General features: G+C 33.0%; 2 protein-coding genes across 4 annotated transcripts; one reads left to right on the forward strand and one right to left on the reverse strand.

Annotated features, from left to right (window-relative positions):
* Window positions 1–3,693: 3,693 nt before the first annotated feature.
* LOC118197867 (uncharacterized) lies at window positions 3,694–6,728 on the reverse strand. Its single transcript, XM_035369429.2, has 2 exons — window positions 6,553–6,728; window positions 3,694–4,182 (listed from the first exon to the last, which is right to left on the reverse strand). The coding sequence occupies exons 1-2, from the start codon at window positions 6,637–6,639 to the stop codon at window positions 3,865–3,867; spliced, it is 405 nt and encodes a 134-aa protein (XP_035225320.2). The 5' UTR covers window positions 6,640–6,728; the 3' UTR covers window positions 3,694–3,864.
* A 720-nt stretch (window positions 6,729–7,448) lies between these two features.
* Window positions 7,449–68,693, forward strand: LOC118197875 (divergent protein kinase domain 2A-like). Of its 3 annotated transcripts, XR_004759673.2 has the most exons (8): window positions 7,449–9,387; window positions 25,431–26,015; window positions 31,332–31,473; window positions 31,866–32,036; window positions 42,581–42,713; window positions 48,580–48,813; window positions 49,520–49,694; window positions 64,769–64,906. XR_004759673.2 is itself a non-coding variant. In XM_035369444.2 (7 exons), the coding sequence occupies exons 2-7, from the start codon at window positions 25,462–25,464 to the stop codon at window positions 64,975–64,977; spliced, it is 1,443 nt and encodes a 480-aa protein (XP_035225335.1). In that variant the 5' UTR covers window positions 7,451–9,424; window positions 25,431–25,461; the 3' UTR covers window positions 64,978–68,693. The 3 variants fall into 3 exon arrangements, 2 of the variants coding, with proteins under 2 accessions (XP_035225335.1, XP_035225329.1); XM_035369444.2 differs by lacking the exon at window positions 49,520–49,694 and having other exon boundaries at window positions 7,451–9,424; window positions 64,769–68,693; XM_035369438.2 differs by lacking the exon at window positions 49,520–49,694 and having other exon boundaries at window positions 7,451–9,387; window positions 64,769–68,693.
* Window positions 68,694–144,179: the final 75,486 nt, after the last annotated feature.

The following is a 144,179-nucleotide window of genomic DNA, read 5'->3' on the forward strand; positions in this document are numbered from 1 at the left end:
GCTGGTGGTAAGTTAATTTTTATTTTATTGAAAAAAAATCAATTAATTTTTATAAAATTAATAAATCAAATTCACAAAAATTGAAATACAAATTCAAACAATAATTTTAACCACAATTTTTTAAATTTTGAGAAATTTATAATGAATAAATATCATAATTATATCACTACATCATTTTTAATAAATTTATTTTTTAAGTTTTTTATTATGTTACAGGGTGTTCCTATTCAAATTTACAGTATTTGTTTAGAATACCTAAACAAACATTGTCAAGAGTGATACCAGAAGTATTGGATGCTTTATGGGAATGCATGCAAGATTACATAAAGGTGAGTTAAAACTTAATATATCAATGTTACATATGAGGTCTTATAATTCACAACAACATCATGACCTTTTAATTTTTTAAAAAAATGTTCATTTTTACAGGATCAGGCTACTAATGTTAAGTTGAATTTTTCTCAAATTTGTAATATTGAATTAACTTCAGAGCTTGTTTTCCTTGAAATGTGATTCATTTAAAAAGAGTATTACAGGAGTGCAATGTATAATTTTCTATTTAGAATTAAGAGCCCCACCAGTCGTTGAGTGGTTAAGACAACTGAATACTGGTAGTTCGACCTGGCTTGGGTTCCGTCCCAGGCGAACAGGTTGGCTGCATGGTTGGTTTTTGTGGTTACCCCATGTGTAACATAAATATGAGCTAGTTTCCCTCCTCTTACACAGATAGTCCTCGAGGCTTTGCGATATTTAAATTTAAGTAACCTATTTACAATTAAAGTCACAAAATAATAGTTGCATTGGGGTATCTGGATAACGGATAACTTTGAGTTTTTTCTTTGTAAGTACTAGCAGAGAGAGATTTAGTATAGCAATTGGAATTTCATTACTCATGTAACGTTCTCTTGAAAATGTTATGCAAACACCGTACTGATGAAATGTCTCTCCAAGTTATATTTTACACTAACCATTATACTTCAGTTGCATAAGCATGCACTTTTTACCATGTAATAAATCAGGGCTTTTTAAACTTTTTTGATTGACACTTTTGATATTATGGTGGTTAGAGATGAAAATATCTCTCACTAATATGTTGCAGAAAAAGGTAAAAGTTTATGGCAGTTTCAGAAATTGTTGGAAATCTTTTGCAATTGCTAGCAAAAAATCTTCTGAAGACTTCGTATTAAAGATAAAGTTTCAAATCCGAATTATTTGATAAATCAGCAAGTTGTTCTTGTGATTTTAATGGCAAATGAGTAATATTTTCCCCATTAATTCTAAATAGTTTCACAATCCATATTAGTTCTTTGACACTAAAATTTGAAGGGAAATATTTCTTAAAGTTTTTCTCAAGACATCATCTTTTTGATTTATCTATTTCATCATTTTCATTTAAAAATTCAGTTGTTGCGACAAACATTTCTAACAAACCCTTTTCCATATGGTCATTTTCTTAATAAAGCATCAATTTTTAATTTGAATATGACTATGTTGCAACCTTTTTCTTGAAACGACAAATTTAGATCATTTAGTTTTTCAAATATGTCACTCAAATAATGCAGCTTTTGTAGCCATAACTTATTATGAATTAAATTCGCAAAATCAGATTTTTGTTCAGTTAGAAAGAGAACTTTATGCATTGCCTTATCTTTATCTATTTTCAGATACATTGTGTAAAAATATTTGGTAATTGTAAAATTATTGGAATAAGTTATAAAAAACTAATTATAAAAAACTGCTAAAATGTTTTGGCGACCTCCTATGGGGGTCGCGACCAATAGTTTAAGAAAATAATTTTAAGTTATAAATGAAATTGTTTTCCCCACTCAACATTAAAATATCTCGTCAGCTTCTTAAAATTTTACAATTCTTTTGCAGGCACCAGTTTGTTGGTCCATGCTCTCGATTATAATTTGACTCAAATTCTAGAATGAACCATTTTCAATGGGAATGTCTGTCATAATGTTGTTTATGCTTTTCAATATATTTAAATAAAATTTTCATTTATAAGAAGAGATATGATTATTTGATTTTGGAAAAATCGTAATAAACATTGTTTTATAATTAGGGAGGCATCTAGCAATAGAATGTAGGAACTGCAGAGATTGCATTGGACAGCAAATTGACAACCTAGTATCCACCCTGTATAAAACACATAATGAATCTGCTAAATTGACCACCTATGGGTTCATCCAAAATTCTTCAATAGACACTTCTAGTTTTGAGTTTTCTTCAAATTAAGAAGCATATATATTCAGTTATAAAATGTTTAAACATCTTGTTTAAATGAAAATTCTGTTTCTGTGTACAAACAAGCATAAGCCCTTTTTGTTTATTGTATTATTGTTTGTACAACAACAGCTTATTTTTTAATCATTTATTTTCCAAAAATTATCAGTTTTTCTGTCTGTATGGGTATTGTGATCAAAAACATTCATTTACCCACAGTCACTTAGCTTTAATTCCATTTATTGTATCTGACACATTCATTACTTTGAAAACTTTAAATAGAATCTATGGTGTAGCTTAATCAAAAACAAGAGAGAAAAAAATGGGGAAAAATTAGATAAAAAGTGAAACATAGGAACACAACCAAAATATATAAGCACATTTTTTTATCTATTTCTTTGATGTGAATTTTATTATAACAAATGAGTAGCTAATATTCGTTGATAAAATATTTGATTTTACTATTTGCCAATATTTAAATAGCATTTTCTGCATTTATATTTTGTATTCGCATCCTTTTTTCAGTTTCATAATTAATACTTATTTTCTCATTTCGTAGACACCAAACACTGCTCAGGAGTGGAAAGCCATAGAAGAAGCTTTTGCTGAAAAGTGGAACCTGCCACACTGTGTTGGTGCCATCAATGGAAAACACGTTATGATAAAAGCACCAGCAGGGGGTGGCAGCACTTTTTACAATTATAAAAGTTTCAACAGCATTGTGCTGATGGCATCAGTTGATGCAGATTATAAATTTACATTTATTGATGTTGGATGTAATGGAGGAATATCAGACGGAGGAGTTTTTGCCCAAACAAGTTTATTTTCGATGCTAGACAATAACTTGCTTGATCTGCCCAGCCCAACACCTTTGATTCCAGGTAGTGAGCCTGTGAATTATTTTATGGTTGCAGATGAGGCGTTTCCTTTGAAATGTTATCTGATGAGGCCATATCCTGGTAAAAATATCTCTCCTCAGCAAAGGATTTTCAATTATCGACTGTCCAGGGCAAGGCGTGTTGTTGAAAATGCATTCGGGATATTATCAAATAGATTTCGTATCTTGATGCAACCAATACAGCTGCCTCCTGCGACAGTTGATAAAATTGTTTCTGTATGTTGCTGTTTGCATAACTTTCTACGAGAAAGACCGTCCAGGCAATTGTATACACCAAGAGAACTAATCGATCATGAAGATGAGGACTTTAATTTTATACCTGGATCATGGCGAAATGAGGAATCGCTAAGTAAGATGAAATCCCTGTGTAAACAAAATGGTTATAACACAGGGTCTGCTGAAGCAAGGCTAATGCGAGAAAAAATTTGTGATTATGTAAATAATGAAGGAAAAGTTGCATGGCAAGATAAATTTATAAAATATTATTAATTTCTCAATATATGTTATTCAATTTATGTTCCCTGATTTCTCAATATGCGTTATAATAAAAGATAAAGAAATAAAGATTATTTATAAGTATTTTTATTTTATGTTACAAAATAATGTGGTAAGTAATAAATATATCTAAGTTTCTTATTTATTCTGTGTTGTTCATGGAATCTAATACATTTTGTTCTGTCTGTGCATCTGTGAGAATTTGGTATATTTTATATTTTGTGTCTGTGAGGAGTTGAGGGTCACGGATTAGACTTAGTTCGGAACCAACAAAGAAACCGAACTGTGTAAATGTATTTGGAGTAGTGTTTTTTGATTTTAATATTGTAGAAATTTCTTCCAGTGTTGTTGTGGCTGCTGTGTAAATGTGATCGTGTTTCTGTTTTTTTGTTTGAAGTTGTAGTGTTTGATGTGTGTCTTTTTAGCTGTGGTAGTGTTTGTGTATGACATAGTTCTCTCTGTGTCTCTTCAGTGTCTTCAAAATCGTTCATGTCAAACATCTCCTCAGAATGACTGGTAACTTCTGCACTTCTTTCTTGTGTACTAGTATCATTAAAATCCTGAAAATTAAAATAACACTTTAATTTTTACTATTACAGCTATCATTCATTCATATATAACAAATCATAATTAACAAGCTATGGGAAAACATGCAGAAATAAATATTTATAAGGATAATGAATATATTTCCTAAGCTTGATTTTTCAAGAGATATCAAAGTTGAATAGTCAAATATCTTGAATAAGAATACGAAAAAACCTCGTAATTCTGCTGTCTAAGTTGTAGCGTATTTGGTATCAATAAAAACATGCAATACATATATTTAAAAGAAAATATATAAGAAGTTAATGCTTATGTTTAAGTATGTTAAAAGTAACAAAATATTGAGTAACTTATGTCTGATTTAGCTGTGAATATAAGTTTATCATTGAAAATGGTATATATATATATATATATATATATATAATTTACAAATATATATATATATATATAAACTGAGAAGAAAGCAAAGCTAATAATTACTACAGTAAAAAGAAATAATTTGAGTGTTTTTAAAAGAACAGTATCTGTGCATGTACATCCCATATTTTTATAACTTTTCAATGTGAAGCGGAGTTGGACTTCATTTACTTGTAAAAACTTGAACAATATGAGTAAGATTTTGATAGTAATAATTACTTAAAATGCAATAAGAATTCATGTTTCTCTATTAATATTTTAAAATTAGAGGTAGTCACATATTATCTCAACCACCTTAATAAAAATTGCCACACTCTGCACATAAAAATTTCACAGGCAACCTTGTTCATAAAAATCCTTCAGTCAAGCAATGTTTCAATTGTTTATTTTTGTTGTATTTGGAATTCTAATGATTTTGACAGACATCGTAATTTTTTTTTTGGGAGTTGGGAACCTTTAACTTACTTTTAAAATATTACTTGTGGAATCTGCCAGCAATGGAAGAAACTGCAGTAAAAATTCTGCAGAATATAGTATTTTGTCACAAAACCGTTAACGCAAACAGCGATGAGATGTGTTTGGTAAACAGTTGATGTGCAGTACAAGTTTATGCAATTTATTGGTTTTTTAAGTGAAAACAGATAACTGTATACATGGAGAAAAGAATAACGCTAAAAGTTAGAGAAGTATTTTACAAATTCATAAGTGTTTTATTTTTTAGTACTTAACATATTAGCGTAATCACCTCAAGTTTGGCAAATTTTTATAAATGAAAAAGAATGAGGGTAATGTTGCTTGACTGAAGGAATGTGTATGAGCATGGTTGCCTAAAGTATTGTTATGCTCATGGTCGACAGATTTTAGCACATTCTGGAAATTTAAAAGAGCTTGTACTAAAGTGCTTGTGATAACATGTAAGAACCTATTTTTTAATGTATCATATAATTTTTACTTAATAATTAAAATTCATGTTTAGATTTTTCGGCTTTTTTCGGTAGGTCGATAATACTTTGCTGACTTTTTATCAGATATTTAGGAATGGTTTTTTTGAAAAAAAGTCATAAAAACCACTAACTTGTACCAGTAAGTAATTTTTACCTTTACATTTATAAAGACCATCAAATATGTGACAAGGTGGTTGTGTTAATACATGAGTACCAAAATAGACTTACGAAGAGAAATTTAAGTACCTTAACTCTCATTTCAAAATAAATTACATATGCTTTTCTGGATGTTAGACTAATTGATTAAGACAACGCAATTCAAGGACTATCTGCCTATAGAGAGGGATGCTTCATAGAAGAATTTTTAGGGAAAAATGGCTCGTATCCATGTTCTGCATAGGAAAAAACAAAAACCAACCTTACAGTCAGCTTATTTGCTGGCATTCGAACACTGGTCAAATTACCAGTTATTTAGCAGTTTTACTGCTCAGCTATTTTGGAAATTATCAATAGAATATCATTCATTGGAAAAAAGATTAGGTCTTCATATAAATTCAAAATATAACTTCTACTAACTCTGACACTTCTGATTTTAGAAATTAAGCCCTGGTCCTATCCATTTTTACCTATACTTTAATGGGTATTGCACCTATACTTTAATGGGAAATGGGATTATTTTTAAGTAAATAAGCTTAAGAATAGTCTTTAAATATAAAGATTTCATTTAAGAAATTAAATAGCACACATAGTTGTAAAAGGATAAATAAAATAATACTTTTGTACTGAAGTTATATAGAAATTGCTGTGAGTGTGAACTTTTGCAGATGACCCATCTGCTGCATGAGCTTGAAGATTTGGCTAATATAATTTACACAGCTAAGTATGTATAACAATATTATTTTATTTATCACAAAAACTGTTAAAGTTTTGCCTATATTAAAAACAATTCTATAAATTTTCAAATAGTAAAGGGAAATTATTTACTTTATAAGCCAAATTATATAAATTTAAAAAGTAATCACTTACCAAAGAAGTCACAGTATTCCTTAAGGACACGACATCACTTAAAAATTGTAACGATGTGTAAAACTGCCATGCCGATTTGTACTGCATGGCAGTGCTTGCACCAGATGTATAATTTTTTTTCTCTTTATGTTTCTCCTTTGTAAATTGAGTACGCAGGTTACTCCATTTTTTTTTTAAATTTCATTTTCTAGAACGCATATTTGTGTGCTTAAGTCCTGAAATGTTAAAATAACCATGCTTCAGAAAAAGTAAATAACTACTGTGCTTTAAATGATAACCTTTACTATTAAATAAATAGACAATAATGTTATGAAAACCGCAACAATATGAGTAAAAAGTACTAATACAGAATAAAGATTACTATAATAGAAAGGAATAGTGTAATTTCAATACAAAAATTTTAAATAAGAAATATAAATATGCAAAATCTTAAAATAGCATATCATACTGAATATTAAAAAATACTATCGGTATAGTTTAATAACTAATACAGTTCTGAAAACTGTAATCATATTGCTATATCAGTTAATCAGCTAATAAAATTGAGCAATATTGTATTAAATTGAGCTGTAATTTGTTTAACCAACATAAAATAATTTTCATCACGAATAAAAAAATATTTGATGATAAAGTAACGGGAAGATAACTTACCAAAATAAGGGAATCCTTTAACTTTTTATTTTTATAATTTATGTTATTTGTGTCCCACAACACAGCATGGTCTCTATAAAAATCAATCAATTGAAAAATTTGATTTTCGCTCCAACGAAAAAGCGCCATGTTTCCAAAATGAGAGAGAAAAAGCACGTGATCTCTGGAAGCAATCTAATTGGCTAGAGATGCCGATTTTATCGTCGGCTAGTGAGCGGTGAACACTAGCTCTGAAATCGTCGCAGAGAACATGACAGATTTTTAGCGCATGCGCACATCCTGAAAATTGTTCCTCTGCGAGAAAGTCGGCCGATAAAATCGGTACGTGTAGACGGGCCTTTAGGCGTTTCTGTCCGTACATCGCTACATTAAGCAACAAACTGAAGATAGCCGGTATACAGCTTGCACTTTTGCAAGCTAGACGTGGCGACAACGGCAAACGGAACAGAACTTCCGCATATTTCGTCCGCGTCTAGCATGAGGGACTCATTGCCAAGCTGATTAATCTCCAATTAGATCGAGAACTGATCCTGCTCATCCTTTCATTCGTCTCGAATAGAACCTACAGGATTTTCGTCAGAGATACTTTATTTTCTTCCAGAAAAATCCTAAACGGAGTGCCCTAGGGTTCGGTATTTGGCTCTGTACTCTATCTGTATTATGTAGCAGCCTGCCCTAGGGTGCAATTTAACAACAATGCAATCCTAGCCTGTTATGCGGATGATACCGCCTTGGCAGTAAAATCAGCCAGCATCAGCCCCGCCATTAAAATGCTGCAAGCCATCATTCCGAGTATAGAACAGTGGTGTAGCTACTGGAAAATACGTAGTAACCCCCAAAAGTCACAGCTCCTGCTATCTAGAAGGAAAAAACCGAATTTAAAGCCAAAGAAAAATCTCTTCCTTTTCAACGAGCTGATACCCATTGCTCCAAAGGCTAATTATCTAAAAATCATCACTAATGACAAACTCACGCGGTCACAACACTTTGATCACGTGAGGAGCAAAGCAATCAGAGTCATAAAGTGCCTACTTCCCATCACAGGGAAATTCTCAAAGCTTGATTTTTCAAAAATCATCTACACTTCAAGAATTAGACCCTTGATGACATATACTTCGCCAGCTTGGGCTGCTGCTATTCCTTCGGATATGTGCAAGCTTCAGGTTGTGCAAAACATATTTTTAAGGATCAGCACTAATGCACACTATTTTGTTCGAAATAAACTTCTACATGTTGACTTTAAACTGGATAACTTTCTCAGGAAAGCTAACAAAAAATTCATCAAGAATGCTCAATTTTGTGACCAAATGGACTTTTTTCGAACTTTTCACTAGGAAATGCTCAACGAAGATAGATATCTTCGCCCTCATGCAGCCTTCATCCTCAGTGAAAGCCAGGACTCACTTATGAAAAGTTTTTGTACAGTTATGACACTACTTTATTCAGATATATTTTATTTTCATAGTTTAACCTACCCAACCGCTTCATATGGAGAATGAAGTTAGTTTTACTTTCAGACTAAAAGGAAATAAATTTTATGAATCTTAACTAGATAAATTTTATGAGTGAATTTGTAATTTTACTTTCACGCCTGTTCAATTTTGTGGTCTGTGTTGTCCAGTTGTCTAATTAACATCTGTGTGCACCAGTTGTCTAATTAACGGAATTTGTGAAATTATTAGCAGTGTGATGCGCATATAACACCCACGCTAGTCCAACAATGAATATGTCTACCATTCATATTAGTCATACTAGTTGTTCCCTTTGTCACGTGCTTCTTGATCAGCGGCATCCAAATCTCCGCCTTGTCAGTTATTTGATGTGAACATATTGACGCATCACTGCGTATAAGCGTCTATCTCTAACAACTTCCTTAATTACACGAAAATACTTCTAGCTGTTCATTGTTAATAAAAATCGTAAACTATATCGTGGAAATCAGAGAAAATCATTGTAAATAAGTGAAGAATAAATTATATCGGCAAAGGCGAACGATGAGTGTAGTGTTCAACGAAAACAACATAAGAATAACAGTTAACGTATCCTTTGGGTTACCAGGTTTGAGCTGTTATCGCTTTTTTTGGCGGTGTTTACATTTTCGGAGTTCTTTGCGGGAGTGCTTTCCAGCGGGAATGTTTTAACATGAATGAATTGTTTTTAGAAGTTTCTTTTCTGTAAATTTTGGTTAGTAATTTTAATCATCTTCTAAAAGCAGGGATAAGTATGTATATTATTTGAATGTACTGTTCTAATCATCTACTCTTTGAGAATCTGTAAATTATAAGCAAATTTTTCTGTGAAACTGAATTCAAAGAACGAATAAGTTGGAAAAATCAAGTGCTTGGGATGGTCTAAGTGATGATACAAAATGTTTTGTCATTAGTGATAAAGAATAAAAGTGACCTAGAAATGAAAGTGGATAATTTGGTAGTTAGAAGAATGAAATTTATGTGGGATTTAAAAATTTTCAATATATTCTAAATTTTATTCAGATGTGCTAGAATATAAATGGAATTGAAAACTATTTGGTCAGCAGTGTTACAGTATTTGTGCTGATAACTGTAGCTTTTTTTTGGCGACAGGGTCAAATTAACAGCTCTATACTTTTTTCTAGTAAATGTATACTTTTGAATTTTATAGTATTTCTACATCATTGTAATAATGTACAGCAAAGATCTGAAAAGATTTAAATTCTTCATTTTTTTTCATGGCTGTTTGAAACTTTTGTATTTCAGATTACTAATGTTAACATGGTAACTGTGAAATGAATATAATTTTCATCAGCAAACTATTGATTCTAAAAAAATAGGTTTTATGAAGAATTTACTAAATAAAATCTTAATTTAAGTCTAGTGCATGTGTTCTGGTTTACCAATATTCAAAATGAATTTAGAGCCAGGAAGTGATTTAACCATTAGTATGAAAAGAGAAAAAACAATTTTTTAACTAGGATATTTCAACAGAATTTTCGATAGCTTCAAAAAATTTTGATGGAAATAATTTCACTATTTATATGTCATTATTTTTATGCATTTGAAAATTATTTAATAACCAGTTTAATAAAACAATATATTATAATGGAATTTTTAGTTAACTGATTGTTAATCGGTTATCTCAAAGCCCGGAAAGACTAATTGCTGATAAATCCATGTTGTTTGTATTTTGCCTCATTACAAATTGTAAATTTGTTATTTTACATGATTCATTTATTCAGAAAGAATATAACCTTTTGACACATATCACTGATTCATCATCTAAGAGATTGCAGATGTTCTGATACGTTGTATATGTCACCCAGTTTGACTTATTTCTGCAATTTTGAGACAAAAGTTTGAATGTTTTTCAAATATTGAGATTTTATAGATTTTCTGATTAATAAAAGTATCTTTTATGATCTGTCTTTATTTGGTTTGCATAGATCTTTTTCTGTGAATCCTTTTATTTTCTGCCTGCCTTGGGAATCTGCAGAAATCCAACTTCTTTATGTTTTTCCCCCACCTTGAAAAATGAAGTGCAAATGAAGTCATAATCAAACAACTTTTTCTTGAGCACAGACATAAATAAAGCACTTATGTTCCTATATATACTGATGATTCAAAATGGCTTGTCAAGTTGGACTATCCTTTGTGATTGACAACCCTGTGGAGGACAGATGTTTACCTAGTATTACATCTGAATTAACTGCTGTATATTTTGTGCTTATATTTATATTCAATAATTTTTTTTTTTAATGGTAGGTACTTTTTTGGACATTGGCCACTCCTAAGGCCGAAAGTGATGGCCATTTTATTGTGGAGGCACCTAATTGGAGGCTACTGCTACCTCCTATGAAGGGATGGGCAGTTAGAACAATGCCTTATGCGGGATTTGAACCTGGACCCTTCGGTATCTCAGTCAGGCTTCCCTAGCCTCTGTACCATCTGAGTGGCTTTATAGTTAATCTGGACCAGAGAAAGTTTATAATTTACACTGAAAGCTTTCGAAACATTAAATGATGCCCAAAATCTGGTTTTTATCAAAGTTGTAAAGCCAGCTTAAGGAACTGTGAGATTCTTTAATGCAGGATTCCTAGACATGTAGACACAAAGCGTAATGAGCTTGCAGACATTATAGCAAACTCTGCAGCTGAGAGATATCAGTACTGTCATCAAACCGATCATAAAGAAGTGGCAGCAACTCTTGGACTTCAGTTTCCTAACAAGTTGAAAGATTAAGATACAATAACACACCGAACAAATATGAATTCAGAAGTCAAACAACAAAAATCAGCATTAAATTTTCACAGGGCTAGTTTCAATGGTTTTACCGAACCATCATCCTCAACTGCAAAAGTGCAAAAAATGATTTATTTTGGATTGTGTACGGGTGATTTTTGGGCCAAAAATTGCCGCTACACAAAGCTAAAATAACAAGACAAAAGAATTACACAAACTCAGTATCCCTGTACACATCGACCTATTTTCACTTAAAAAAAATCTGAGACTTGCACAGTGCACCCCCTTGACTTTGTCCATGTACACCTCGAACTATATTCACTTAAAAAGTCAAAGGTGCAGCCGATATAAAAATATATAATCTCAATAAACTATATTTTAAATTAATGAAATAACATAAAAAAGGAAATTCATTTTTGCACTACACAAAGAAAATATCCACTTACCTTATTTACAAGTTAACACGTCTTCAGTTAAACAAAATTCCTTAACAGCATCCAAAAACTTCCTAAAATTATCTGAACTAGAATTTGTATACTGGCATCGCCACATAAATTCACAAAATAAGAGTAAAAAATATCCTAATAAGTGCCGTTATCGTCCGTCGTTCAACCATACGCATTTCCTTCCTGCAAACAGGACTCTTAATAATGGCTACTAAGTAAACCTTCATTTACACACCAGTCAAGTAATGCTCTTTTCCCCATTCTTTCCAAATCATACAGAAACTTCAAATTAATCTTACCACATTCAGCCATTTTACCATCTAAACCACAAAACAAACAATATACTTCCTAACCAACACACACACAAGCCCTTACGAATTTACCGCAATCATGCAACCGATTGTATCATAATAGGGTTTCCATAACATTCAACTACTTAGGCTACCATAAATGAAACAACAACTTTGCGATAATACCTTCTCTCTACTCTAACCAAGGGATTGATTGTTTTCATGGTATTTTATTCCTTTGTTTAAGAAGAGGGTATAGTACAACCACATGTGTGGTGCATGATATCCTTTCAAGCTATGTGCCAAAAATCGGCAGACTTGAACATGTCTATTGTATCTGCTTGAGTCAGCTCATGCTGCAACCAATTGAACTTCTGCATTAAGTTTATGCAATGCATAGTGTGACTAATGGACATCGCACTAACGTTTAACTCCTTAGCAAGCTCTCAAGTGCTTGCATACTGATCTTCCACAAGTTCTCACAGGCAAGCCTCATTAATATGAATAGGTTGGCCAGAGTGCTCTGCTTCTTAAATGTCATAGACTTTGTTTTTGAACTTTTAGTACCAAACCTTCACAGTGTCATAAGATACAACATTAGTACTTAAAGCTATACACATGATTTGGTGACATTCTGTAGCTGACTTTTTGCAACAGAATTGGAAGTAAACTATGATTATAATCTGGTAGCATGACAATTCCTTTTTAGACACCTTGTACTTAATGATAACAGTATCTTTTTTACAAATTTCTCAACACAGTATTTTAAAGCAAGCCTCTTTCTTTCAAATGCCAAAAATAGTTTGACGACATATGATTAAACATGCCAGTGCGAACTGTTTGTGCAGATGATATTTGTGGTGGCAGGAAACTTTTGTTAAAACCCAATATTATGTACATTTACATGTACTGCCATAACAATTTACACTCCAAGAAAGAGTTATTAGGATCAGATGAAATTTTATATATGTGAGAGCAGTGTTGGTATAAGTAAGGTATTATGAAATCCAAAGCAAAAGGATCATTATTAGAACAAAAACTGCAAATGAATGCTGGGCCATTTCTAGTATGACTATATGATGCGATACAGGCAGGTATTAAGGCCTACAGGTCCAGATTCTTTATTTCCTGTAAGTGCTACTCTAGTTTGACCAAACTTCTATGCAGGGTTGGCACTAGGTTTTTCTGCCGCGTAGTGCAGTCACTGCAACTCCGAAATTTTGCCGCTCATATCTTCCTAAATTTTACAAATTTTGCCACCCTTAAACTATGCTGCCAACCCTGCTCCTGGGCTGCCAAACTTGCCATCTCGAGTGATTCAAGACATGCTTAACCAGTGATAAATCTAGGGTTGGGTAGGCCAGGGTGGTAATGTGGTGGAGGCATTCCTGCAACAAATTGTTGTGTGTAGTCGAGTATAGTTTTGTTGAAAAATACCTTAGATAAGCTCTGCCATGTATGGCAATGCATATGGCTGAAAGGTGTCATGAATGTAGTGCTTAGCTGTCATGGTATTATGGATCAATATTAGAGGTGACCAGGTGTGATATGTGATGGCATCCCAGGTGCAGTATGCCTCTGTAAAGCAAAGGCAAGGTTGAAGTGTTCATCGCAGGGTTTTCGCAAATATACACAATTGTCGCCTAGAATAGTATAGAATAGGTTATAATTGCTTTTTAACTGGCTAAATAGAACAATAATGTGAGGACTGTGAAGTTCTTAGATTATGTTTCCTTCAGGGTAATAGTTTGATTTTTTGTTAAGTAATATATTAAATTTCATACATTAATTAGATCAGATTTTTAATCTCCAACCAGCTATCTGTATATATGCTCCAAGAATATTTCTAGATAAGTAAACTAATGAAATAATGAAACTTCTAGAGAATTAAATCTTGTAATCTTTAATACATGTGCATCTTGAAATGGAGAAGAAAAAGATTCAAGGTATAAAAACAATAATGGCATTTTGAGTCATGACCAAGAAAATCTTTTTTTTTTTCATGCCATTTTTTGGGAGTCCAGGGTTTGTGGAGCTAAGCTTTGGGCAGCTTGAGGGTTAAGATTTAAGTACAGTCAAAAGTCTTTAATCTGGACTCATCGGGACTTCGGCGATTCCGGATTATAGATCATCAGTTTAAATCTGGTAAGATGGCATGCAGAAATTATAAAATTAAAAATATGAAACTGTAATTTATGAAATAAAGAGCAATTATGATCTAAAGGGTATCAAAATTTACAAAAAAAAGGGCTGATCTTTAGAATATGGTAACTGGTAGTTTGGCGACATTTTGGAGGCGATAAAGGTTACTACCTGGGACTTTGGTAATAATGTGAGCAGTACTCAGTTTCGATTACGCATTATTTTGTGTGAGGGAAATGAGAGATCATGGGATATGTCATGTGATATTAATGAACGAATTACGGTTCTTTAATCGGAAAAAGGGGGAAATCGGGAAAAAATCTGGAAATTTTGTATTTGGCTTTATTCTGTGTTGTGTGAAACAGTGTTCATTAATTTTTGGATCCCATGGCCCTAACTAAAGTGAATTCGAAATGGTATTTAGTGGGATTGAAAGGGGTAGTAATAAGTGTTTCTTTAAGGTATGATTATAAGTATGATTTTAAAGATCCTGAAACAGAAATAAGAAAAGTTTATTGGACACGTAATCAAGATTGTGAAGAAGATTAGGTAAGTTAGTATTTTTAATTATTTGAGGATATTATTTTTATGCAAAGTTCTAAATGTAAGGTGGAAGTAAAGTAATTTGATATTATTGGGAAAATTGTTATTAGCAATGATTTAGTTTAAAGTAATTAGGATTGTAAGCTAATTTTTATTAATTTAATGTATGTGCTTATTTATATTTTAAGTAGTGTTTTTGAATTTAATTATATTTTAATTAAATGATAGTTATTTTGTGAATTTTATGTTTGTAGGAATTTGGTATACGTTTTAGTTGAAGTAAACATGCATGGAAATAATTTAAATATTTGACACTAAGTATTTGTAATGTTTGCGGTATGAATTCGTTGGTGACGTTTATAATATAATAGATAATTTAGAGGTAAAAGTTTTTGGATATTTTATTTATTTTATACGTGGAAATGTTCATATTTGGAAAGGGTATATACTTTTTCGTTATTAGGTAATTTCATATATGTTCTTTTTAACGGGTTTAAAGATTCAGAAAATTGTCATGCATTTTTGTGAAATTTTTCTAATTTATGAGAAAAAAGGAGTGTACATGGATATGGTGAAGAGTGTGCGCAATGCCATTTTTGTGCAATTCTGGGATTTTTTTTTTAAGTAAAAATAAGTCGACGTGTACATGGTTTAGTGATATTTTAATTAAATGATAGTTATTTTGTGAATTTTATGTTTGTAGGAATTTGGTATACGTTTAAGTTGAAGTAAACGTGCATGGAAATAATTTAAATATTTGACACTAAGTATTTGTAATGCTTGCAGTATGAATTCGTTGGTGACGTTTATAATATAATAGATGATTTAGAGTAAAAGTTTTTGGATATTTTATTTATTTTATATGTGGAAATGTTCATATTTGGAAAGGGTATATACTTTTTCGCGATCAGGTAATTTCATATATGTTCTTTTTACCGGGTTTAAAGATTGAGAAAATTGTCATGTATTTTCGTGAAAATTTTCTAATTTATGAGAAAAAAGCAGTGTACATGGATATAGTGAAGAGTGTGCGCAGTGCCATATTTGTGTAATTCTGGGATGTTTTTTTAAGTAAAAATAAGTCGACGTGTACATGGTTTATGTGTATGTGTTATTTTGAAAAACGCGTAAGGAGTATGGTATTGTGCACTTTTTCCCAATTTTGCAGTGAATATTTGTCATGATTAAGCAGTTTTGTTAGACAAAATTTCTAGCATAAGTGTAATTCGGCTAGTAGATTGTTGGAAGAAGTGTTCAGTAGATAAAAAGAAAAGAAACATGTCTTTACTTCGTGAAGACAAAATGGCGGCGGGGAAAAAAAAAATAGAGGGTTGCTGTAGGAGAATTTGTCGCCAAATTTTCGCCAAAAAATCGCCAAGTTACCATAATGTAAAGATCAACCAAAAAAGTCTTAATATTTATTTGTTTACTTTATTAAACATTTCTTTCAATGTAAGTTGTTTAAGTTGCTTCGTTTTATGTGCTAATACTTTCTCTTTAATTCTATAAACGGACATAATTTCTTGTTCAGTTACAAAGTTCTGCTGTTCAATTCCTGTAATTGCTGTGCCGAGAAAAACGACTAACTTGTCAATCGAAATTTTTTCGTTTTCACTAACCTCTCTGTCACTTTCTTCATGCCTTTATCCATTTTTTTTCAGCAATTAAACTTTTTGTTTGATTGACATCAAAACATGCTTTCGCTTTGTAGGTCCTTTGGCAGCTCCAGAATCGGAAATTCTATTTGACATAATCGAAAGTTCAAGCTTACTTTTATAAAATTGCTCTAACAGTCTGCAAAAAATAATAAGCCGGATCCAGTTTGAAGATTAAGGAACAACGCAATCTGCATTAACTGAATAGATAATTACCGTAATTTCCGGAAGAAACGCCACGGCGTTTACGTGTTTAAAACTTAAATTTTCAGCGGGTGCGGCGTTTCTACCCATGCGGCGTTTAGGTGCACTAAAAATAAAATATTTCCTATGATGGTCATTGTACCTAGTTTGGATGGCCTTGTCATTGTGCATAGACTGGTGCTGTTCCCACACAAAAGACCACACAATTGCTTTTTGCGAATGTTATTTTGTTTACATTCTTTCCCTTGAACGGACCTACATGCCTTATTCACCCTAAACGAGATCTCAGAACAATAACATTCTTCCCCCTTTCAAATCAACATTCTCATCAGTTTGAATAGTCTCTCTCCTCTGCCATTCGATGAATCTTCCAGGACCCATCCTCTCCCCACCCCTGCCTTTTCTGCAATTTTTTTCAAAGGCGGACACGACTCCACCTGCCTCGCAATAACAAACTCTGACGTATTTTCCCTTCAGCATGAATGTATTTTTCTTGGCATTCTGCCAAATACAGATCCCATCAGTCTAGGTACAAGTACTTGTTGGATAGTTTTTAAGTAAGAAGGGAGCGGAAAATTTTTGAAAATGTCTCTAAACGGCACAGAAGCTATACATTTCTTACCTTTAATTTATTTTTGAGTTATGGTTTCATTTCATGCATTTTGCTTAACTGGTATGTCATATATTAGGTTGAGTTTTTGCGTCTATACGGCCCACGACGATGTCACGCGCAATTTAATCTATTGCTTCGTTTACGCTGATGAGGCCTTTCTTCCGGAAATTACGGTAGATAATTTTAGCTTATACCGTCCGTTATACATTAAACGCATGCGCAGAAAGTTTGTAGCTTTGAGGTCCGGATTATAGATCATTCCAAATTATGGACATCCGGATTAAAGGCTTTTGACTGTAATTATATTCATCTGTGAAGATCTGATTCCATTTGGTTTTTGTCCAGTTTTGTTGATTGCAACACTAATCTTTGTGAAGGTGACAGTGTGTGCGAGTCTATTATTGGTACCACACGTAATTGGTGCGTGATATGGAATGCCCCTCAGCTAAGTGTCTTATAATGGTACGGATGTACACTGGGGCATATATTGAAAGTGCTACCTTTGTTTATTTAGCAGGCAATGATGCAGTTGGTGCTGTGCCTGCATCTCCTGTAATGTGGTGGTCATATCATCACATTACAGGAGATGTAATGTGGTGGTCTGTCGAGGGTTTCCTGAGCCTGACCTGCTGTGTATGCAACCTCTCTCACATCCACAGGTCCCAGTACCTCTTCACAGTAAAGTCAGGAATGACCTAGGTGGTGGGCTACTCACTGACTGACCACCCGACTTCTTTATCTTGATGATTCTTACCCTCTCAAACTCTGATAGCTGATCATCAGGGTTCATACAGTACTTAAAAGTTGTAAAGTTTTTTAAAACGAATTTTGGTCTTTAAAAGTCCATAATTTCGGCCAAAATTGGCAAAAGGTCTTTAATTTAAAATTAACATTATAATATCTCATCGTGATCTCATGTCACGAAATATAAAATTCACGTTCCTTGAAACATGGGACAGTCCTTAAAAATATTTAAAAATCCTTAGGTTCTTTTGAAGAGAGTCTTTGGCCCTTAAAAGTGCTTAATTTTGATCCAAATCCAAAAAAGGTCAGACCTTTTTTTTTTTTTTTTTTTTTTTTACAACTGCTATTTTGAGTGTAAATTAACATTTTGAAGAAATAGTTTTGGGCTATGCATTGACAAATATGTATTTGGTAGGTTAACATTTCAGTTATTTTGAAATTATGCAGTGCTAAATTTGGTGATTTATCAACATTTTGGTGATTTCAAGATCAGTTTGTGTAAACATTTGAAGATTTGCGAAATTTTGACGATTTTTCTTACAAACATGACGACATTGATAATTATCATAAAAATAATGATAATACAGTGCGAATAATACATTAAGTCCAATATCATACCGGATAATACAATAAGTCCAAGATCGGGACTGGTCGGGATTTCGGCGATTCCGAATTTTGGATTTTTCCGGATAATAGATCATCAATTTAAATCTGGTAAGATGGCATGCAGAAATTATAAAATTAAAAATATGAAAATGTAATTTATGAAATAAAGAGCAATTATGATCTAAAGGGTATCAAAATTTACAAAAAGAAAGCTTAATATTTATTTGTATACTCTATTAAACATTTCTTTCAATGTAAGTTGTTTAAGATGTTTCCACAAAAAATTCAAAAAGTTCCTTTTTCTTTTTTCTTGTGTCATATAGAGTGGACTTTCCAATGCCATACTCCTCACATAATTTTGAGACGGATATGCCTTAATCCATTTTTTGCAGCAATTCCACTTTTTGTTTAATGGACATTGAAACATGGTTTCGCTTTGTAGATACTTTGACAACTCCAGAATTGGAAACTCTTTTCGACATAATCGAAAGTTCAAGCTTAGCTTTTATAAAATTGCCTTGATAATAACAGTTTGCAAAAAATAATAAGCTGTATCAAATTAGAAGATCAGGGAGCAGTGCAGTCTGTTACATTAATTGAAATGCCTTAGAATCAGTAAAGATAATTTTAGCCTAGCTTAATAGCGTCCGTTATACATTATTGGCTGTGTACCACAAGATTGGCGACGAAAGCCAAGTTTTTTCGCTAAATTATGTCTTGCTCCTATTGCGTACTGAATTAAGCATGAATTGTATTAGTTATTTACTATACCTACGTTTATTTCTTGCACATGCTTCAAACTAATCCGAGTTCTGAATAAATAAACTCCCACATATACTTAAGGCTTTATCTAGGGCCAGCGCTCAATACTGCCTGGTACAGTCTCTACAGGTCCTAAATTCTGCTACAAAGCGCTTTCCTAAGTTCTAAATTTTCACTGTGACTAAACTTTGGATCCTAGTGCTTTCCCTAAATCATAAAAACTTCTCATCCCTTAATTTTGCCGCTCGGTGCTTCCTCTAAATTCCAAAAATTTCGTTTTCCCTAAATTCTGCCGTTCGATGCTGACATATTCTGCTGCTGCATCTGGGTTTATGGTGAATAACATATCAGTTATTCTTAATTAAAAAAGCACTAAGTGTAATCTTTTGGCCTATGAGTTTCATTTTTCAAAATCTATTTTTAGCATATGAGAAGAAATTTTTGTTGAATTTTTCCTCATCAAAATTTCTTAGAGCATTTAAAAATCTGTAATCATCGCCAAGCGTAATGTTAGCATAAAAGGTTGCCATACTCTTGTTATTCAATTATTAATATAAAAAGAGTTTAGACATCATTGCATGAGTTATTACTGAAGCTGTTATGTATTGATAAACATGCGGTGATGAAAGCAAAATATGATAAATAATGACTCGCCAGGTCTTCATCAGGGATATAAAATAGGTGAATGTTTCGGTTTGAGATATATGCCAAGTAGATACTCAACTACGAAGCCAAATTATTAATCTCACAAATTTATGCTTACATGATTGTTTTTCCATAACGAGGTATTTTATTTAGGGCCTAAGTGAAATTAAGAATCTGAAATTTTAAGTGAAAATCTCCACAAGTTTTATTATGGAAGGAAAAATCAAATGCGCATTTGTAAAGCATTAATTAAAAAAAAAAATATTTTTGTCTTTGAGGTCTGGATTTTAGATCATTCCGGATAATGATGTCCGGATTCTGGACTTTGTACTGTATATTAAAATTATGTCCAAGAAATAACATTAAGATAAAACATTTTTATTTTCTCCTTCCATATTTTAAAGTGACATTACTTTCCATTTTGATGAGAATATTTTAGTTCTGAAAAATAAACAAGATAATCATCAACATCAAGATTCCTTATCAACCGGACATCATGATTTTCATTTATAAATGAGAGATGGCTTAGTTTTTTAATATATAAATCAGGGTTTCAGATATAAAACAAGCAGTTTGCCATTTTTCAAAGGGCACAACTGAAAAATTCCTATAAAATTGAAAAAAAGTATTTCTGAAATTCAGCAGACATAGTTAAGAGATTCCTTTTACTAAAATCCATAAGCTATAATAATATTAATAAGAAATGCATTTGTTATAATTCTTTAAACTTCCGTGTTCTCAACTGGAAGCATTGGTCAGAAGCTACTATTCTGTGAAAGACTTACTTTTCCTTTCATGAGCTTCCACTGAAAATAAAAAGAATCTTTTTTCTTAAATTTTCTGGAAAGGGAAAATTCCGTTACATTTCAGGAAAGGGAATCTACATGTTTTACGAAAAGGAATCTCTTAGTACAAGGTGTTTGGTATGCTTGGTACTGCACCTTTTGGTACTAGGATTGTCAGTATCATTCTGTTAGTTGTTACTAACGTTTTTCAAGATGAAATATTTTTTGATAGTTATTTTAAGTTTGTATTGTTTTTCGGAGGAACTTGCAAATAAAGGCATAAAAGCTATAGGAAATGTCTGAGAACACTGAATCCAAAACTGTCCACCGATGTCTTCTAAAGAGATGAAAAAAAATTATAATTCTGTAGTGACTATTTCTTCAAATTATATTCTCATCTTCTAGTTCAGTTAACTAAAAGATGTACAACAATTATATGGAAAAATGTGGATGTACAGCAATTATATGGCATTTACACAGTTAGTCTACATATAAGGATACCTCTTTGATTATCATTAAGTTATTATTTCATTTTTCGCCAAATTGTTGTTTCATTTATGGTAACCTGAGTAGTTGAATGTTAGGAAACCCTATTATGACATGATTGGTTACGTGATTGCTGTGAATTTGACGGATGGGAAAATATTTGTAAGGGCTTATTTCTGCATTGGATGTCAGTTAGGAAGTACGTTGCTTATTTTATGCTGTACACCATAAAATGGCTGTATGTGATGAGATTAATGTGAAGTATTTGGAATAAAAGGGGAAAAAAGCCTTAATTGACTGTTGTGCAAATCAAGGTTTGCTTAGTAGTCATTATAGGCATCCTGTTTGTATGAAGGAAATGCATATAGTCGAACGTAAAGATCAGTCAGATGGCTTTAAATGGGTTTGTCTCAAGAAAGGTTCATGCAAGAAATTAATGTCACTGACTGTCTGATATTACATAGGATATTTTTTACTCTTATTTTTGTGAATTTATGTGGAGACAGCAGTAAGCATATTCTAGGTCAGTTAATTTTTTGAAAGTTTTTGGATGCTGTTAAGGAATTTTGTGTGCCACAGACTGAATTTCATTGAGTGATTTAAAGCACAGTTTATTGAGTTTCGATTGGCAACAAATTTCAGTTTTGGTGTTGAGTAACTTTGTTTTAACATTATATGATGTCATCATTCTACTGATTTTTTTAAAATGAAAACAGATTGATGTGTACATGGACTTGACTTGTTATTTTGGTTTTGTGTAGCGGCCATCTTGAAATTATGCCTTACTGGCCAATCGCCAATTTTCGCCAAAGGACACTCTGAAATACAGTCAAAAGTCTTTAATCCGGACTCGTCGGGACTTCAGTGATTCCGAATTATCGATTTTTCCGGATTCTAGATCATCAGTTTAAATCTGGTAAGATGGCATGCAGAAATTATAAAATTAAAAATATGAAACCGTAATTTATAAAATAATGAGCAATTATGATCTAAAGGGTATCAAAATTTACAAAGAAAAAAGCTTAATATTTATTTGTTTACTTTATTAAACATTTCTTTCAACGCGCGCATGCGTAAAGTATACATTATGCATAGCCGAAATTAGAAAATTGCAACCAGAAAACTATTTGATATGTATTCGTGATATTTATAATGACGAGGAATTCGATTTAAATCATATCAAAGACGAAGTACATCGAGATGAAATATTACATTTAATAAGGAATTATAAGCCGAATAAAATAAAAACATCTGCCCTGAAGATAACGATAGTGTTGACAAATCAACTTCCAGTTCATTGCGCGCCGCCAAGTACCCCCCCCCCCCCGCGCAGAGCAGCGTGAAATTGATAAACAGATTTCGGAACGGTTAGGTAAACAAAGGATATGCCTTTATCCATTTTTTGGAGCAGTTCCACTTTTTGTTTGATGGACATCGAAACATACTTTCGTTTTCGTAGATCCTTTGGGAGCTCCAGCATCGGAAATTCTATTTGACATAATCGAAAGTTCAAGCTTACTTTTATAAAATTGCTCTTACAGTCAGCAAAAAATAATAAGCAGGATCCAATTCGAAGATTAAGGAACAACGCAATCATCAACATTAACTGAAATAGACAATTAGATAATTTTAGCGTATACCGTCCGTTATACATTAAACGCTTATAAAATTGCTCTTACAGTCAGCAAAAAATAATAAGCCGGATCCAATTCGAAGATTAAGGAACAACGCAATCATCAACATTAACTGAAATAGACAATTAGATAATTTTAGCGTATACCGTCCGTTATACATTAAACGCTTATAAAATTGCTCTTACAGTCAGCAAAAAATAATAAGCCGGATCCAATTCGAAGATTAAGGAACAACGCAATCATCAACATTAACTGAAATAGACAATTAGATAATTTTAGCGTATACCGTCCGTTATACATTAAACGCGCAGCGAAAACGTATTCTGCGCTTGTGCACACGCAAATGCGCAGTCGTAAAGGTCTTACGCGCACGCTTAAATGCCTATGCGCATGCGTTAACGCGGCGCATGCGCAGAAAGTTTTTAGCTTTGAGGTCCGGATTATAGATCATTGCGGATTATGGGTGTCCGAATTAACGACTTTTGACTGTATATTTTTACCCATTTACACATATCAACTGAACATCACCGTACAACACAAAAAGTATATATGTAACAAAACAAAAAGCTGTTGCTACTAAAGTTCTGCATTATAATGAACATATTAAATTACATTGCATTCATTGAATTCATTCACTTTTCTAAACCTCAGTCAGACGAAAATTTCACGATCAGAACAAAAAAAAAAAAAAAAAAAAAAGGTCACTACCTCATAGAAAAAAACTCAAGGAGATGTGTACAGCATAGAGTAAATGCAAGAACAGAATGTAATGAGTGCAAAAAGAGGTTACATTTTAACTGATTTACAGTTTAATGCAGAATATAGGTGTAAATTAAGCATTTATGTACTTTTTATTAAAAAAAACTAGACTTTTTTTCCATTTAAATTTACAAATTTCATAACTGTGCTTAAATTGAAAAGTAATCCATTACATTTCATATTATTTTGTTTATTATTTTGTCTATTTATCTCTAAATTCCATTTTTATGATTAGCATAGTGAGTTGAATTAAAGGTTTGATTAAGTTATTTGAATATGGCAAAGCCTGCGTAAGAGGAGGGGTGCCTGTACGGAGCCTATCGTTCTAAGAGGAGCGTGCCTTAATGGAAGATTTTCTGAGGGAAACTGACTTATATTCATATTACACATAGGAAAAACTCAAAAACCAACCATGGAGTCAGCCTGTTCATCTGGGCTCAAACCCAAACCTGGTAAAACTACCAATATTCAGTAGTCTTAACCACTAATAGGGCAAGTTTAATCAGAATTGGCCAATGTTCCTAGTTGGGAACAACATAAAAATTGTATGTAAAAAAAAAAAAAATTCTGTCCTGTTTTAATGATTGGTACCTTTAAATAAAACCATTAGAAGCTGAACTAGGCAAAAAAGTAATTAATAAACCTGGATCTGAATTCGGTTCTTAAAAGGTTTAATATATGTTCAGTGCTGTTGGAGCTGTGTACTAGCCTCCTAAGCTGGAATTCAATAAAATTTGAGTTTCTGTTGATAAGGTAAGATGTTCCATCTGTAAAAACTTTGACATAACTTAATATGTGCTATGTAATTTTAAGTATGTTGAATTTAATACTCAAGTATACTCTTTATTAGCTGTTCTTCCATTCACCAATTACTAAATAAATATTCTTGTTTGCCTCAAATGTGAAATGAAAAATCATTCTTATGTTTTGTTCCATAATTACAGCTTTATTTTGTTCTTTACTGCTAGTATATAGAGAATAAGTAATACTTTTATATTACATATGGTTATGACAGTAATTTTATCATGTATAAATTTTCATGACTATTTTTGTGAATTTTTGGTTATTTTGCAAAATTTCACAAATAGTAGAATTTTTCATGTCAAAATAATGTCAAATAAATTTGTGAATTTTGAATTTTTCCTGTTTTTTTTTAAATTCATATTATAATCATTAAATTATTTTTTTTTAAAATTTAAATAATCTTTATGCCCTTTCTGCAAAAATTCTGCCCTTTCTGCAGTGCATGTCCTTTCTGCCCTTTATGCAGTGCATGTCCAGTTCTATCCAAGCTAGAAGATTCCTATTAAAAATGTCGTACCTGAATTATTACTCATATAGCCTACCACTTAATCCTATGCTGCCACTGATTCTTTATGCCTAAAGTCTGTGTTGTTTACTTTTGCTATAAGGTACAATTCTGATTGAACAGTGCATGGTGAAGTATTGTGCAGTAGTGTAATAATAAAATAAACAGTGTATAGCATTTCAAATAAAAAAATCTGAATAAAGGCACTACTATTTAGTTAGATTTAATTTTGAATGTAAAGAAACTAAAAGCATTCAAAAGCTGTTAAAGACTTAGCACTCTTGAAAATATGTTTAACTATGCTGTTGAAATATGTGATATTAAATGTTGGTATGTAATAAAGATTTATTTATGTTAAATTGTAATTTCTTAATTTTTTTTCTTTAATAGATACTTGTCTTCATCTGAGGCTGTGAGTAAGATGTTTTCTAATCGCTGGCGATGGCCAAAAAAGCTTTTTCTCCTTTTCTCCTTTTTTCTTATAGCATTTTTTGGAACAAGGATACTATCAAATAAATTTCATACCCTTTTATCATTTATTTATTATTTAACATTTCCGTCACAGTTACCTGTAACCACTTTTGTGAAAAAAGAACATTTAGTATCTGGAACTGCTACGCCATGGGCTCCTATATTCAGTCATTTATATTCGTGCCCTGTTTGTTTTGGATATGGAATGTGTAATGAAGTTATGAAAGATTCTGTTTTGTTTCATGGTGAATTGAGTATGGCTCATAATACAAAAATAATGTGGAAAAAAGGAGTTCTGCGTACACAGAGAATCTTAATTAGTTCCCTTGTTACTGAGGAATGGAACAAATTTGATGAATTTATATGTAGGAATGCTAGCCAAACTATACCCTGTGATTTGTCTGCTGCTATTTGGAAAACTGTGTTTGCCAATTCAAATTTATTATCTACAGAAAACTTTAGGAATTTAAATGCTCTGCTTGACATTCCTCTCTCTCAGCTTGCGTAAGTATTCTTTCTTTTTTTTTTTTTTTTCGTATCAAATTATATGCATATAAAATATAAGATATGTACAGTATTTTCTACTTCTGATTTACAGTCAAAAGTCGTTAATCTGGACTCGTCTGGACTTCGGCGATTCCGGATTATCGTTTTTTCCGGATTATAGATCATCAGTTTAAATCTGGTATGATGGCATGCAGAAATTATAAAATTAAAAATATGAAACCGTAATTAATGAAATAAAGAACAATTATGATCTAAAGGGTATCAAAATTTACAAAAAGAAAAAGCTTAATATTTATTTGTTTACTTTATTAAACATTTCTTTCAATGTAAGTTGTTTAAGTTGCTTCGTTTCATGTGATAATACTTTCTCTTTAATTCTATTAAACAGACATAATTTCTTGTTTAGTTACAAAGTTCCGCTGTTCAAGACCTATAATTGCTGTGTCAAGAATACCGACTAATTTGTCAATCGAAATTTTTTCGTTTTCAACAACCTCTGTGTCACTTTCTTCACTATCGGAACGAATTATAATGACGAGGAACTTGATTTCAATCATATCAAAGACGGAGTACATCGAGATGAAATACTACATTTAGTAAGGAATTATAAGCCAAATAAAATAAAAACATCTGCCCTGAAGATAAGGATAGTGCTGAGAGATCAACTTCCAATTCATTGCATGCCGCGTCGTTTCCCTCCCCCCGCAGAGCAGCGTGAAATTGATAAGCATATTTCGGAATGATTAGGTAATCAAAGGATATGCCTTTATCCATTTTTTGCAGCAATTCCACTTTCTGTTTAATGGACTTCGAAACATACTTTCGCTTTGTAGATCCTTTACATATTAGTAAATATACATCGGAAATTCTATTTGACATAATCGAAAGTTCAAGCTTACTTTTATAAAATTGCTCTAACAGTCTGCAAAGAATAATAAGCCGGATCCAATTCGAAGATTAAGGAACAACGCAATCTGTAACATTAACTAAATTAGATAATTTCAGCTTAGCTTATACCGTCTGTTATACATTAAACGTGCATGCGTAAACATATTATGCGCATGCGCACACGCATATTCGCAGCCGTAAATGTCTTACGCACATGCGTCAACGCGACGCATGCGCAGAAAGTTTGTAGCTTTGAGGTCCGGATTATGGGTGTCCGAATTAACGACTTTTGACTGTATATGAATTCAGTTTGTGCTTGTTATCAATATGCCCATGGTGATAATTTCTTATGTTTAGCAATTGAATAATAAAATACTTAGCAACTATTTAATAGAATGTAGCTGATCTACAAATGTAGATGTGTTTATAGAAGACATGCATGTATGCTAATTTTCATACAGGTAGTATACATGTAGTTATATGGAAGATTATGGAAGATATGCATACATATTAACAACTGTTCATCATTAATTTCAAATGGAAAAGACTGAATGTGATTGAGAAATCAGTAACATAGTTTTCCTTCAGGGAGGAAACTCCTGTGTCTAATTCTTAGGAATTTCAAATCGGATATTATTTCTTTGGTTTGTCAAAATGCAGTCAGCCATCCCCATTGAAATAAGTACCAGAGTTCAAATTGTATTAATTATTAACTTTCAGAGTGACAAATATTTTTTGTGCTTATAGCTTCCATCAATATATAAGCTGAGATATCCAATTTTCTGATATAGTCGGTCTGAAATTTAGCAAAACTAATTAGTGAGTATATAAAGCTGAACTTGCACATCATGCCCCTGAAAAAGCTCCTGATGTTATGCAATTTTTAGGTAAACTGGATACAGCAGTAGCTTGTGTATGATTTATTATAGGGGGATTTTGACAGTTTTTACAAGTTCTTTGTTTCAGAAAAAAGAGTGTACTGTGTATTTTGTTTTTGCTTGTTATGAAACCAAATACAAACATGTCTGATGTTAATACCTAGTAGTAGTAGTTCCAGCAGCTCAGAAATAAATATTTTATTACTTTTATGAGCTTTGTATTTTGAATTTAAAACTCCGTTTAAAACTTCATTTCGTTTTCTAAAGACAGTTAAATTTATGCTATGCATAATAGATCTGTTTTAGAGTGTTGTATGTTTGAGTTGAAAATATTTATAATAAGAAATATATAAGGAAATGTGTAACTTGGGATTTTGACTGCTTTATATGCTTTTGAATTTTGATCAACCAAGACGTACTTATGGTCATTTGAAAAATAAATATGTGATTTCATTTAAGAAGAGAAAACGTTGTTCTCGTACTATTAAGAAATTGTATTTTGCAAGATATGAAGCATAATATTTATAATTTAAGAAAAAAAGTATATTTAGTGATTATTTCTTTTTTCTTTAATTTCTGAAATGGTGGTTTAAGTTGTTTTGCATTATTTTTGTATAGTAGCATTTTTATGTATACTTGCAATTATTTAATCAAAAATACTTAAAACTAATATTTACCTAAGTTTTTACATTTGAATTCCATAAACTGTTTGAAGAGTTTTCAGAATCTGTAAAGAAGCATTAAAAATGATGCATCTTCTAAATTAAATTTTTGTTCTTTATATTCATGTTGCCTTCTAAATTTTATTTGTGTTCTTCATAGTCATGCTGTTTCACTTCGCTTATTGGTTATGTATGCATAAACAGTTTTTAGCTAATGTTTCCAAAATGCAAATATATTTATCCATTTAATGCAACTATAAAATTATGCTTAGTAACAATAAATTTAGATTTTATGTTTTTCTGGCAATGCTAAAGTATAGTTTCCAGGCAATAAATATTTAAAAAAAATCTTTTTTTTTTTTTTTATATATTTGAAAAGAAGTATTAGGTCAGTCCATAAATTCACGTGCATTTTTTAGTAAATTTTTAAATAATACAAAAAACGCAATTTAACATTTTAATCAATTACAGTCAAAAGTCGTTAATTCGGACACCCATAATCCGGACCTCAAAGCTACAAACTTTCTGTTCGCAGCCGTAAAGGTCTTATGCGCATGCGTCGTATTGACGCATGCGCATAAGATTTTTACGGCTGCGAATATGCATGTGTGCGTGCGCATAATACATTTACACATGCGCGTTTAATATATAACAGACAGTATAAGCTAAGCTAAAATTATCTAATTCAGTTAATGTTGCAGATTGCGTTGTTCCTTAATCTTCGAATTTGATCCGGCTTATTATTTTTTGCAGACTTTTAGAGCAATTTTATAAAAGTAAGCTTGAACTTTCGATTATGTCATATAGAATTTCCGATATATATTTACTAATATGTAAAGGATCTGCAAAGCGAAAGTATGTTTCGAAGTCCATTAAACAAAAAGTGGAATTGCTGCAAAAAATGAATAAAGGCATATCCTTCGTTTCTCTAACAATTCCGAAATCTGTTTATCAATTACGCTGCTCTGCGGTTGGGGGGGGGACGCCTCGGCGCCCAATGAATTGAAGTTGATCTGTCAACACTATCCTTATCTTCAGGGCAGATCTTTTTTATTTTATTTGGCTTATAATTCCTCACTAAATGTAGTATTTCATCTCGATGTATTCCGTCTTTGATATGATTTAAATCAAATTCCTCTTCATTATAATTCACTTCCGATAGTGAAGAAAATGATACAGAGGTTATTGAAAACGAAAAAATTTTGATTGACAAATTAGTCGGTATTATCGACACAGCAATTATAGGACTTGAACAGCGGAACTTTGTAACTGAAGAAGAAATTATGTCTGTTTATAGAATTAAAAAGAAAGTATTATGACATAAAACGAAGCAACTTAAACAACTTACATCGAAAGAAATGTTTGATAAAGTAAACAAATAAATATTAAGCTTTTTTTTTTTTGTAAATTTTGATACCCTTTAGATCATAATTGTTCTTTATTTCATAAATTATGGTTTCATAGTTTTAATTTTATAATTTCTGGATGCCATCTTACCAGATTTAAACTGATTATCTATAATCCGGTAAAATCGATAATTCGGAATCGCCGAAGGCCCGACGAGTCCGGATTAACGACTTTTGACTGTATATATTTTCCTCCATTATCTACAATGTCTCGCCGTCTTACAGGCAGCTTTTTTATGCCATTGCTGTAGAAAGACTCTGGTTTTATGGAAAAAAACTTGAAAGTTCATTGTGTAGAATTTAATTCTTTTCCCAGTAAAAAATTTTGTAAGGCACGAAATAAGTGAACATCGCTTTGGCAATATTTGGGAAGTAAGCAGGATGTGGCAAAAGCTCCCAATTAAATTCACTAATTTTTTGCAGTGTTCAAGCCGTATGCGGTCTAGCGTTATCATGCTGAAACAACACTTCTTGATATTCACCAATCGTGGGCATTTTTTGATCAATTTTAAGTTTAGACAGCAAAGTTGTCCACTATAAACTTCTGAATTAATTGTTTGATTTCATTTTAACAGTTCAAAACGTCCTGAACGGGGTTCATCATCAATGCTGCTTTTTCCAACTTTAAATTTTTTAAACCATTTCTGGGCAGTCCTTATGCTGATAGTGTGTTCGCCATGTACACTATTAATTTTTATCGCTGCAAACCTGGCAGATTCAGTAGCACAGCATGTTTGTACTGATTATCTATATTCATCTTCTATGGGTACTAAAATGCATTTGATATTTATGAAAGTTGGTGATGAACTCAATAATGTGTTAGTCAAACGAAGAAAAGTTTCAACAGGTTCAAAATTGTATTGTTTTAGTAAATGCGTCATTGTGAATTCAACGCATACTCTAAATGAGCACGAACTTATGGTCTGACCCGATAATATCGGAAGGGAAAATATTTTTAAGAAACTCATTTTTGTTTAACCTTATGATAGATTTGAGATTTTCTTACATTATTGGTAGGTATTCTTGTGATCCACATTTGTCAGTATGAAATTGCAATCAAAAATTATGAACTGCTTTTTGAAAGTGATGAATGAAGAATATTTGAATATTTAAGCAATTATGTAAGTTTTGTCGTATACAATGTTGCCAAAGATGTTTTGGTACTTTTTAGTATTGTTTTATGACTCTAGGAATTTATAATAATTTCCTTTTTGATTTCCATCTTAACCAGGGAATTTCTTATTGATCCATGTTTAGAGGCTCCTTTTGGAAAATTGAAGTTATTATGTAATAAATAATTACAACCAACGTGTGATAGTTAAAAAAATTTAAAAATTGACATTTAATTTTATGTATAATAATAAAGAGAATCACTTCTTCACTGTTTGATTTAATGACCTCTTTATTGTTTGTTTTGCAATAAAAAATGAATTTATGTATTTTTTTTTTTTTTTTTTTTTTTACTCTAACATTTTGCAGCCTACCAGTTTGCTCAAGTACTAAATTATTAAGTGAGCTTACAAAGAGCTTTGATGAAAATTTTGATGGTCATTTTAGTGGAGAAGAAAAAATTTTGCTCCTTACTAGTCTTGTAATGCAGCCAGGCTATGTCATTCTGAAGGTTTGAAGACTGTAGTTACGTATATATGCTGCATGATTTTTTTTTTCATTTTTTTAAAATTTTGATTGGGTATCAGTGCTAATTAAAATTATATGTAATTTGAAGTAATTTTCTGTTGTGTAGGGTAGGAATTTTTATCCTCTAAAATGTTCATACTGCATGTTGTTAGGGAATGTAAAAAATGTTTGTTCTATCATGAATAAAATGTGCATGTGTGCATTTTCAAGGTATATTATTAAACTTTTGGTTTCTGAAGTCAGTACCAAGCAATAAGTATTTGTGTGAACATTTATATTCTGTTAATTTTTGTTAATTAATTCAATGAAAGTGTCATATCAGTTGAAATACTTATGTTTTCCACTTTATATGTTATTATATTCTTTGAAATTTAGTTACAGGCAAAAACTAAGATGACTATGCCTATACCAAATTTACTTGGGGCATGTGGACGTTCTGTTATACTTGAAGGAGGCTTGAAACCTTTGAAATCTTTTCTTTCGGAATCATTTGATGCACGAGCAGGCTTGGCAATTCAAGTCCTGCAGCTTGTTGAAGATTTTGAGGTCGATTAAGTTTTTATTGTGTAACAAATAGTTATTACAGTCAAAAGTCTTTAATCTGTACTCGTCGGGACTTCGGTGATTCCGGATTATCGGTTTTTCAATTATGATCTAAAGGGTATCAAAACTTACAACGAAAAAAAGCTTAACATTTATTTGTTTACTTTATTAAACATTTCTTTCAACGCGCGCTTGCGTAAAGCATACATTACGCATAGTCGAAATTAGAAAATTGCAACCAGAAAACTATGTGATGTGTATTCGTGATATTTATAATGATGAGGAAATTGATTTAAATTATATCGGAGTACATCGAGATGAAACACTACATTTAGTGTGAGGAATTATAAGCCAAATAAAATAAAAACATCTGTCCTTGAATATGAGGATAGTGCTGACAGATCAACTTCCAGTTCATTGCGCTTCGCTACGTCCCCCCCTTCCGCAGAGCAGCGTGAAATTGATAAACAGATTTCAGAATAGTTAGAGAAACAAATCACCTCTCTGTCACTTTCTTCATGCCTTTATCCATTTTTTGCAGCAGCTCCACTTTTTGTTTAATGCACTTCGAAACATGCTTTCGCTTTGCAGATCCTTTGGCAGCTCTAGCATCGGAAATTCTATTTGACGTAATCGAAAGTTCAAGTTTACTTTTATAAAATTGCTCTAACAGTCTGCAAAAAAATAATAAGCCGGATCCAATTCGAAGATTAAGGAACAACGCAATTTGCAACATTAAATAATTTTAGCTTAGCTTATACCGTCCGTTATACATTAAAAGCGCTGCGTAAACGTATTATGCGAATGCGTAAAAGTATTACACGCATGCGTAAACGCCTATGCACGTGCGTTAACGCATTATGCGCAAAAAATTATGCATGCACAGAAAGTTTGTAGCTTTGAGGTCCGGATTATAGATCATTCCGGATTAACGATTTTTGACTGTATTTTCATCTATGTGGTAATTAAAAATAAGAGTATCTCTAAGAATTTATTTTCTGTATTATAATTATTGCCTACTATAATTGTTTGTTAACAGGCTGAAAATGATTATTTAACCCCTTAACTGCCGCGGGCATATATATACGCCTTGCTCAGCCGATGCGTTAACTGCCCCCCAGATGCGCCCAGATGCGCAGCCGATGCGTTAACTTTGCGAATAATTTTAGGTGTAGCAGCGCAAAGCAAATGATAGCAGTTTGGAAGGACGTATATATACGCCTGGGGCAGTTAACGCATCGGCTGAGCAAGGCGTATATATACGCCCGCGGCAGTTAAGGGGTTAAGAAAAAGGATTATAATTATTTAACAATTTTATTTTCCTTAAATTTTTGGGAAATTAAGTAATTTATTTTAATTAAATTGTATCCTTTTTTAATGTTTTCATAATGTAGTATAATTTAATGAATGAAGATAGATAAGACACAATTCATTTTTCAAATTCATTAATAGTATGTTAGAACTGAAATTAGCATTGCTAATTGCTCAGTTGATTTCAATTATTTCGCATATATATTCATTATGAGTTTGAGTTTATTTGAAATTGATATTTAAATGAATAAATTTTTCTGTCGTTATTGATGGATTTTTCAAAGAGCTCTTTCATATGCTTTCAAAAGAAACCTCATTTATGATAAAAACAAATTAATGTTTTAGATATGTAGTCACTGATTGTATTCAAATTGCATAAATAAATAGCATAAAACTTATTTACCATTATATTAGGAGTGACTCAGTATTTCATGTTTGATTTTTGATATATGCTTGTAAACATTATTAGCGATAACACATATTGTGGACCATTTATGTAAATACAGAAGTTTCATTTATTTTTCAGAATATGCATGAATTCTCTTGTCTTTTGCCTGTCATAAGTAAGTTTTCTTTGTCAGTCTTCACAATTTTCTAAATATTTTTGCACCAAAATTTATATCTGAGAGATATAAGCACCGTTTCGATGTAAATTTGATTTTATCTTACATTTAACTAATGTTACATGTAATAGAAATTTTAATATATAAAATAAGTAATATCTTCTTGAAGAAAAGATATTTTTCTTATAATTTGATTCTTGCTTGAAGGTTGTTGATGTTCAATTAAAATTTTTTTTTATTTAAAATATTTTTTGTTCCTTCATTGATAAGTTTGCATTTTTGTTTTCATGTGTTGAATATTTCTTCTTATTTTTAATTGTTTTTATAATTATGTTTAGAATTTGATTTTTATTCTAAAGAAACATTCATTTCTGCAAAAATGATAGTAGCATATTTAAAGTAGCTGTTAATATAAAATGAAGTTTTAAGTTTTAACTTTGCTCTTTTAAATATGAAAGATTGCATGTTCTGAGAGAACACTAACTGAATAATAAAGCAGTGAAACAGAATAATGGATTAAATTTAAGCTTAAAATGAATATAAATTTGATTTGATGATATGTAAACAGATGTGGCTTATTAATAGAAAGCATGCATTTTAGCTCTAAATTTGAATTGGAATAAATTCAAATGTCCATTAGCTTTAAATTCGAATAAAGCTGAAATTTAAATTTTAGACAAAATTCTTGTTCTCAATAATTAAATGTGATATAAAATTTCAAACATAATTTAATGTAATATAAAGTTTTGTTTTGCATTAAATGTGAAGTAATTGGACCACTCTCTAAAATATGTTGTAATTAGTAGATGTTTCATTTTTTTTGTTAACTGCTGCTTATACAGTTATTTAAATATTTCTGGATTGATTTGAATTTTTATTTTTAGTCTTTATTAATGCATTATATGCTAATCTAAAATTTCATTTTTGCTTTTTGCAGCTTAAAATGCAAAATTAGTTTTCTTTTGTTCCCCACTCCTAAGTTACCATGATTTTCTTATGTTTGGTATTTTACTAAAATCATAAATCTTTAATCAAATTCCATAATGAATTATCTTAATCTCCTTTTATGAAGTATCTTCTAAGTGAAAAGCTGTTTTACATAATAATATTTTTCATTAGCATGAAATGTGAAAACTGGCAAAGAGATTTTTTATGTCTTACATGTTTTTCTCTACGGATTAGGGAATATTTATTCTTTTAAAAGTGTTTTGTGTTTGGAGATTATTCATTATTTTTTGCAGAGGGCAAAAAATATTCATAACTTATGATTTAAGAGGATGATTATAAGTTATCAAGTAAATGGGTATCGAAATAGAAAACTTTAAGTGGTTCTGTGCATTGAATTTTGTTTCCCATTTTTAATGAAATTTTTAAAATTATGTAGTGAGTTTCAGAATGACAGTCTTACAATTTGAGTAATTAGTTTTCAGTAATTTTATGCCTGAGATATAATTTGATTGCTGGACTCTGAAATTGGTGTTTTTCTCCCCATGTGCAATATAACCTGCTTGAATAATACTGCAGCAGAGTTGACTGGGTTCTTTCATTTTTTATTTTGATGGCTGTGTTTTATCATCTTCTGAGCACATATTGTGAGCTACTGGTCAATAGATACTTGACCACTATTAATGTGTGCTGTGACAGATTTGTTAATAAAAGAAAACTACTAATTTTTTTATAGTTCTGTGTCGTAAAGTGTAAAACGTCCACTCAAGTAGTTGAAAAGTACTTTTCCATTAGTAATATATTTCTCAGTGCATCGAAATAGTGTAAATAATGTGCTAAGCTTTTTTTTTTTTTTTTTTTTTGTGTGTGTGTGTGTGTATTACTTGCTAAGTGATGCTAAAACCAGTTGTTTACATGTGAGGAGAAAATGAAGAAAGTATTTTGGTTCATCAAATGTTTCACTTTCTTACCCATACTTTAGTAAACCTTCAAGGACCAGAACATGGAGAATGAAGCACAGTCATAGGACCGGACACGCTGAAATGGATAGTTGCCACTGGCCGGCACATTTTCAGCAGTTAAGCCTAATTAAAAAAAAAAAAATCGTATAAAATCAACATTTTGATATAATGACTTCAATTTTTGATGTTGCATATTTAATGTACTTGTTTTTAATGTGTATTAGTATGAAAATATCACATTAATAGAATTAAATTAAACAGGCAAAATACTAAAATCATAACTGTACACACAGAAATAAATACTATAAACATGAAAACAAAATTAGAAATCCGAAATAAAAAAAAAAACACCAGGCAAGAATTATTTGTAGGTAATTAAACTCCAATTTAAAAATTCTGCTGTATGTGAAATAATTCAAAATGAGGATCGATACACAGTCCTACACTGCATATTTTGCATTCGAAATACGTTGTTTGCTTTCGCTTTTCCTTGTTTTTAGTGCACACAACGCATCTTCTCCTACCTTTATTACCTTTCGTGAATTTTTGGAAAATGTCTTCCAGGTAGACGGAAAGTTGGAGTGTCCATACGTGAATAATTGTTGAGCCCATAAGTGTTCATATGTGAATAATTGTATACTATTCACTTATGTTCGGTGATTTTGGACAAACTTTTAAGTAAGGTCTCTTAGCCATGGCTAATGGAATGAAACTGAATATAATTCCAACACATGTCCCAAAAGTTCTTCAAAAGACATCCAGAAATATTTTATCCTCAAACCCTGTGTGACATCAGGTTTACAGGAAACTTCCTAGTATCTGTCACGATGACTGGAAAGTGATCAAGGAAAGACCCCCCATTGGCGACATATCCGTTGCTGATCACGTCAATATGTACATTATCTATAATTACATTTAACAAATATTCTCTATTCATATAAAGCTAATATAAAATTAAAATTTGATTAAGAAATTTTAATTGCAAAAAAAAAAAAATATGAAAATCAAATCAAAAATAAAATTTATTATTACTGCGAACTAATTTACAATATCATTTAAATTCTAAGAGCATATGTAATTTAAGTGCACATATCTAAAACCATGAAAAAATATATTATTCCGAAAAATTAAATTGCATAAGTGAATAATTGTTGAGCAGGCAGGAGACAGACTTATCAAGGGGAAGTTGCCTTCAAACCTAACTGTTCAATTACTCAATTTGTGTTTTGTCTTCCATATAGGCAAGGGTAAAAGTAAAATTCAAAATTGTCTACCTTATTGAGTATTTTCAAGAAAGCTTAGGTGTGGCGTTAAGGGACAGTACAATTCAGTTTAGCTACTTTTGCGTATGTAACTGTATGTGAAACATGATAACCATAACTGCAATATAGAACAGTAGCTAGCACTGTAGAATTAATGCTTAGCTGATCTTGTAGTCATCATTTACTCTTACCCATAACATGTAAATAATATTAGTTTTTATGTATATTAAAATGTGTAAAGCTGCTGAATTAGCAGAACATCAGCTGAAAACTTTAACTGAAGAAAATAAAATGGAAATGGTAAAGCAGAATAAAATTTCACCTTCAGAAAACAACAGTCAGTCATGTAAGAGGAAATACCATATAATACAAAAACAACTGCTGCCCAGAATTACAAAGCTGGATACAGGGGTGGCACAATGTCGTCTTTTCAGATGAATCCCGAATCCCGGGTTTGTGTGCAGTATTTTGATGGTTGTATACGTGTCTGGTGACTCTAAGGAGATTGCACCTGCTTGCATTTGATATCGGCACAGGGATCCTACCTCTGGTGTGATGGTTTGTGCAGCCATTGGATATATGATGCACACATGTCTAGTTCGGATTTACGGTAATTTGAATGCAGATCAGTATATTTCTGACATCTTGCATACAGTGGTTGTGCCTTGTCTTTGACGCCTGCCAAATGCCATCTTTCAACAAGATAATGCAAGACCACATGTTGCATGTCGTGTTCCAAACTTCCTTTGTTTGCTGCCCTGGCCTGCATGGTCTCCAGATCTGTCACCCATTGAAAACATATGGTCATGGGTTGTTGAGAGACTAGTCTGCCACCCCTCAGGCCAAGGGTTGTTTTAGGTGCCAGGTGTGGCAGGTGTTTCTACTAATTTTGCACCCCTGTAAACCTCCAAAATGCTTACAAATTTCATTATTTTGTCCTCGAGCCATACTGTATACACACAAGAAATATCTTTTTTATATTTGTTTTCCTTCATGATGATGCAATTTTAATGGCCAGCAGTTTATAATTCTCAGTGCCCAGTGTTTAGCCATCAACTCCTATTACAACCGTAATAGGAGTTGTTTTCTCCACTGAAAACTGAGATTAGAATCTGCCCAATCAGGATTAAAAAATGTCTGTTTTGCAGGCATTTTGCAGCTAAAGGAAGAACGAAACCTATTTAATGATATTTTAAAATAAATTCAAATATTTTATATTTATGTAGCAGCATAGATAAGTAAAAACGTGTGCACTAAATTTCGTGAGGGTATGTCATACAGTTGACTGCCTGGTGGCAAAGTGTATATCATACAGTTGACAGCCTGGTGGCGAAGTGGCTGGCATGTCACGCAGCTGCATCACAGATCCAGGGTTCGATCTCCGGGCTGTCAGACTTTCATCCCGTGAATGGGTAGATAAAATGAGTACCAAGTTCACTTGATGGCTAAACACTGGGGGGGGGGAGTCTTGCGACAAGTTGACCATTTGTCCAGGGCATATGCTGATGCACTCTAGGGCCCAAGATCAAGAAAGCAGATTTCGGGGAACTGCAGCCCATGGCTCACTAGGGCTGTTACGCCACTGAGTTTAGTTTTTGTGTCATACGGTTAGAAGTATGCCAGAGAAAATTGCCTGAAATATGAAAGTATTATTGACTAATAATAAATAAATTTAGAAGGAAGAAGCCACATTAAATGATACAAATAACATTAAAATAAAACTGAATTTAAAAAATCGACGGTATTTTGGCGAGTATAGATGCATTAAATGGTTAGCCTAGATGACTGACTATTATTATTTTTTTTATTTTACTGCAAAATGACAAATAAGGTATTTAAGAAAGAAGTGTCATGCTCTATGCGCCACATTTTTAGTTTGCATAATTGGAAACTTTTTACCGGCTATTATGAATTGGGTGCTCGAGAGCACTTGATGTATCGAAATGCTGCTGAGTGGGTCTGGGAGGACAGGATGGCAGATGCATAAGATGAAAAGGTTTAAAAGATTTTGTTTTGTGCGAGAATGGGAGGGGGACAATTTACTTTCATTCAACATGTACTGCACATGTGCATGCAAATCTCAGGATTCTCAAGGTTACTGGAAACCAAAGATGCTGAAATTTGCTTTGCCTTTCTGAAAGGCAATCTGATTGGCACTGCGGAAATGAGCTGTATGACAGCTGTCCAAATGATGCTTACCAAAGCCCCCTGAAGATAACTTCTAACTATCTTCAGGGGGCTTTGCATTCACATGATACATAATTCACCAAGAAAGTGATTGCTTCCAACATTAGTGCAAAAATCAATTTTTTTGGGGAAAACCATAAAAAATTCCCTGTCTTTTCCAGATTTTGACTAAAATATTTAAATTCCCTGAGTTTTTTGGTCAATTTTCGAGTTATGTGACTTTTCCTGGTTTTCCAGGTAGCGTGACAACCCTAATGTATTTGCATGTGAGAAATTTCACCAGTATGTATTTTGAAAACATATTACAGTTTAGAGTGACCATAAAACCATTGGAATCAATTTTCAAGAAGCCATTAAATAAATGTCCAGTTAGATTACAAAAATGTATATAAAATTACAGCTGCGTCAGTTTGAGATAAAATGTAAACCAGGAAAAGAAAATTTTATGTCAGCTGCATTATCAAGATCATTTGCGAAAAGACCTGATTTCTTTGAAGAAGACATAGAAGCCTGTGTTGGAATGGTTATGAAAAATATGCTAGTGTCTAAAGATAAAATGTATATTTTTTAGCTGCAGATGGAAAAAGATGAAGAACAACAAGTTTTAAGAAAATGAATTAAAACTAGTTGGCTAGATAAAAATATGTATGGTTCCAGAACTGGCAGAATTATATTTTAACTTCTGAGAAGAGCTATCAGAAGCAAATAGATTAATATTTAAGAATACCTGTAGAGGCTTATGAAAAGATATGCTAAAGTAGAATTCATCATGGTCATATAGGAATAGAAAAATGCAAGAACAGAGCAAGAGAAATAGTATATTGGCTAGGAATGTCAAAAGAAAATGTTTTGGTTTTGAATTGTCCAGCATGTTTAAGTTAAAAAAATTAATAATAATAATAATAATAATAATAATAATAGTAAACTAATGATATCTAAACAAATACTTAATGGTCCATGGGAAGTACTGTATCTCCTTTACTTCCAAGGCAGAGATAATCTAATCGTTATAGACTACTTTAGCAAATATGTTGAAATTAGATATTTGGAAGGTTTGCCAAGTATAGCAGTGATAAAACAATTGAAATAATTTTTTGCAAGGCATGGTAGCCTGAGAATCACAGGTTTGGATAATGGTCCACAATATAGTTGCAAGAAATTTGAAGAATTTGCAATGAGATTGAATTTTAAAACCAGAATTTCAAGTTCAGATTACTCACAGTCGAATTGAATGGTTGAAAGACATATTCAAACTGTCAAGCAAATGTTAGAAAAACTGTGACAGCAAGAATTCATATTTAGTATTACTGGAATATTGTAATTCTCCTATTTCAGCTGAAATTAAGTCACTTTCAGAATTGTGTTTGGAAGAAAAGTGAAAGGATTGATGCCTATAAAAGAGAATTTCATTCAAAGCAAACAACATGAAGAGCATAAACAAAATTTACTGAAAAGACTAGCTTTACAAAAAAGCTATGATGATAGGAATTTAAGATATTAAAACTATTGCAGATAGGAGATCAAGTGTACATAAATGAGAAAGAAGGAAAAACAAAAAGAACGCAGAATGACTATGTTCATACAGGTTTTAAGAACAGATAGAAGAATTATAGAAAGGAGCAGAAGAGACTTCTTAAAAGGAACTAATCTGAAAGATTTTGCAGTGCAAAACAATTATGAAAAGAAAATTGTGAAGATGAAGATGTGAATGAACCTGAGATTAGTAGGAGTACTACAGATTTAGACATACCTACAAATTCTCCTGCACGTAACAGAAGCATTGTGCCACCAAATTCTGAAAGAGGTGTCGTATCACCAAATTTTACAATTGAACATAACTATGTTACTCAATCTGGTAGGACTGTTAGAAAAAAATCTTATTATTTAAAAAAGTATGCATAATCCTTTTATTTCTGTTAAGAAGCGAGATGTCACATATGTAACTGTCCATAATACATAATAACTGTAACTGCAATATAGAACAATAGCTAGTACATGTACATGTAATGTATAAATAATGTTAGTTTTCACATACATAATCAAATGATATAGCTACAAACGTTTTCTAAGATGGTGTTGCTAATTGAGGGAGGGGGACACATTTCAAATTTTTATTTTAATTGTTGTCATGATCTTTCACTGACAGGGACTCTTAAGACTTCTTGAGGCCTTGGGAATGTATGCAAAAGTAGGCCCCATCTGCTCATTTCATTAAGTGTAAGGTTTAATAAAAGCAATTCGTAATAAAATAAAATTTTATTATTTATTATTCGTTTTCTGCATTTTAAATTTTCAAAATCATTAATTATATCTTCAAAATCAACTGTTAATAGTATTTCATTTTCCATACTTGTCAAACTTAAATTATTCAAACAAGACTGAGTCATACAATTTATCAATTCATTTTTGACCATTTTGCATTTTGAAAATGAATGCTTACCACTCGTGTTTATAATCATCATCAACAAGAAAGTTCTCATTACTATTTCAATATCTGGGAACACTGTGGAAGCCTTTCATTATACATGTATGTATAGAGTGCATTGATATCAATTCCAATCTCCTCATCCAACGACTGTTCTTCATTGTCATCGAAATTTGTAAAATTATATTTTTTGTTAATTTTCCTTTTTTTCCATGTCTTCTCTTAGTTTTCCCCCCATCAGTTTTTCACTATCAATGATTAGATATGATTTGAAATGTTGACATTCCAAATTAAGTTCCTTCCCATGAACATCTTTATCATAAAATTTCAACATTTTCTCACATGCTATTTTAATTTCGTTCTCATCCAAATTACAAATATTTTCAAAAAACCCAAAATGTTTAAATATCTCCTCATACCTTTTACTGTGTTTTTGTATTTGTAAATTACACAGCCAGTCAGTGGTTAAAAAAGTTTCTACTTTAAATTTTTGGCTGTGGTTGCCTTCAAAAGTTACATCTGTGTCTTTATCTCCTTCAAGGGAAGTTACTCTAGCACTGTATGATCTTACAAGCTTGTGAACACTTGTGCCATGTATCATAAGTTTTTGAATCATATTATAAAAAAGTAAGGAGGAAAAATACATGAGGGGGAGAAAAACACAAGTAAATGTGGTATCTTGTTTGAGTTATTGTCCTTTATTACAATGGATTTGCCTTTACCAGTAAATCTTATGTGTATATGTTGGAACTTCTAATGCAGTTTATTTAGTTTTTAAAATAGCTGTTATAATTAACACGTCGTTCGATTAGCCCTAGATTTTGTTTTAATGCTGCTTAGCAGACTTAAAATGTTGTCATTGTGATAATCTTATTGTGATGTTTGATAACAGGAAGAAGATCCCCAGTGGTACTTCATTTATTTAGGGTTTTCACTTGATGGCATATTTGTTACTAAAGAGGGAGAAGTAGTAGTTATGGATTTGGATAATATAGTTATATTGGACAAGTCCTCATTTACTACAGGTATTTATTCATATTTATTGTTTTAAAGTTTGGTTTGGTTTATTTGATTTTAACAAAGCATACAAGAGCTATCTGTTTAAGGAGAAGGATGCCATCGTGGAGGACTTTCTAAGGAAAATTGACTCATATCCACTTGTTTGAAGGCTTTTAATAAATAATGATTTGCTATGTCATAGTACTGAGGAATGATTATGAAAATTCCTGATAGGCAAGCAGTTTAATCTGAAAAAAATATTGAGTAATCTTTATTGAAAGCAGGGAATTGTTTTAACACATTTGCTTCCAAGGTAGGTATCTAAAATTTTACCAGAAGCTGGCTAACAAGGAAAATGATATGTTAACATATATAGCTCAGTGCATGCTGTTGCGTGATTCACTAGTAGATGATGCCACCCGATCACATACTGACGTGTTAAGGATAGAAAATTTATTTGCTGTTAGCAGTTAACAATTTAACTCTTTGAAGGGTGGTGGTTAGCTACAGTAGCACCTTTTCTATTGAATGTCTTACTCACTCGTGTGAGTGGTTTTCAGGACTGACCGTTCCTGAAGTTCCTTTGTATCTTACCAGATGGCAATCAAGAAACATAAGCCAGTAGTTGATGCAGCAATATATTTTTTCTTTTGCTGTATTTTCCCCTTAGCAGATTTTGGTTCACAAAGCTATGCATCTATTCCAAATGAAGTATTTCCAAATTTATCTTCAAGGTATTCGAACTTTTTGTAAGCTTTTGTTTAGTTAATTTGTAGAGTCATAAGGTTTTTCTTATGCTGAAGATGTGAAAAATGTGCAATGCCCTAGCTGAGACTTGAACTCCGAATCTCCCGAATGCGCATCAAGCGCACTTGCAGTTACACCACAAAGACATGTGGAAAGGATGGAGAAAATACCTTATATACTAGCCCTTTTAAAGGGTGACTGGGAATGAGGGGACGGAATCATCAAATCCTGGTGGTGATGAATTATTGCCTACGGCCTTTTAGTTCGGGTGCCACTTGTAGTCTTTTCTAGAACTTTACAGTCAGGCAAGGTGAGAAATCTGCTTTGCCCTCACTAATATTAAAACTCTGGACCTTCCGAATATATATTGAGCATGCTTCTATTTATACAACAAAGGCAAGTGGAAAGCAATGAGAAAATACCTTATATGCTTATGTCCTTCACTGTGAGGGAAATTAGGTCATCAATTTTAACTTCATTCCTGATAAGCTCTCAAATTCACATTTTTTACACACACTATATGTAAATGACAATGCAGTGTGGAAGTGATTTTTCCAAAATTTTATATTAGTTTTCTTTTGCTAATGTTTGAACGATTTTTTGCACATATCTTTGTTTAACAAGCACAGCATATCAGAATTTTACTGTTTGCACCATTGAATAGAGCAGAAATTCTTTTTTTCAATGAAACTTGTATGAAAAATGATACGTAATTTCTGAATTTTTGGTAAACTTTTGAATGCCACTCAGATTTTTAAGACTGTTTGACCTTTATGATATTAAAATTTCAACGCATGTGATATTAAAATTTCAACACCTAAAATGTATCTGACATAAAAGTTTTAAAATTTTCAGATTACAAAACATTCTTCTTGCTTTTTTTTTAATACAAGAATGATTAAAAAGTATTGAGAGATAGTGTTTCTTGCAGAAAAATTGCTTTTGAGTTTGTCATCTTGGTGCAGTTAATGACAAACTGGCAATATTTGTTTTTCATTTTAGTTTCAAGTAAGGTGCTTCTTGTAACTTATTGCTTGTTATTACATCCAGTTTCTGAAACTGAATGTTTAAAGTGATTTCTTCATTCGTTGAATGATGTTCAGGTATTTTGTTTATTTCATATTTTTCATAAAATTTACTGTTAAAAATTTCATCATTGATGATGTGCAACTGAGACTAAAAAGCAGAAAATAAAATATGATTAAAAAAGGTTTTTCATATAGTTTTTATTTAAAATGGTTATGATAATGCACTAAAAGGAGAAAAATAATTTATCATATAGCTTAATAGGAATAATATATTAAATAATTCTATTTATGGAATTTATCTATAATTTTATATCGCAAATAACAAAAGCATAGGGCGACCATAATAAGCTAAAAACGATAATGCTTTATACATTTGACAGTACAATGATGTTAAAAGATTTAATTATTTATTAGAATTAATATGTATTTTCTCTTGCAGCGAAGATGGAACAAAATTTGAAAGGTGGTAGAATGCACCAGAAACAATTTTTTATAATAGAATGCATAGTCAGAAATGAAGTGGAAAGGCAGTAGAGAATGCTTGCTTGCAAGCAGTTAGCAGTTCATTAAACATAAATGCATCACAGCTTCTACTTCAGAGGTGATGGCTTAGTGCACAAATGGTGAGAAAGCAGATATGAACACCTTGACAAGGGAAATTGTTATATTTTTCTGCAAAATGTTTGATCAGAATTGCTGGAGAATATTTCAGCAGCCAACTGACAATGTACGTGTTCCTGCTGCATCAGTCCATTTCATTAAAATGTTTAAAAAAAAAAATCTGAAAGCTTTGAGATTTTATATTACGCAGATTACTTTTTTTAGCATTCTGTGTGTTACCTTTATTTATTAAGTATCATGTTCTTTGCACTTAAACTATTCAACAGCAATATAACAAAAATATTTAACTTTAGAATTTCCAAAATAGTCTCGCAAGCTGCAGATAAAAATGTTTTTTTCCCCCCTATGTAATGTTGCCATTGCTCGCTTTGAAATCGTTGGGTTTCTTAATTAAAAACTCATAAATGCTTTACAAAATGTGAAATAGATAATAAAACAAATTCCAACTTTGGACTTCCAGATTCCCATATTCGGGTGGAGACATACATTATTCAAAATGTGATGGCTCTAGGTATCGTTGCTTTATCACAGTGTGAGAAACATATATAGATTTATGCAGGTTCTTCATTATTTCATTTCTTTAAATATAATACAGGGCTCTAATATTTGGTGGCAACAATTTAACAAGTGATTCGCCGTTTATAGTGAATCAATGCAAAATGCCAAAATGAAATTAATAGCCCTTCTGGGCAAATTGGCCCTTTGGGCTAAAAGATTAGGTGTCCCATTTCCAGGCCATTGGATTGAGCTAAGTTGTTTTTTGATTACCTGATCAGCTGTGTCTCGATTTAATTTCCTCTGGGTTTCTCAAGAGCTTCATCTGTAAGACTTTCCTTGAATCTGATACAAAATTTGTTTTCAGATTTTGGTTGATGTTGGAGCTGCGTGTGATGTGTTTGATTTGTTCAAGAAGTCTGCCAATCCATTCTATTTGCAATTGTCTTTTTGCAGCTGATGTTTTGTATGGCCATTTTAATAAATTCTTTGTGATTAAACTTGCTTTTTAACTCTTGTCGTATTTTTATGTTTGCTCATGTTCTCTGTGTTTTAATCATCCAGTCAATCTCCTGTAGCATCTTGTGCTTCTGACAATGACAGAATGATATTGTTTTATGGTACCTTAAAACTTTTAAACTGAAACACTGTTTCTTATTCCTAGTCTTGTTTCTTTCATAATAAAATTGTTACTAATTTTCTGTTTACAGTTTTAGAGTAAAAAACTTTTTGAAACAATTTTCTGATTTTTTAAAAAGTTATTAAATGCAGTTGTTGATGTTCTGTTTTCTAGAAATGTAATGATTCTAACAATAATATCGAAATTGTGGAAGTATAACTTGAAATTTACTATTTGAAAGCCATTTTAAAATTGGGTACTTTGATCAAAGAGGCAAATTTTCTAACTACTGCCTATTTATAACTCCATGATTATGCATAGCCTATGATATGATAAAAGTTATTTACCATTAGCTGTTTCAAAAGAAACCCTCAAGAGCTTAAGTCAAATTGGAACATAGTATAATGAAAACTTTTCATTGATATATAGGTAGATGCTTTATTGGTTATTTTCAGTTGCTAGAGTGTCTGTGTTTCAATTTAGGAACTTGAGTAAGCTGAAATATTTTGATGTTATTCTTTAGGATTAGGTATGCAAAGTTTTTGTCAACTAACCACTATACATGCCTCATTTGATGTCATTTCAATAATATATTCAATAATTAAGATAGCTGTTGTATGTATTGAAAATGTGCATACAGTATTACAATTAGTGTATATTCCTTAAATGTAAATGCAATAATTTTGTGTAATGTGTTTTGTGTTCATCAGTTTGTGGGTAGGAAAAATAGAAGAGAATTATGAATCACAAAGTATTTTAAGGTGTGCTAATCATGTATAAATACAGATACCAGTTCCCCGTTTGAGGTGGCTGTTGATTAACATAACAGTACGATATTGATAAATTATTGAACTTAACAGTCTTATTAGTTCTTGTGTAGTGATAAAACTACACAAGAACTAATAAACCAAATTAATTAATGAAAATATATTTGATGAAAAAATATTGACTAAAAAAGCTAATTAAAGACTGTTTAAATTATGCTTAGGGGATTGTGACCCAAATAACTGGCCACAGTGACCTCGGAGTGTATATACATATGAGTGTATTTATATGTTAAAAAATTAAACATAATAAGCTTAAAATAACTTAAAATAATAATAAACAACTTAAAATAATAATAAATAATAATAAACAATGTGCTAAAAGCTGCTAATTTAGTTGCAATAATAATCCAAATAAAATGAATAAATTTATAATTGTAATCGAACACCAGAAACTTAATACTATAAAGTAATAAGTTGAAAAGGAAACAAACAGTCAGAGTCACTAACCACTGTCCCGTCTGGGTATATTTGTCGTCGTTATTTATGCTCACTTGCCTCACAGTAACATCAGCCCAAACCCATGAAATTCCTCGTGTCGAGGAGTGCAAGATACGCATGTCATTGGCAGCAGCTTTGAGCATCTTACAAAGGACAGTGGGATTTAGCTCAGTTCTGCTTCTGGTTTTGATGGAGAGCACGCTGGAGGGACAGGTCTGAGTCTCCCACCCCACACCCTTTCCAACAAACCACACGAGAGGAATTTCAGCTTGCCACATATTTAGAGTACCGCCATGCCACACTGACACTATACATTTACAAACATCCATGCCTTCCCCAGGATTCCAACCCAGGCCCTTCCGGCACGGTAGCCCGTGATGCTAACCACTATACCAGTTGGTTGTCAGGTATATTGGTAAATATCATTTCCAGGAATTGCCTTGCAGAGTACTCAGCTGAGTCCTTTTGATTGAATGTAAGTGTTAGAGTAGTCATCAAATGCATAATAAGCTTCTTTCATTGCTATGCTGCATGAGGTACGGTAGTTTATGATTGATGTAGTGTCTAGCATTTTCTGAAATCACTCTTTTTAAACGTGTCATCACTGCTTCCTGATAAAGTAGTAAAGCTGGGAGAGGACTTTGCAGAAATGAAAATGGGAAAAACACTTTAATCCTCGCTAGTATTGATTAATATTAGGTATTTAACTTTTAAATATTATAATTTTTTGGCAGAAGTGCCAAGTGCCTAAATTGAGGCACTTTGCTAATTTGATATATGTTACAGTGTGTTACTGTAAGCTTAGGAAACCCTGTCCATTTTATTAAACTGGGATATGGTTCTTTAAGATTTGTTCCAAATTAGCAACTGCCCTTTTTCACTTAATGCCAGCACAAAATTGGCAGTACAAAGATATAGCCAACCAAGGTTTGTAATACCTTAGTTGACATCTTGTACGAGTTCTCATTTTTGAACAGATTTCTAAAATTTTTTGTAGGAATAAGAAATATATACAAACAGTATTGATTTATTAATAAATTATATGCTTATCTTTCTCACAGTAAATTTATTCATATAAAAATTGTATATTTACCTTTGTTATATTTCCTTTTTTCAGATTCATTCAAGCTTTCATCACATACGGGCTTATGTAATGAAGTGTGTTTCCAAAAGATTACTTTAGAGTTACTTTATTATCCAAATAATTCTTCATGCAATTTTATATCTGAATACGGATTATTAATGTATGCTGTTGTTTGTAAGCAAGTCTTATCAAACATAGCTGAACATAGAGCTGAAGGATTTTTTAATTTTGATGGCTATCGCATTCATAGGAAGCAAGAAAATCCAGGTAATGAATGCAGTTCTGATTTTTCATTGATAGTTTGCTTTTGACATTTTTATGTACATGTAGTACTGCATTTTGATATACTTCTAGTAGTGTGGTATAGTTTATTAATTTTAGGGTGATGTAAAACTTATTAATATGATGCTATTAAAAAAGTAAATGCATCCAGCAAGATTTTATCACTAGAGTTATTCTTATTGAATGTGGTCTTTGATATGTGACCATTCAAATTCCACCAAATTTTTTAAGGTGATTTAATAAATAATTTGAATTTTTTGAGTTTTAAAAAAGTCGTAGAGTTTTAATACTCCATGGATTATCAAAAACTTTTATATAATGTTTTAAATTAAGTTATTCTTTATGATATCTTGCTTATTCTTGTTCATTTGTGTACACTTAAGGCATGTAGCTGATAGGACATTTAGACAAGAGGAACACTTAACTAACAGGATATTTACCCAACATAGACATTTAGCTGACTGTATGTTTAGCTAGCAGTACACATCTAGACAAAAGCATGTGACAGTTTTTTAGTAAAATTTGGGTCAACTTTTAATCTTTCTTGAATGTAATCTGACGACTCTAATTACAGAATTGCTCAGATTCTTAGTAAGTTCAACTTTGAAACATTTTCCCATATATTGGTGAAATTTGTTTTTTGATTTTTGGAGATCCCATTTTTGATTTTCATTTTTGTACGTTTTTTTAGCATACCATGCCAATGCCTTGTTTTAAATAAAAGTGCACCGGACAAAGGTGCACATGATTAAAGCCCAGATATGCATATTAAAAAAACATTGTCAAGATTGCCCACATAACAAATATCCACATGGATGGAATTAAAGCACCCATTGATGAAAGTCCACACTGGTGGAAGCCCACATGTATGTATATGTCACATAGAAGATAAATTTTTTATTTTCAGTGTATTCATGTAAAAAGATGACAAAAAATAATTTATTGTAGTTAAATTAATGACAAATAATAAAATAAGTTAAAACCACATTTTATTTTGGGCTGTGGATGAACTTTAGCCTTGTATATTATATACAAATTGTTTCCTGCCTAATTTTAAAAATAACTCTTAAGGTGGGCTGATTTAACCTTTTCCAGGGAGTGGTGACATATATATCCTGCATATTCGCCACATTAAATAAGGTTTAAAGAAATTTTGTTCAATATGGGTGTTTAAAATGTTTGACCTAATTCAGAGTAGAAAATGGCAGATCTGTCAATTAGTTTTCCTGTTACTTGCTGATTGAATAGTTGATCAAATTGCCTGAATGCATAAAAATAGCCTTTATAGCCCATGTGAAGAGGTTGAAAAGGAAAATGTCTTTCTGGAGAATTTTCTAAGAGGAATTCAGTTCTTTTTAATGTTATTGATATATAAACTATTAAAGTATGGATCCATCAATTTTTAAGAGCCAGACTGCGAAGTTTGAGAATTTAAGAAACTTGAATATACATTTTTCCTATTTGCTTTAAGTAAAATAAATTTAATTATTAGTTCTTGCATAGTGCGAGATAGTATGAATTGGAGTAATACTTTGTCGCATAATTGAATTGAATAAAGTAGTATATATAGAAAACTGTTATTTAATTTACATATCCAAGCAGTAATCTAACCAGGGATTTAAATGTTATATCATAGTTCTGAGATATTTATTGTTGATACTTTTGAACTGTAAATTCCAATAAGCAGTCAGTACATTTACAGTTCTGCTTTAAAAGAGGCAATACAGTTTATGCTTTAAAAAAGGCAATACAGTTTATGCTTTAAAAGAGGCAATACAATATATATATATAATAGGCAATATAGTTTAATATATATATATATATATATCAATAAAAATCAAGGAAAAACTGGAGCAGTGTTGATGCTTACTTAGATCCATATTGAAGAGGAAGATTTCTGATTGCGTAGTATGGTAATATGTTGACTTGGTAATATCTAAGAAATCTGGTAGTCAAGGCATTTTTAATTCCATTTTTATTTGCAGTTGACTTTTCTGGACACAATCACTTGGCACTCTAATTGTGCCTATTCACAGAACATTTACATTTTTGATATTATTGCAATTGCAAGCTAGACAGTGAATGATAACCTAGCAGGGTAGAGAGTGAAGCTGAAGTACATAGTTATGCAAGATGGAAGCACACAAACAGAATTTTGGTTTAAAGTTTCAGTTCCCAATTATTACATCATCAGCACTGTGCAGGCCATGCGGAATCGAGTGATCTAGAAATGATGCAATCAAGAAAGTTATTATGATTTTTAGAACCGAGAGAGAGAACTAAATAGTTTACCTTTAATTTAAATTATAATTTTGATTTATATATTTTTTTATCTTACACACACACACACACACACATATATATCTATTATAAACAAAGTACAACCAGAATGCATATTCAGATGCCATTGACATGTCCTATTGATTTCTATGATATAAATTAGGAAAGTAATAAATGAGAAAGATTTTAGAGAGAGGGAATTGTAAACTATTCATTTGCTTATGTATTTGAAAAACTTCTCAGCAGACAGTAATCTATAGTAACATCACCTGCTTGGAGATGCAAAGTAAAAGGCAGTAACAAGATGTAGCAACAACACTTCAATCAGTAACCAACCATCACCCTAGGTTGTTCAGTAGTGAATACAAGAATATTTTAAAATCTTTCAGGTGTGCATAGCATGTGATCCTGCTGTGCCAAGCTGGTAAGGATATTTACATAAATATTCTGCTACACCCTTCCTCAGGAAGGATTTCATTAGAAACTGGAGCAATTAATAAGAAATTAAACTAAGGTAACCTTTACAAATAACGAAGTAGTTGCAGTCTCTTTAATGTTGCATTTGATGTCATTCTCCTGTGTACCTTATCATTTTCATCCTATGTGAATTTTTGCAACCTTCCCTAATCTTCACGTATGATAACTTTTCATCTGGTATTAACACAGCATCACCAGTCTTAAATTCATGTGCTACATTGATAGGTATTACATAATGAGCACTTTTAAATTGCATTGGTATGTAGGTCAGTTGTCTCAAACTCAGATACATATGGGCCGAATGCACAATTGGAAAACTAGACTATTTTTTTTAATAAAATGAAAATTTGATCATCAAATTAAAAAAATTTAACTAATTAAAAATTTTGCTCGCTAAATATTTATCAAAACATACATAAACAATATTGAAAATAATACTGCAAATGAAAAAAATTCAAATTTATATTTATTTTTTGTCTGAAATCTAAAGTTTGTTACCTGTAAGACATTTTTATTGGTTACACTTTGTAAATCAAATAGATTAACAACTATATATTGAATTCCTAGTCTGGCATTTCTTTCAGATGCTTCTGGTGAGTTTAAGTAATCCTTAAACAATTTACTTTAATTTAAACTAAAAGTAAACAAATCATGAAAAGTTTTCAAAGAAAATTTACCAGAACTTAAGAATAATTAACAATTTAGCCTGTTTCTTATATTTATTATATTTTTCTGCAATTTATAAATAAAAAAGGTAAATAATTATAAACTTCTTTATATCTTACTACACCTTGATACTTGATAGCATTTTGATCAATAAAGTTTTTCAATAAGCATCGGAGAGAAATTACTACAAATTATTGTCATCAGGCAATGTAGATGCTCATCCTTCAGTTGGATTGTTTTCTTATTAATTTTCAACTGTGGGGGGGAGTTAATATATTCTTAAATTAAGCAATTATGTGCAAAAATTCATAACTCAATTTATTTATTTTTTGACAAGTGCAAAAGAAAGTTGATCTGATTTATATCTTCAAATCTGAATGAGATTTATATTACATTGTAAATTTACTAGCTCCATTGACATACTTTCTGATGTGCTATTCATGTTTGTTTTAAATGAACGTAATGTTATTTCTCATGTTTCAAATAACTAAAATCTTTCTAGCACCGTTTTTGCAAAAATTACATTTTTGAAATGTCTGCAGGCCACATAAAATTGCTTCAAAGAATGCACAATTGGAGATGAATTGCTTCCACTATCGAGCACAGCCCCTGATTCAGTCCAATCATATTTGTGAATCAGTAGGTTTAAGAAATGTATTATATAGGCAAGGTATATTCCCCCCTTTTTTATTCCTATTAGAGCTTCCAGAAGCTCCAGTTGTGGAAGTATTATTCATTTAATTGGTGCTAATCTAGACTTAGCTAAAATGGAACTTGTATTCCAGCCTGTTCTGAATCTAGTTTTGAAGTAAGCTACTTTTATATCTCTTAAATTAGCACTGCAAAATTTGTGCACATATATTTCTTTAGATTAAAATTCTTTTCAGTAGCTTCTGTTGATGGCTAAATATTGTTGGTAATTGTTTTTTGTGCACCACTCCTTTCATTGTGACTGCAAATCATTAGGTAAATGTTCATCCCAATCACTTCCCTTTTCCTAAAGTGACTGTAGTAAAATTTTGATTCTGATTGTAAAAGGTACAGTAAAGCTGATGGGGAAGAAAACTTTGCCTCAGGTATTCAACATGGTGTGTTTCTTAGCTTGCATTTTCCCAAAGCATTAGACTTTCCTTAAAATGCAAGACTAATAAGCTTCACCTTTACTTTCTGTGTCTTTCTTTAATCCAATGGTAGCAGGGTGGGTAAAGTTTTACAGTGTCTGCTACAAATCCAGCCAGCCATTACCTTTTCAGTGGTTTAGTAGTAAGTACAGGAACATTCAGAATTTCAAACTCTTTCAAGGTGCCTGCAGTGCATATTCTAGAATTAAATCACGAAAGAAAATTCTTATTAGCACTGATGAAACTTTGTTTCTTAATTTTTAGAATATTACTTTAAAAAATATGCCATCAAATGAAAGCTATTCTTACGCTCATCTTCATTTGTAATAAACACATCTGGTACTTTCACAATAGTAATTTATACCCTATAGTACCAAATTTTAAGGTAATTATTTTTAAACTTCCAGCAAAATTTCTAAAGAACATTACTATAAGTTTTAAAAAATTTCTTTTAAAGAATATAACTCTTTTTTACTGTGATTTCATAACAAATGTATAATTTTCAATATTGCTCAGGTAGAAATTGTTTTGGAATATTAAACTGTTTGTAGGATTTTGTTTATCAGTTATTTTTCAATGCATTAAATTTTTTTCAATTTACATATGTGCTAGATCTTTCAAAATTTGGTATAGGAGGCTATTTTCCAATCTTACTGTTTAGCTAACTGTGGCATTTATTTTTCTCAAAACTCTAGTATGCGATTTAGTAACATTCTAATACAGTCAAAAGTCGTTAATCCGGACTCGTCGGGACTTCGGCGATTCCGGATTATCGATTTTTCCGGATTATAGATCATCAGTTTAAATCTGGTAAGATGGCATGCAGAAATTACAAAATTAAAAATATGAAACCGTAATTAATGAAATAAAGAACAATTATGATCTAAAGGGTATCAAAATTTACAAAAAGAAAAAGCTTAATATTTATTTGTTTACTTTATTAAACATTTCTTTCAATGTAAGTTGCTTCGTTTCATGTGATAATACTTTCTCTTTAATTCTATTAAACAGACATAATTTCTTGTTTAGTTACAAAGTTCCGCTGTTCAAGTCCTATAATTGCTGTGTTGAGAATACCGACTAATTTGTCAATCGAAATGTTTTCGTTTTCAATAACCTCTGGGTCACTTTCATCACTATCGGAAGCGAATTATAATGACGAGGAACTTGATTTAAATCATATCAAAGACGGAGTACATCGAAATGAAATACTACACTTAGTATGGAATTATAAACCAAATAAAATAAAAACATCTGCCCTGAAGATAAGGATAGTGCTGACAGATCAACTTCCAATCCGCGGCGTGAAATTGATAAACAGATTAATTCCGCGGCGTAGATACAAATTACATATTAGTAAATATATATCGGAAATTCTATTTGACATAATCTTTCTAATCTATCATAATCTAATAATGACGTTTCTGCCCCCCCCTCTGCCGCAGAGCAGCGTGAAATTGATAAACAGATTTCGGATTTCAAAACATACTTTCGCTTTGTAGTAAATATATATTGGAAATTCTATTTGACATAATCGAAAGTTCAAGCTTACTTTTATAAAATTGCTCTAACAGCAAAAAATAATAAGCCGGATGATCCATTTCGAAGATTAAGGAACATCACAATCTGCAACATTAACTGAATTAGATAACTTTAGCTTAGCGTATAACTCCGTTACACATTAAACGCGCATGCGCACAAACATATTCGCAGCTGTAAGGGTCTTACGCGCTCTCGTAAATGCCTGTGCGCATGCGTGAACGCGACGCATGCGCAGAAAGTTTGTAGCTTTGAGGTCCGGATTATAGATCATTCCGGATTATGGGTGTCCAAATTAACGACTTTTGACTGTATAGTGAAAACCCTAATATTCGTTAGAATTCTGAATGTTTTATTGCATTGTTTGTTTTTTCTTTTAAAAATAAGTACCTATATTATTAAAAACTAACTTTATATATATATATATATATATATATATATATATATATATATAGAGAGAGAGAGAGAGAGAGAGAGAGAGAAAGAAATTTAGAACCAAATCCACAAAGACATGAAAGAAATTCTAAAGCAAAAAATGTAAAATCCTCATAAATATGTAAAAATTAACCAATAGTCATGAAACCAGTAGAAATACAGAGAAAGGAAATACAAAAATAACAAATGCTAAATTTCTTTTTGTCTAGTGATTTAATTTTTAGCAGCATTTAACAGAAATGATACTGGGATAATTTGTTTTAAAATAAAAATTTGCTTTTAAATTTGCTGTTTTATATATATTGAAAGCTAAATTTTGAAAGGTAAAAGGAATGCATTCTTTAAAAGGAATTTCAGGAGCAAGTGTAATTAAGATTAAAGTTATGAAGAAATGGTAGTGTGTATTTAGACTAAACTTCTGTGTCTGTTGTGTTTATTATAATTTGAGACTGCATTATCTGTGCCAACCTCAGTTTGCTTTTCTCTCTAATTTTAAAATTTGTACTGTTACATCATTAAATAAAGACCAAAAGTGTTACTTATCTATAAATCTTTTTGTTGTGTACCCTGGAAATGACCTTTTGTCAGATAAATATAGTCAGATTTTATTCGTTGCCACATGTTTTTATGTAATTGTGTGCATTTCAGCTAAATTTGCAATCAGCTAAATACAGTCAAAAGTCGTTAATTCGGACACCCATAATCCGGAATGATCTATAATCCGGACCTCAAAGCTAAAATCTTTCTGCGCATGCGCCGCGTTGAAGCATGCGCAGAATATGATTTCGCGTGCGCGTTTAATGTATAACGGACAGTATAAGCTAAAATTATCTAATTATCTATTTCAGTTAATGTTGATGATTGCGTTGTTCCTTAATCTTCGAATTGGATCCGGCTTATTATTTTTTGCAGACTGTAAGAGCAATTTTATAAAAGTAAGCTTGAACTTTCGATTATGTCAAATAGAATTTCCGATGCTGGAGCTCCCAAAGGATCTACAAAACGAAAGTATATTTCGATGTCCATCAAACAAAAAGTGGAATTGCTACAAAAAATGGATAAAGACATATCCTTTGTTTATCTAACCGTTCCGAAATCTGTTTATCAATTTCACGCTGCTCTGCGCGGAAGGGGGGGGGAGGGGGAACTTGGCGGCGCGCAATGAACTGGAAGTTGATCTGTCAACACTATCGTTATCTTCAGGGCAGATGTTTTTATTTTATTCAGCTTATAATTCCTTACTAAATGTAGTATTTTATCTCGATGTACTCTGTCTTTGATATTATTTAAATCAAATTCCTCGTCATTATAAATATCACGAATACAAATCAAATAGTTTTCTGGTTGCAATTTTCTAATTTCGGCTATGCGTAATGTATGCTTTACGCATGTGCGCATTGAAAGAAATGTTTAATAAAGTAAACAAGTAAATATTAAGCTTCTTTTTTTGTTAATTTTGATACCCTTTAGATCATAATTACTCATTATTTTATAAATTACGGTTTCATATTTTTAATTTTATAATTTCTGCATGCCATCTTACCAGATTTAAACTTATCATCTATAATCCGGAAAAATCGATAATCCGGAATCGCCGAAGTCCCGACGAGTCTGGATTAAAGACTTTTGACTGTATGTTGTCAGTTAAATGGGCTGTTGGCTAAGTGTCTTGTCAGCTAAATGTCCTGTTTGTTAAATGTCTGTATTGACTAAATGCAGTGGACATACTCTTGTTATGATTGACCAAATGATTATGATTAATTATTATTAATAATTATGATTAAACAATAATGATTATCAAAAAATCATAACTGTTTATGCCTTGGAAGCTAATTGTAGACAATGTGCCAGCTTTGGAATTTTCATCAGTTCCTCATTAATTTGCGATTCAGTCAGTCTTTCTGTTTCTTCGTATTAATGTGGTAATGAACTACATGTGGTTTAACTGGAGCTTAGGTCCTCGTATTTGTCATAAGTAAGCTGATGGCTGTGGTACTGTCTTTGTCAAAAATAAGGTGCTTTAAATCATATTCAATAAATGTATACCATTTAAAATAATTCAAGCTTTGGAAGTTTAAATGTATGTTTGCATGCATTCTCATTAACAAATTTAATCAAAATCATATTTGAAGTACTTACTCAATTGATAATAATGTGAAATTGACACTGCCTGATATTCTCCTTCCAGTTTTCTGGTAAAGGTGAAGAATGGCATAGTTTTAAGGCTCAATTTAATTCCTTTATATCTTCTAATAACCAACTTGATAACTTACATAAATCATTTTATTTTAAAACTGCATAGTTTTTAATGCTGAGCAGATTCAAAGGAGTGAGGATACTTTTAGCTAACTTTTTGTACTACAGTCAAAAGTCGTTAATCCGGACTCGTCGGGATTTCGGCGATTCCGGATTATCGATTTTTCCGGATTATAGATTATCAGTTTAAATCTGGTAAAATGGCATGCAGAAATTATAAAATTAAAAATATGAAACCGTAATTTACGAAATAAAGAACAATTATGATCTAAAGGGTATCAAAATTTACAAAGAAAAGCTTAATATTTATTTGTTTACTTTATTAAACATTTCTTTCAATGTAAGTTGTTTAAGTTGCTTCGTTGCTTCGTTTTTTATGTTATAATACATTCTCTTTAATTCTATAAACAGACATGATTTCTTGTTCAGTTACAAAGTTCCGCTGTTCAAGTCCTATAATTGCTGTGTCGAGAATACCGACTAATTTGTCAACCGAAATTTTTTCGTTTTCAATAACCTCTGTTACTTTCTTCGCTATCAGAAGCGAATTATAATGACGAGGCATTTGATTTAAATCATATCAAAGACGAGATGAAATACTGTATTGAGTAAGCAATTATAAGCCAAATAAAATAAAAACATCTGCTCTTAAGATAAGGATAGTGCTGACAGATCAACTTCCAATTCATTTCACGCCGCCGCGGCGTTAAAGATAAACAAAGTTTAGATAAACAAACGTTAAAGTTTAGATAAACAAAGGATATGCCTTTATCCATTTTTTGCAGCAATTCCACTTTTTGTTTAATGGACTCCGAAAGATATTTTCGCTTTGTATATCCTTTACATATTAGTAAATATATATCTTAAATTCTATTTGACATAATCGAAAGTTCAAGCTTACTTTTATAAAATTGCTCTAACAGTCTGCAAAAAATAATAATCCGGATCCAATTCGAAGATTAAAGAACAACGCAATCTGCAACATTAACTGAAATAGATAATTAGATAATTTTAGCTTAGCTTATCCCGTTCGTTATACATTAAACGCGCATTCGTAAACGTATTTTGCGCATGCGCACATGCAAATTCGCAGCGGTTAAGGTCTTACGCGCATGCGTCAATGCGACGCATGCGCAGAAAGTTTGTAGCTTTGAGGTCCGGATTATAGATCATTCCGGATTATGGGTGTCCGAATTAACGACTTTTGACTGTATTAGAGCATTATAAACATAAAAGGCTATTCGTTAATCAACATAGTTCTGAGCTTATAAATCTAGAAAAAGTAAATTGTGAATGTGCAGTGAGTTGCAGTTTCTAGTTGACAAATTAATAAAAATGTCTGAGACTTAAATCTTTAGGTTTAGAAATAGATAAAGCAAGTGCCATTATTATTATAAATATTATAAGATTTATAAAGACTCAAAAAAGTTTATTGAAATATCTTTGTAGACTTCAGAATTACATAAGTAGGAAGATGTAATTAGTTTTCTTAAGAAATGCTGTTTATTCTTAGAAAATTTGCGTGGGCACTCAGATTAAATGAAGCTGAAATATGTAAATAAGGTTAAAAGCCTTTTTATAGACTCAAATCATGAATTGTCAGCCTGTATTATTTGTATTTCTGGATTACATCCTGTTCATAAATGTCATGATATGCTCAGAAGGAATTGTATGTGTCTTAGTTGACCACAGAACTAAATCTATGGCCATATTTATTAGTCCAGCAACCTAAGCAGTGTTTGTTGTCAGGCATCAATAAATTTAGTTGTTTTTATTATTATAAATTAATTAATTTATTTTACTTCTTTTTATTTCCCAGAAATTTTCTTCTTGGTATGATTTAATTCAAAGTATGTAGAATAAATTATTGATAATCAAGTTTTCAGATTTACTTTCCATGAAACTTCTGAAACATATTTCTTCCTTAGATAGTTGCAATTAGCTACTTTTTAGCTCAACAAATTTCAGTAAACTGTCCGAAAATTGTCTATATTTTTACTTCTGGATTTGAAAGAAAACTGCATTTTTAAATGAGCTATATGTGGAAAGTTATTTAAATGTAGAAAATAAAGCATATCTAGAGATAAAAATTATAATTATCTCTTTAATGTTAGTTTTTTCCCACAATACTAAAAGGATGATCATTATATACATTATTTTTGACAATTTAATACACAGGTATGAGTAGTAAACTTCTTATACATAAATTAGCCCTTTAATGTCAGCTGTTTTTTCATATGCAGTATAAGTAATAAACTTATTTTGTATTTAGTTTCACTACAACATAATATTTCAACTTGGTATTATATATTAACAAAAGGAACAATTTTACGCTACAGTCCTGACGATAATATCTTGTTTCGTTTTTTATCTTTTTGTCTTTTACATTTTTATTAGAGCAGCTCACTGCATATTGATGAGTCAATTTGGGGTTCTTTTCAGTAGAAGAGAAAAGTTTTAAGGGATGGCAATCTATCAATGGCAATAGATTTTATTCATTTCTGGAATGACGTTTTGGTTGTATGTGTTTTTTTACAGTACCCTGCAGTATAAAAATTGCAAAAAAAAACATATAAATTTCATTTGGTGTCATGGGCTGTTGAATATTTTCAACATGATTGTTGATTAAGTTATTTCTCTGACATAATTGTTCAGCATAGTGTTAGTTTCTAGTATAGAAACATAAGATCATTATGAAAAAAATTCTTTTAAGAATTGTATTATACACCTATTTTCTTTGACATTCATGTGAATGCATGGAGAGCCAAAAAATAGAAATCTTGGTAGGGGTCAGTGGTGGATTTTTTCAACTCAGTCTCAGAAAATGTGCAAATATCTTCAAAGTCATTTTCCTAACTAATTTTGTTATCCGAAGATGTGTGAAACTCCAAAAAATTTCTACATTCATTCAGTAAATTTTTATAGACTTTTATTAATATTTGAAATTTTGTAGTTACAGTTTTTCCTCTCTGCATCATCCAGTTTGCTTATTCTATTTTCCATTTTCAATTACAGCATGCAAATTACAATAATATTATTTAAAAGCTGTGTTATGTGCTTTTAATAATAAGGTTATACAAGTTTAATAATTTGTTATGCAACTTTACCAAGTAAAACATTTAGCAAATGCAATATATCAGAAAGGAAACGGCTGTTTCACTATGATTTCAGCAACAAAAAAATTAATGAAAAAAAACCTTATTTTAATGAAATTTTTTCTTATGGTCAGGTAACACAACTGAAAACAGAAAATAAGCTAAAATAAATAAAATAGGATAGTCTAAATGTTTAAGTCTGGAAATGAGACACCTATACCACTTACAGCAATTTACACTGCACTTCTATACAACATACAGGGAAAACCATTAAACAGTTAAAATTTAACTTTTTTAACATATACAAGTTTTTATAAACAGTTATTTAAAAATAGGATTTTCCAGCCACTTATCAGGCTTTTATATAAACAACTTAAAATTTTTAAAGCTTATAGGCAGATTCATTAGTCTGGAAATTGCAAAAAATAGAAAGTACAGACTAATATTTATGTGTGTAGAAAACTGCTTGTCTAATAAGTTATTCTTTTACTGTAAATTTTTTTTATTCTTTTACTGTAAATTTTTTTTATTCTTTTACTGTAAATTTTTTTTATTCTTTAGCAGTAAATCATTTTATTCTAATCTTTACTATGTATTTTAACTGAGTTTAAAAAAAAAAAAAAGTTATTCATTGCTAAAATCTTAAGTGTATTTGTCAAATATTTTAATGTCAGGAAATCATTCAAAATTAAATGTTTTGGTTTAGTAGCCGTAATTATTAATTTCTTTGAGAGCCTCGGCAAGACAAGAAAATAGATGTTGTAATCTTTACAGCATTTTTGTGATTTTTTAGAAGAAAATTTATTTATCTTTCAGAGTGTTGATGTGGGGTATGACATTCACCTTCTTCAAAAGCATGTTATAATTTAATCGCACGGCTAGATTCAAAAGTGCTTCATTATTTGGGACAACAGTGGGCAAATGGATAAACATGGGTGGTTATCTTTAGTTTATTATTTATGGGGCAAATAAGTTGGTTGTATCTTTTTTTTTTTTTTTTTTTTTTGCTTTGTTTGTATCATGTATAATGTGAATATTGATTGTTGGAAAAGCCTCCATGAATGCATTCAAGCTGTCTAAATTTAATCTTTTATGTTTCTCAAGTCTTTCTTTCATGAAGTGAAACTTTCCGTATGTTTACATATACTTTTCATATACTTTCAACAACTTAAAATGTGTAAAAATGTAATGCTGATATTTTAGATCTGTAAAAAGTTTTCTATTTTCCCCTAGAATTCTTCTTAAAATGATGCAGTAACTGGCAAAAGACTGAGTTGAGATATTTAAATTATGTATTTATTGTAGAACTTTATGCAGTAAGCTGATGTATTCTACATTTTTACTTGCTAAAGTAAATGCTAGAAATTTCATTTCTTATTGCAATAAGTTTATTAAACTTAGTGAGCATAAATTAAGACTTTCTAAACTTAGTGAGCATAAATTAAGACTTTCTTTTTTTTTAAAGTGCAAAATTTAAAGTTCTTCTTGTTCAATCAGTCATATATAAGTCTTTTTTATGAGCTACTAAAAATAAAAATGTAATTTGTAAAAGTAATTGATTAACTGATCAAACTGATGGACTCTCTCTAATTATTTTTGTTAAAGCAAATAAAAAAATATAGTACTTTTTACTATCAGACTAAATACGCGACTATTTTCAGAAATCTTTTCCACACTAGTGGCATCATAATTGAAAAATCTAAGGCTTAATTCAAATTTAGATCTTAAACATGTTAGATTCATGCTTGTGAAGTTGTAAATACAAGTTAATGTAAAAGTTCTTCAGCCTCACGGAAATATGTTAATGCACTTTTTGGCAGTAAATTTTAATTTTGATTCGATAGAAATCATTTAAAGATTTGTATTTTTCCTTATTTTTCTTAACTGTAATAATAGTCTGCTTGTGTGTAACAGTTTTGTGTGAATTGAATTTTTCTTTCTTAGTCAGATAGCTTAACACGTTGACTGCCCAACATGAGATAACTCATATTAACGCTCTTCTTCATGACACCCAATATGAGTTATCTCATAGTTTCTTAACTTGCTACTCTTGCGCCGCTACGAGTTACTTACTTGCTTAGTGCTCGTTTTAGCTGTACTGAGGCGACAAGTCGAAGCATGTCTGTATGAATCAGCTCATAGTGGGCTTCTGCGAAGAGCTTTGTCTAACAAAAGCTGACTACGAGATAATTCAAAGGACCCTTTTTTTACTCTCCCCCCAAAAAGATTCTGTAAACTTTTTAATGACTGTTACAAATCATAATTAGTATTTTTAATAATATAATATGATTAAATCAATTTGGCTTCTTGGACCGGAATCTGAAAAGTGCCGTGGCAGTCAATGTGTTAAGTGGTAATTTTGTGATAGCGTTAAGGTTTTGTGAGTTATAAAGAAAATCTATTACTTCAGATTAAATATACATGTCTTTATGCCTACAGAGGCTGTTCACACATTTTTTAGACGATGTATATTGTATTCACAAAACTAAATTACATAAAATTCTTGTGTTTTAAATCTTCTATTTGACATCCCTTATTCTGAACTATCTTTCGACACCACAATTTCCAGGATAATAATGCCTTTTGAAGTGGCAGAAGAGGTATTCTATCCCATTCCTCTCGAACACCTTTCCAGAGTCCTGTTAGGGTTTTGGGACAACGTTTGGATAATGCAGTTTTTAAAAGTCCGAAAGCAAAAAAAAAAAAAAAAAAAAAAAAAAAAAAAATGCATAGGTGACACATCGGGAGATTTAGTAGGGATATCAGTGAAGGTTATGGCCTTGATACCAGTTTTTTGTTCCATTTCTTTTAGGAAATTTACAGTGGATTTTGATGTGTGACTGCTAGCTTTGTCTTGATGGAGTCTCACAGATTGATGTCACTGTGGGTAAAGCGATGGTATTTCATTCAGAAAAATTGGCGATAAAATATGTTCCTGATAGTATTTGGAGTTAATCTTGACATTTTTTTTGCACTCTCTTTATTTTTAACTTGCCATTATAAGAAAAACCAGCAACAATCATGAATCCCTTAAAAAACTTTCTTTCGATTCTTTGAGCCATGTACTTAAATTTTTTTCTCCCCTTTTATGATAATAAATGCCTCTTTTTTTTGTTACAATCATTTAAATACACCCATGCTTCATCTATTGTGACAATTGTTTTCCATTTTTCTTTGGGTAAGTGTTTCTCATATAGAATTCTGCAGCGTGTCCTGCATTGAGCGATATGCTTTGGAAGAAGACGATGCACATTGCGTTTTTTCGCTTTCTTAAGATTTAAATCAATGTTTATCATTTTTTTTTACAGTGGACACCGAGCATTTTAATGATTTTGCAACTGTCATTTGACTAGGGGGATTTTCTTTTAACATTAAACAACGTACCTTTGCAATAGTCGAAGATGTCCGTTTTTTCCTTGGATACTTGTTTGGAATTTTTGTCCCACTTGAGGCTCCAGTTTGACTTTTTTTCCTTTTTTATTGATGATATTACCTATCGTCACTTTAAATATCACAAAACCATGACTCTCACATTGTTTTTGGATAACGGAGTATGCATATTTCTCTTCGGAAAGAGCGTAAATGTAGCCTTCGAAACACTGCTTTCTTAAATTCGCCATTTTGAATAAAAACCAAACTTTGAAGCGATAATTTTGGTCAACCAAATTTTCAAGCGATAATTTCAGACAATAATTTTGGCATTTAAAAACATATTACAATTGCAATTACTTCTTTTGCAACAAACGATTTTTTATTACCGCTTACCAAAATCGTCTAAAAATGTGCGAACAACCTCTGTATGTAATTGCATAATATACATTGAACCTTCTTGTGGTAATTCCTGAGTGACCTGTATAGCTAACTAAATAGTGACTCAGTGACCTCTTAAATGTAGTTAAATTTAGAGATCAAAATCGTGTGGCACGAGGGTAGTCATACAAACGATAAGATTCACTGTATTTACACATTTGTGCACCCATACATGCATGCACAGGACACACACAACATGTGTATTTGTGTATGTGTAATATAAAATATTTTATTATATTTATTTATGTTCTTTAATAACAGGTCTTTTACATTCCATTCCTCATAAAATAAAGGAACGTATGGAAGATTTATTGAGGGAATGTGTCCAGGAGACAAAACTGAATGGCAGAAGGAAAGCTATAACTGAATTAAGAGATATGCTAGAAAATTATGTTAATATCAATGATTCAAATGGACATAGTTCTTATGAAAATACACCTTTTTGGACTTATAAAAAGAACTCTAAATGAATTAATGTGTTAACATGTTTGACAAGTGTTTTGTTCTGGATATATTTTGTATGAATTATATTTATAAATGCTAAATGCAGATTTGGAAAGCATTTTGCTATAATGTTTCATATCTGGATTTTTTCCACAAACTTTGGAAGTTGCTTGAAAATAAGTGTGAGTAGTCTTTCAAAATTTAAAATGAATGTATTTATAAATATGTACGGGGAAGTATTTTTGTTTAGTTATTTGTTAATAATTTGCAAAGATATATTTTGTATATCGTAATGTTTCATTTAAAAAAAAATTCTGAAACACTGCATTTTATTGGGTGCTTGAAAGTAATGTATGTAGAAATTTCTTAAAATTTTCAAGAAAATTCCCTTTTGGTTAGGTTGTTAGTTTTCTCAAATGTAAAGATCAGTGTAAGGAAGCCATAATTATTTATAATTTATAGAGGGTGTGATAAATGATTGTATTTGTGCTAATATGCTAATGTGTGTATTATTGCATAAAGGACAAGAAAAAAAAATATTTGTGTGTATTATTGGTCTGTTTTAAGTGTTGATAATAGGCATCAAGTGTGCATTTGTAGCTGAAGGAATTTTAAAATTTCATTTATTCGGAAGAAAGTGTAGAAATTTACTTTTCAAAATAAATATTAATTTTAGCACATTAGAGTTTTCCAGTATTTTCATTAAGATGCTACAGTTGTTTAAAGCTACCGTTCTGTGTATAGAAATTAGCAAGTAGTTAACCCTATGAGTAGCAAAGTTTTATGGATCTCTTCATGAAGATCTACACGTAAACAACATTTATTTTTTAGATTTGCACAACTGCTTATTTTTCTTTGGTTTTTGATCCTTCTATACATTAGGTTGATATTTAAAAGAAAATAAGAAAATTTTAAATCAGTAAAATCAGTAAAAGTAATGTATTAGAGACCACACAAAACTGATATGCTGTTTAGGAAGTTAATGATTGTAAAGAAAGACCAATAAATTAACTGCTGAGATGAATTGCATTTACTGATAAGATTAATGATGTTTTTTTTTTTCATAATCTGAAGAGTTGTAACTATGCTGCAATTTATGTAACCCCTTTTTTCTATTTAATGTGAATATGCAGGGGTTGTACAGAAGGATGAAAATGCATGTTTAGAATCTTAATTTTGTTTCTGTCGATTCTAAGCAAAACACTAAAGTATCTACCATATTTTTTTACATTATTTATAATTTCAGAAGGCTGTCTGAATGTAATTTGGGCTGAGACTAACTTGGGATTTCAAAAATAAGTTGGTACAGTGAACAACCTGACTCTACACAGAGCAGATTATGTGACTGTGTATTTGGTGCTTATAATGGGTTTATCTATAGAGACTGATTCAAAAATCATAATAGCGTGTGTTGTCTAGGGCAGTGTGTCATTTGTGTGATACATTTGTGGAAGGGAAATGAGCTTCAGTAAGATTGAGACAGACATAATAATAATTGTTATCTGAAAGAAGGTCATGATAGCAAAAGGATCTGCTTGACTTAATATACTTCTACCAACCTAAATTTTGACCCGAACAGTGTGAAAGAAAAGTATATCCAGCAGAGCTGCTGTTGCAGAAAACTCTGTATCCCAGATGAATGCAAATGGAAACCGCAGTGATTCCAGAAACATAAAACATGGAATGCTTATCAGTGAAAAAATGAGTTGAAACTCAATAGATCAACTGCATACTATTCACCACTTTAGTGTGTAACACTTTAGTGTATACATAGTAAATGATGAAAAATTTTTCAACCAATATCCTTCTTTCATCAGGTAGTCATGTTAGAGATTCTATCAAGTTTGAGATAATTAGGCATTAGTTTTAGAAAGTCTCATTCTCCCCTTAAGAGTAAGAATAGAACCATTTTGTGACTTTTCAGAAACATAGACATTATTTCCTATAAATAGATGCACCTTTCAAGACCACAGCACCCTACTTCATTAACTGGGAACTTAAGTACATAGTATGTTCCCTGGCCTGTGTAATTACAAGACTTAAATGTCATAAAGTCATTGTTTTCTGTGTTGGAAATTGGTGAAATCTTTTATCTTGCTTGAGTGTACACCAAGGAAATGGAGTTCATTTTTCTTTGAAGACTGCCGTAACATATCACTGATCACCATCCAGCATTTTCTGTGCATCCATTCCAAGAAGGCTTTAATTCTGAAAGCTTGTCGTGTTCTGTATTAAACCTGGGTTTATTTGATTTTGGCAAAACACAAAACGGCTGTCTGCCTTAGGAGAGGTATCCCTTCCTGGAGGATTTTCGAGAGAAAACTGGCCTCGATCCGCATTACATATGAGGAAAACCATGAAAGTAGCCCATGCAGCAAGCCCATTCACTTGGAATTGACACAGGTCAAAATACTACCGTTCAGCAAATCTGCTTGGCCACTGGTGGACCTTTGTATAATGTGCCCAATATCTTATTTTGTAAAATGTTTCCATTATTTTCTACATCCCATGTGTGTGTTTCAGTGTTGTTTAAAATAAATGTTCTTTACATGATCATTGTATTATAAAGCTTTTGTATACATTATATTTTTGTTTCTAAATAAATTTTAAATGAGTTGTTTAAAAAATTGTATTATTTAATTAAAAATTTTATATTAAGTTATATTTTCTGCATCCTTTGAATTGTATGAAATTGTTATCAGTTGAATTTTACTTTAAGTATCTCTGTATATATTAGGATAAATGTTTGATGTATCCTTTATTTTTTCTTTTGTAATTAATGCATAACTTAGCATTCTGTAACAAAACACTGTTGGTTTTCTGCATTAGTAATTTATGTTCCTCGACAAAACCCCACTAGATGAAATCATATGAGAAAACGTTTCTGTAATGAATCCCTGCATGATAAATACCCACATGGACGAAAGTGCATACAGGTAAAAGTTTACACTGATAAAAGCTGACATTGATAAAAGCCTTGTGAATAAATGGACACATTTTTTTATCAGTATAATATATTTATGATAGTAAAAAGAATATCTGAGTGATTTTTTTATGTCTCATAAATATGTCTGTTTAGATGTTTTATCACTACTGTTTTTTGTTTATTTTATTAGATTAAAAACAGACTTTTTTGCTTTCTGATTAAACAGTTAGCTATGAAGTTGTGATAATAAATCCGAAAATTAATTTTATTTATTTATGTGTTTTATATATGTATATAAAAATGAAAAATATCATTTAAAGTTTCTCAAAAACTATTTTTAGTGTTACAAAGCTAAATTATACATATGTTTCAGTCTTAAAAAGGGGGCGGGATGTTATTTAATTAAAGAACACAATAAAAAGTATCAACAATAAATATCTTAAAATATTAGGATATGCGTTGAAATCTTTTATTCAATTCAGATAAGTATTACTTTATTCATTCTGTATAATGCTAAGCTGGAATTAACAATTACATTATTCATGTTTAGTTTAATTAGGAAAAATACGTTTCTGAATTGCTAAATCCTGATGCTTTTATCAGTGTTGGTCATTTCACTTTGATTCGTGTCATATCAGTATTTTCCACAGTGTTTGTTTTGGGGAAGGGCTTTCATCCAGTCGGGTTTTCTCAAATCAGCATAATAAAAACTCTCTAAATTTAGTTAAATTGGCTATAAACATAACTTTGATTTAGCATTCTTGAATAAGTCTTTTAAGATGATTTTGTTGTTAAATAAAAGTGTATTTATAAATACTTTCTTATTATTACTCTAAAAGTCAACTATATTTTATGCAATAATCATTAAGTTTGCAGTAAGCCAGTATAAAATATTTTAGAGGCTTTTACGAGCATTTGACTTCATAATTTGAAGTTTCATAATTTTTCCTGGAGAAATAATTTTCTTGCATCAAAATACGTATCTTTATAGTAAATTTGAATGATCTTTACCTTACATTAAACATTTACCAGCATTAATTTGCATCATAAATTGTTGAATTTGTTACACATAATGATAATCTTATGCATTTTTCCTAAGATAGAAAAACACTTATACAAGGAGGCACTGTTTTACGTGATTGTGATTGTCCACAACTATTTAAATAATAGTAATTGAAAGATAACATTAAACGATGAGGGGGGGGAAGTCGTTTGGAATGAAATTTAATTAATTTAATATAGCTAGAAACATATCAAAACCTTCACAGCATTTTAATTACAAAAGGAAAAATTTTTTTTATGAACTGTTCGCTGTCTTCAATGCAAAAGTTTTTTTTATGAACTATTCATATAACGTTTCTGGAAATGATTTGACTTATGCTGTACCCCAAATCTAAATACTTGGACAGCATCCCTCATCAAGAGACCATGCCAATGAAAAATTAAATAATTAGGCAAAAAAAGTGACGTTAGTTTGGCTAGATGTTTTCAAGGATTTTTTTTTCAGGAGCAAGGAAAAAAAAAGGGGGGGAGGTCTGCAGAAACAATTTTTTTTTGCTTCTCATGAAGAGGATCTTATGCCTGATTGACCACAAAATTGATAGTTATTTAAAATATACAGAAACTAAGGTTGCATTCCTCCCCCCTTAATTTTAAATGGTTGATTAAAATCAGAACTAAGGTATTTGGTGATTTAATCCCTTACTTGGTGACATTTCTCTATCAGTAGACATAATCTATTTTCACCTTAATTGTCGACTTTAGTTTTAAAAAAGTTATTCTATAATATTTTGATCATATTAACCGAATTGTTGATAACAATAAACGAAAGATTTCCATGTTTTCGTATGCAATTTTTGGAATTTAGCAGTTCAATAACAGTGTCCAAATGATAACATCAACCGTGACAATCACATTAACTAGCATCTGTGGTAATACTAAATTTTATAAAGCATAATTTAAGTATTTAAATTAATACAATTTTCAAACAAAAGTACTCAATATCAATTTAAGTGTCTGCAATGATTCATAATGCTGCAAGTTCTTTTTGTGGAACATAAAGATGTATTTATCCCTTATTAAACAAAGCCTTAAGATTGTTATTCCTCTGAGAAAATATTCATCATATATCAGCAGTTGTTATTTCTCTGAGAAAATATTCATCATATATCAGCAGTGCTTAAATAATGCCAGAGCCCACTAGAGCCTAGCTCTGGTACTTCTCAGTTTTTAAGATAAATTACAATTTTAGACGGAGTGCACCGGAGCCCTAAATAAGATGAGCTCTGTTGCTTCTTTTTATAAAACTGAATCACAATTTAAAGGGAAAAAATTTAGAATTCGTAACATTTTAGTTTAACAATAAGCAGACCTTGCAGTACTCTATTTCCCTAGAAATACGAACTCATGAAAACATGAGACCTTCAACTAAAGTCCCCTCACTCACATGCAGAAACATTTCCCTTTAAAAAGGGCAATAAATTTGGGAGAATTTGTTTAGGAACACGTAAATTACTCGCCATGCCATTCTATCTAGTGTATTGTTATCGAAGCTTACAGTTAGTTATCCTCGCAGGAAGAAAAATGTGTGTTCTTAAACGTGCGTTAAGCGACAGCGAGTAGAATAAGAGCGAAATACTGAGATAAAACTGTTCGAGCACGTCCTATACATCGTCTTCCCACAGTATCCACTAATGGGGAAGTGGGGAAAAGCATAAACAGCAACTTTACATTCATCCTTAGGAGTCAGATTCATCCTTAGGACTCATTTTACTCCTGCCACACATCTGCTTGATGGCTGTAATTATATCATTAGAGAGCTGCGATTAAAGAGAACGTTCTTCCTCACCAAGATTCCCCTCATTTTTTGTTTCCACCCACTCATACCCTCATTCTGTTTCGCCCTGGAATTTTCATCAGCTATACTTTAAGTATATTTAATTATTGTGATGATAAAAAAAACTTTTCTCTCTACGATCAGAGCTTAAATCAGGCCGGAGCCCACCGGATCTTGGCTCCGGTGCTTCTTAGTTTTTGTAATAAATCATAATTCTAGCCGGAACGCACCGGAACTCTGAAAAAGCTGTGGCACTTCTCTTATGTAATTGAATGACAATTTCAGTAGAAATTTTATCTCGAAAATTGTATTTTAACAATAATATTATATTAAAAATCGCCCATTAAATTTCAATTTATCTCTTTTCATTTTATTTAATTTTAATTATTTAATTACTTCAATCTTTAATTATTTCAAAAAATAATAATTATCTAATAATTATCAATTAAATTATAATTAATTAATTATATAACAATTATTGATTAAATAACATTTTATAAACATTAACTAAATATCTATAATTAATTTGATAATAATTAACTATTTAATTTTAAAATTATAGAACAAGTGCAAATGAAATTATCAAAGTAATTAATAGTTTGGTGTCTGAGAATGATATTTCTTGGAATAAGTGCATTGCCGTATGCAGTTAAGGAGCTCGGGTTTTAACAGAAAAACATTCCGGTATTATTTCTCATATAAAGTCACACCCGAAACTAACTTTACTCACTGCTCCATTAATCATGAAGCTTTAGCAGCCAAAACAATACCCGAAAACCTGAAAATCGTTTTGAATCAAGCTGTAAAAATTGCTGATTAAGCCGACATTTAAATTCAAGAATATTCGCGATTTTATGCCAAGAGATGGGCAGTGAACATGAAACTCTTTTGTTATATTCTGAAGTAAGGTGGTTATTCTTTTTGAACTTCGATCAGAAATTCGAATGTTCCTCTGATTCAAAATTTGAATTGCAAAAATGTTTATTTAATGAATTATGGTTGGCGCGTTTAGAATATATTTAGCTGATAATTTTGGAAAATCTACAGGATTACAAGGACAGAGTGTTAATTTGTTTACATTAAAGATAAAATAAATACAATGATAATTAAAAAAAAAAAATAAAACTCGAGCTAATAAATCAAAGAATTAGGTAATAATATTTGAAGCCTTTTACCACTTTTAGAAAATTTTCTAACCGAAAATAATTTGGAAATAAAAGAAGAAAATTAAAAGTCATTGTTTTTCATTGGTAAATAATTTCAACATGTATTTTAGCGAGGATTATGAAAATTGGATTAAAAATCCATTTTATTCAAATGTACCTGAAATTTTATCTTGTGAAGAAAAATAACAATTGATAGAAAGTTCCTGTGATCGAACTTTAACTCAAGATTTCAAAAATAACACACTTGTTAATTTTTGGCTGAACCCCCCCCCCCCAAAAAAAAAAAAAAAAGAGTTTAAAGGCATTTCGAATAAAGCTATTAAATTTTTATTGCCTTTTTGCACAACCTATTTGTGTGAACTAGGGTTTTTCTTCCATGTCATATTTAAAAATTAAATACAGAGCAAAATTAAAAGTGGATCATAATTTAGGGTTAAAACTCACTGAAGTAAGACCAGACACGAAGAAACTGAGCTCTCTTCAGCAGGCCCAAGTTTCACCCTAAATTTTAGAATTAAAATATTATATATGAATTTTGATGATTAAAATGGTAACCAGTTTTTAATCTGATATTTTTTATGTGTGCATATTTAATAAAAATAAACAATAGTTTGTACAAATGGGAAAATATATTTTTTTAGCTCAGAAGGGCTATTAATTTCGTTTTGGCATTTTGCGTTGAAAACTTTAAATGTCCGTTTCACTTTTCAAATTGTTGCCACCAAATATTACCGCTCTGTGTTATATTTAAAGAAATTATATAATGAAGAATCTGCATAAATGTATATATATATATAGTATATATACATGTTTCTCGCATCGTGATAAAACAAGGTACCTAGAGCCATCAAATTTTGAATAACGTAATCCTCCACCGAATATGAGCATCTGGAAGCCGAAATTTGTTTTATTATCGATTTCATATTTTGTAACACTTTAACGAATTTTTGATTAACAAACTCAGCGATTTCAAGGCGAGCAATGGCAACACTGTACGAAGGGGAGAGGGAAGAGAAAAAAAAAAAAAAAAAACCTCGTCTCTATCGCGCGACACTGTGTATCGGAAATTCTAAAGATATGCTCATTTTTAAATTATTTTGCGATATTGCAGTTGAATTGAATTTCATGGTTAAGTGCGAAGAACACGATATTTAATAAATAAAGGTAACACACAAAACGGTAAAAAAGCGTAATGTGAAATCTGAAAGCTTTCAGATTTTTAATATTTCATTTCAGAAATTGAAAACTAATCATTATAAAATGTAATGGTACTAAAGTTTTTCATATGTTGTTCAGATGGTACGCGTTAGTCAAAAGGTTGAGAACGCTGGTATTAACCATTGTGAAAAAAAAAAAAAATTGCTGTATGGCAGGGTGTATGTACGGTGGATTCCATGCACGGTAACAGACGAGAACAAAGTGATGCGCATGCAAACAGCCAATTCTCTTCTACGACGGTTTGAAGATGAAAAAGTATGCATATTGGAAGTCCGTAGTGATCATAATGAAACATGAGTCCACTACTTTAGTGCCGAGTCACCGTCTTAAAAATCCTGCTTGGAAGGCATGCAGTTTACTGATAACGATACCGTCACTGTGAGTGTTCAGGAATAGATTCACAGCTACGTGAAAAATTTCTACATGAAAATGCTAAAATGTATGAAAATGCTAAAAAATGTATTGACTCTGCAGGAGATGAATGAATAAGTTGATACATGTTAAACTTATTCATTCGCAATAAAGGTTTTTTTTTTCGGGGGGGGGTAGATGAAATCAGCCCCTTTATATTTGAACCATCTTTGTGTAATTCACTATAAAATAATTTTATGCAGAACTATTGGTGCATATATCCTGTAGTTTTCTGTAGGAATAAATTTTTCCCGATTTCAGTATTTATTTTGTAGTGTTCAACAGTTAAAATTATTCGTCTTTAATCTTTGTTCTAATTCATAAAATGTTTTATAATTAAAAACTATGTTTTGTTATAGTTATCACTGTGAAAGAAATTCCTTAAGCACGAATTGCACAATGTGGGAAAAAAAAACAAGCAGAAAATGCATAGAAATAATAAAAATATCGTAGGAAAAAGTAAGATGTGGGAATATTATGCTTATATTTATTTCTTGCGTGTAATTTCTCTTATTTGATGCATTTAGTTACTGATACTCTGCTAAGTTAGATTGAGGTTGATGCTGAGCCATATGTACTGCTCTTTCAAGAAAAAAAAAAAAAAAAAAAAAAAAAAAAAAAAACCCTCATAAATAGGATGTGCTAAAATGATCACAGAAAGCATTTGGAGATGAAACGTTGCAGTAAGGCGAAAGGCATTCATTTTAGAAACTGAGTCTATGGTTCTTCGCTGCCATTTCTAAAAACATTGCAGTTGTAACTTTGAACAGAATTTCTGTACAGTCAAAAGTCGTTAATCCGGACTCGTCGGGACTTCGGCGATTCCGGATTATCGATTTTTCCGGATTATAGATCATCAGTTTAAATCTCTCGTAAGATGGCATGCAGAAATTCTAAAATTAAAAATATGAAATAAAGAACAATTATGATCTAAAGGGTATCAAAATTTACAAAAAAAAAAGCTTAATATTTATTTGTTTACTTTATTAAACATTTCTTTCAATGTAAGTTGTTTAAGTTGCTTCGTTTTATGTGATAATACTTTCTCTTTAATTCTATAAACAGACATAATTTCTTCTTCAGTTACAAAGTTCCGCTGTTCAGTCCCGTTAATTGCTGTGCCGAGAATACCGACTAACTTGTCAATCGAAATTTTTTCGTTTTCACTAACCTCTCTGTCACATTCTTCATGTCTTTATCCATTTTTTGCAGCAATTCCACTTTTTGTTTGTTGGACATCGAAACATACTTTCGTTTTGTAGATCCTTTGCAAGTTCCAGCATCGGAAATTCTATTTGACATAATCGAAAGTTCAAGTTTACTTTTATAAAATTGCTCTTACAGTCTGCAAAAAATAATAAGCGGGATCCAATTCGAAGATTAAGGAACAACGCAATCAGTAACATTAACTGAAATAGATTATTAGATAATTTTAGCTTACACCGTCCGTTATACATTAAACGCGCAGGCGAAAACGTATTCTGCACTTGCGCACACGCATATGCGCAGCAGTCAAGGTCTTACGCGCACGCGTGAAACGCCTGTGCGCATGTGCCAAAGCGGCGCATACGCAGAAAGTTTTTAGCTTTGAGGTCCGGATTATAGATCATTCCGGATTATGGGTGTCCGAATTAACGACTTTTGACTGTATATTAAATGGCATTTAAATTTGTGAAAATCAGTCGTCTGAAATGTTTATGTTGCTTTGCGAAGTTAAGTAGGGTTGGTTTTCAGTTCGTAGTCAGCTATTGCGATTAATCGCTTAGGCAACAATTTTCTTTCATGGTGCCGTATATAACACAGAGTGCAGAAAAGTGTGCAAGCATACATAAAATGACTAACTATATTGACAGTTGACGGAATGAACATATCTTGTATAGACACAGCTTTGGAATATGTTATGGTCCCCATCCTTTCCTCCTATAGTGCTGCGTAAATAAGAGTTTTCGCTCTTTATTGATGTTAGTGGGGTCAGATATTATAAATCATGAATAACCGATAAAATTCTAAAAAATCAAAATTGTTCGTGAAACGGTTAAGAAACAAAGGTATCCAAAACATCAGTTATGTATTATTCATTAGAAAATGAACATGGCTTTTAACGTAGCACAAAGTCGGAGATCTGGATTTTAGATAACCAGTTTAAATCATGTAAGATTACATGCTGCTATGGCAACTTTGGAGATCCACTTATTGTTTAGGTCACATGAAATACTGCTACCCCCCTCGAATCCAAGGATTAATTTTTCAGCAGTGCCTTTGGATTCAATCTTCGCATCTTAAAATAGCAGAAATAGGAGAAAAACGTAATAGGCGTTTAGAAAATATAGAAGAAGTAACGTGACTTGAGAAAGTTTAGGCGATTTAGGTATTAAATGTGTTTAGTAGTAATAAAAGTTTTTAGTAGTTAACGAGTTTCAAACTCGTGATTATGAGTCTAGCGCTCTAACCACAATACGAGATAAAACTTGATTTTTACATTTTATTTATTATTTTGAAATTTTGATTTTTACATTTTATTTATTATTTTGAATTTTTTAGTTTCTAAACTCAAATACAACATTAATGACGAAAGCGAATAGAAAAACGATTAAGAGTAATAGGTTCATCAGTCACATGAACATAAATTTAGACTATAGCAGTGTTATGGTAAATGCAGGGAAATATTCGAGGAAGAAATTAATTTGCGGGAGTTGATGTGAAATTAATGTTGAACAGATTGATAATAATGCGTGAAGGTCTTTATTGTTGAATGAAGGTAAAGTATATCTTACACAGTATTTCTGGAATTGATTAAACTTTTCTATTAGGCTGAAGCAGCTGCTCCACGAACGCCGTCCGTAATTGCTGATGTTTGGACTGAAATTAAGGATTGAGGTTCATACGTTGATACGTCATTGTAGAACTCTTGCGTTCAGCTCGTTAGGAGTAAAGTTCCTGCAAGATCTGTCATAAGTAAGCTAAAAAATTGCACAAATTCAATGCTCATCCACGAAACTGCTGAAACGAATGAGAGGTAAATAACTATCGTGTAAAGAATACTGCGGAAAACAGCTAAGGTGGTGATAAAGTTGTGTGTGTACTAGGGAATAGAGTAAAAAGTGGGGAAAAACTGCCGTGAATAATAAATTCGTGATATAGTATGTGAAATGAAAATAAAAATACGGAAGATACAAGTTAACAAATAAAACAGAAATTATATATATGCAAAATGTATAAAACATGATGCAATGCAAGAAGTGTAATAATAAGTGTTATAGAATAAATAAATGCAATATATGACACAATACGAGCGACACTGAAAGTTCTAGTTTTAAATAAATGTGCGGATGAGGTGTTGCAGGTACCAGGTCTTTTCTGTACAATTCAGTGAAAAATAAACATGCAGAGAAATGTACAAAACACTAGCAAGCTTGTGTCGGAGAAAACAAATACATTGGACGTAAGTTAGAAAGTCATGATACAGAAAAGATGCAAAATTCTGACAAACCTCATGATTAAATAGATATAATATTCTGACAAACTACATGATTAAATTATAAAAATTCTTGAATAAATATTTGAAAGAATAGGTGAAACATTTAGTAGTTATAAAGCAGCTACAGAAAGGATGTCTTGAATAAATACTTGGGATACATACATGAAAATATAAAAATGGTGCAAAACTATACAGAAGTGGGATGAAAAATCAAGAGAAAAGTTGTCAAAACGAATGATGTGAAATGTGCAATGAGAGGAACATTGCAGAGTATTGGGGAGGGGAAAAAAAAAAAAAAAAAAAAAAAGAAGAAGCAACGGGTGAGGGTCAGATTCTTTGATCTGTAGAATGCTGGTGAAACCTTTGAGCTGTCATTATCGATGCTGCTGCTATCATCAATAAGTTCCAATCTAATGCAGGTTACCGAAGGCCAAGGGGCATGTAGATTAGCCGTGCTTGAAAAAAAAATGAATGGTGTAAGGACGCAGATTATAGTCGTCTTCAAGGATTTGGCACCAAAAAAACGTCATTGCAATCCTTGTTAATGACGGTATTTCGCCCATTCGCGGATCTTGGTCGCTTGGCCAAGCTAAGAATTGCAAGATCATATGTAGAAATATTTTGAAATATACGATCTGTTTGATTTTAGAGAATAAATGTTGACTCTTTTAATTAAGACATGAATGGGTTTAATATTTAGGTTCAAATAAACCACATCGCCGCGGACAGGTTGCTTTAAGAGCTAAATGTAAGGTTTTATTTTGAACAGCCATAAGAATGACACCAGGGAATGAAATCGTATGTGGCGGACCTTTAAATTAATGGTAGGGTACTGGAGGGGGGTGGGATCGTGCAAAGAATCATGGCAACATATTTCGCGACATTTAATTTTAATTTTCCAGGTCATGAGCCAGAGCTCAAAGCTTGAGAGAGATCTCTGAATTTTTGATATCAGATAATAGAGGTGTGAATGATGTTGCTAGGGCAATGGTCGGCAAACCATTAGTCAACAGAGCCAGTTATCAACAGTTCCTTTTGAGATCCACATTTTTAAACTTAAATTACATAGGTAGGTATATTGTTATTCATTTAATTAGGGTACTCTTACGCTGGCTTTTATTAAGAACGTCTTCAATCTGATCAACATACGTTTCACTGAGGTCGACCCTCTTCCATCTCTCCCATTCACTCTTGTCTTGTATACTCGTTTCTTATATCTTCTTTCCTTCATCTTCTCTGTATGTCCAAACCGTCTTAACATACTTTTCTCAATTCTCAACAATACATCTTTTTCACTGACCAACACTCGCTAAAATTAACTTAATACTTCAGTTTTTAAGTCTTAGTTAAACTATATAGGTATGTCGAATAAAACCTGATGTTACACTTCATAACGGTGCTATTTATTGATAAAATAAAATTGTAAATTATCCAAAAACTTAAATGACGGTAATGACGAACAAACACTAATGTAAACAATGGCCTTGCATCTCCTTGGAACGTTTACTCAGGTGTGTATGTTGTTGCTTTTAATTTTAAAAGCATGATTCCAAGTTCTCATCAATAAGACGACTCTTCAATTTACTTTTAATGAGGTTCATGCCTGGAAATGATTCTTCGCATGAATACGTAGACCCAAATAGGAAAGAACAGCAAATGCTTGTTTTTCAACTGATTATTTGAGCCAGGAATACTATTTCAGGTGTTAAAAATCAACGTATCTTCTTTCTGCTTTGAACTAAGCTCACAATTGTTTTTCTCCTTTTATGATTTCTGTTTCTACGTTTCTATATTAGGGCTAAGACGTTCAAATTTTTGCTCCATTATTCTTTGTTTTTTAAATCCATCATTTGGATTTCAAAGCTGCCAGTATCAATATTAGAGAGAGAAAAATTTAATTCTGTTACAGTAGTATTAAGAAGTTTTTTTTTTTTTTTTAAACAAAGGCTAACGTCGCTTTGTTGTTTCTAAATTCCTGAAACTTGATGAGAAAAACCTCTTCCATATTTAAAACTGTTGTTTTGAAATAGCAAATGTCAGTATCAGAATTATTTTCTTGGGGATGTTTCAACTGGCATGGAAAGTAATGCAAGTTTCTCTTTCAAAATAGTAAGCAGAAAAGATATACTAATTTGTTTTTAAATGAAATAACTGCTTCTAACATCGAAAAAATTGTGTTTCCTTTCCCCTGTAGTTTTGATTAAGCTGATTTAGATGAGACGTAACGTCTACCATGAAATAACATTTTTTATCCTCTAATCATTCATTAGTTCTGCATAATAAATACCTTTTTCAAAGAGAAATGCTTTAATTTCTGTTAATAAAGACGCGAAACTTTTCAAATCGTTTCCTTTTGATAACCAATGTACTTTGTTATGCAGCAGAAGATTATGTATACTCACTCTCCATTTGAACTAAAATTTTTTTAAAAGGGCAATGATTAAGAGCTTTTGTTATAATAGGGCTGATAATCTTAATCACCAATTCCATAACTTTGCAAATTTCTTCTGAAAATGTGTGCGCACAAAGTGCTTCTTGATGAATGATACAGTGATAAGTAAGTATCTCGCGACTGATTTTTTCATTCAAACTAGCAACAAACCCGTTTTTTACGCCGGTCATACTTTTAGCCCCATCTGTTGCAACTGAGACTGTTTTATCCAATGGAATAAGATATTTTTCAGTGCATCCAATTACAGGATTTGCTATTTACTTTCCACGTGTTTGACCATTGAGTGACAGTAATCCTAAACGTTCTTCTTTGGGACCTGCAGATGAAATAAATCGTACAAAAAGTGAAACTTACACTATATCATTTATATCACAAGACTCGTCAACTGCTAGTTAATGAAGCTGAAACCAACTTAAGATCTTCGACTTGCTGGTTAGTTATATTCGAAGATATTTTTGACTGTTCTATGTTTCACTCTTTCAGCAGATAATTTAATTAATTAATTTTAGAATGTCCGCTTTGCTCTTAAAATCTCGAGATAGCTCTTCGGATGCATTTATAGAACAACGTTTTATGTATTTGCCGTCTGGTATAGGAGATTGCATCCAGTAATTGAATACAGAACTTGATTTTTCTTGACTTTTCTGAAGTTTCTCAACTGCTTTCTTCCTTGCATCACCGACAGGTTATTTAGTACTAAATGACACGTGTTTGGATGTGAAGAGTCTTTCCACATTTTATTTCTTGTTTAGCCAATTTTTTCTGACAAATAAGACAGATCGGAAGGCCATTTGAATTTCGAATAAACGCGAAAGTCTCAGTCCATTCAACTTGAAATTTACGGTGAATTTCATCTTCCATTTTTTTTTTTTTTTGCTTCTTCTTTGTAGCCATGTTATTACGAGAAGGAATGAATAGAGCCAGAAATAGCAAAATTATCGAGGACTAGCCAATAACAGTTAAGCAGGGAAACAAAGGGTATCCTGATTCACAAGGAAACAGGAAATGCGTGTTTACACCCATGAATTCATTTTCCCTTTAAGTGATTTTTAAATAACACAGGGAAAACCTCTTAACATTAACCACTTTACAACAAGCCTCCTTACTGATTGGCTCACAAATATAATGACTTGTGGATGAATTACACGTGCATCGCCGGAGATGGGGGAACCTCAGTTGAGGCGAAATGCATTTCGCTGTACTTGGGTTCCCGCGTGGTGTCATCGCTGTATGACAACTTCAACAATTTTTTATCAGTTGTGACTTTTAAAGTTGAGACGACGGCAGAAGGTGATAGCTCACAGAAGATAAGCAAGAACAGAACATCATAGGGATTTTGTGACGAAATATGAACTGACGGAGACAAAATTTGCTACACTAAGCTACTGTTAGCCAAGTCTAGCGGAGGAAGGCTGCAGGGATGCGCGGGGCAAATGCGGTGCGACAAACGTTTATCGAGCCGAGGAAGAGAAATGCCAATAATGCAAAACTGTTATACGTAACCACAAATCCTTCCATGCAATAAATTAGGAGGCAATCGTATAAAATAGGGAAAATTACAAAGTAGCATAATGAGGGCAAAAGGCAGAAGCTACGTCAGGTAGCAGGAAAAATTACATCAGGGTACATATCACAAAAAAATACATAGCCACTAGAGGAGCAAAACCATATACACATATGTAGGAGAGACAATGTAATTAATATTGCCTTAATTTACTTGTATAGCAATTTTAAATATACGCGCACACACACATATATATACATATATATATTTTCCTTTATGTAAAAATCTAAATGAACAGGAATAAACATATTCATTTGATACTTTTATGTGTATTTTTTCTCATTTTTTAAAATTCATTTAGAGTATTGTAAAAACAAAGAGCACAAAGAAGCAGGACATTACAGAGACAGAATTAATTTAGATACCTGCTGTTTACGGTGCTAATCCTTGCTAGGCTGTGGAATGGAAGGATTTAGTACTCTGAGAATCTTACTAAAAAATGGGTCAGCTAATTAGCCATATAGCAGTGAATTTCTAAGATTTTAAATTCTCGGTGTATTGCCGAGTTTCTAATAAACCAATGGCAACCCACCGCCTGTCGGAGAACAATAATTTGCACAACTTAGAACTTATTCAGAGAAGTCTTGCAGGCGTATGCCCAGACAGGACAGGCGTAGGTAAGCATGGGGCGCAGCATGACCTTATAAATGATTATTTTATTATCTGTTAAGAGAACGTTATTCCGAGCAATTAGCGGGGGCAAGTTTAAATTTACGCGCTCGGAACGTAATCAGTAGAATAGCTCATTTATCAATGCATCAGTAAAAATTGTACTATAATTAGTACAATGTCAATTTTAACATGATTGAATAACGTAAAAATTAAATTTCGTGTCGAAATATCTGAGTTTTTAGTTTTTAAACAGTTCCAATTTGAAGTTTTTTTCATATTATATGCAGCTCAAACAGCGTCTGTATATTTTATGTTGTCAGAATTTAGTTGCTAAGAAACGTTTTGTTTCAGACACTGGAGAAAACTTAGAGTTTGAAAGGTCTAGATGCTAAAAATCGTGATATTTTGATACTAAATTTCATTTTTACGTTATTTGATTTCTCATTCAAGTTAAAATTGCCATTGAATGGTATTTTAATTCAAAGCATTTCATTAGTTAAAATTTTATATATGACAACTACTACGACAGCGCAATTTTATGTATATCAGTTCAATCAAAACGCTGAAATCGAAACATTTTCCTAGGAATAACATTGGCGGATATGTTTTCATGCTTGTGTAGAATTTGACGGCCTCTGTGTGTTGCATTTTCAAGAGCTTGCTTTTACGTTCGTTCGCCCGCATGTGCTGTTTTGTAGAATAGCCACACTCAAGGAGCCAAAGAGCCACATTTGGTTCGCGAGCCACGGTTTGCCTACCACTGAGACTAGGGTGACCCTGTGTCATCTATATAAGTGCTAGAGGTACGCTATATGATTTTAGTATATCATTAATGAAGACGCTGAGCAATGTAAACCGTAAAAGGGACCTTTGAGATACAACTGTAAGAAATAAAAGGGAATTTAAAATGAGTATTTAACTCGCACAAAAAATATCTATTTCCAAGACACGAGTTAATAATGCAAACGAATTGGGCCGAAAAATCAAGTCGTGTGAGCTTGATTATGATACCTATATGCGAAGTCCAATCAAATGCTTTGGCTATATTTAAATAAAGGGCGCCAATATGTGTTTTGTTGCAAAATCCTTCGTGAATGAACTCCACTATCTGCAGAAGCAGGTGAGTTGCAAAGTGTCTTTTCCGTGAATCAATAAAGCTATTTCGATTTCAGAGAAAATCATTCAGATGTTTAAGTAACATAAATTTGCAAATCTTTCGTAACGAAGATAGGAGGCTGATAGGTCTGAAATGAAAAAAACTCGTTTGGAGGATCTAACAGAATATGTATATAAATATCATTGTCAGCTTGTAGAGTCATTAGGTTAATTGGAAGCAGAAAAGATGAAAAATATGCAACCACCTTCGCCGGGAATCGAACCACAGACCTCTGGAATACCAGCCCAGCGTGCTACCGTTACACCACGAAGGCACGCTAGGGAAGTGGGAGAAATACCTTATATACTCCCCTTTTTAAAGGGCGACTTGGGTTTTAGGGGACCTAGTCGCCAAATCCTGGGTGCGGAGAATCATCATCCACAACCCTTTTAGTTCGGGCGCCACTTGTAGAATCATTAGGTTAATTAGAAGCAGAAAAGATGAAAAATATGCAACCGCCTTCGCCGGGAATCGAGCCACGGACCTCTGGAATACCGGCCCAGCGTGCTACCGTTACACCACGAAGGCACGATAGGGAAGTGGGAGAAATACCTTATAAGCTTGGTACAGTGGATTCTACGCTGTGCGCACCTTAGAGGCTTTAAAATGAACTACTATGTTCTTGTACTCACTACTGAAGGTGATGGCTGGCTACTGATCAAAGTATTGCTGCTGCATCTTTCACCATGTTATTTATTGCCTTTTATTTTGCATCGTCAAGTGGACGATGTTACTGTAGAACCAAGCTATTTATTCTGAAAAGTAAAGAATTCTTCCCATAAAGAAGAGTCGCTTTATTGGAGTTAGATGCATCGAATTATCATTATACAAGCAGCCCAATTTTTCGTTGTTACAAACTTCTTTCCGAAATTAGCTTTGGCATGCGTATGATATCGGTCAGTAAAAATCACCCAAAGGCAGTTCTTTCTTTACAGTTTTTTAATACTGCTGTGTTATTAATGTAATTGTATCAATTTGGTGTATAATCAAAGTGTATAGTCAAGGTTTTCGGGTAATCAAGAGATTAGCCGATTATCTATGGATTGTAACTGATAATTTTTGTATTATCAAGCATATCTATCGGAATGAAAATGCTCGAAAGTTTAGAGTTTCAACTTTTCTTTCTCTAATTATCTGCTTAAAAATGTTTAAATACCTGGTTAAAAATATAGAAACACCATTTTTTTTCTTAACTGCTTTCATAAATTTCTTAAATTCTAGATCATAGAAAATTTATGGATTTGACTCAGACAAGAAGGGACAGTTTTGAATAAAATTATTCCTACATATATTTATCAAAGTTTTATTCAAATTATTTATTAGTGGTTGCATTCAGAGTTCTTACTTCTCTAGACTATTTAATGTGAATATAATTGTCGGAAATAGTTGGTACCAGTTAAAAATTAATATTTTCCTGCTCCATTAGAAGCTTATACCATTCTATCAGTAATGGTTCTAATTATAGTAATAAAAGAGCACATACGATCTTTTTTATCGAACATAAAAAAGAACCCTATTATGAATAGAAAAAAAAGTTAATTTAAAAATTAATATTAAAAGGTAAAACTGAGTGGTTCGATCATTGAACTGTTTGCTTAATATTTACCTGAAGTATTACTGAATCCTAAGTGAAACCGGCTCATATTTGTGTCGCACGCGGGAGAAACTACAACCTCGATGCAGCTGAATACTAATTTTAGTTGTTCATGGGTCTAATATTGAGTGGGTCTACTTTGAATTTATTAATACAACGAAGAAAATAATAATGAAATGAAATAGAAAAGGAACTCTGCAAATCAAAACTCATACAGTAAAACAGGTTTGTAAACTAAAATGCATGAATAAATATATATAAATATTTATATTTGCATACAGCTTTCAAACAGCAGTGGGATTCAGTTGGTTCCAGCCAGTCGGCAGAACCGAATGTTTGTAGGTATGCAGGCTGGTTGTTTAAATCGAACTGCCATATTTACCTAAGCAATTTATAGCTACTTAATAGCTAATTTTATCTCATTTTTAGGCAACAAACCGTCATTAAAATTTTTGAGTCCCATTTCTGCTTTTAACCAGTTTTGGTTTGGACATATTTGTGATTTATGTGTATAAAAAAAGTATACTTATATTAACAACTTTTAGATTCTCTTAGAAATGAACTCACCCCAATAATTAAAATGGAAGCATTTATAGTTTATTACAACAAAATTAATTACGACAATAACAATACAATGATTAGAAGAAAATTGTAATTGGTATGTCTGGGGGAAGGGTGGTTTAAATAGAGATGAGACATCAGGATATTCGAAACATGGAATTCCACGAATCTTTTGCAAAGATTTAAGATTAGAAAACTCGGATCTTCACTCTTTTTCCATTGTTTGTATCTCTCAAAATATAATTTAAGAAAGCCGTCAAGCGTTTTAACTGAAGACTTATTGGAACTGGTTGTCCTAATCGCTAGTTTAGTCTAGATGGAATTATTTTAATTTCAGTGAAATCTAGATCACCAATATCACCTTGTGGCGGTCTTGAGGGCCATACTCTTAATTTTCTTGAGAAAATTTAGTTTTTAGTTCTCCGAATAAACCTCCTCGTCCTCTATACTTGCTTTAATTGAAAAAGATTCTGGAAAAATGTAAAAAAATTAAACCCTCTCAAATAGATTTTTTGAGTGTTGAGAGAAAGGTTCAATAGGTTTAATTATTTATTCTATTTATTAAATTTCATTTGTAGCTTCTTAATAAATATAGGTGCATTTTTCAAAACAGTATTCTTAATTTTTTTTTCATTAAAACCACATTTGAAATTTTGCTTTAATTAAAAATTTCTAATATTAAATAAAAACTGTTTTATGTTTCTTCTTCTTCTCATTTATTTCGGATTCGTCTCACCTCCGTTATTATAATAAACCTTTAATGCTAAAATTCTTGTATGTAATTGTGAAGCTTCACTTTCTTTCATATAGATGGCGCCATCATAAACGATGGTAACATGCTCTGCTCTTAGGAATTGAATTGCATGAACTACAGAGGAACGCGAATTTCCCATTTTAATTCAATCAGCTTAAATTTCTTTGTTGCCTAGTGCTTTCAAAAATCACAGTTTCAAAATTTTTAGTGCTTTCGTATTTCACTTTCGGAAACGCACTATGAGAGTTGCGCGAGATTAGTAAAAATATTACCGTTTCAGTTATATAATTAGTCTGTCTTATACTAGGACCACGCAAAATATCATGTTCGCAAGTAGGTTGTAATATATCCTGAAATAATAAACATCAGTTAGTTCAAAATTTTTGTATATTTTCAAATCATGTTCGTTTGAAGGTAGTTCCACCCCGGTTAAAATTATATAAAAATTTAGAAATTCGGAAAATAATAATAAATAATGTTAACTGTGTACCGCAGAAAAAGACTTAGTGGTATGCATGCACTTTGCGTGCAGATTTTCAGCCACCTTTGACATATGTTATTCGTATTTTTTTGCTGTCATAATTGTTAGAACTCTATAATATTCTGGATCACTGTGTGTTTCTCATGCAATCGAAAGAACTTATTACAGTGCGCATGAATTGTTTCTTATAATTAAAAAACACTTTTTTATAACTTTTTTTTTTGGCTAACATTTCTCTGACTTCTCCAGCATATGTCAGAACCGTAATATAACAATAAGTCAGCAAATTCATTCGAGTGTTACTATACTATAATGAAGGTGGTATATACTTGGTGACTGATTGACTGACTGTCCAGATATCCCCGCGAATACTGCACGAATATGCAGTTTGTCCGGCTGTGTCACTAGGGCGCATTACGCGAAACTATCTGCTCCGTGGAATCCCAGGGGGTAAGAGGAGAGGAAGGCCAGGGAGCGACCATGCACTTGACTTTCCAGTTGGGTCGTGCCAAGCATCGCTTAGCTTGCATAACTCAAGGTAGTACATCATAATGAAAAGGGCAAGGCTGAGTTATGGCATAAAACGTGAAGTTGTTTTCAGGTAAAATGATGTGTATGGACAGAAGAAAGAAAACACGCTACAGAAGAACTTTATTACAAAATTGTACACTAGCAAAATATAGACAAAAAATTATACAAAAATAATACATGTGCAGTAATAATATATAAAGTAATTAAACGGAATTAAGGGAAAATACAAACTAAATAAATGCCATATGTATGAGGTGCGTGCCTGTACAACTTAGCGAAATCAGGCAGGGAAATTCGAATCACGGGTGACATGGGCTGCTAACTGGTCCTCAATTAAAGTTTTGTAATTGAATAGATTGAAATTATTCAGAAGCTCACCAGTTGATTGCTTGTCAAAGGCGTTCCAATTTATCTTTTTCAAATGCTCTTGTATAGTCTCAATTTTTATGTCACGATGTAAAGTTTCGTTGCTCACGTAAAAATTCGCATTTGTTATAATGCGCAGGAACCTATTTTGTTATAATTTCCTGATATCTTTTTTTTTTTTTTTTTTTTCGTGGCTGCTGTCTAGGCTGGCGAGGTATAAGTAATAATCCGGTCTAAAAATAGTAGTGTAAGTCAGTTTTTCCTTTCTTAGGTCGAGGTTAGAATATTTTCTGATAAGCGGAATTAAGCTATAAATTACACCGAACGCCTTCTTTCTGGTGATTTTTCTGGTCTAGCAATGTGATCAGTCCATTTCAGTTGCTCGTTTAATACTACTACAAGATATTTGACTTTCCGTACCCGGGGTATTTCTTCATCAAGAAGGAATAGTTTTCTTTTGAGTGGAGCATTCGCGTATTTTCTTTGCACTAAGAGCAGTTGAGACTTATTAGCATTTATGGAAATTCTTCAATTAGTGCACCACTCCTCGGCACTAAGTATGACACCTTGAAGATTTTTAACTGCGTGAGTTGCATTTGCGGACTTTACGGCTAGTGTTGTATCGTCGGCGAAGCAACCCAGAAAGTGGTTTCTACTCATATGTGTTTTCGGAAAGTCAATCACGTAAATTAATAAAGCAATGAACCTACGACTGAGTCTTGCGGTACACCAGCATTAATTATTTGGATATCAGAGGCATCATTTCCTATGGAGATATATAATTTTATGTTAGCGATAAAGGATAAATGAGCAGAATCATTTCTATTCCAAAGTTGAGATTCATCAATTTATAAATCACTCCCTCATGCCAGACTCGGTCGAGAGCTTTCATCATGTCTAGCAAGATTGGCAACATTTTGTCTATTGTATAGTGCGGCTCTGGAAAATTCCACCAGTCTTACAAGCTTCTTGGTAGTTGATAATTTTTTCCTAAACGCGAACTGATTTGGCGGTAGGAGTTGAAGATAGGGCTTCAGGCTTGCAAAAATGATTCTTTCATGTAGTGCCAAGACCAAAGAGTGGACTTATTATAGCCGTCCAGCCTAGTAATGCTTTTCTGGGCTTGGGTAGAAGAATTACTGTAGCATATTTCCGTTTTCGGGGAAGGTAAGAGTTGCTGAGATAAGAATTCAAAATACTAATATGCTTGGTGATGATGTTTACTGGTAAGTTTTTAATGGCAATATTGCTAATCTCATCATGACCAGGAGTTTTTCTAGTTTTCTGATGCTTGATTTAGTGTTTAATTTCGGCCGGAGAAGTGATTTTAGTCTGGTTTCTAACGGTCGGCGCATTTAGCCAGTCACGAACAAAATGTCACACATCATAAACGAAGTTAATGTTCCTCAGAACCACATTCGGCCTCTCGAAGTGCTCAGCTAGAGCGAGTGCTTTACCTTTTTACGAGTCAGTGCAATACTGTTATCTGTAAAAAATAGGCCTATTGCATACACAATTTCATTTTAGATTTCTAGTGAACGACCAGAGTGAAACATCCATAGGGTTAAGGCTTCAAATTTTTTTCTTCCCAGAGCTCATCTTGTGAAGATTAATGCTCTTTCTAATCTCCTTATTTGGTTTATTAATGTTATTTTTGGCTCCGAAGTAAGATGCCTTCATTTTCTTAGGCTATTTCTCTCTTTAATTTGTTCCCTTATGCTGAGAGGTAGTCTGCCGGAGTGCTGATCATTATTAACAAAGTGAGAAGTATTATTAATAGCAGCATTAATACTATTTATGAAAGGTAGTAAAGCTAATTCCGCAGTGGGCTAATGGGGTACAGTCTTGTAATGCTAATACATTAGCAAGAGGTCTCTTTCAGGAGTCTCAGTTAGGCGCGTAGCCGGGGAGGGGTTGCCGCGCACGCTCTTCCCTACATAGCCGAATTATGACTAAAGACGTAGCAATTTAAAACACTTCTGATGCATTAAGATTATAATATTTATTTATTTATTATTATTTTTTTTATCAGAAACAATTTTTAAACTGCGACATAAACCAGAGAAAATATTTCAGTTTTGTTTCAAACTGGATTAATTAGCGAAAATTTCACTTAAAGTTCAACGGCTTTATTCTTAGTTGCAAAATTTGAAATGAGAACTAAGAGCAAACAAACAAAAATCCCATGCCGCCAGAAAATCATGAAATCATGTTTCAATTACTGTTGCTGCCGAGTATATTACTAATTAAGGCACAGAAATAAGTAGCATTTAATTTCTTTTTGGCTTCTGCTCCTGAATTTGTTTCGGCCTAGCAAGCTTCCGGTTGTATTTAGCATAATATATAAAGCCATTCATGGTTGTAAATAAAAGAACTTGGATAAATGTTATGTAATAAAGATTGCAGATAAAAGTAAGTGACTAAAAAATGACGCACAGCAAAAATCTGAAGATAATCGTGCAATGTTCTGGGACTGCGAGAGGCATAATATCCTAATCTGGGAACTCTTAAAAGGTAACTTAATTAAAAAACACTATAATGTTAAAATATTTTGTATTATGAATATGTATGCATCCTGAAACAGAATTTAATCAAAAATTAGGTAAACAACTTAAAAATAGTATAGCTAACAATGAGCAGAAATAAATTTAAAACTAAAAAAAGAAAGACCAAAGCATAAAGACATAAAAGTGGATTCTGAAGTTATAAATGTTACACTAGTGTTTGAACATGTAGTCTGAGCTAATAGCAGTTTACTTACACTACTTTCCTCAGTAATTCTCTTGAGAAAATACCAAAAGGAAATTATTTCTGGAAGTAAAATAAAAAGTAATAGAAAAGGAAGCGAATAACAAACAACATAGCGCAAGGTGCAACAAAAGTGCCTACATTTTGTAGACGTTTATGGAAAATGTACGAGTGAATGATTATGTTTATGGAAAATGAAGTGGATGGAAAGTGAAGGTTATGGGGATATGGTTTATATCGAAATTTAGGAAATGCATTCGAATGTTTTTTGGGGAAAGGGGATCATAATTTCGCCACTAGAAGGCTTTGCCTTGCTATCTTATACTTTGCATGACATTTAACAAAATAAAGCTCGATTTTAAATGGCATATAATTGCTCCATTACGAGGTTCGTTTTGTACTATCTAATGTTCAGTGTATCTCCCTCCAAATTTTAATGATGCATTCTTACCTATTCATTTTCAGGTATGTAAGAGACCAGTATAGTGGAAGCGGGCCTGAATTGAAACCTATCAGTTAGATGTAGTAATTATAATTAACGGTAATTATGCAGTTTACATACACGGTGATTCAAAACTAGAGAAAGAAACTTCTAAGAGGGGCAGGGTACACCAAGAAGACTCTGAATCACATAGCAATGCAATCCTAACGAGATGGAGGGATATCAGTTGCTGTCGCAGAGAAACTTCGTCAGCCACTCGCAGAGATGTTAGGAGGGAAAACATGAATGCATCGCGATCGAAAACTGACATTTAAAGACTCTAGCTTAAAATAAGTCATAACTTTTCGATAATGAAGTTACCCGAAGTTTTCTGGCTATGTGCCTGGCTCTTACCATCTACCACGTTATCTGCTTGAGGAGGCTGCAGTTGGGAGCTGAGCTGTAGCTGGAGTGCAGGGTTAGTCATTTGAAGTTCCGATTGCGTACGATTGCATATCATTTGCAACGAGTCCAACCATTGCAGTCTGAGGATTATCCTTGACGCGTGGTATGCAACGTGGAGAAATGCAACCAGAACTCGGCGTTTTCATTCCGCATTCTTTTCACGGATGAAGCCTTTTTCTGTCATGAAGGGATCTTCAATCACCACAACGTTCATCTGTGGAGCCACGGCAACCCACAAAGTATGCTACCCAATGACAGTTTTCGATGAATGTTGGGCAGGTATTATTGGTGATAACGTAATCGAGCCATATCTTTTACTCCCCCTGTTGGATGGTCGAAAATATTGCACTTCTCTGGAGAAGGTACTGCTGCAGTTATTCGATAATGTTCCTACGTCTGTTCGGCATGCAGTGTCGTACCATTACGAACTGGAACTAAAGGGAACTTGGGTTTATCTGAGCTAACGAACACAACTGACGTAGCCGACCCATCTCCAAAACCAGTTTTTTCCCACACGGCAGCAAGTTGTAACATCTGAGTTGCAGGCATAGCGGAGCTAGTCGACACAGGGAACTGACTCCGTTAGCTCAGATAAACCCCAGTGAGAACGGCCTTTTACGGATCCCAAGACTAAAGTACGTCCTATCACCAGCATGTAACACTCACCCAGACTTCCTCCGACAAGACGACACCATTACGGGCATCGCCGGTCAGGACAGAGTACTCACTACCGAGTACAGCTTTGTGTGATGTTAAAATGAACCACCAAGATCTGCCCAAGCTCCCGTATTGGGAGACCACCGCAGCTTGGTGCCGGCCCGTTAGCTGCGCCCCTTCTGGAGAGCGTTGCCTCTCCTTCATCGCGCCGACGGGGGACTTTCCATGGAGGACCTCCATGTATTCTTACCTCCATGAGACTCACAGAGGGGTGCAATGTGGTACCAGCACGTTGGGCCTCCAGCTCATTTGCCTATGGGATTACTTAAACAATACGTTTGCGCAGCACTGGATTGGGTGTGGAGGACATATATTCAGGGTGCAAATGGTATGCAAAATGATAAAGCAAAGTGGTATGTGTTAAAATTATTTTGATTATCAATAGATGGAGTTGGCATCTCGCGTAAATGTGACTTGCCTTTTCGTTTCTCGCAGACACTGCCCACCGCAAACACCTTTTTTGATTTGATTTGAGACGCGAGTTGGGTAGGAGGAATTAAGCTCCTCTTAAATGATTCGATTCTTTGATTATCACCATACTTGATTTTGTGGTCTGGTGCTTGGTAGCCATTCAAACCGAACATGTTTGATTTAATTCAAACTGAACAGCCAATATAAATGAATGTAGTTATTGTGTAAATATTAAACTTTTCTATCTCGATCATTTGCGAAAGCATATATTTAGGGTGACAATATGTATTAACTTAATATATGATGAAATGGGCTAAAGGAAATTAGAAATAAAATGTTTACTGAATGCATTAATGTAGCTATGCTACCGTGAAGAAGTAATCTAAATTCCATTATTTACATTCCAGTTTACGCTGAAACAAACCGAATTTTTTGAATTGAATTAAAGTACAAATCTGGCAACCGCAAAACTTTAGAATTTGTGCACCTATCGCAAATTTAGCTATCGCAATATTGATTTTTATGTAATCATATATATGTAATTAACGGACAATCTGTAATATTAGTAAAGTATAAATGCTTTGATAACTTCTATGTGCAAAAGGTAAATTTGGATGAAAGTAGAAGTCAGCATAGCTATCAGAAGTAAGCAAACGCAAAAATTTGGCAGAAAGTTTGCTTTTAGCGACTAGCGACTGTCTCTCTCATTTTCTTCCTATATACACTCTTAGGAAAAAAAAAAAAAAAAAAAAAAAAAAAAAACACGACATACCACGAAGCACCGAGAAGATATAAAGCAAATTGGACACAAATTGATATGCATACAGGTTTCGACGGAAAATGCAAAATTTTACATTGCCAGTGAAAGAACGGTTGTCGCTACAGCGCATCTGATCTGCGCAACTGGCAGGATATTTAAGAGAAATTAGGATTCCAGGTCAAAAATTCTTCACGAATTTCATTCTGTGTACTCTTGTAGACAGTAAATATGCCTCGCATACAGCTGCGCGAACGATATGCGCAGATGTTAGAATTTTAGAGAGGTCGTGTAGTTGGCCTCAAAGAAGCCTGTTGGTCTTATCGACGAATAGCTGGAATTTTGAGCAGGAGCGATTCCTCTATTAGACGATGTTGGCAAGAATGGGTGAACCATGGCCGCACACAGCGTCAAGAAGGAAGCGGTAGGAACCTAGAGAAATGACAGAACATGAAGATCGAGCAATCGTCAGAGCGGCACTCATAGCCCCAGATGTATCATTATCATCGATTGCACGTGCAACTAGTGCTTCAGTGACCGCAAGGATGATTCATAGACGGCTCACAGAAAGGGGGCTGAGGTCACGGCGCCCCTTGCGCCGACTACCATTGAACTCTGTACAACGTCAAGCCCGTTTGCAGTGGTGTCGGGCTCATTCGCACTGGAATGTCACTAACTGGAGTAGAATAGTCTTCAGCGATGAGTAACGCTTTGAATTGAGAACCTGATGACCAGCGAAGGCGAGTCTAGAGACGCCCCGGACAGCGGTGTGATACCAACCTGACTGTCTTCAGGCAGACAATCCGAAAATAAGGAGTGATGGTCTGGAGTGCCATTTCATTTCATAGTAGGACCCCTTTGGTTGTCATCCGTGGCAACCTTACAGCACAGCGGTACGTCGACGAAGTTCTAAGGCCCGTTGTGTTGCCCTTCATGTCACGCCACCCCGGGCTTACATTTTAGCAAGATAATGCCCTCCAGCAAGGTCGCCGGATCTCTCTCCTATTGAGCACGTTTGAGCATTATGGGCAGGACCCTCCAACCAGCTCGGGATGTTGACGATCTAACGCGCCAGTTGGACAGAATTTGGCACGATATTCCTCAGGAGACATCCGTAACCTCTATCAATTGATGCCAAGCCGAATAACTGCTTGCATAAGGGCCAGAGGGGGCGTTACTGACTTTTTCACTTTGTAAAGTTCTATTACTACAATAAATCATCCAATTTTCCTCAAACTGTAATCATTTGTTTTTCTCTACATGTACATCACTTCTACCGATTTTCGTCCCATTCAGATAACTCCTTCTTAGTGCGTCGTTTTTTTTCATCTAAGAGTGTATGTATATATATATATATATATAGGATATATATATGGTACATTTGTCCCAAATCCGGACTCCTCGGGACTTCGGCGATTCCAGATTTGGGATTTTTCCGGGTATTAGATCATCAGTTTAAATCTAGTTAGACGGTATGGAGAAACTATAAAATTAAAAGTGTGAAATAATGAAGTATTTATGATATAAAGGGTATCAAAATTTACAAAAATGCTTAATATTTATTTATTTACCTTATTAAGCATTTCTTTATATGTAAGTTATTTAAGTTACTTCGTCTTTTGTGCTAATACTTTCTCTTTAATTCTGTAGACAGACATAATCTCTTGTTTAGTTACATTGTAAGGATCTTAAGTTTTACTAACGTTTATTTTATTTTAAATCTTTACTATCACTTCTTATTTTCTACTTCCGGTCAGAATTAAAAGCTTTAACTTATTTATGCAAATTTGTCTGGCGAACGCCAAGTACTTAAGTTGTGGCTTTTTGCCAAGCGAGAGAGAGGAAGGAGTTAGTCGAAGCAGGCCGCTTGCCTAAGCAGTTTTACTCGGTCGCTGGTTGCCTTCCAGGCCAGAGGTTTAATCCTCGTGATAATTTTAAACGTATTGTAGTGTTAACAGTTCTCTGTACTACATACGGCTTCCTGTTAATATACGGCCAATCTTCCACGTAGGTCTTTGTTTATTATTCCAAAGTTAAGTTAGAGTTTAGTTAAATATTTTTATATTCTTACGTTCAGACCACAAGTAGTTGGTCTCTGTATTCCGAAGTACGGAAATTATTGTAAAGAGTGAAAAATAAAGGGTTTCATATACCCTTCCTGTGTATCTTGTCTACTTCCCACATTTATTGGACACAGCTTTAGTAAGCTCCCTGTTCCGAGTCAGGTTCTTCAATGTTCCCCAAGCAAGTAAGGAGAAACACTGAACCTGATAACATTGTTGAAGTCCTGTAACTGCTGTTTTGAGAATTCCGACTAACTTATCAATCGAAATTTTTTCGTTTTCAGTAACTCTCTGCCAGTTTCTTCACTATCGGTAGCGGTATTTTCTAGATCTGGAACCATACTACAGATTTCACCATTCATGAATTGATTGATGATTGAGAAGCATTATTATCACAATGAAAAACTTCTTTTATATCATCTTCATTTATTACCGCTTCTCCAAATTTCTTTACAAAATCGGTTAATTGGAAAATTTCACCTTTGTTTTGCGATATCTGAAAACCTTTAAAATTCGCGGCTATCATCATCAAATTTAGCTATCGTTCACTATGCATATTTGGCTATACATTATAAGCTTGGCGGCTAATGACAAGTTGTTCCGTTAAATTTTATCTTGCTTTTATCGCGCACTAAGACAATTAAGCCTGAATTGTATTAGTTATTTATTACACTTATGTTTATTTCTTGCACATGCTTCAAGTAGGTATATATAATATATATATATATACGTACTATAATAGTCCTTACTCGTCTATAATACTTAAAGTCTTACTTAAGTCTATAATAGTCCTTACTCGGCCTTTATTTTGGCAACCTTTGGCCGTAGACATATACTTCTAGTTATAGAAATGCTTTAAATGAAGCAAAGATACATGTTTTAGCATTTTTACATTTGAATAAGCCAATTTCATGAAAACTGCGAAATTTAAATTTTGATACTTTGCTCCGGTGCCTGTACTTGTACTTTAGAAAATATTATGCTTCTTATTAAAACAAGTTTGATTTCCTTACAACCAAAATTGTCTGAGATATTTAATTCTAAAATTTGCCATTTTCGACTTCATTTTTAATTTGCATTGAGGGGTCGGTTAATAAATAAGAATAGTTCGAGACTGATTTTTTCCCCCTTTAAATATCATTCAATGATATTCTTTTGTGATTTGCTTGTGTGTTTAATTCATGATTTTGTTACATTTAGTATGTGGACAGAATTTTCACACAAGTAATAAATTGATTTTTTTAAATGTAAAAATGTCAAAACATGAATTTCGCATCATTTCAAACGTTTTTGTTATTAGAAGTACAAGGTCTATGACCAACGATTGTGAAAATAAAAACCGGGTAAAGATATCTATAGACATGGTGTGTATATATCACTCTAACCAAGTTCTTTAAATTTTTATCAGTTTTTATCTCAAAAAAGGCAGGCATTAATTTTAAAATTTAATCTTGTAGGTTAGGAGAAGTGAAGAAATTATCCGAAACCTTTAAAAGGAGGATAAAGTTGGATGGCTTAGACTGGAAGATTTGTACAAATGTATAAATGTAAAATATTATCTAAAATTGCTTTCTATTTTTGGCTACTACATTTGCCAACAAACAGCCAAACAATGTTTTAAGTCGCAGTTACAGTTCGATTTTCATGAAGAATTTTGCCTGTTTTTCTATCTTTTTTTCTGTTTCATGACTTTTTTTCAGAAATTTTAAAAATATATTTACTTACTCGCGAATTAAAAGCAACTGGTAGCATTGTATACCCATTCCATAGTTCACAATCAGTTTTTCGCCTACTTACTAACTTTACCGCCAATCTTTAATCTGGCAACTGCAAGTAAAAATACGCGTGCCCTTGGAATTAAGAAGAAAACTCCGTTAGTAAATTGTTCTATTCGTTGTAATTGAAGTTAGTCGAAACTTTTAAAACTTTTTCTGGCTTTATTTTATTAATTTGCGTAAGGCACTATTTATTAAATTGAATAATTTTGTAATATAGAGTATTTTTATCTTTTTGTAAACAAGTTTATATATCTTTAATTTATTACTGTATACTTGCATAATTTTTCAGCGCTTTTTGCATTTATTAAGTTTAACTGAATTAGAATAGTTATTGACATCATATAGGGGAATTATTAGCACGCATATGGGTTTCCTAAATTGTGGTAAATTGTTTTATAATGATTTACAATTTTTTTTTACCATTACACATGCACGAAATACGATGCCTGAACAATTGGGGAGAGGGTGAGATAAGTTAATCCCCCTGATGAGTCGGCCCTGACTTTTCAATTGACCATTTTCCTAAAATTTTTATTTAATTTTGCATTTGAATTTTATTTACTACTACTAGTGCTAGCTATTGTTTGACGGACAATTTTCCTTTACCTATTTATTTCCATTCTTCACTTTTATATATTCATTTTGTTAATTCTTCACTTCAAACAATTTTTTTAAAAAATTATTCTTTTGACATTTTTGGAACTGGAAATTAAATTGCATAGTTGATTTGGTATGACTGTTGACTATACATTGAAATTCTTAATTTTTGGGTATATATTCGCTATTAAGAAGAGTTACATTCATTTCATCATTTTGATTATTTAAATCTTTGCAGCCAAGGCGCAAGATTCTAAAAATTGTCCTTCTTTCCATTTTTGATTATGTTATTATATATATACAGGGTGTATCAGTACAGCGGTGACAAACTTTCAGGAGAAATAGAGTACACCTAGCCGATGGGAAATCACATAACAATGCATGATCGGAAAGGCTTTCGCGGTAATGACGACACAAAACGCAAAAAAAGGAAGGACAGAAAAAGTGAGGCAAAAAGTGTTTTATTATGTTTAGTACAGCAGAAATCAACAAATAAGAACAAAAACAAATAACGATCGTCATTGGAGAAGGTGTTCGAAATTACAACCCCGGACCGTGATGCAGGCTTCCCTTCTCCGCATGGAATATCGCATGGAATATCTGCATCACGAATGGAAGATGCGTGACCCACGGTTCCTGCATGACGGTCAGAGTCTTAATTTCGAACACCTTCTTTGATAACTATCGTTGTCTCTTCGACTCCGAATAATAAACATGTTTTCTCACCTGTTTGTGTCCTTTCTTTCTTGATTCTTGTGTCTTCACAACCGCGTCAGAAAAGCGTTTTCGACCATGCATTGCCACGAGATTTCTCATCGTCTAGGTCTACTCTATCTGTCCTGAAAGTTTGTCACCGCTGTACTGATACAGCAAATTGGTTACAAACTTTCAGGTGAGATAGAATACACCTAGACCAGTAGTCGGCAAACTTATTAGCCAAAGAGCCAAATATTGAACATTACAACAATTTAAAAAAAAATTGGGAGCCAAATCTGCTTGTTTAGTAAACTTTTATTACACTAAATAAAACTAAATTTAATAATTAATAAATATTTATTAATACGAACAATGTGCTTGCATCTCCTTGGAAAGTTTGAGTAAGTCAGGTTTGCATAGTGTCAAGCAAGTTGTTTTTAATTTAGGCATGATTCCAAGTTCTCATCAATAAGACGACTTCTCAGTTTACTCTTGATAATGTTCATGCTTGAAAAAGATTGTTCGCGTATAGATGTAGAACCGAAAAGGGAAAGAACAGCAAACGCGAGCTTTTTCAGCTGATCATAAGAGTCAGGAATACTATTCCAAGCGTTGAAAATGATCATGTCTTCCTTCTCCAGGTCATTCAAAGCAGACCACTTGTGTTGTGAACTAAGATCACATTTCTTACCAAGTTTTTTTTTTAATGAAAATATTATTGCGCCTTCCGTGGATATTTGTACCAGAGCCGCACTTAAGGAGCCAAAGAGCCACATGCGGCTCTGGAGCCGCACTTTGCCGACCACTGACCTAGACGATGGGAAAACACATAGCAATGCATGGTCGGAAACGCTTTCCTGGCGCTGTAGTGGCGACACAATACACAAGAAAGGAAGGACATGAACAGAGAGAAAATAGTATTTATTATGCTTAGTGCAGTGTAAACCAAGAAATAAGAATCAAACAGACAATTGTCATCAAAGAAGGTTCTCGAAATTACAAACTGGACCGTGCTGCAGCAACCGTGCGTCATTCATCTTCCATGCGTGATGCATATCTTCGATGCGCGGGATATGTGAGGCCTACATCACGGTCCGGGACCGTAATTTCGAACACTTTCTTTAATTACGATCGTTGTCTGTTTCTGTTCTTATTTGTTGATTTCTGCTGTACTAAACATAATAAAACATGTTTTATCATACTGTTCTGTCCTTCCTTTTTTGTGTTTTGTGTCGTCACTACCGGGCCAAGAAAGTGTTTCCGACCATGCATTGCTAATGTGATTTACCATCGTCTGGTTGTACTCTATCTCTCCTGAAAGTTTGAAACGAATTTGTTGAAACACCCTGTATATATATATCTTGGATGACAACTTTTTTCTGTAAGATTTTTCGAACAAATTTAACATTCGAAGTTAAAACATTTTGCTTGTTAATTGAAACAGGAAGCTATGATGCATTTTAAACTAGTGGTTTAACTATGAGTATAAATACAGAAGAAATGAGGAAGCCCTTAGTTAGTAGTTTCCGGCTTTAAATGAAATTTTCTACAAGTGGGTTTCTATTGTTAAAGACCTAACCCGATGTTTTCAACTGGTACATAGCTGAGCTTTAGGCGCTTTAAATGATAGTTGGGTATGCCGTGAATTAATGCGATCATTAATTTTTGTTATAAATGTAGTAAGCCTCCTCAAATAACATTAGCGAACACCCTTTTTCCTGCATAGTGTCAAGCTAATCAAAAACATTAGGCCTTAGTAAGTTAAATTTTTCATTAAAATATATGCCATAGGTTTTCAAAAGAAATAGACAGTTGAATCAAAGGTTTAACAAAGATTCTAAAGTAGATGCGAACTTCAGAACTCTTTCTAAGTAAAAAGAAACCATGCCCATACATACTAAGTGCTTTTTGGCTACAGAGCTCATGCTGAAAATTACGTATCTCTATAATACACTCATGTCCATAAATTAAGGATAATGCAAAATCAGGCAAAGGAAGAGTTAGAAGCAAAACAAATTTGACTTATTTGTAAAGCTTATTTATCAAACAAAAGGTAAAAGAGCAAAAAAAGATGCTATATGTTTGATATTGTTAAAAAAATTAGCAATTTGTTCTCCCTGGAGCAAATTGCAAAAAATAACCTATTTACAAAAAACCAATATTACATGATTGGTATGATTGTTAATACATTGTATGTCTCGCAGGCGATGCAATACAGTCCGTACAACGCCTAGGCATGCTGAGTATCAAATTATCGATCTGATCTTGGGGGAAATTACACCACTCAAAAAGCAATGCTCTCCGAAGTTCCAGTAGACATGTAGGAGGAGGTTGACGGGCTGCAACTCATCGGCCAAGCATGTCCCACACGTGCTCTACTGACTTCAAGTCCGGTGAGAATGATGGTCAGTCCATACGGGTGATATCCTCCGAATGAAGGCGTTCGCTTATGATGTTTGCACGGTGAGGACGGGCGTTGTCATCCACAAACACAAATGGTGCGCCCATGACGCCCCGAAACAAACGTACATGTTGTTCCAGAATGACATCCCGATAGATTTGGCTTGTCATGGTTCCAATTTGAACATGCAGGTCAGTTCTGGAACCCAGAATAATTCCACCCCAAACGAGCACTCCTGCACCACCGTAACGGTGTCGTTCAGTGATGTTTTCTTGGTGGTAACAGGTACCTGGAGCTCTCCATATGAAAGTCTGGCGAGAATCAGACTGCAAGCTAAACCTGGACTCGTCGGAAAACATCACACAAGCCCACTGTTATGGTGTCCACAATGCATGCTCTCTACTCCAGGCTAACCGCAGGCGACACTGAGTTGCAGTAAGGGGAACGCATCTGACAGATCTACGAGCATATAGACCAATCTGCCCTAAGCGTCTGTACACGGTCTGCCTTGAAATTGTGGTACCAGTGGCTGAAGAGAGCTGACGAGACAGGTCAGAGGCTGTGCTCCGCCTGTTTCTTTTGGCAGTAACTTCCAAATACCGGTCTTCATTCGGCGTTGTAACTCTGGGGCGACCTGTGCTGTAACGTCTACTCACATTACCACTATCTTAGAATCGTTGTCAAAGCCTGGAGATGACACTCTGGGCAATTCCAAGTTGGTCTGATACTTTCAGTTGGGTGCGCTCACATTCCAGACGGCCGATAAAACTACCACGTAAAAAATCATCCAAATGCGTCCTTTGTGTTATAACTATTCGGTTATTGCACTGAAATGCTTATAAAGCGCCTGCGAACAATTTTACTTCTTTGCCTGTATTCCTTATATATCACTCTCATACACTCTCGTTATTGTGACGTACCATCGGTGTCATCTGGTTACTTCCTGAAATTTGCATATGATTCTTGAAGATGTGTGTAGTGATTTTACAGGTGATATATTTATTTTAGACTTCGATTTCCGCGTGACTCTGAATTATCCTTAAATTATGGACATGAGTGTACTTATGCAAAATGGAAGTTGAATTTTGAATTCTCAGTTCTACGATCGATTCAATGTGGGCAACTACAAGTATAGTTTCTGTCATTCTAGAAAACGTTGCTCAAATTAGTGATTAGTTTGACAAGTATTTTCCTAAAATTTGTAACAGGTTTTAATGGATTCAAAATTTCTTCAGTATCGACGCTTCTTGCGGTTTTAATGTTGTCGAAATATGTTTCTGTACCATTAGTTTTCTCTTTAAATAACATAAGAAAAGAAAACTTAATATTTTCTGGTGCTGTTATACAGAAACACTCCATAGAACTCTGTACCCGGAGTTTGAAAATGGCTTCATCTCTCAGTATACATTACATATATTTTTTAATTAAATCTGTAGTCATTTTTAATGCTGGAGACGTGAAAAAGGTGCAATGTCTTTGCCAAGACTCACTTTTCACCTCTTAAATACACTACATGGAAAGAGTTATTAAAACATTAAAGCTGCGACTTATTAGATCTTTGGAGATTACCTGCCTATATTACCAGAAAAGAATATTCAGAAAAAAAAATCTGATGTGAACATCACAGGACTTTCTTTTACTGCCTATTAAGTTATGCACATTTTTAGCTGCATTTCATTTAAACTTACTTCCAAGAATTATTCTTACTTAATTAAACGATCCTTCAAGCCAAGTTGAAAATGACATCAAAAACTGCAAATTTTAAAAATTAATTATCCCGGTCATGTTTTGTTGTATGGAAGTAGACAAGGCCGAATTTCTCTACATCATATCAACTTTACAGAATAGTGGAGCATATTTCAGAGGGTCTACAGCACTCGTGGCATATTTCTTGACATAGCTAAGGTTTTCGATCGTATATGGATGGAAGCCTTAATTTACAAAATACACAATCTGGGTTTCCCAGATTAGATTACACACATAGTTAAGTCTTATCTGTCAGGTAGACATTTTGTCGTTCGCATTTCAAACACATACTCAACTAGCCGAGTTATTCTAACTGGCGTCCCACAAGGGTCCCTTTTTAGCCTTTACACTTTTTAACATTTATATGAACGACATTCCTAGCACACTCAACACTACACTTGCAACCTACACTGATGCCACACCGATCCTTGCACAATGTGCATTTAGTCCAGTCATAGAACACTTACAAAACACACACCTAACTAGCTTTAGACACCTAGCTCAGTCAATAGAAGATTCAAGTTAACATAGACAAAACAGGGGCAATCGTATTTACGAAGAACAAAATCATTAAGCAACGTCTTAAATTTTACGGTAACACTCTGCCCTGGGATAAGCAAGTCACTTACTTTGGGGTGATCCTCACAAGGTCTCTTACATGGTACCCACACATACAAGCTATTATCCGGAAGTTTCGAGTGCGTAAAGCTAAACTATACTTCTTAATTGCTCGAAATAGCGTTCTATCTATTAATAACAAGTTACTCATTTATAAATCCATTTTGCATCCCAGAAAAATTACAAACAGCTGTAATAGAAAAAATTACAAACAGTGCAGAATTCATTTCTTCGCCAATTTATATATGCACCATTTTATGTGCTTAATACTGCAATTCATGAAGAGTTAAAATTGAACTGCTTCGTAGCTTCTACTAGTGGATAAAAATTTTCATATTAAAATGAGAAGCATTCGTAATTCAGAAATAAAAATTTATAATTATAATTATTGCAGCATTGAAAATAATAAAAGGCCAATGGAAATTTTAAATCTAAGTATTGTGGCTGAAAGTTAAATATATTTATTGCACTCGTATTGTATCTATTATTTTATTATATTGTATTGCAGTAAATTAATTATTTTGTATATAATAAGCTCTTTTCTTTGCAGTGAGTGATTGGCTCTTTACCTTTATGGGTTATGCACCAGCTGAGCAGCTTTCCGTGCTTTAAACTGTCTTCTTTAGAAATTTTATACATTTAACTTCATTATTCTATTTACCTAAAAATTTCCATAAAAAGATTTGTTAAGACCTTTGATCTAAGTTAATATTGGAATATATTCGCAATTTTTAATTGTATTAGATTAAGGATAGTGTCTCACATCCAGGCACCCTGGTGTCTAACGACATTCTTCGAAAGGTACTGATATCCTAATTCAGTAAATGGGGCAGAGCAAAAATGCTCTGGTTGCTAGAAATTTAAGTCAAACTTGGTCAAAAATTATAAGCTGTACTATAGTGCACATTAAAAGTACCTACAGTCAAGTCAAAGTGAGAAAATACGATATTTAAGTAGATGAGCGTCCAAAATTACATGAAAGGCTGCTGATCGGATGCTGCGGTTGTAAATACAAACATAAGCAAAGTCAATGAAATTAGCAGGTAAAGTCCTAAGAATTTCGCTACAAAATCTAGCGGAAGTCTTAACTCATTAATAACAGGCTTGTCACATTGGGAAATTTTGGTTATGTGCAAACATATGGACTGCAAAATGTCTCAGATACCTATCCTCATTCAGGAGCTCGTAATGAAAAGTTCCGAAATAGGAAATCACACTGTTTGGCTCTGGAAAAGACCTTTTCATTTGTTTTGTCCAAGTATGTCTTGATATAATCAATTTTCAGATCACTGTGAAGCCTTACGTTACTGACAAATTCATGGGCATTTGTTATGTAACGCAACTTTTTAGATTGAATTACTTACAGTTACCAATTGCTTGACATCCTTTTCGTTGTTGCCGCCCAAACAGGAAAAGCAAAAGTCAGAATATGTCTGATAACCGCTAGATAAATATGCCTCTTTTTTGCAAGTCCGAGCTGGGCGCCCTTGCTAAGACCGCACTGCTTTCTACTGGAAGTGACGGCGACAGCTTGTGGTTTGTCCGAAATTGAAGGGGTGGATTCTTCGCCAGAGAAGGGACTTGAGCCAAAGTATATGCATGTTAAGAACGAAAGCTTCGCCAAAGCAGGAGTGGCTCCATGAGACCGTGGAGAGAAATATGGGCTGTCCATCCAGCCTTAATATCCTTTTGCGCATGCGCGAAAGAGCTGTCGAACATTTGTCGAAGCAAATTCAGACTTAATAACTTTCGCGTATGCGTAAAATATTTGTCGACCCGGTGTCGAAGGTCGTTCGTCAGAGTTCTGTGATACCATTTTTTTTCTCCACCATATCGACGTAAACCAAATCAGTGATCCATGCAAGTAGATTAATTAATGGATTATTTATTTTGACTAACAAAAATCTATGAAAATCTGAATTTAAATTATCGCGAAAAGTTTTGTCAAAGAACGAATCCTATAAGTTCTTCGAAGTCGTACCCTATTCCTTAATTTCCTGTACACCTGGCGATTAGGCGACGAGAATTTGTCCCTCCGCGATATAGCGGCGCAGTAGTCAAACTGGTTTTTACATTACGTCTATGGAAGCTTTCATTATTTACCTACATATCCTTCGCTTGCGTCTAGCTGCGGAGCCGAAGCAATGAAATTGTAGATTTTGACGGTGCGGAAGGAAGGAAGAAAATACCATGGTGGAAGTGGCTATGTTTAGGATCCGACGGAAGGAATCGATCCTCCGGTTTCCAACGACATACGAACTAAAATTAATTTCCTTCTTTTTTTTTTCTCTTAGAAGTTGGTGTGGAGCTCTCTTTCGGGTTTTCTCCAATATAGACTTTAGCTAACCATCTCTGTCCAAGTATTTTTTTCTTATTTGTGCACAGTGTCAAATTAATTTGAAATTGGAAATAGGTAAAATTATCAGCCCGCTTTTATTCGGGGTTTTCTATTCAGAAATTTATTAACGCTGGGAGATTTTTATTTTATTTGAAAATGTTTGATACATTTGAAGTTCATTAACGTGGAGAAACTGTTATACTATTTGGAGGGGAAAAAATGCTTGATTTATTTGTAAATTGTGATGTAAGTCTCAAAACCAGTGCAACCCCGGCATTTCAGTTGGAGAAAATTATAAAAAAATAGAAAAATTGTAATTCATTTTGTACAAATGTTTTATCTGTAATCATAAACTTAAGCTCTCATCCTGTGTTACTGGACTTGCAGGATTTTTTTTCGAAACTAAATTTTTTGTTACTTCAACCTTAATTTACATATGATTAACTAAATTTGTAAGAATTTGAATCGAAAAATGATATGCGGAATTAAACATTTTACAGGTATAAACTGGCGTGGTCACCTCTCAAATTATAGTATTAAGGTATGACAATATTGTTTTCCTTTTTAATGCAGTATCAGACCTAGAGCCTGTGAACCTTCGCATGTTCACACTTATATCCTCACTGAATTATTAACTGGGTGATATTTAACTTTACAATTTTGTTTACTTATTCTTATTATGATATACTGATGTTTGAACTCATTTGTTATTACTGTATGTAAACACAGAAATTATTTTGTATGTTAATGATGGAAAGTATTAGAATAAACAAAATACTGGAACGATTAAATTCAAGAACATCAGTTTTTTTAACTGTATATGTAAAGCAGTAGGGGTATACAATCATATGATTCTGATAGAAAATTAAATAGTATATAGGTTCACCTAAAGTTACTAATTCATTCAAATGATCGTCATTATATGCTAAATGTGCTCATGAACGTCAATAAAAAGTTTTCTTAGCATTTTACAACATTTCTCACATTCAACAGCAGGAATCGCGGATGACCGATTATCACGTTCTCAAATCTACCAAAGTTTTGATCAAGGGTATCCTAGATTTCAAGGATACACGTTTGTTTTCTTATGTTCAGCCCTTTGGGACTATTGTATCGATGGATTATAAGTTTATTCATTTTGCAAATACACTACAGTCACAAACATCCATGTCTTAGAAAGGAATCGAACCCCGGCGTCCGTGGCGTGGGTTCAACCTCCGATGAATATACTACTAATTATCTCAAAACAATGGATGATTTTCAGATCAGAATTAGCTGTCTGCCGTGACAGGATTTCTATAAAGATCTGACGCTTATTGCTCGCTATAAAGATCTGACGCGTGTTAACACACGGCGTAAATAAAAATTGCGGCCAGTCCTCTTTACCTGGTATCGAACACGGGGTGAAGTCGTCAGCTTTATAATCTCAGCTATTGGTAAGTGTAAGACTTACAGGAAGGAAGACAAAAATAGCAATTGGAAGATACAAATTTTCGATTTCGAAAGAGATAAACATCAATAAATCGTAAAGATTTTATCCTGGTAAACTTGAAAAATTGGGTCGAAAAAACTTGCTGCGTAGAAAGTAGGAGATTTAATTTCCCAGACTTTTCTCTTAAATTTAATACAGTGTCGTAAAGGAAAAAGCAGTGAGCGAATATATTGATTTTCGGTACTGAGGAGAAAACTTCAGGTTTATGTGGGGAAGAGAAAGTAACGCCGGATTAGGTAAAAAAAAAAGAAAAAAAAATTGCGGAACTATTGGTCGTTCCTGTTGAAGGAGAAGGAGACATGGCAAACTGAAGAAATCTGAGTGAAAATTGTAGTCTTTCAAAATATTATTGAAGCTTATAAAGATATTTTGTGCAAAATAAAATCGTATAAATAATTTTGAATTAAATGAGATAACATGATGCTTGAAGCAAAAACACACAGCTCGAAAAACTGTGCTCTTATTATTGCAGAAATCTAGCATAATCGAAGCAAAATTAAAACTTTGGGTTTTACTTCTAGTTGTTAACAAGATAATATGAAAATGAGCACGAATTTACGAAGATATGACAAGGTTTTATATGCAGTTTAAGAAACTAATGCAGTCTCAGACACGTGACTGTAAAATCCTGCACCAGGCACGCGAACTTACAATCTTGAACCAATATTCTGAGATATGCTAAAATTTTATCTCTCAGTATTTGGGGATAAATTAAACAGATACAAAAATTTTAAGAGGCTAATTCAACCTCCGATTAATATAATTTATTCTTTTTACAATCTTTCTTCAGATTCCATTAGGTATATTAAAACATCTTACATTATAATTATGCACATTTAAGTTACATAATAAATAAACTAGTTGTATGTTAGTAAGCTTGTTGTTTCAAGTGGAATCCAACGTAAAACAACTTTTTGTTCATAAAAACTATTTAATTATTTATTTTCATATAAAAGCATCACAAACAATAGCGTATGATAAGCTCAAAATGCTGATAATAAATGCAAAAGAATTAGCTTAAACTTATTTAACTTGGAAAGTAAGGTAGGAATAGGGAATTAAAAACTATCATACATGTGGAGTAGTTATTTCATCATGGTTGAGAGAAAGGGAAAAAAAAAAAAGTTCTTCGGCTTTTTTTTCCCTCTGAAAGCAACAAAACTGAAATCAATAGAAAAAAATTAGGAACTTGAGATGGTTTCAGTACGTCCGTTACAGACCTATCAATGGCACAGTCAGAAATCAAAGGTTCACAATCTGGAAAAAATAATAACTGTGGCTCTTAAGAGAAACAGAATTCTTGGGGTTTTACCGATGACATAATATTGATGTTCTGCAGGAACCGAATACACGCTGCGCAAAACTCAGGGTGAGAAAAAATTGTGTATAGATATCCATTCCGTTGTAACTAGTTAGTTATTACGAAATCAAGGGTGGAGATCGATAATGATAAATTCGGATTTTAAACATAAATTTTAAAGAAAATATTTCATGAATTATTACAGATGTTCTCACTTGTTTGAAAGCTAATTTAATATAATAGTTTTCATGGTTATCATCTGAATTATTATTCAAAAACGGCTCCCTCTGTTTCGTTTAGATAAACGAGGTTCTAGAGTACAAGAAAGTCATTAAAGATTCCGACTCTTTTCTCATCTCGCGAAACGCTACCTCTGAAACTTCTCGAAAACATTATGAAATCTCTTAATCAACGACATTTCATTGTTGTCGAAAGACAAAGCTACCAACCACCAACAACGGGTGGCATTACCCACAAGTGACTGAGGAAGTTATCCAACAGTATTTACCCCGACTTATCATCCCTCCCATTGTCGCCATTTCCCGTTTAGCATGCTCCCCGGAAGTTTTCTGTAACGAAGATACCCCGTTATTTTAAACTGGATCTATTAGCACCTTTTAGCAAATGGTACCCATTATGAAGGGTGCCCTGTCATAACCTTATCGCGAGTGATATTTATTTCCGGGGGAACTAGAACTGTAGATGGAACCTTTCGCCTTCCGAACACTTTCTGCTTAATAAAGCGGAGCAAAGCAGATGCGAAGTTATTTAAAGCCTTTCTATTTATTTATCACAAAGATTTCCAACGCTTTACTCGCTTTGCGCACCGGCAAGTTGCTGGCGTCAAAATGTTTAATGCGCTACTCTTTAATTACCAAGCTTACCGTTAAGACTTTAGTTAATTTGGTGATTTACGACTGGCAGCAGTCTTTTTTTTTTTTTTTTCTACCGGATTAATGCAAAAACTGGAGAAAAATGAAGATTGATATTCTTGAAACCTGTAATCCCCTTTGTTTTCGCGTTCGTCATTCTATAAAATTACTCGCTCCTCATCTTCATTTGGGGACAGAACAAGATTAAAATGGCGCCTGGCGCTTTTCGTGTAACTAATTATAATACTGCTTATTGATTTTAGCGAAGGGTTTTTGTTATGTTTTGTATCTTGGCAATATAATTGGATATACACTAATTATTTTTAAACATATCAAAATTCAGTCTTGGGGAGAGACATCTGTAAGCAAGAGATCAATTATTTCTTAGTCTATGATATGGATAAAATTAAAACTTAATGGTTAAGAGTGGTCTAACATTTATTACCGATCAACGATTTAAAAATGTGCTTGATATTTTAACCTTAAATTTCTGTTATTAAAAAAACTTCTTTTCACAGTTAAGTCATTCTGTGTTCCAACATTAAATAGAATTACCTTGGGAGTCTTGCTTCAAGGAAATAATGAAATGAGTTAGATTTCTGTACAAAAAACTCTAATGAAAATTAGATGTTTATTTTACTTAGTTATTTCAAATGTTTCAACGTCAATCAAATGTTTCAGTGCCTTTCAATGTCTCGTAAACCATGGACTTCATGTACCTCCACAGGTAGAAATCCTGGGGAGTCAGGTTGGGAGGTTGCGGTGATCATGCGACTGGTCCGCCTCTGCCAATCCAGCGACCAGTTTATGTTCTATGAAGGTGTTTCGGCGTGTTGCTGCTGGAACATCAACCATGAGATCCGACAACACTCTTTCAACAAAATGTTACATAAAATGTCCATAAAGAATTGGGTTAGTAAACCGATTCATCCTTCTCCTGCAAAGTTCTCGCCTCCAGTGGTCGCCCTTCACATTTTCCGACATATGTTTCTATATAAATCTTGTTTGTCATGGTAAGTTTGGCAACGACCTTTTAAAACAACCTGTATACATTACGCAATGTCACTGGTGAATGATACCCTAATATCTGTGTAATATATTTATTTTGGTAATACTGAAAATTACGCAATATTACACGTGATGAGTGATATCCTAATATCCATGTAACATAAATTTATTTTGGTAAAAGTGAAACGAATTTTACTTTTTCTGTACGAGTGTTCAAAGTTTAGAAAGTTTCGATTTAGATTGCTGGAGTAATTTCGTGTTTTACTTTACTATTACACTGCAAAGAATTGCATAAAGTCAAAGAATTGCATAAACTCTGTGTCCATGTAAACATCGATCTGTTTTCACTTAAAAAAAATCCCAGAATTGCACAAACTAGGCATTGGGCACTGTTTAAAGTTGTCCATGTACACATCAATCTATTTTTCTAATCGTCTAAGAATTATTAAATGATCGTCTAAGAATTATTAAATTTGTTTGAGAAACTTGTGCTTAGCGATTTTTAAGAGATGAGCCTCACATCCGAGACTGAGGTCTTGAAAATCAGCTTGCAGTGCTTGAAAACTTCACGAACCGTTTCCATGCGTATTTCAGATGTAAACAGCAAATGCGAAATATTTAACTGTCTGTTTAGAAACTTTGTACAGAGTTTAGGCGATCTGCTGCAGAAAATCGTAAAAAAAAAGTACCTATGCTCTTGCCGGGAACGGAATCTGGAGTTTCCAGTTACTAACTGGCTATACTGGTCCTTACAAAACAAAAGTGCGTTTGACGAACGTCTTTAATTCCTTAATGTCCAGCCTTACCAAAAGGGCTATTTTGAGAACAAGCGATATTTAGTTGATCAAATCGAATTAGTGACAAAATACCGCACAGTACATTTTATTTTAACACAAAACTAAAATGTGAGGTCATTAGATGTTTTGGAGTAAATAATTTTGTAACGAAACATTTCTCAAGAATGAAACCCACGTTTTCAATTTTCTAGCTGGTTGTGCTGATCACATAAGCACGTGAGAGAAATGCCTTTAAATCCTTAAAAACGTAATTCTCTTAACTGTTCGTTTAAAAGTTTCGATAATGATTAGGAAAGCTGGTGTATTTTGCATGTTATATTTTGACTAAGAACTCAGAAAAAAATACATTCATTAGTTTCAGACTAATCCAGATGTACAGTGGCACCTCGGTATACGTCCGCTTTGAAATACGCCCAACTTGGTATATTTCCTGTTTGGACGCAAAAAGTTTTGTGTGGCATACAATATTTACTTGGAATCTGAGTTCAGCTTGATGAGTCACGGCGCGGGCACTGCGCTTGTTTACCTCTTTCGAGACAATGTAACGATTGTCCATGAGCATCACTACGGCTGTTGCTACTATCTAGAACAACACGGGGGTGTTATAACTCTGAAGTTTCTCGTGATTTTGTATTTCTTCGATTCTCTGTTTTGTAAGTACGTTAACAGTGAGTTTTAAGAAAGTTGTTGAGATGACTGAAGCAACGAAGAAAATAGTTAGGGGGAAAAAAAGAGATTGCTGAAAAGAATGCGTATCCGAGTCTTGATTATTGCATACCGTGTGCTAAGAGCGATGGTATCTACGGTTGCGAAAAATAAAGAAGTTATTAAATCGGTTAATGTTGGAATGGGATATGGATTACCAAACAAAGATCAGAGATAATAGAGCAGCTTGAGAAATGCCTTTTGATCCGGTAACAGAAGAACTTTAATGTACAGTATTACGTATACTATACATTTCATTCATTGCGTTTTTATTTTAGCATTAAACATTGTTATAATAATAACATAAAGGATTTTTTTTCCTAAGATGGGATTATTTATTTTCGCTCTATTTCTAATTAGAAAATTTCGTTCGGTAAATGTCTAAGAGGCTGTAGTGTAGAATTGGGTGCCCCTTCGATTAGCGACAATTTTTTGTAAAATTTTGGCGATGAAATCTTATTTCTGGTTACCATGATAGTGTAACTTTGCTTTAGCCTCCTGAATTTTTTAAAATAAAAATAGATTGATGTGTACATGGACAACTTTAAACAGTGCCCAATGCCTAGTTTGTGCAATTCTGGGATTTTTTTTAAGTGAAAACAGATCGATGTTTACATGGACACAGAGTTTATGCAATTCTTTGACTTTTTATTTTGGTTTTGTGTAGCGGCCATCTTGAAATTATGTCTTCCTGGCGCCGATCTTGGCTTCAAAAATGAATCGCCAAAAAACAAGGGGCACCCAATTGTAAACTTTTACCGTCTAAGAATCTGGAACGGATTAATGACGTATACTGAGGTACCACTATATTAAATATTCTTAAAACTATTAGTGTAGTAGCACCATAACTTCAGCTTGTGTTTAATCCTTCAAGTCCTATATTTGCCTGAAATGTTTTCAAGCCATTTTGCAATTACTGGTAACATTTCAGCAAATTTGTTTTAGGATAAGTTTTTCCTTTAAAGAAGCAAACTGAGCAAGTTCAAAGAGTTATTTGCTTGATAATGAGCTTTAATATAATATAAGATGGTCTTTTTGGATTTTAAAATGTTGTTGCTTGGGTTTATACTATTATATTTATCAGCCCATAGGGCTATTAATTTCGTTTTGGCATTTTGCGTTGAAAACTTTAAAGGTTGGTTCACTTTTCAAACTGTTGCCACCAAATATTATCGCCTGTCTTACTATATTTAAAGACATTAAATAATGAAGAATCTGCATAAATGCATGTATGTTTCTCGCATTGGGATAAAACAAAGGTAACCAGAGCCATCAAAATTTGAATAACGAACGTATTCACCCGAATATGGGCACCTGGAAGCTCAAATATTGAATTTGGAAATTTTTTTATTATCTATTTCATATTTTGTAAAACTTAAACGAATTTTTGATTAACAAGCTCAACGATTTCAAAGCGAACAATGGCAACACTGTACGAAAAGAAAAACATTTTTATCTCCAGCGCGCGAGACTGTGTGTCGGAAATTCTAAAGATATGCTCATTTAAAAATTATTTTGCAGTCGAACTGAATTTTATGGTTTATGTGCGAAGAACATGATATTTAATAAATAAAAGTAACACACAAAACGTTAGGCAACGCCACTTTGGGCTAAGTTAAAATCTGAAGGCTTTCATATTTTTTTTTTTTTACATTTGCTGTTTAAATGACTAACATTTCAAAGTCTTTTTGCTTTCGCTTTTCTGCTTTTCCATAGAACTTTCGAGTTTTCGGAAAGCTCGAGCTTTGGTGAAAACGTTTCTACTGAAGCGGGGTTTAAGGCACCTAAACATTTTAGTTTTGTTTGAAATCCAGTTTTTTTTTTAAAGTAAGTAATAGGTATATGAAACATTTCTCACTGCTGTTAGTTTTAGCCCTAATCTCATAAAAAAAGTTAGACCATACATGTGAACTCTGATATCTCTGCTGCTTAAATCCTGTAATTTCTTTTTCTTGGGCAGTTTTGTGCTGAGTGTTGCATGCCCTTTTAACTCTGCCCGCATGCCATCACGTTGGAACACCGGCTCTAAAAAACGGGAAAATCTTCGGATTATCGGAGTGACGAAGAATAAAACAGGAGAATAAAATGAAAGAGAAGAAATCCCGAGAGGCACGTGAAAGATTTGATTTCGGGAGTGATAGCGATTTGAGATAATGATCCATAAACCTTTTACTTCGTTTTACTCTTAAAACGTAAAAGGCAAGCACAAGCGACACATTTTATGCATCGTAGGAAGAATAACGATGTATTTTATTCTGAAAGAAGAGAGTGTCGGATTCGTTTACTCATTTCTTTTAATGCTACAGTTGAACTATATACCATACCATTAACAGTGGGCTGATATTGATATCTGAGTTCTAAAACAATTCAGTCTCAGTAAAAAAAACATTTATGGTTAAATAACTGAAAATTCACTTATTAGATATACAAAGCTATTTTAGTTAAAAAAATTAAACATTTTAAAGATATTTTCTTCCTCCTTACCGCGTGCCTTCGTGGTGTGATTAAAAGTAAGTCCAGCATTTGAGAGGTCCGAAATTTGAATCCCGAAAAAGGTAGAACGCATTTTTCATGTTTTCTGGTTTGACAAACCTAATGACTCTACGTATTTTTTCCCTCCTTACAGCATGCCTTCGTGGTGTAATTGTTAGCACATTCGTTGCGCATTCGTGAGGTCCAGGCTCGAGAGGGCGTTGCTCCTGTTTTTTATGTACCCTGTTTCAAAAACCCTAATGACTTTACAGTGGCGCCCGAACTAAAAAAGGTGGTGGATGATGATTCTTCACCATCAGGATTTGGCGACTGAGTACCGTAATCCACAGTCGCCATTCAAAAGGGGGAGTATGTAAGGTTAATTTTCATTTTTTTTATTTCAAGCTCGATAATTAAAATATAAAGCTCACTAGCGGCCGAGCTGTAAAGTTTTTGAAAGCTGGTAGTTAGACCTGGTTTCAAATTCCGTAAAATGGACTGACTGTATGTGCGTTTTTTGGGTATCAATATAAGGTATTTTTTTTACCTTCTTGGCATCCCATCGGGGTGTGGTGGTCTGCATGCTGGGCGCGTATTCCAGAGGTTCGCGGTTGGATTCCCGGCGAAAGCGTTTGCTCATTTTTCATCTTGCCTACTTCCAAATAAACCTAATGTCTCTACATCTCTATGTACAACGCGCATTTGAGCCAGATTACCTTATAAAGTCTTCCACCAAGGCATTCCTCCCCTTAGGCAAGTAGTGTTCGCTTGCTTTATCACAATAAAATAAACAAAGCCGATAAGATATATATACTTGATGAAACTTTCTGATGACTGCTATTATAAATTCATACTCATAACAAAGAAAAATGGGAGGTTCTGGATCTTTTTCTGTGCTGTCTCATCTCTGTTATCTCGTCATCTCAGTCATTAAACTGATCACTCATTTTCAGTGGTGTAATCCTTAGTCACTAAACTTATCACTCATTTTCAGTGGTGTAAACCTTAGTCACTAAACTTATCGATCATTATTACCAATGTGATAACACATCTTCTACCTGGAGAGTTCCGGTCATTACTCAGAAGATGAACAGAGCTTCATCGCAATCTTTCTTTGTTTCTTCTGATACTCCATAACAAAAAATCGACGCACAAAGAAGGAATCATCCGATTGCTTTGAAATTTCGTAGGCATAAACCTACGACCGAATGATTAAATACCAATGATTAAAATTTGGTGTTCAATGAATGAATAATGCGATCTTATATACATCTGCTGGATGCACATCGGAACTGCGCATCCAGCAGATGTATGTAAGAAGCTGTTTTTGAACTGTTATTAAAATTTTTTATTAAAAACTGTTATTAAAATTATTATCGTCATTAGAGACACACTTACAGAACAGCGGTACATCGATGACATTCTGAGACCTGTTTTGCTACCGCAGTACCCTGGCCTTATTTCTCAGCAAGATAATGCCAGACCACTTACGGCACGTGTTGCTATGAACTGTCTTATAGCTTTTCAAACACGTCCTTAGACATCCAGATCGCCAGATCTCTCTCCTATTGAGTATGTCTGCGATATGATGGGAAGGCGATTGCATCTACAAGGGAATGTTGATGACCTAGCCCGACAACTGGAGAAAATTTGGCAAGAAATACCACAGGAGACCATGTGGCAGCTTGCATACAGGTTAGAGGTGGGTTAACACCTATTGAGCTCGTTACTTTGTAACTATGTAACTTTGAAATAAATCATTTAATTGCTCTGAAATTTTAATAATTTTCTATTCCGTACATAACCTTCCTATCCACCAATTTTTGTCCCCATCGGACAACTCCTTTTTGGTGCGTCGATTTGGTCTGTTTCAGAGCGTATTTAAGTCATCTTAGAAGAACAGAGCACGGGCTTTTTTGTCCTACAGGTACGCACGTTTAAAGTATTTTTAATTAAGCTTTGCATTTGCTTGCTGCTTTCTCTTAAATTACGTTTTTGACAAATGTAGAGAAATTATATTTGAATATGCATCTTGAATATTAATTATAAATTTGTACTCTGAAATGCTAAAATTTTGCCACAGTAGTGCTTTTCGACGTTGCTTCGATGTTTCTTTTCTCTGTTATGAATATATACACAAAAGTCCTTAACCGACCTTTATTTTCGCAACGTTGATCTTAGATATGTACTCCAGTTGCTATAAAAGTGTTTTAAATGATTCAAAGATTCATGTTCTGGCATTTTTAAATTCAAAGAAATCAGTTTTGTTAGAATTATGAAATCTAAATTCTTACACGTTCCTCCGGTCCTTGTAATTACATTTATTAGAATTTTGTACATGTTATAAAAAATAAAACACAAAAATTTGAGCCCCGTACGACAAAAACTGACTGAGATATTTGGTATTAAATTCGGTGATCATATTTAGGGCCCGTATACAAACTGAAGAGCGAAACGTTTGCATATGTATGGAGCTAAAAATAAAATATCAGTTTATAAAAAGCTTCTGATGTTAATAGATTAAATGAAGAATATTTCTATTCAGATTATTGTGAAAAGTATTTATCAATATAAAATATTTCAAAATATAGATCTTATTCACAGAATCGTACAGAATTCGTGCTCTGGAAAGCACTAGCAGGGTTCAATATTGACACGTAGCCGTCTCGTAATATTATTTGCTTTAATTAAAAATGAAAAATACTTGGAATTTATGATTTTTTGCACAATAACAAGAGTATGATTTTAAAGTAATAAACCCTTATGGGAATACCAACACAAATGTTTATATTTTAAAACTTATTTGGGCGAAATTTCTTTGGCGTACCAAATGTCACAAAATTATAAATTAAGGATACTAATAAAACACAAAACAATATCATTGAATGATATTTAAAGGGAGAAACCTCTACACAGCAACCTGGATTTACTAAAATTAATTTTGTTAACTGATCCCTCAATGCAAATTGTATATGATATCAAAAATCTTAAATTTTGAAATTAATTGTGTCAAATTTTGTCATACAGGCGTCCGATTTCTTGTGCTTTACTTTATAGGATTGGATTGGATTGGATTATTTAAATTATGGTAAAGCACACGAGGGCTATCTGCCTAAAGAAAGGGATGCCTTCGTGGAGGACTTTCTAAGGGAACTTACCCGTTACGCATGGGGAAAACCACGAAAACGCCCATGCAGCCAGCCCGTTCGCGGGATTCGAACCTCGAACCGAACTACCAGTGTTCAGCGACTTTATCGCTCGGCCGCTGGTGGGCCGCTTTATTTTATATAACGAGTAAAAACGTTTTCTAAATATAAGTATGTGAAGGAACGTATAAAAGTAGATTTCTTAATTTTTACAAAATTTATTCTTTAAGTATGCCAAAACATGGATCTTTGCATAATTTAAAACTAATTTTTAATTGGAAATTTAATTAAATTTTTTAATTGGCATCTACGACGAACAGTTGGGAAAATAAAGGCTAGGTGCTAATTTCCGGTACTAATTGATTGTTTCTTTCAATAGGATAGAAAATAATAAGTATTTAAATTTTAATTAAGCAAATTACTATGTACATATTTGAGACTCTTGAGTATTAACAAAACTTTTTATTCAGTTAGGTAATGACTTAGGTGGAATAATCTTCATTAGTCCTTTTCGATAAAAAATGTATTAAAAAAATCGGATAACAGTGTTCTGTGATTTTAAATTCCTGAAAACGGGCGACAAGTTTTCCGTTAAACCGTTTGCTTTACTAGATAAAGCACTCGGCAAACATCTGACTAAGAGGAATGATGCTTTCGTGGAGAACGTTATAAGTAAAACTAGATAGTGTATACGTATTGTATATACGTTACGTATATAGAAAACCACGGGAACACCCATGCAGCCAACCCTTCATTAAGATTTGAATCCTAGATGAATAACAAGTGTTTAGTGATTTTAAACACTCGGACATTGAAAACTATGCAGTATATTTGCAATATAACCTGTTTTACTCATTTCGTCTAACAGACTTTGATGCCAAAAAATGTGTATTTTATATTTACTAGGAAATCTGTAAAAAAAATTATTAGCACAAATAGCATTACTTAAACAGAACGCATTAAGGTTTTTGCATCAAGTGAATATCCGAATGGCGCACTAAATATTTCCAGTTCGCAGAAATTCGATTCAACTGGACATACAACCCATTTGAAATCTTTAACCGACTGAAATTCCTCTGATTTCTGCGTAAGTTTCCAGAACGAATCTCTCGATCTCGCTTGTGAATACCCCATAAAAGTGAAATGGATTTTCTTTAACCTAATAGCCTGCTGTGGTGACCCATTGCTCCGATGTAATGTAGTGGATCAAGTTTCTTAAAAGCCCACCATCAAACCTTTCTTTCGAAATGTAACAAACGGCAGCGGAATACGCAGTTTTAAAGCGGGTAAGATTATTTCGTTTTAATAGGATACACAAATAAAACTACGCATTACTTAAAAAATGCGTATATATCTCATTAAAAATGCGTATGTATCTCTTTCTTTTCTTAAAAATGCGTATGCATCTCTTTCATTTCTTTTTTCAATCTGCGGACATGCGAATAACAAGTAATTTAAAGATAATTTCGTTTTAATAGCATACATGCACACACACAAATTCTGAAAGCTTTCAGATTTTAAATTACGCCTATAAGGGCGTTTTTTTAACATTTTGTGTGTTACCTTTATTTATTAAATATCATGTTCTTCGCATTTAAACCATAAAATTCAGTTCAAGAGCGATATCGCAAAATAATTTTAAAATGAGTATATCTTTAGAACTTCCTGTACATAGTCTAGCGAGTTGGAGATAAAAATGCTTTTCCTGTACAACGTTGCCATTGCTCGCTTGGAAATCCTTGAGTTTGTCAATCAAAAATTCATTAAAGGTTTATCAAATACGAAATCGGTGTGGTGTATTTAATTATGGCAAAGCACACTATGCCTAAGGAGAGGGATGCCTTCGTGGGGGACTTTCTAAGGAAAACTGGCTCGTATACACGTTACACATGGGGAAAAGCACAAAAACACCCATGTAGCCAGCCCGTTCGCGGGATTCGAACCTCAGACCGAACTACCAGTGTTAAGCGACTTTACCGCTCGGCCGCTGGTGGGCAAAATACGAAATCGATAATAAAACAATTAGGGCTAACAGATGTCCATATTCGGTGAAAGATTACGTTATTCAAAATTTGATGACTCTAGGTACCGTTGTTTTATCACAATGCGAGAAACATACATACATTTATTCAGCTTCTTCATTATTTAATGTCTTTAAATATAGTACAGGGTGATAATATTTGGTGGCAACAATTTGAAAAGCGAAACAACGCCGATAGTGAATCGACGCAAAATGCCGAAACGAAATTGATAGTCGTTCTGGGTAAATTGTCCCTTTGGACTAATAAAACTGCAGATGACGCACTGAGTAAAGGTATCTAGTTTCTTCTTTTCCTTCTTCCTTTTGTTTTTTCATTTGGAGACCTGCACATAACAAGTAATTAGTTTTTTTTAAAACTATTTCTAATACACAATTTAAAATAAAATTTCAGTGTTGTTCACGATGCACATTTAATAAGTGAGAGGACATTGTAGAACTTAATAAAAGTTTCACTATAGCAATGCTCTTAGCTCATGTTAAGTCTCTATCAACAATTCGGAAATTAGGATTAAAAACTACTGCATTTCAGATATAATTTAAAAATTAATTTTATTTAAATTCTATAATGATTTTATTTTAAAGTTGTTTACTGTAAATATATCTGAAGAAGAAATTAGGATTTAAACGAAACCTGACTGTGTGCTGTTTATAGCTTGAAGGGGGGGGGGACTTAACGATTTTATTTTAATTTTAATTAACCAGTTATGTTTTTAGTTTATTTAAACTCTAAATTTTCATTATGGAGACAAACCTTTCTGTAGGGAATGCAAATTAATAGCCTTTCTCTGCGGAACGCAAATTAATTGAATATGAGAGAAAAGAAAAAGTGATTAGGCAAGAAAGGCAAAGTTTTGTATGAGCGAGCATTTCTATTGTAAGCTCTCATCCTACTTTACTGATATGATTTGCGTCTTTTGTGAAGAATCGTTTCTGTAGATTACAGTTGAGGAATAAACTAGACTGATCGTAGTTTGCCATACATTTCGGTAGACGGAACTTGAGTTAGTCTATTAAGTTTTAAAGAACGGGTTTGGCATAAAGAAGTTTATTAGATGCTGTAAATAAATATTGCTATTTATTAGTAATTTGAGTATTGAACAGAAATTATCAGCGTGTAAAGTGCAGAATTTGAGAAGCAGCCGGCCCGTTCGCCTAGTGTTCAGCGAACCAAACTACTAGTATTCAGCAGGTTTACCGCTCGGCCGCATATAAGCTATTATATACTTTAAGTTGGATTCAGGTTAGTTCAGTCACGGCAATGACTCATTCTAAACAATAAAACAATGAGGAAGGGAACCACGAAAATTTTTAACGATATGAGAAATTAGGCGAGACTTTACAAAGAATTTGTAGAAAACTTTTTTTAACATTAACCACTGAAATACTCTTAAAGATGAAAAACCTGTGAATGAAGTTTGAAGAATTCACAAAGTTACTCTCCATATAAAAGCTATTTCATTTCCAGTTGCCAAAACATGCCTTTTTGTATGTCAGTATATCAAATTTGAGAAGCGGGTAGAATTTAGAAGCGTTAAGATTCTTGATATGATATTTCTGTTTTAAGGTTTAATGCACCTATTTCAATTTTTTTTATCTCCAGTTTAATGCAATTCAGTGTTAATTTAGCCTACATATTTCTGACACATAAATCAATATACTACTTGTACACTCCTCAAGATTCCTGAGCCACTTTTTATAGCTGAACAGTTCTGTCATTCTCAGGGATGAACAGAATATGCTGAAAAAACGGCGCGTAATCCATCTATTTGGATAAGGAAAGAAAGAAAGAAAAAAAGAATAGAGTCATTTATTTGGAGAAAAAAGCAAGAACAAGCCAAAAAGAATTAAAGCGCTTAAAAACAGTGGTTAGTTAGAAATGGATTTAGGCTACTTACTGAAAGTAGGATGATTTTGTTTTTAGAGGTGGAAAACTTTTCTGGAAAACTCATCCCCCTAATTGAAGAAAGGGTTGGAATAATCTGGAAAAAAAAAAAAAAAAGGAATTTAAACGCATGTGTCCAGAGGCCAACAAACAAATTTCAATATAACTTAAAAGTAAATCTTCGCTTTTTTCCCTGTCAATTCTGCAACAAATTATCGCAAATTTTAAAATCTATATAATTCTTCGTATCCAGTGCCACTGGACATTTTGGCCGCCGGTGCAATGTTCGTGGCTTGAAAATTATTCCGCCCAATGCCTGCTTAAATTCTAAAAATTCTGACACCCGATGCATGTTTTTATTATTGTACTTTTACAACAGAGCGCGTCGCATTTGAAATCACAAACCCTCTAAAGACTGCGACCGCCTGCAAGAGCCTCTCTGTTGGCATGGTGGTAGTGGAGCTGGCTGCTATACGCTTAGGCATGGGCTCAAATTCCGGAGAAGGTATGGGTGTTTGTAAGGGTATGGTATTTTTGTGGCTTTGGGGCACTCAAAATGCTCTCGAGTTGAAAGTTCTTTCAACAGGCTGGAGGTAAGAAACCATATACATCGAAATTAGGACTGAGCGTCTCCTTTCTTGCGGGGAGGGGTAATTCGATCTCTTTGTGTGGTTAGGTTAGGTTAATTTATTAAGACAATGCAACTCGAGGGCTATTTTCTATGGGGAGGGATGCCTTTGTGGAGGACCTTTTAAGAGAAAGAAACTGACTTCTCTGTACGTTATACATGGGAAAAACGCGAAAACTCCTATGCAGCCAACACGTTAACTACTTGTGTTCCGTAACTTTACCGCTCAATCGCTGATACCACGTATGGCATCCAATGAATAACGTTCTCGTTGACGAGCCGACTGGAGGAACATTTGGTTAGGCTATTCCTGACGAATGCTAACTAGCAAAGTGTTCCGTCGTAAAACAATTGCTGCAACGGGGTCTTACCTCGTACGGTGCTTGTCTGCAACGTGTTTTCAACCTTTTATGATGCACATATAGAATTTGTGAGGTTTTTTTTGGTTAATTTGGTTTACCTTTCTGCATTAAAATTGAAACGTGTATTATAATCTACTTAAGTAAGAATGTGTAGAAACACCAAGCATGAATAATTAAAAAAGTGCTTTCTCCTTTCAGGTATACTTTTGTTTCGGTAGTATAAACTTAAAGATTTTATGTTTCAAAATTTAGCTTCTAGGCTTTAAACTATTTACACAAGCGGAACAGTACATTACAGAAAGCGGAGTAAAATATTTTTTATATAAATAATTTGGATAAATGTACAGTGCTTGTCATTAAGCTCCTAGCTGCAATGTAAATTCTAGGGTTCGTCTGGCCCAAATCTAACAGCTGTAACTCAGCTGCGAGAAGACGGTGCTTGAGTAACATCGTTTCAGATGTTCCATTCTTCAAATACGGTGAGAGGTAATGTTTTCATGGTAACCTAATCATAGTGGTTTCTAGATTTGGCACTGTTAGCCCGTTTTTTTGGCTGGAAATAATAATTTTAAATTGATGATAAAATTATAGTCATTTGAAAATATAACAGTTGTAACATAATTAGAAAGGAAGAAATTTAATTAATCATAAAAATTCTAAATATTTACAAAATAATCAAAACAATATTTACAAAAATCAATTATGACAAATTCATCGATATCAATAATTGCAAAAATTTAGTGAAAAATGTTAAGCATCATTTTTATTCAGACCCATTTAAAGATGAATCACTTTTCCTGCCATTAAAATCAGATTTTGCAGCTGCAGTTGATTTCGACTCATCGTCTGATGAGCCAGTTCCTACCATGGAAACATATTTGTTCAATAGTTTCTTTAACTAAATTATCAAGATTCCAATATTTGTTTTTATTTGTAATGACGTGTTCATTATGTTTTACCCACATTTCGTTGGAAACGCTGTCAAAGTGCTTCAGTAATTTAACTTTCTCTAGTGTTGCTTCAGTTCACCAGTAACATTACTCTCTCCCACATACTTTTTTGCAGTAGCCATAGCCAGTTCTATGGCACTGAGATCACAATGATAGGGAGGTAATCGATCGGTAAGTACATTATGGCTGCTTTCCTTCAAATTTTCATCAACACAATACTTTTCGATGGGGACGCATTCGCATCAACTAATTTAGAAGTTTTCGTTTTCTTCATTTGAATGTTGTGAGGTTGTGAGGAACTGTGTCTCTAACCACAATTGCTTTTTAGTGGCATACTTAGATGGTTTTGGATATAGAACCTTGGTATAGAAAAGGCACTGACCATACAAAACGCGCTGCGTGATGCAATATTAAGAAGGAGTATCTATTTTAACCCCCTTGGAAAGTTATCAAAATACATCTGTCCGTGTAATCCCCTGAGATGGTGTCAGACTGGAACACCAAACTGTGTCTTTCTATAAATCCATCTTGGTTACGAGCGTGCGCTACTATCAATCGATTCCAGTATTTTGTTTTTATTAAAGCTCCAGTTTCTTCAACCTCCCAACATTTTCTGAAGAATATGTGCTGTCTACCTAGGATTCATCTAAATAAGTAATTACTAATTTTTTTTAATATCGCGCAAAAATTTGTATTTCTATTACACAGTATCTTATCTTTCCATAGCCGCGGTTCCTTTGTCTTGACTGCACTTCCATTTGATATCTAGTTTTGTGCAGTAGTTTAAGTAGTATTTCTTTTTTCCATGGGAAATGAATTTTTTGTTTTATAACAGGTAACTAAGTACTTAAAGGAGAAAATATTTTATTTGCATAAAATTCATTGAGCGTTCGCCGAATAACACAAATCAAAATCTCCTAAATTTTTAAAGACTGTCTTCTTCGTTTTCCGAGAGTAGACAGGATAAGCGAAATGTTAGTTCCTTGATGCATGTAATTATTCTTATCGTTATACCAGTTGCAGCAGCTGTTCTCCTCTGAGCCTGCTGAATAGGATACGTACATAGATATAGGATACATAGATAGGTTTATATAGGTTACGAATCAGTTTTCAAAAGCTGCCTTTTTCTAAAAAAAATTTCTAGTAATTTTTTTACTACAATTCGTTCTATCGAATGGATTGTTCTCTCTTTACCAGACATTTTTTAGAAAAAAAAAGCCTAATTTCAAGTGCTATTTAAAAGCTTAAACAAACTAAACAAGTATTATAATTCAAGGAATTTAAAAAGTAAAATCAGTGCTTAGTTATAAAATTATGAGCATCAAGATTTTAAGCAGATAGGATTCTGAATTATTAACAATAGAATGCTCATATAGACGGCAAAGAGGCGGTCCGGTAAGCGTAATGACAGACCGCACATTCAGTTGATCAATGTTAAACGAATTTCGCATACTGCTCATGCCCAGAAGAAGATTAGTGGTATTTTAAAAGAAGCTAAATACGGTATATGGCTTCCGAGCGGGGGTGCTGGTGAGGCTCCGGATGAAGTTGGATTCTATACAGAGAGCTTGGGGTCTTGCAATTACTCGCTGTTTTAGGACCGTCCCCACGGAGGTGGTTTGTGTATTGGCCGGACTGCCTCCCCTCTCAGTTTATTACGAATTTTATTACAAGATATATCTTTTACGTTCTGGAAATATTGATTCTAATATTATTACTAAATATGTTTTTGAAAAATTTAATGTACATTTATTACACCTTGTAAAGAGAATCAGTTATGGGTTCGATAGAGAAATTCCAAAAATTGAAATATGTGATATTTATACGGATGGTTCGGGGTTAGGGGGTGTACTGGAGCTGCTTTTGTTGTATATTTCTATGATGTTGAAATTGATTATGGTTTATATTGATTGAATTCTTATAATTCAGTATTTCAAGCGGAATGTATTGCTGTTTTGAAGGCCTTGAAATGGATTAAAATGAATATTAAAACATGTGGTACTACAAATTTGTATACTGATTGTCTTTCTTTGCTCCAGTCGCTCTCTTGTCCCAATAATGTTAACTGTATTATTATGGATATTGAATTTCTGTTGCAATCTATCAGTTCTACGTTTTCTTTTCATTGCATTAAAGCCCATGTGGGTTTTTTTGGTAATGAGAGGGCTGACAGTCTGGCCAAGGAGGGATGTATTTCGACTAATGCACCCATTGTGGAAATTTCTGGTTCTAGACAAATTGCCATTACGAGTATGAGGAAATATTATATAAATATATGGAAAGATGTGTGGAAAAGTTCAACAAGGAAAAATAATTTGTTCATGTTCATTAATATTGAAATTATAGATAAAGTTTAATCTATGATGACATTGATATGAATCAGATTATCACCAGACGTGGTAGGTTTCCTCATTATTGAAAGAGATTTCATGTACAAGATAATGATCTATGTCCAAATTGTAATGTTTTGGGTGATGCCAAACACTTCGTGGTGGACTGCCAATTGACTGATTTTATTAGACGAAGTTTTAGTGATATACATTTTGATTTATTGAATTTTGATTTTAAACATTTGAAATTATATGCAAGAGGATTGATGGCCTTTATTAATTATTTACATGCTATTGGGGTTTTTAACTAAGTTCGTTTTATTTTCAATGTATTTATTTTAGGATGTCTTTTTCGTCGTGTTTTGATGATATGTGTGACTGTATATCATATTTTCGTTGTGTGTTTTATGTGTGTTTTCCTTCCTTATTTTATGTTACCATTTTAACTAACACAGTTTTCTTGATTTAGTTATTTTTGGTTTTCTTCTTTCCTGTTGTGTCGTTAATCCAGCCATTTAAAAAAAATAAAATTATATAGTTGTATGGCAACCTTGCTGGATGTATAATTATTATTTTCTTTAGTTGATTATACTAAATTTTTAGTTATTCGGATTACCTGGCTTGGTGTCTTGGAACTTTGAATTTTAAGTTAAATGTTAAAGTTGCTTCGTGTATAATATCTTGGATTAGTTGTTTTTTTTATTAATCTGGCGTTTTAACTTTTTTGTTGGGGGACTCTCCGGGTCGCTAGCTGCCTTCGCTTGTGGTGTGAATGGGACGCCCCTTTTTGGACCATAAGATCACTTTGTGATCAGGCGGGTTGGGGCGTTCTAGCAAAAACAAAACGGTATATGGTTGACATTGGCGTAACAAGCGTAAACAGTTCGTGATTTTAAAAATTGTTAGGTTGCTTCACTAGTTGGAGTGTAAATATCGATTACAAACTACGTAAACTTTCGTTTAAGAAGTATTACAAAACAGGAAACATTAGAAGATATATTAGCTGAATGTTTACTGATTATACTTCTGAGGATTAAAAGCAACTGAGTATTTACCATACGTTCCATTCCTATATACTTTGACAAATTAAGGAATGAATCCAGTTTAAATTACTGAATTAAAGTCAAAGAAATTATTATAAATAACAGATATTAAATACAATGTTTATGAGCAAAATAGACCAAAATGAAATGAAACAGAAGCAAATGCAATAAGCACAAACAAATTTCCGTAGAACTGCAATTGTAAACAGTCACTAAGCCCTACATGACAAGCAGATTTGTGTAGGATTGCTTTTGCCTTAGTCGCCAGTGTTTCCTACCACGCCCAACAGTACACCACTGAGCATGCGCAGTAAGCGAAATTCGTTAACATTTATCAACTCAATGTGCAGTTTGCCATTACGTGTCCGGTAAAGTAAAAGAATTGTTTGACGAATAATGGCGTTTGGCGTTTGGCGGCCAAAGCCATCATCTGCTTTTAGCTTTCCTAACCTGGCAGGCCCTTCTTAAAAATGAACGACTCCAAGGTACTCTAAGGCAACTTACTGCCGTCGTACTATACACTCAGTATCATAGCGAATAATCCATAGAAATAGAAAGACGACTTTTAAACAAATTTAATTACGTAGTTTTATTTTACTGGTATTTGTGATTTACGACTCAAAAATAAATTTACAATACAAAACTGAAGAACCGTTTTTTTTCAGGCAACTGCAAACAGCTGGCCTGAAGTATCTAAAAATTACAATTTGATTGCTTATCGTAATAGATGATTCGAAACAATCTAACTACAGAAATTCAAATTCATTTCTTACTTCCAATGGCTAGTGAATCGCAATCAATGACAGCGCAGAGAGGGAATATTAAATCTGTGAGCAATTCCGTGAAAGAGCAAACAATATTCGCTAAACACCATTAGTTGGAGTTAATTATTTACACGTTATACTCTCGTAACTAAAGTTCGTAAAATTTTGAATTAAAGAAGTGATGAACAACTATGAAACTTTATTAATTAAAAGTTAACTATTAGCCTATTAACCATAATTTGTACAAGCTGGTCAATTTTGAGGGCAGTACTTTTTTTTTGTATTCTAAAAAGTATGCCAATTTCAGCAACACAAAGAACGTACGTATCACGTAAAAATATTCCATATAAATGCAAAGAATAAAATAAGATTATTTATTGATTTTGATTATTTGAAAGTTGTCTGGCAAATAAAATTACATTCTGTGTACAGCAAAGAGGTACAACTCACAAATGAGATTTAGGGATATATTTTAAAAGCTTCTACTGAAACACGTTGCGTTTGGCCCCCTTCTAAATTGCCAATAGCTTTCTAGGTAGCCGATTCGGCTATGTTATATCCATATGCTATCATTGCTACGAAGTATTTAATGTAATCTGTTTCCTGCATAAAAAAATGTTGCAGATAGCTTTTTGCTCCTTATTGAAAACACGTACTTTTCGAAGTCATAGACAATTTTTCTATATTCTTAAGTTTTGAAGCGTGATAATTTTCTTTTCTAATTTCTTTCTGTTTACTTTTGCTAAATAGCTAGTAGACTATGTAGTTGTTTCGTACTGGATTCACAATACACTCTAATTATTTTGTACTGCATATTAGAGCAACACGATAACTTAAAACTTCAAATTTTATTTTTTATTATTATGTTATGTAAAATTTCATTTTATTCAATGCGTTTAATTTTGGGTAATGATACGTAAACGTCATTTCATCGCATTTTCTAAGGTGCGCATAAATCTCAGTTCATTGCTACTTTGAGCGAAGAAATGTTATGAAATCGTCGGACAATGACAATTACATAATATTTCTTCTTGTTCTTTCTTTCTTGTTTATTTTATATGCCCTTATGCCTATCAGTCATTTCCTTGACATAAAATTCCTTAAAATGTAAGAAGTACCGAAACTAGCTGTATAGCACGGCTGTTTTCCTTATCTCAAAATCGAATAAGTGAACTGATATCTATATATGCATTACATTATCCCTAAGCTAAGGAAATGTTAGAATAAAATGCCTAGTCTGCTTTTTTTCCCATATCGTTGGGACTAATTTATCCTTCTCTGAGCTCGAACTGATCACTTCCTTCATTCACGGTAGTATAAGTAAAACTTATTGGCGTGTTCCGTCACGAATTATCTTCGGACCAGTGAACAGCCAATGAAATTGTCCCATCAGAAGAGCTCCTCCTTCGAAGTAGTCGGACCCGGTCACAGTTACAGTGAAGGAGACCCTCTTTGTCTGGAACCGTGCGATTTGTCTCATTCTGCCCAGGCAATTAGTTGCAGGAAAGAAGAGCGGTGCCGGAGCAAACACTTAGAAGGAACTGAAAACAAGAGATATCAGGAAGTGAATGAGCTCAAATAACCAAAGCGCAGTGTGATTTTCCAGCAAGAGCTGTCACGGAAAAATTTCTTTTTCACACAAATAATAGCATTTGGGGGAAAGTTAGATAGTAAAAAGACAGCATAGTAGAAATAAATGAGCTGTACATGCATCAGAAGAAAATTCTATAAAAGCTTTATAAATGAAGTTATAATTACCAAATTTGTTTGTGTTACTTTATTTTTAGCTGTTTCAGGTTTTCCAGTCGCGAAAGGCTAAAACTAAAATACGCTGGTAGCTCTTGCTACGTTCTGGGCTTATCAGAACATAGTAGTCTTCGAGCCATTGAGTTGCCGATAGCTGATAGTTCGACCTGGGTACAATTCCAGGCTTCAATTCCATGTTAGGCATTTTCGTGGTTACAATATGTGTAATATAGATGCGAGTAAGTTTCCATTAAAATATCCACAAAGGATCTCTTTTCTTACGTAGTAGCCCTATAATGCGTTATCATAATCGAATAAATTAAGGAACCAAACCAAAGAAACGGGTTCTACTCCTGGAGACTGAATGGGCTAGTTGCAAGAGATATTCGTTGTTTTTCCAGATATATGTTAGTATATGTCACGTTTTTTAACGAAATTTTCCATGAAGGCATCCCTCCCCGATAAGAAACCAGCCTTAGTGTGCTTTGTATTATTAATCTAGTCCTCTGGCTGCCTAAAAAGGCAGCTTTACATGAAAATACTCGTAATGCATGTAAATGCATTAAGAATAAATAATAAAAATGTTGCTAATAAAGAAATTTATGAGTTTATTTTCAAATCAAATGTCATAAAAATAAAAAGAAATGGAATTTACTTCTTAAGCTCTAGTTATCGGCTGTGGTTATATACGTAAAGTAAATAACTGCAGCATTGTGTCAACTTTCTTTTCTACTACAAAAATTAGTCTGTAATCATACTCTTATTCCATTAATGTTTTAAGAAATTACTCTATTAATTGCATGCACACGCACACTCACACATATATATAGAGAGTGCCCACTAAAGTCTGGTACCACCCATTTAACTGTGGAACGGTTGCAGCTATAATCATAAAAGGGGTGTTTACGTTTAATAAAGTGGCCATGCGCTACTAGATGAGATAGCTTACAGCGCCACCTAGTGCAAAACGGCGGAGTTAGCGTCCCGATTTCGAAAACGATACGAGATAGGAAGAAAAAGTGAATTACAAAGTTGTAGAGCATTGTCGATTTAATACAAAAAGACACCTTGTGGATATGGAATGATAAACGCTGAAAACTCACATTTGTTTCTTCGCGATTTCTGCATTGTGCAAATAATGTATGAAAAGTCTCACCTGTTCACTTGAGACAGCCGTAAAAGAGAAATCTCGTCGGGGTTGTATGATGAAGCTCATGGTCATGGAGCGATTTTCAAAAAATGTTTATTGTGGAACTTTACGATGAATGTGGGCTCAAAGCACGATCGGCAGCGCAGTTGTATCGGCAACGTTTTCCTGCAGGCCCGCATCCTTCACACAGAACCACCCTACAGGTTGTAAAACATTTAAGGGAGACAGACCGCATGACTAGCCGACTTCGATCCGGCAGGCCAGCGGTAGGGTGGAAAGTACAGCCGGAAGATGTCTTATCACACGCACTCACATATCCAAACAGCAGCATAAGAGAGATAAGTGAAAACTGTGGCATCTGAAAACGTCGCGTTTGAAAAGTCCTAAATGAATTAGATGCTCATCCATACCGGCCAACACCTAATCAGGCATTATGGGCTGAGGATGCCAAGAGACGTTTGGCATGGTGCAACTTCATCATGAATCAGATAAAGGTCCAGCCAATATTCTTGGCAGATTATCGTGTGGACGGATGAGACATGCTTTTAGCGGAATGAAATGCATGATAGGCGGAGCACTCATTATTGCGCACTGGAAAATCCATCATATTCTCCCGATCTTCGACATCAAATACGGTTTTCGATTAATGCTTGGAGTGGAATTTATAACAACACGCTAATTGGCCTAACATTTTACCAGGGTACGTTAACGGCAGCACGATATTTAGAACTTCTGTAAAACATAATACCAGATTTTGTTGAGAACCTCCCGTTGCTTCATCTCCGGAGTGGATGGTTCCAACATGACGACGCGCCTGCGCACAGGACATCACAAGTGAAGTAGTACCTGATGGAAGAATTCGGAGCGGGAATAATCGGGTATGGTGGTTTCGAAGAGTGGGCCTCCATGTTCACCTGATCGGACTCCAATGGACTTTTTCCTGAGAGGATACCTCAAACAGCAGGTGTATGCGACTCTCCACAAACACTGCAGGACCTTCCAACGACGTATTACAGATGCTTGTGTAAACGTGTCACCCGCTATGCTACAACGCGTGCAACATGAAGTTCTAACAAGGGTCCAAATGTGAATTTCAGCTGACGGAGAGAAGTTTGAACATAAGAAAGAAAGGTAGCTTTGGGATAAATAGTTTCTTTCTTTCCAAGATCGTTTCGTGACGTCACAGTGTAGGAAATTGCGAACAAACAAATGCGTATTTAAAACGTTCTGTTCTTAACATTCATGTCCACAAGGTGTCTTTTCGTACTAAATCGATGATGCTCTACAACTTTGACAATTTATTTTTCTTCCTATCTCGTATTGTTTTCGAGACAGGGACATTAATTCCACCGTTTTGCACCAGGTGGCGCTGTAAGCTATCTCATTTAGTAGCGCATAGCCACTTTACTATACACTACTTTTATGACTCTAGCTGCAGCCGTTTGGCAGTTAAACGGGTGGTTAGTGAGCACACTGTATCTATATCTATATATTCCATTTAAACTAACCTAGATCCCACAAATGAACCTGGCGAATTCTCGCACAGGCGTGAAGTAATACAACACAGAAGAATGGTGAAAATAACTTAATTCTTTTCAACTATGAACAGAAAGGCACATACTTCGTGCTTTACAATAACACCGACAACTTGCGATGGAACTTAAACGTTATTACATAAGTAAATTCAAGCCTAAATAGAATAGTGCTGGATTAGCACGTTGAGTTACGGCTAGCTTAGGTTAACTCAACAAACCTAACAGGCTTGACAATTATTCGAAAAGGGGTCAGGGGCGTATTAGTGTAACAGGAAGATCAGAAAAGAAACATGCGCTGGCTAGCGAAAACGTGCTTTGAATAAACTCCAATATTCACCGTTAAATGGGAGGTGTGTATTACTTGTGTTATTAAGACAGAAATAAATGCAATTAAAATATTATATGAAATTAACATAGTAGAGTTCCGATGGGTTAACTTCTATCTGTATACTGGAGTAGCAGAAAACTACACAGGAGAAGGGTTCACGTACCCTTTATTAACTCTTTAAAATTTACAGTGCGTCAAATCGACGCTAACAAACTTCGCCTCTACTTGGAAGGTAACTGAAAGTCAGAAAATTGAAACTAAAAGTTGAAATATTAACAAGTGATAAAACTAGTCTACAGGGCTCAGCGAGATCCCGAACTTCAATCACCTTCTAAGCTAGAGCCTAACTCCCTTTTTCTTTTACCGAAACTCGGCTTTTAACTACTTCCTTTAAAATAGAAAATTTGCATTCGCTCACGCGCGCTACAACATTGAACTATTCTGGCACTGACAATTAGTTGAATGAAGGCTTATAGGAAAGTTTCAAATAAAACTTTAAGTTATTAGTTAAAATAAATATAAATCCCTAGAACATAATAAGGAGTTTTTCTTTAAAGACGCAGCTTAGCGCTTAATTTCTATTAAAAAAATCAGTTTGTTAACAAATTTTGCAACAGGAGCTTGTCCAAATAACTAGTAATACCTTTTATCTTAAAAATAATAATTTGTTTTAAAAACTAATTTCATTTTCTTTGGTTGAAAATTTAAAATTCTATAAATACTGTTATGCAATGAAGTATTGTTCATTAGAAATAGTACAGTAGTGTTTCATCGTTATAATGAAGTTTCATTTCACAATAAGGGAAAAAATTAATAAAATAAAAGTACCGCATAATCTATATATATACAAAAGGAAGAGTCTATATATCTTTGGTGTGTGTGTGTGCTTGGTTTTCGTTTGTGTTGCGCGTGTAAGCTAATGGACCCAGGGCTACGAAATTTGGTACATAGGTGTATCTAGACAAGAGCCAGTGCACCTCGAAGCTATTTTTTCAAAAATCGAAAGATATTTTTTATTTGTTTTTTAATGAAATCGCATTAAATCGATAATTCAACAGCAACAATGGCACGCAGCCATTGTTGCTGATATATCACTGTTGCCATTGTTGCTGATATCAGAAACATTGCCACTCGGAAAATGAGGACGATAATTCTGTGCAATTTTTAAATTTAATGTTTCTCTTGGATATTGGACGTTTGTCGAGAGAAGGCAACGGGAAGTTGGCTAATTTATTTATTAGGATAATTAATATCTGTGTTAAGGGATATTGCTTATTTAATTGTAATTTTGTTTATATGTAATACATTTTTATTAAAATTTGTGTTCCTTTTTTTGATAAAGTTGCTCTGCAGAGTAAAATTCTGTGCAATTTTTAAACTCAATGTTTGGTGTTCCCGTTAGGTATTTTTCCGGTACATTTAAAAGGCTAGTATTTAATAGATATAACGTGGCATAACAAGTGTTATAGTAAGGGCAAAAACAAGACATATTTTACTTAATATTTTAATTTTAACTAATTTAGACCAGCAATTATTCTCTTATAATTTACTATATTTACTTAATTTAATTGGATTTATCGAGCAAAGCAATATTCGCTTTGATTAAATTTCATTGCAAGATTATTATAATGCATACATTAATATTAAAACGAAATTATGCGAGTAATTAGAAAAGAAAAATAATATTTAATTTGACTTTGTAACTGAGATATAATTAAGAAGTTCTATTTTTTCCACGTGCTGCTTCTCATTCATAATGGGAACCTTGACGTACATATTTGATTAGCAATTATCTGACTAGTAATGCTCATTTGAATATTGTATATCTATCACTTTCTTGTTAAGAGGTAGATATTTTCTATGTACAAAGAAATATTTTTATTTCGAGAACACTGTGGCAATATCACGCTGCTTCGAGATATCATGTGAAAGGAACGGCTTATTCAGATTTGTATGTTACACAGTTTTTCATTTCACATGTATCGTTATTTAAGTATAACAGTATGTAAATATACTTTTCTCACATTACATTTTCTATAAATGTAATGTGAGAAAACTATAAATATAAGGTTTGTTTGAGGCGTTAGTTGAAATTGATATGTTCCAAAATATGCTGTTAGCAATACCTTTATCATTCCTTTTGCATTACTACAGTAAGTTGAACATAAAAAAGTCAATGAAATAAAATCTTAATATGATTTTTTAAGTACACATAGAAGTAAGGAAATTTATTTTAAAGGTGAAATAACGAAAATTTCACTCGCAATTTCAGAAGGTGATAACTCAGAACTAACCTGATAGCATAGAAATCTTAGCATCTATGCTCGGATGGTATTTTACAGTTTAAAGGATACATTTCGTGAAGGAAAACTTGAATAAAGCATGAGCACAGAATTTGCGCTTGTAGTACGACAGTCAAGATGTATGAAAATTGATTAAATCTTGTATATACATATATACTTGCATGTAATCTACATTTTAAGATAATCTATGAATATAAATAAGCACACGAGTTTTTTAATTTCAATAAAATACCTAATTTTGTTTGTTAATTGCTGCGCTAAATTCACAAGATTCAAGTGACAAAAGAGTCAAAATACCCAACCTTTCTAGTACGTAAAATTTCTTCTGATATATTTCTTCACAGATGTCGCAAGAATTAATAAAAAACAAGTCTTCAAATTCTGACCTGTTCTGTCTCTTTGTCGGCTTTTCAGCCTGTACTGCGACATGAATAGAAATACAGTTGTTTAAAGCATTTACAGCCTGTCACAAATATCCGTGCTATTGACAAATCGCAAGTTCCAGTTACCCACCATCCCTTTAGTTCTTTATCATACTCTACCCTTTTGCTTGCAGCATAAGATCTCTTAGCCTATGGCAGCTTTCATTAATCTTTGTCTTTCCCCTCGCAATTCAGTCGGGGGGCCTCAATGCAATCTGAAAACACGGTTGCCACATGAAAGGCAGTTTGAGAGCTACTGAGTTTATAGATTTCTACAGCACGTATCATGAATATCACCAAAATGATCGCAATACTTTGGATTGATCCGATTCGTTTGGTACAGCAGCGATAAAATTTTACAGCTTGGCAGCAGCTTTTTATTTCCCAAATTCTCTGACGTAAAGAACAGTGTCATAGAAATCGGGAAACAGCTAGGTTCATAGTACTAACGCAGAAATGCTATTTTTCGAAGACATCTAGTCATCCAGAAGATATGAATGCCTCTGATGGTTTTATTCAGATCACTTTCTTCTTCATACGTTCTTTAATACAGCTCAGTTACTTTAAATTATTATGTAGTGTAAGAAGAAGAGTTACGCTTTTGCTTATTGCATCAACATTCATTTAAGCGATAGCTAATTACGACGTTAAAAATAAACCTTTATATGTGTCAGTGAAATTAATGATTATCATTTTGTCATTTAGTTTACAAAATCAAATCTTTTGTAATTTTTAAAAATTTGAAAATAAAATAAAATAAAAAAAAAAAAAAAAAAAAAAAAAAAAAAGACAACTGCGAAGAGATCCAGAGCAAAGAATTTCAGAGACCTTTTCTTAATGTCAAATGTATATAATTTGTTATATAATACCTTAACATGAGCTAGCAAAAGAGAAAAAAAGAAGAGCCAATAAAGATTGTAACTTTTTCTGCCATATTAGCTACTCCTTTCGGTTATAAAAATTAAATTTGGCCCAAAAAGAGTTGAGTACTGCAGCTAGTAATTTCTCCTTTCTTAGAAACATTCTCGAATGTTTTTTAGAAGACTGAAATTCAGATTTAAAAATATCGTTTTTTTCTCTAGCTAAGATTCTTTTGCACGATTGTCCTACTGCAAATTAAATCAATTCGAAAACAATAAAAATTGTATGTTTATGTACTTTTTTTTTTGAATAAGCGCACAAAGGAAATTCGTAATTTTCATAGCAAAAAATTATATTTGATATACCATGCTTCCTGTATTATGATTATTTTCTGAGCTCTTATTTTAAGTAATAGTTTATACTATGCGGGCAATATTTAGAATAGTAAGCCAAATCTTGGGAAATCAGACTTGAGTATAATACCTGAACTGGGAAACATTAGTGCTGTTTGTAAGCTTTTGACTAGGTTTGGAGAAAGGAAAGGCTATTCCATAGTTCTATTTCAATAGAACATCATTTACATGTACAATTATTTACTTTACAGAAGGTCTCATTAAGAATCAGTAAAAGTTTTCAGACCTATAGGAGAGAAAACTTTGAACCAAAAGATCTGTCTTGCAATTTTAGTTTTAAACATTATTGCTAAGTTATTAATCTCTGAAAATTTAAACATCATTTTAGCTTTGGAATGCAAAATGGTCTTCCTGAATCATATCAGTAATCTTGATTATACTAGACCAACATTAATTAGCGAAATTACTTTTTGAAAACAACTTAAAATTGATGAAAATTATAATTGACAGGAATATTCATTAGGATTGTAACAGCTAAAATTGCTTCATTAAAAAAAATCAGCCCTGCTATTTTATATACAGTGAATCAAACAAAACTAGTAAACTTGTTGCTCGTATCTAGAGATGTACCGAAAGTTCAATATAAAGTTTACTTTCCTTCCATATAGTGACTACTAACTGATTAATAGATATAATAAACTGAAAGAGAATATCAAATTTAATAAAATTTAAATGCTACCCGGGACGGTATGATGGTCAGAGTGGCTGACTACTAGCAGAAAAACAAAGGGTGGGAGTTTGGTTCCCGTTTATGGCTCGGCTGTATGTGCGGTGTTTTATGACCTGTGAGTTCGGCCATAATCCATGACGAATGCTTGACCCGCAAGTGTCTGGCCGTTAATGAAATATGTACATAATTAATGCGAGTAAGTTGGTATTGCGAGTAAATTATATTATATTGCGAGTAAGTTGGTATTGCGAGTAAATTATATTATATTGCGAGTAAATTATATTATATTGCGAGTAAGTTGGTTTGAGAAAGTTTTGGAGGAAAAGCAAAAGCTTTCAATAAATTTGAATGTTTCGAATTCCGGCGAGGGCGCTGCTCATTTTTCATGTCTCCTGCTACTGTAGAATATTCGTAAAATGTTTATCTAATTTTTTGCATTATTTTAATAGAGTTATTTTTAAAAAATCAACTTTCTTCCAGGACGAGGTAACGTTATAAGGATAGATTAAACAGTTTTACTGACATCAAGATTCGACTGAAGCTCTTCTGTCTGCTGGATCGAATCTTATTAATCATTCGATCGGGTTCAACTAAGCGGATGAACTTTCGTACTATAAAAATTAATTTTAACCTTGTGTTTGAAAGGTGTGCACTAGATGGCTTGGAATATATTCCCTATAAGATCTTCTATAAAATATGCAATCATGCAGAGTTTGGGAGAAATCTGAGAGTCAAATGTAGTGAGCTCTCTTTTCAAATACTAAAAGAGAGTTTATAATATTCCTCAGTACTTTGCCTATGATAAAATGCCAAGGAACTTGGTGAACTAAGTAGCGAATTATCGCTGAGTTCAAGTAGTTACTACAGAGTCTTGAGAAGGTTTAAAATACCCTTTTATTCATTCAAAGAAATAATAACAGATGGCCCCTTCTCGAGCTTACAGGAAAGCCTCCTCTTGGACTTTTAAATCAGGATAAGAAAATATGAAACTAATCTAATACTAAACTAAATAGATTTAGCCGACGTAGTAGAAATAATAATAACGTAACAAATACCTAACGTTGTTGGCTCTTAAATTAATTTAGCCGACGATTTTCAACAGGCACGCAGAATATGGTCGGGCGTAATAATTTCAAGAATAAAGTAGCCAGAAGGGAAACATACGCCACTAAGGCCCCCTAAGTACACTATCTCGAAGTAAGTTTAACTTTTCTTAAATACTTCTTCTAGCTCATTTGCATTCAACGTGACTCGTAAAAATTTATTTTGGTAGCAAGTTATAACTGGGAAACAAGAATTGAAAGGAAAGGGCTTCAAAATTAAAAATAACTTTTAGAAAATTAAAATACAAGTTATTATCTTTTAAATTCCAGAACCTTTTTGTTGAGGTGTACGAGTTTAATTCTGACACAAATATATGAAAATATAACGCTTTGATTTGAATTCGCCATACAGGCAATGCAGGAACCGAATTAAAAGATATAAGTCTTACTAATAATTTCTGAGCCGAGAAAAAGAAATAAATCAAAATCAGAGTGATTATATGCTTTTGAACTTGAGAAGATGATGGTCATGCTGCAAGATCTTTAATGTCTCATTTTAAAATTCTTATCATTATTCATAATCAGTTAAATGCAATCAGTGCAATTTGTAATCAAAGTATCTGTCCAGTGCTAAACTGTTTATGAGTGGATTTAAAATACTTATTTTTATTTATAAGATAACTGTTAGAACTTTAATTCTGATTTGATTACTACTGTTAAATAATGAATGGGAAGAATTTTCCGCATGTAAAAACACTTAAACTTTTATTTTCATTGAAAGACTTTATGAATTCTTATTTTCATTTCTGCTAATTTATCGTAATGGATTTTTTGTTCTGAGTACCTTTTTCTACCTCTTTCTCTATCTTGAAAAATTCAGATAACTAAAGTAAACTAAATAGAATATGTTGCAATTTAAATAAAATGTTGAATATGTTCAACTCCATAGCTCGGATAAAACACGTTATGATTTACTTAATACCTTGAAGAGGCAATATGCAGAATGTATAAGCCGTTGGATATATTTTAAACCTTCAGTGTTATTACTAATACTTTCGTTATCGCATTTCTGTGTTTCTACAATTTATTCCATTTTACCAATATCTCTATCTTAAAAGACTTGTTTCGCCATATCTGCGTATTATAACGTTCTGCTTTCTGGAAACTTCTAACATTTCTCTACCCTTTTCAAAACTCACAAAAGTACTACATGAGGTTCCCTTATAATTTGATGCAGCTCAGTGAAAGAGAAGTTTGTTATTTTCGTAGAGGTAAAACAAAGTCTTATGATTTATTCATAAAGAAAAACGTAAATTTTCCAACTTGGGAAACGATAATGATAGGTGAAAAAGAGGAAATCTATAACTTATTGGTCGGGAAAAAGAACTGGAGAAATAAGAAAATGTATGAGAAAAATCTGTGATGGAAAGGAGCGCAACTCAAGCAATCAGAAGCTTTTTTCCTGAAATGTAATTGAGCGTGATGCCAATGATAAAGACTAAAAAGGCGTTTCATGCTCGATAAAGAAACTTTGGTATAAAAACTCATAGGTTAGCAGAATATATTTGTTTGGAGAAGCAAAAGGAGAATATTTTAGAGTACTTGATTTTTTTTTTTTTGATTTCATGTCGGAAAAACTAATGCATTGTTAAGGAATAAAACATTTGCATTTGTTTGGTTAAAAAAAGTACAGACATAGAAACATTATTAGAATCAAAAGGAATCCTTTCAAAATTATTATATTTAACTCATTAAAGTAACACATGCAAAAGTTTCAATACACTGATAATTTAAAACATAGTATAGAAACGAGGCTTACGCTACATTTGTCCATTCAACTGAGTACTTTCGATTTAAATTGTAATGTTCCAACCTAGAATTTACAGCTAAATGTGTGGAACCTTGAGAACTGGTAAGCGAATAATCGCTTTAGTTCAGCATACAGAGACTTAAGAAGGGTTAAGTACCCTTTATTTCTCAAAATAAAGTTTCACAGTCGGTTTTCTCTCAGGACGTACAAAAAAGCCTCTACTTGGGCTTGAACTAAAGAATACTAAGAAAATAAGACTTAACTAAACTTATGGCTGAAGCTATCAAAATTCTAAAGGAGTTGGCCCTTTAACGCTACCTAAACGGAGAAGCTATCAAGGGCCTGAAATACGGCCGAGCGTAGAAACAGCTTAAAGAGAGTATAGCCAAAAGGCGAACGCGCGCTGGTCAGAATCTCTGGCTCTCTAACGAAGTCAGTAGAACTTCGACTTTAAATACTTGCTCTTCCTTCATTTGCATTTAACCGCGATTTTGAAAACACCTTCTGGCAGGAAATTTGTAAGCTGAAATTAGAAGCGACAAGAAAGTGGCTTTAACTAAAAATTAACTGTTAAAAATTTAGGATAAACCTTACAAAATATTCATTGAATTGTGTCGTAAAACTTCAAAGGAGCTGCACTCTGTTGGCTATTACGTTCTGCTTCAATTGTCCTTTCACAATAGGCTGGATATGAATCCACCGATTGGATTCATATTCAAAATATTTTTGATACAATACTTTTGCATTACCTGCTTAAAGTTCCAAATATTTATCGCTTTTTGGTGTGCTGCACTGTTAAGCATTTTTTCAGGATTTAAATCATGCATCTGATTAAAAGTCATGCTTATAAAACGCTGATATATTATTTTCCCATAGTCATTCTACAATACAAAAACTTTCTCTACTTGAAAAAAAATATCCTATTCTAGACCACCATGAAAAATATTTTAAGTTTTACTGACAGTTCAGTTTAATTTAATTTCTGAACTGCCTTCTCACTGATTCACACTACATATATTTGCTCAAACCAGAAGGTTAGGTAAATTTAACACATAGCACAGGAGCTAACTGCAGTTCATGCATTGTATATTAACAGCCAAATTATTGTTGTGAGAGCTATCGTCGGTCTGTTTGGAAAGAGTTAGAAGGCTGCATTAATTCTTATTGCAACTGGAGATTGGCAAGTTATCTTCTTATAAAGATTAGCTGAGGACAAAGCCTTAAGTCTTGTGTTATACAATTTGTTTGATATTGGTAATTTTAAATTGCAAGATGGGCACCTAAAATGTTAAAAATTGTGTCGATAAATAGTAGACGTTTAAGCTGATAATTCTCGCTTTAATGGTAACCCATCAGGAGTGAGAAAATAAGGTTTGCTGAATTTTAAATAGGCGATTGTGTATACTGCTTTTAGACAGGGCGATAATTCGTCAATATTAAGGGTAGTAACGTTTAGTGAAGTACCGTTTAGAGAACATAATCTTTTAAGAGTGATTTAAGCTGATTTGAATCTTAAAAAGGGCGAAAAAGCATAATGTGCATCCTCTTACTCCACGACATATCTCCGACAGCTGAACGCGCTGCAGAATTCTCTATGAGAAAAAATTATTCGGACATTAAAAAATGTTGCCCCAATATATGATGGGTGTATTTAAATGACCAGAATAAAAAGTGATCCATGTATTATCATTAAAGGGAAGAAAAAAAACTTAGAACATAGTTCAAAGAATCTAAAGAAAGGTTTTCAAAGGAATTTATGATTTGTGCTGGTTTTTGACATAACGACAAATAAAAATTAAAGAGAGTGCAGAAAACTGTTAAGGTCAAATCCACATATTAACAGGAACATATTTTATACCCAATTTTCAAATATGTAATTCTTTCTCTTTACTCACAGTGCCATCAATCAGTAGTATCAAATGGAACACAAAACACAAACATTTTGGGTAAAATATTTCTGTATATACAATGAAAAATCGTCTAAAACGTGTGCGAACAACTTCTGTATTCCGTTGTTTCAGCTTATTTCATTATCATTTTGCTTCAATAGTGTAGAATAGTTGTTGTAATATTTCTGAATCAAAGGAAAAAAAAGTTCTGAGTATATTAAATTCGTAGTTTATTGTAATTCCTTTAATTTGGAAAGCATTCAGTTATTAAATAACTCATTATATAAGGTAATAGCGCAGTTAATGGTAAGTACTAAAAGGTAACATTAAAGGACTGTTGGACGTAAAAGAATAAAACACGTGACATTAGCTTTGACACCGTTGTCTTAATATTTCATCAAGGACAATGTTAAAATATCAGTTATGATCGAAAGTGAGTGGAAATAAGAGAAAATTAACGACAATAATATGTGAACTTAAGTTTTCTTTTCCTGTGTAACAAAAGAGGCAAATAACGTTAATCTTCACATTCTTTTTGTACACAGTTCTAAACAATGTTTCTAAAAATAACATTTGATGTACAATAGTTTCAAGTTATTTTCAAAGCGTAACTTTAATAAAGGAAACCAAGCATGCAACAGCTTTTTTCAGAATGCTCAATAGTTTCAATGTTTCAGATTTTGAGAGCTAATCGGTTTCCCGATAAAATTTCTCAATTTCATCGGAAAATGCCATTTCCAAAGCAGACTTTTCCATCACTTTGGTCGAAAGTTTTCCATTCTGTTCACATTATTTTGCTGTAATACTATTGCAGTGTGTCTTCCCTTTAGATACAAAGATGAAAATATAGATCTAAATATTCACTTACCATGTAACAAGGAAAAAAGGTGTTTAAAAACTACCCACATTTTTAGAATCAAAACACAAGAAAGATAATCTCATTAAGAAAATAAAATTTACAAATCTTGATTCATTTACGATTAAATCAATCATATAATTAAGTTCTATTTTACTCACATATTTTTCACGCTTATCATTCTTTGTTAGGTGATACTATCATGAAATTATAACTTCTACTGGAATCTTCGCATTCTTTTTTTATTTAAGTTTTAATCTGACGCCTTTGATAGGATTAAGATATAGGTTATTATGGCTTATATAAGCACCAGAACAATTTAAAAATAAATCTATTTATCGCTTTTTCTCGGGAGAGGAGTGTACTGATTTGAAGACGATTGCCATTAATTTTCTGTGCACGTTGCTTAATTTCCATTGCGCAGGTCAAGATTTCGTGTAGATTTACTGTTGGTGGTGAAAAAAAGGCTTTTAAAGATAGTTTCTAGGTAGTCATTCACTCATGTATATATGATTACCTTATAAGGTATTTCTCCCGCCTTCTTAGCATGCCTTCGTAGTATAGTGGTTTGCACGCTAGGCGCGTATTCCAGAGGTTCGTGGCTCAATTTCCAGCGAAGGCGTCGCTCATTTTTGACTTCCCCAGTTTTCGAAATAACCTAATGTCTCTACAACCTAACCGAAACGGAATATTTTGAGATTCTGCTAAAGCTTCTGAATTACATTGGTTTCTAAAAATTAAAGAAAAATAACAAAAATACCTACAACTCCTCCGACAATAAGCCAATACGTATAAAATTTGAACATGTTGTCAAATAAAAGTTGTTGAGTAAAACTGCAGTATGCAGATTAGTTACGCAGCAATCGGAATGTGTCATCTGAGAGGAGCATAAAACTGCATGCTTGAGAGAAAGCCTGTAAATCTTGCTTTGACACTAAGATAAGAAATAGGGGATAGCTAATTCGTAACAATGAGCTCCGGCATACTTTGCTTAAAGAACTGCGATGGAGAGCTATTGGGATACTTGAGGCAGGACAAAGCCAGATAGAAATAGCCAGCTAGCTAAATATGAGTCTTTTTGTGGTTCACAGACTTTGAAAACAATTTCTAACCACAGATTCGGATCTAAGAGGTTCAACCAAGGACGGCCATCAACTACGATAAGCGTTGATGACCGATATTTGTTATTACGCGCACGAAGGTATAGAACCGCATCTTCAACTCAACTCAGTTCCTTCCTTGCTGCAGCCACCGGAAAAGTTGGTGTCAAATTCAACTGTGGGTAGAAGGCTTCACGAAAGAGTTCTGCTCGCGAGACGCCATTTGCGTGCCACTCACGTCACACCATAGAAGGGAACGTTTGAGGTGAGCTTGTCAATGTATCAAGGTTGTTCTCTTCATGGATGAGTCCAGGTTTAGCCTCAAAAGTGATAATAGGCGTTATTTGATTTGGAGAGAACATGGAAATCCTTTAAATATTCGTGAAAGAGGTGCAGATGGAGGAGGTATCTCTTTGAGCGGACAAACAGACCTCCAGGTCTTTACATGGAAGCACAGTAAATGCTCAGGACTATAGAGAGGATATCCTTGATGCTTATGTAACAGGACGACAACGCTTGACCGCACAGAGCTCGCATCTGGATAACCATCCAGATGCAAGATCTTCAGCAGCAAACAATTCAGTGCATAGAGGGGCTAGCTCAATCACCGAACCTGAATTCTATCGAGCATGTTTGGGATGCTTTAGGAAGACTTATAGCTGCTCTCAGTCCTACTATTCAAATTCTTACCCCATTTGCAAGTCCTTTGTACAGCAATGGCTCTAACTTCTTACGGAACTCATATACCATATAATTGACAGTATTACCCATCGCTGTATGGGTCCTAGGGAAGATCAAACTCCATATTTAAGGTAATTTTCCTGTACTAAACTGACACACCTGATTTGTGCATTTTATACATATGCTAATTTTCAAAATACCATAATTGTCTCGTGATTTTTTTTAATGTAATTTTATACTTTACTATGTGTTGTATATTACGGTCTACATATAACCTTTTGAGTAATCGTCATTTTTATGCTTTTTCCTTAATTAATGATAATCAATGTAGTCATAAGAAGAAATTCAAAGTTTTTAATTCTGTTACTAAAAAGATAAAATAAAAAAATCTTTCAAAATAAAAAAGGGCTACAAAATTTAAAAATAATATTATTTCTATAAGTTTTAGATTTTATGTGCATTATTTAAGAATATATGCTTTAGAATAGGATTCTTACATACGTAAAATAAAATTAGCATTTTACTTTGAAATTGCCCTTTAACTGCTCTTTTTAATTTGGTTATTACCTATTTCTACTTTAAAGTAGTAATAGCTTTGTAATAAATTTTTCTGAATTACGTAGTTTCAAAATTTATCCTTGTCATATGATTTTTATGTAATGAGAATAGTGCATGTACATAAGTAATAGCAAAAGTTAAACTGAAGTAATCTATTCAGTTTTACCGGAAATTAACCGAAATGTTTTATTAGCCAATAGAAATAAAGC

The sequence above is a fragment of the Stegodyphus dumicola genome, chromosome X2 (genome assembly GCF_044657685.1).
Source record: "Stegodyphus dumicola isolate Sdum_Otavi_A_Nest chromosome X2, ASM4465768v1".
Lineage (NCBI taxonomy): Eukaryota > Metazoa > Arthropoda > Arachnida > Araneae > Eresidae > Stegodyphus > Stegodyphus dumicola.

Coding starts and splice junctions, on each gene's coding strand:
- LOC118197875 (XM_035369444.2), top strand. CDS start 25,462: ATGTTTTCTAATCGCTGGCGATGGCCAAAAAAGCTTTTTCTCCTTTTC. Junction 42,714..48,579: donor CAAGTCCTCATTTACTACAG/GTATTTATTCAT, acceptor TCCTTTTTTCAG/ATTCATTCAAGCTTTCATCA. Junction 48,814..64,768: donor TAGGAAGCAAGAAAATCCAG/GTAATGAATGCA, acceptor CTTTAATAACAG/GTCTTTTACATTCCATTCCT.
- LOC118197867 (XM_035369429.2), bottom strand. CDS start 6,639: ATGCAGTACAAATCGGCATGGCAGTTTTACACATCGTTACAATTTTTA. Junction 4,183..6,552: donor GGAATACTGTGACTTCTTTG/GTAAGTGATTAC, acceptor TTTAATTTTCAG/GATTTTAATGATACTAGTAC.